Here is a 144,179-nt window from a genome sequence, read left to right as displayed (position 1 = left end):
ATCCGAGCCCCTCTACGGGTTTTTAAAGACGTTTACCTACGTTTCACGTCAAAAAACGAACTATAGTCAACAAATTATATACGTAAACCTTCCTCAAGAATCACTCTATTGATACATGAAAATCGAACTGAAACCGTCCAGTAGTTTGTTTATCGCAAAGATACATTCAAACCTACGAACAGAACAGACAGTCGCGGCGGGGGACTTTGTTTTATAAGGTGTAGTGAAAATTACATACTTACCGTTGGTTGGAAAAAAGATACGGATTTCGTAACATTTTTCTGTTTTTTCCTCTTACGCCCACTTTGGCAACTGTTTACGATGCAAACTTTTCCCATTTTTACTATAGAAAATATATCCTATAGCGGTGGATTTGCCCTAAAGCCCCACATTCACACTCCTACCTTGTAGGCCGCCTCGTAGTCCACGTCGTTGGGTAGGATTGTGTATGGGGGTTGCGGACTACGAGTCGTCCTACCGTTTAGCCGTTTGTAGGACGGCTCGTAGTCCGCAACCCCCATACACAATCCTACCCAACGAGGCGGACTACGAGGCGGCCTACAAGGTAGGAGTGTGAATGTGGGGCTTAAGGCCTGGTAAGCCCAGGCCCGAGGTGGCTAGATAACAGAGGTGGCAGTCTATATGATGCGTACTGAGACAGGGGCGGCTAGTTTTACTGCACAAGGAAATCCTAAATTAAATAAATCACTTTATGAAATTTTTTAATAAAATTTCAAAAAACTGACAGCGCACTTCACTCAGTCAATAAGGTCTAAATTCATGTTAGTTCCCGGTGCTACCTACTAGCGCCACCGGAGAGATTTCGAACTATTCTTTATACTGACAGCTGGACACTTTTACAACCGTCTTATCATAAAAGATAGCTCTCCTTTACTTCTACACTCCATAGAAGCCATATTAAAAAAAATAAGTTCAGCGTTAAGTAATTTATTTATTTACTTATTTATTTATTTAAAATTTAAATCAGGCAACAAGGCCCATATTACAAATACCTTACAGACTAACATACATATATATATTATAAACTTAAAAACTAAACACTATTTATGCGACAAAACGGCGTGGCTCCGTTGAATCGGCTGTTCTTGTGTCGGATTCGGCAGTTTGCCCCTGAACCTCCGAAACACGACACCTTTCGGCCAAAAGTCGGCGCACTCGATGGTCTCCTGCAGCGGTCGCGGCACACGCACCACAAAAGAGTTGAAGTGCACGTAGTGGCGCGATCGAAGCTGGAACACCCTCAGCGAGTAACCGGTCTTCTGGTGTACGTACTCCACCACTTCAGCAGCCGTGGCGGTGTAGTGCAGGCGCGACACATATAGCGCCTTACTCGGTGTAGCAACCCGCAAACCAGAGTTAGCCGGTTCGGCGGTACCACACTGAGTCTAATATAGATGGCGCTATTTTTTTCGAATAAAGGGCTTTGTATACGGCTGTCCCTCCCCTGGATTCAAGTCACCACCTTATGCCGGCTACACACGTAACTATAAATCGTAACGATTAAACTGTGCAGTCCGATTTGCGCAGTTTTATCTACCGTGTGTATGACAAATCGTTGTCGATTATCTTAACGATTTGTGATACACACGGTAGATAAAACTGCGCAAATCGGACTGCACAGGTTAATCGCTACGATTTATCGTTAACGTGTGTAGCCGGGGTTACAGATTAAAATAAACTGTATCTGTGCTAAGCCGAAATATTTCCTGTCAAATGTCAAATACCTATATTTTATTTTATTATTATCTTGCTAATTATTTGAACATGGTAAATTTAAAAACGATATTATATGTACACCGAGCGCTTTCATTTGATACTAAACTCGACCATGTTTCTTGCAAATAAAATAACCAGAATAGCAAGACCTCTCACAAACAGCTTTTTGGCCTTCTAAGCTCTTCTAGCTCAATTAACCCCTTGATCGGGCCTGCTCATAATTTAATGACTAAAATATAATGCCCGCGAGTGCTAGCCAGCCGCGCGTTCAAAGTCGATTAATGTAAGAACTTCGCTTCGCTTCGCTCGCTCGTTCGATTAAGGGTTCCGTTTTTAGGGTTCTATACCCAAAGGGTAAAAACACGGGACTCCGCTGTCCGTCTTCTCCGTCTGTCCGTCTGTCTGTCACCAGGCTGTATCTCGTGAACTGTGACAGTTGAAATTTTCACAGATGATGTATTTATGTTGCCGGTATAACATAAATACTAAAACAGAATAAAATAAATATTTAAGTGGGGCTTCCATACAACAAACGTGATTTTTTTGCGTTTTTTGCGTAATGGTACGGAACCCTGCGTGAGCGAGTCCGATTCGCACTTGACCGGTTTTTTTCCTTTTGAGGTACGGAACCTTAATTGGGAAATTGGGTGAACGTATAGTAGTGGGCATTATATTTTAGTCATTAAATTTTGAATCATTTTAATTGCAAGAAAGTATGGTCGAGTTTGGTATCAAATTAAAGTGCTCGGTTTACACATTTATCTTATTGTTTTTTAATTTAAGACTTTACAATAATTAGCAAGATAAAAATAAAATAAACACGACAACAAAGATTACGGCTTACCACTGATACAGTTTATTTTAATCTCTAGGGTGACTTAAATTTATCAATTTTAGGGCTCCACAGATCTTGCTATAAAACGCACCCGGCTTTCGATCTTATGACGACCAAGGCCTGTTCACTTCCTAAGAAAGTTATGTCCCCAAATAATTGCGCATGTGTGCGCCTTAAGCTTCTATGTGTGCGTTGGCCTCCGGGAAAAAGTTGCGAGTAATAAAAATAAAAACATTTTTCTACAGCAACATTGCTCCCAACTCTTATTTAAATTATCACGAATTTTATACAATATTAATCATAAAACGGGACTTAAAACGTTTAAAACTTAATTACATGCGATTAAGTTTTATAATGAATATTTGCTTCCAACTGTCTTTATCAATGTTCATAAAATATATGGAGGGTAGGTACGTCTACCCACCATAATAAAAAATATATTTGTCAATGACTCTGTCCAACTGCTGTGGTTAAAGTTCATAACGAAAATTTTATTTATTAACTCTTTAAATAATACATACAACGTGTACCGCTACGTACCACTTAAGACTGTAAGTCTGTACCTACATGGATTACAGCAATGCACATAGAAAATGTGCTAAATGCGGAGCAACGGCTGTTGAAGCAGCCAGAGTGAAATTTACAACTTTAGTGGGTTCAGAAGGAACCGAGTCATAACGCATCTGGAAAGCGTATTAATTAACCATGAAGAAATGTATGAATACAAGTTGGAAATCTGTGTAAAATGCCGTGTGTAAAGTGTAGTGTATCTGTGTGTAAAGTGTAATAGGTAGGCATGCCTAATGTTATTTGTATAAAAGGTACTGAAAACTTTGTGAATGCGCTTTATTAATGTCTATTTTTTTATTAAGTTGCCAGTTGCCAGTTTTCAGTGTATATTTTTATATGTAAAACATTTTTTAATAAATAATATTATAAACATAAACATGCCTTTTATTTAAATCAATTGATAATACCACAAACAAGGGGTAATATTTGCATCTTGCATATATTTCCTGATATGAAGATAACAAATATGTTTATCAACAGAATTACTACCTACCAATACCCGCCAGGCTAAACCGGTTGTCAATTTTAGTTCCATTGGTACACAAAGACGGCGCCACTAGTATAAACGTATAAACGGTTGGGGACATTTTTTTGTATGGAGTTACCGTTCTTCTCCTAGTGAGTATTATATTCTTTGATGACGACTAAGAAGCAATGCATTCAATTGATCTTTTTGGCGAACCGCGAGTTCTCAGTTCGGGGCGAACTACTAGTATATTATAGGATGTGTATTGTGAGCCGTAAGTAACGGACAATAAACAGGTGTGTGTGAAAACGAACGTTTGGTGCTTATTATTTGTCTCTGCATCCGCAGTAACCGCACCCGCTTACCACGCCCGTGGTAAGCGGGCGTGCACGCCTAGCAAACTCTAACTTCCCCATCTACAGTATCGTTACCCTGTATACCACAACAGTAAGATTTTAGTACAAAATACCTAGCTAGTGATATAGCAGAGGCAGGCGAAGGATTTGACTAGCAAAATTAAAATCTCAAAAGGTAATTTTTTCATAGAATTTCAATTTCGGGAGAAAACGGTTTCCACTAACTAAATCTTAACATACCACTTTAATCACTTTAATTTTGATGTTGATCTCTTCAGCATAATATATTCTAGGTTTATAGGTTTCGCTTTTTGATTTTTGTATTGCAAATATTGAAAAACGGAAAACCTAATATAAACCTAATAGTTTTTCATTGTGTCAATAAATGTAAAATAATAAGTGTAAAGAATGTAAAATATTTACAAGCTATTTTAGAAGTGGAAAAATGTTTTCTCTTAAGTATTTATGGAGGAGTACGTGCTATACTCATACTTCACTTTTAAGAGAGCCTTTACAAGTTGTTGTTGTGAAAAATCAAATAGTCCTTCGCACTAGGCCGGTTTTCAAATGTATTTCTCTTTTTCCAGTTTGCATCGGGTTGGATGTCGTTTGCTTCTGGAGTGGGCTCTATAGTCATCATGGGAGTCAGTGTTGCCAGCGTTGTGGAACTGGTGGTAGGAGTCGTCATCGTACTGGTGGCCTTTTACGGATATTGTGGAGCTGCTCTTGAGCACAGAAAATCGTTGAAAAGCGTAAGTGTACTGGCTAACTAAAACTTGCTAATATTGACGAAATAAGAACAATTATTTTAAAAACCGTGCTGTTACAGTATCACAATGATGCTGTATACGTGGTCTTAACTCTGGTACCGATACGTTTAAACTGTACTTTAGACATCGCTATTTTTCGGATACCTAGTGTGAATAATCAGAGTTGGGCCACTAGAGGGTAACTACATGAATAATTTTTAAGAAAAAAACCGGCCAAGTGCGAGTCGGACTCGCGTTCCAAGGGTTCCGTACACATTAGATTATACAATTTGTAACACATAGGTTTAAAGAACTCTATTTCTCATAAAGAATTACAAGATTCACTTACATGAGAAAATTTACATGATAAAACTAAGACTAAGCATACAGTGTACATAAAAAGAAAACATGTTATTCATAGTGGGTAGAAATGCATTACAAGATACTTATTACTAAACGTAGTTCGCATTCGCTGCGTTACGGGAAGCATTTGGCCGTATTTGACTTTCCGCCGGTGCGGCAGCTATCAGCGCTTGTCTTACCCCCAGTGTGGCGATGGTTTTTCTATGTTCTCGTGTGAGTAAGAAAAAGATGACCTGTTGAGTTACTATACTCTCGATATTCGTACTTCAAGTATATTCTATTTCAAAAGAAAAATGTACGGGAAGTATTTTTGCGTAACGCACTGAAAGGTATTTTTTTTCTTTAGCGCGGCACGGGTACCATTTGTCCGTATTCCATCACCCCGTAGCGCACCGAAAGGCAGGCACGCAGCGCTCAGATTGGTCATGTCATAGTGCTGCGCATTGTTTACGATTTCGCGTCGATACAAATATTAATGCGCCAATTAAATCTATGACATTTATATTGAAAATTACCTACTCTAAAAGTCCGACCCCTTTTTATAATTATATGAGGATGAATAATATTTGTTTTGAACACGTACAGACACGATGACGATAATAAATATTTTGTCGATTATAAAACTCATTATCGATTCTTTAGTATCCCATTATATGCGGCCTGTGCGGCAAGGGAAGTATATTCCCGTAAAATTAATGGTTTTGAAAAATGGGGAATTTTAAGTATACAGATCCGCGGGCGGCGGCTGCTGTATATACTCAAGGATATAGTCTATTGATCAGAACGACTTTCAGGTCAAATCGATAACATTCCAGGTCTGTTGGAACCTGTACATGGACATGATGCGGGAAAAAGTAGGTCGTGCCGCAAATTTGGCTTTCTCAATACGGGAAGTATATGACTCGTAAACCACTGGCAGTAAGTTTGGGTTATGCGCTGCCGCATCGAATGTATTTTTTTATGTGAAACGTGAGTGAAATTTCTTTAAAACATCCGGAGGGGTCGGATCAAAAACTAAGTAATTAAGTCCGACTCACGCTTGACTGTACATTTCTAATAGGTTTTCCTGTCATCTATAGGTAAAGATCTATTTTATGTATTTTTTCCAAAATTTTAGACCCAGTAGTTTCGGAGATAAGGGGGGGGGGATGGTAATTTTGCCTATTTTCTTGAATTATTTCTAAACTGTTTATTCTAAAATTATAAAGCTCTTTCATTTGATATCTAACACGATATAGTTTGAAAAACTTTATTTTTTAATTTTCTCATTTACCCCCCAAAAGTGGCCCCCATGTTTAAAATTTATTCGTTTACGTTACATGTCCGTCTTTGGGTCAGCAACTTTCATATGTGTTCCAAATTTCAACTTAATTGGTCCAGTAGTTCCGGAGAAAATCGGCTGTGACAGATGGACAGACAGACAGACAGACGCACGAGTGATCCTATAAGGGTTCCGTTTTTTCCTTTTGAGGTACGGAACCCCAAAAAACCGACTTATATGGGGGCCGGTGAAAGATTATTATAGATGGTACACTATGTAGATAAGGAGGTAATACCACCCACTTTTCTAATAACATTTCACTTCTGCAAGGGTCGTAGTTCTAGCCTAACCTAACCCACTTCTCTGATAGCACTTCGGTTCTGTGAGGATCGCAGTTCGAACCTAATCAAACCCACTTTTCAAGTAGCATTTCGTTTCTGCAAAGGCTCGCAGTTCTAACCTAACCTAACCCTTTTTCGGTTCTGTGAGGATCGCAGTTTAAACCTAACCTAACCCACTTAACGGCGCATGCGGTGCGGTGTACGGGGTTTAAGCGGGAGGGGCTAGTAAGATTGGCATCATCATACTTTATACCTACATTTTATGGTAGGTAATCATAGCGGTTTATTTAGTTAAGGTATAATAGTGGTTTTCCGGGTCCGGGTCCGGGATGGTCCGGGTCAAGGTCCGGGTCTGAGTCCGGGTCCGAGTCCGGATCCGAGTCTGAGTCCGGGTCCGAATCCGGGTCCGAGTCCAGGGCCGGGTCCGGGTCCGAACCAGATCCGGATATGAGTCCGGTTGTGAGTCCGAGTCCGGGTCCCAGTCCAAGTCAAAATCGAAATTCGTACCTAATCACCAAACGTGTCACTATGCGTCGTTGAAGAGTTCTGTTCTGGTCATCATCTGCAGCAGCTCCACTTCATCAAATGCGACAGTTTTTAATGTAAATGCTTGATTTTATGATGAAAATACAAAAAAAATCTATACGTATGCATTTAATATTTGAAGAGTTCCCTCGATTCCTTATGGATCCCATCATCAGAACTCGAGCGTGACAAAAATGTGGCTTATAAGCTTAACTTGCTTAACAAACATAACGAAGAGGAAAAATCGCCAAACGTGAACTATGCGTCGTTGAAGAGTTCTGTTCTGATCATCATCAGCAGTTCCACTTCATCAAATGTCACTTTTTTAGATGTATATGCTTGATTTGTTGATGAAAACCCAAAAATCACTATATGTATGCCTTTAAGATTTGAGGAGTTCCCTCGATTCCTCATGGATCCCATCGTCAGAACTGGGTTTTGACAAAAACGGGACCGATCTGTATTCATATACATACAATAAAAATAAAAAAAAACAAAATCGGTCCAGTTACGACGGAGATATGGAGTAACAAGCAAAAAAAAACATACAACCGAATTGATAACCTCCTTCTTTGAGATTTGGAAGTCGGTTAAAAAAGGGCCCGAGAATAATAATCGTACTCTACTGAGAAATACTGTACGAGTTTACAATTATAAGTAATTAAATATAGTCAACCACAAAAGTGTGTGGTTACATACATATTAAGTTTAGCTAACCTATAAATAAATTCGTTTATAGTTTTTATTCTTTGCTTAATTTTAAAATGGAGTTAGACAACAACTGTTAATGAATTTATCAGAATCATTATGTAGCAAACTATTGCTACCTCCTATATAGTACCTAATCTAAATTATAAACTGAAATAAATGTCATATACTAAGAAAAAGTGACAAAGGCCTCCTGTGCCCCAGGCTGGAATCGAGCCAGCGTCCTCTGCTATCGCGGCAGGTGCCTGAGCCACTCAGCCACCGGGCCACAGCGTTATTATTTAATTACTTACATAATATATTTGAACAGCAAACACTTTTCTGTATATTACGTAAGACACGTTTTTGGCAAAAATTTCATTTTTGGTACAAGCTTTTATCGCTGACTGTACTTTTCTTACGACAGACAACTAAAATACTCATCAAGACAATTCTAAAAACCCCTAACACAATTAGGTTGCGTTGTTTCATCACAGAGTTCCTATGGCCACCTCCTGTCTCCATCATCAGATCAGTTCGACAGTACCATTATTGTATTGTCATCAGAACTATAATATGTATACAGCTGCCAATTTTCATGACGCTACGATCCTTGTAAGATGGTTAAATTAGTTACCTTAGATTCCATTACATAGTTTCCAAGTTTTCTGATTGACCCAATGGTTGACTGGTAGAGAATGCCTCAAGGCATTAAGTCCGCCATTTGTACATTTTGTTATCGTGCAATAAAGTGTAAATAAATAAATAAATAGTTACATACAGGTCAACCTATTAATAAAAGCTTGTTAAAAAGAAGCACCAACCGTATTTTGTATATTGGTAACATAATTAAATATAATAATATGTATATATTTTATTTTTCAGTACTCTACGTCGATGACATTCCTTGCAGTGAGTGGGATTATACACTTAGTGAGGACGAAACCGGCGGCGCGCGCTGCGGGCCTCGGCCGTGATGACATGTCTGATGATGAGAATTCCTTTATTGGACTTATTTTCGTCGTTATATTGGCGGTAAGAGAATTTTCAAATTGTTCGATCCGATATCGGATGTCAGGTACAAAATGTACTTATTTTATTTAAGTAATTATTGTTTGTAGTTTAAAACAAAGCGATCAAAAAATCGACAAACGCCAAAAGCACAGAAAAAATAATAGTACTAGGTACAGAAGACTCACTCTCTAACAAAACGCGTCTGTTACGATCAGCACAGATATAGCCGCTAGGTGGCGACAGCGCCACGCGCGGCTTATGGCAAACCCCAAAATTGGAGTCGAACGGATGTACTTTTAGCTACCTGTAGCAAAGCGACGAAATCGCGGAGTGAGCCACGCCTGCCAATACTTAGAAAAGTAAAAGATAACATCGAAAAAAGTTTTCATTTGCCAAATTTTCATTCAGCCAGTAGACAAGTAGAAACCATTTGCATTATCGTTTCTACAGACTGTCTTATTCAAAATTTTGAATAAGGCCTTCAGGTGAAAATTCAACGGTTTTTAGAAAATAAACCTTTCAATCAAATAAAAATTTGACATACCTACCTATTGTTTTGAGGTTGTAATAGACCTGTGTTTTGTACGATAAAGTTTACTACTAGTAAACCTGCAATAATATGTCACACAACGAACGCCGTAAAAATAGTCATAGTCATACTCGTAGTCATAGTCATAGTCATTTATTTATAATATTTTAAATATGAAATAAATAAATATTACAGGACATTTTTACACAAATTGACTGAGCCCCACGGTAAGCTCAAGAAAGCTTAATTGTGTTGTGGGTACTCAGACAACGATATTATTTATTTATTTAAACTTTATTGCACATAAAATTATGAGTACAAATGGCGGACTTAATGCCATAAGGCATTCTCTACCAGTCAACCACTGGGCCAAAAAGAGACCGTTGTATTATATGATATATAAATACATAGAAAACAACCATGACTCAGGAACAAATATCTGTATCAACATACAAATAAATGCCCTTACCAGGATTCGAACCCGGGACCATCGGCTTCATAGGCAGGGTCACTACTCGTACCCACTAGGCCAGACCGGTCGTCACAAATATTACATGTCAAGTTATTAGGCAATAGGTATTCAGTTTTTATATAACACTCAAATAGTGCGGAACGACGGTAAGCGCCCTGACGGAATGTCACTGATTCCCTGGAAGATGGGTCGTGCGTTGGTATGGGACGCCACTTGCGCTGACACGCTAGCGGCGTCCTACGTCCCATCGACCAGCAGGCGTGCTGGCGCGACGGCGGACACTCGGGAGCGTCTAAAGGTACCCAAGAACAGCTGTCTCGGCGCCCAATACGAATTCGTCGCATTTGGCGTCGAGACACTTGGTTCGTGGGGTAGAGGCGCACATATGCTCCTTAAGGCGCTTGGGAAAAGGTTGAGGGAGGCAACAAATATCAAATATATCAAATATCAACATTTATTCAGCAAATAGGCCACAAGGGCACTTTTACACGTCAACATTGAATTTACATAAAAGCAAAAATAATAACATCAACAATTTTATAAATTAAAACTAACAATTCAATCTAACGTATTACAATTACTAAGAGATGTATATGGTCTCTTAATGTCGAATTACATACAAAATACAGATAAAAAAACACACACAAAAAATCTATAATATTTAGAGGTGTAAATGTCTCTAGGTGTCAGAACTATAAGATTATATAGTTTATCAAGTTATCCTTAGAGATGTATAGGGTCTCCAAGAGTCAATATCCTGTATAATTAATACATTCATTAAAAGAAAAGAAACATACGAGAACAGAATGAGGCGTCTCACTGTAATTAATTAATAAAAGTTACTAAGTATAATAGCTCGTGTTAGCTTAACAGACCAGTCTCCACAAACAGCACCCGTTCACGAGTATGACGCGTATCTCAGCCATCGCCTCCCTCAACCTTCATTCGGGAAAGTGGCGACCCGATCAACAACGCCACCGTAAGCAAAGACTTTTAAGCGAGCATGACATGTTCAAGCTACCGGCCTATATTAATATTAAAATAGTAATAACATGTAGCTGTAAGACACGGCATTTTGTGCTCATATGTTACATAAAAAGACAGTAATATAGCTTCACATAATTACTAGCCTAAGTTGACTTAGAGATGTAAAGGTCTCTAAGTGTCAGAAACATTAAAAATATAGGTAAGTATGTACAATCAAAAATAAAAATCAAATAAATAAATATGTACTTAGAGATGTATAAGGTCTCCAAGTGTCCAAAACTAAAATTAAATTAAACAATATAATCAAGCGAGAACATCATTGTCTCATGTGTCAATTCTACTGGACACTAGCATATTTAATTCAGTGTAAAAAAAAAACAATATTTATTTAATTCTTATTATACTAATGAAACCAATCAAGCTACCGGCTTAAAAGCATCTCTATCGTTTATAAAATCATTTACAGTGTAGTACGCCTTACATAACAAGGAGTGCTTAATGTGCGACTTAAATTTGTGAAGTGGTAAATTCACTACATCAGTGGGGACTTTGTTATAAAAACGTGTACAGTTCCCGACGAAAGACGTACTAACCTTACGGAGGCGGTGGGCGGGCACGGCAAGTTTATGTTTGTTTCTAGTGTTATAGTTATGGATATCACTGTTAACCTTGAATTCGTGGATGTTTTTCCGAACATACATAATATTCTCTAGTATGTATTGAGATGCAACGGTAAGAATGTTAACTTCTTTGAATTTCTCTCTTAGGGATACTCGAGCGCCCAGTCCATAGATGGAACGTACAGCTCGTTTTTGCAGCACAAATATTGTCTGAATATCTGCCGCTTTTCCCCACAACAGAATTCCATAAGACATAACACTATGGAAGTAACTATAGTATACCAGCCTGGCCGTCTCTACGTTTGTCAGCTGTTTGATTCTCCTCACTGCATAGGCTGCTGAACTAAGTTTTCCGGCTAGAGTGCCTATATGTGCATGCCATTGCAGTTTGGAGTCTAAAGTGACTCCCAGGAAAACAGTTCGGTCCTCAAATTCCAGCGTATCACCTTTTATTTTAATCTTGCCGTTATTTACCTGCTTGACGTTAGGTAGCGTAAACTTGATGCATTTGGTTTTCTTGGCGTTCAAAAGCAAATTGTTTGCCGTAAACCAGTTTACAATGGTAGATAGCGCGTCATTAATGCTCTCGAAGCTATTTTCCTTTCTGTCCACTTTAAATATAAGGGAAGTGTCATCTGCAAATAACACTATATCATGTCTATCTTGCACAACGGTGACCCCCGCGCGGGCAGCTTTCTCGCGCAGCGAATTGCCATCGCAATCCAGCGCGGGAACGCTGCCTGCGTGTTGGGCACCCTCCCGAAGGCACCAAATTTTGATAGCTATTTTTAATTTTTAGTTTTAGTTATTTTAATTGTAGTTAGTTTTAGTTTTATATTCCTGTTTATGTCTTTTAGTAATTTATGTAATTTAATATTTTGTCAGTGCAATAAAGACTAGTATTGTCATGTAATTACTTTAGAAATCCGAAAGCTTTATTATAAGCAATTAAGAAATCAAGTTTGCCTTTGATGAAATTCTAATTCCTAAATTAATAATGAATAGCTTATTGTTACAATCAAATGCTTTTCCAATGACTTTTACTACTCAAATTTAATAGTACATTGTAGGAGAGGACGGAAAACCGCTAAAAGATGGACGAGTGAGTTCGAGGGCCGACACGTTAGTGGAGGCCCTCGAATAATACGAGTCCATCTTTAGCGTTTCCGGCCGAGGCATTACATAGTGCTTTTCACGACTACTGCGAGGAAATAAGAAAACATTTACATAACTATAAGTACTAGCCCGCGATTTCTCTGGTAGCAAATTACTAGCCACTGCCTGTACTGTCTCTTGAATTTCGGTAGGCGTCAGCGTAAGAATATCATTTTCTTCACTAGAAGAACTCATTTTTATAGCGAGCGTAGATACGCGTTTCTTATATTTTTTAGTCAAACACAATATACACTATCCAATTCAGTAAGTATTTTCAGATCCCGCCTTTTTTACTTTTTTTACCACTTTTAAGAGGCGTTTTTCTGTTATTTGCTTCAAACCGACTCTAAAATTAGAAGCGTTTTAGCTAAAAAAACCACAAACAGCTACAAAAGTCAAAAACGCCTTAAGCGTGAACTGAATGGATAATTGTTTAAAAAAATGAAGTGAATGGTTATGTCATTTCTTTTTTTTTTAAACAAGAAATTGGTTCTATAAATAACCTAATTTTATTTTTAAAGGAAAAAGTTGCGCAAAAAAAGACCTTTTATTGTTTTTTATGTTTTAAATGATACTCATTGCTGTAGCGAACTGTCACCAATGACAGATAATGATAACAATGAAACATTGTAGTAGTGGTGGTTCAGGAGCTACAGCTATTGCCTACTTTCCAGCTTGGTTTTAGACCATCTATTGCTACATTTCCGAACAGTGGCGTGAAAAAATTATTTTATCGTAGTATTATAAAACGTAGGTACACAATTAATGCCCTGTCCTTCAAGTTAATTAAAATATCAGGATATCAATGTCAATTATTCAATCTGACACGATCTTATTTTGTACATTGCCATAAGAGCTTATCACATATTGTTGCGGCCTCCGAAGAGTATTATTGCAGGTGACTGTACTACAACGTAAATTATCTTCATTCAACAATAAAAGCGTTCTTAAAATCAAATGAGAATAGTGCATTGATAGAAACATATATGCATTTCAGCTGGTGTCCATGTTGCTGGGGTGGGTGCTGGTGGACCTGGTACCCAAGGAACCCGAAGAAGTGAAGGAAGCTGACATCCCGACAAAGGATACACCTACTGTAGTGTAAAATGTAATAAGTACCTACGCGTTTTACAATTTAGATTAAAGAGGACGACTGCTCCTCCATACAAACGCAGAGGAAAAAAATAAATTCTATAGAAACTTTTAAAAGCGCCTAACTCTTATATATAGATGGTCAAGCAAATCTTGTGAGTAGAAAAAGGCGCGAAATTCATATTTTCTATGAGACGACATCTCATCGCTCCTACATTTTTCAAATTTGCCGCCTTTTTCTACTGATAAGATCTGCTTGACCAACTATATATGTATGTATAATTATGAATATGTAAAACTTTCGCGTTTTGAACACATATTTACTCACATTTATAGACGGGTCTTTTGCAAAATGTAATCAATTACCTTTATTTACCGACGTTTCGACGATATAATTATAAATTCGAAAATAATCGTAAGGGACATTCATGCTCATTCGTCAAAAAATATTTTCTATAATGACAATGCCCAGGGAGCAAAATGGGAACTACGTTTGTATGGAGAAGCGGTCGTTCAATGTCGTCTTTATAATGTATTACTATTTTATATTATTTCGTTCTCAAATGTTCAGTAAATTTTATAATTTTAAATTTTTTAAGGTTAGGGTAGGATAGGTACCTACTATAGTGTTTTTTCTATGACGAGGCGGTGAGAGGGCGTTGAAATGTTTATTACTTATTTTGCTCTTATTATATAAGTATATACCGAATAAATATGCTAACAGTGACGGTTTAACATTAAAGTAATTAAAATATTTTTTGACTTATTTAGAGGTTTTCTTTAAAGTCGAAGTGTGGATGTGTTATAAAAGTCACGTTTTCTTAGAAACTCGGACGCTAGTGGTTAGCATTAAAGCAAAGAAGCTAAGCTCGAAGAATTTCTCTCATTGAGCCGCCTGTTCCTATCTTTATCGCACGCGCGTAATTATATTGCTGTCCGTCCCACCCATGTGCCGGCGTTCAATGCCGCGCAGACTCCAAAAAATCCCTAAAATGGCTCGATAGAAAAAAATACGCAAACTTGTCTGATTTTCTTTTATTTTGACATTTTTTATTTTTTTAAATTGTAGGTAGTTTTAATTTTCGGTTACTTTTTATTGTAAGTTTGTTATTAATTATGTTTATGGTTTTTTTATTATATCGTTAACCCGCATTTCATAGCGGTATAATTTTAGTATAAAATTGCTAGTGGTACTTATATAGGGCGAGGGATTTGACCAGCGTAATCATCATCAGAATTATACTTTCAGAGTTATTGAGGTGTACAAAACAACGTCAAAACCCCCGCGATCGTCAAATATTCCGGCGTCACAAGTTTCGCGTGGTGCACCATAATATTTGTTCGTTTCTGATTTCCTGGCTTTCTAATTTTCTATTCTTTAATATATTTTTCACCACACCAGCTGGGAAAGAATTACTTTGCACTTCAAAAACGAATAACAAAGTTGCATTTTATCCACATGTGAGGCAAAGTAATCAAATGCAAATTTTGAGTTGTTTTCTTATGTTTGCTGGTAGAATTGACTTTTAAATGATGATTTTGGATGATAAATATTTAATAACATTCATTTGGATTTGATTTGGTTTGATTTTGTTTGATATTTTACATTTAATATTTGCTTCGGGTTGGTGTGGTGAAAAATTTTGTTTCACTCGGGGGCAAATTTTGTTTAACCCTCGTGCTTTGAAACCCTCGCAACGCTCAAGATTCCATTTTTCGAACCACTCGCTACGCTTGTGGTTCAATTTTGGAATCTTTCGCTTGCTCGGGTATCAATATTAGCACGAGCGGTTAAACAACAACTTTGCCCCCTTGTAAAACAATAGTACATTTCGATGCTAGTGCGGAAGGTATGTCATTACTTCACGAGTACCGAGATATCTTGCCACGAGCCGCAGGCGAGTGGCAAGATCGGGACGAGTGAAGAATGACATTTCCGCACGTGTATCGAACGACGTTTTTTAATACAGTTGCGAAAAAATAAGAAAAACATTGTTAATCGTACACTAAACAAAAGTGGTAACAGTGACAGCTCGGTTAGACGTCGTCTTTAAGTATATTATATCTATGGGCGTTTGGCAGCTATTCCGTTCCAGTCAGTCAACTTATTAAGAACGGAATTTTCAATATCGAATATTAAAAAATAAACGTGTTATAATGATGAAGAGGTAAGTAATTAAATATGAAATATGTAATATTTTTCGTATTCTTACATTAACGGTAGGTTTTTATGCTGATTACGACGTTTAAAGGAAACTAATATTAACACTCATCAATAAGTAGTCGTGAATTGGAACAAGTATAAATTTAAAAAAATTGGAAAAGTAAAAAGCACTAGTTCGAGATAACCAACTTTCCGCACGCTAAACAGCTACGTAAAGTAGCACTTTTTGAGCAACTGTATTAAAAATAACTATTTACTTATCCTTATTTAATCCTTGTTCGGGTTTTTACACGATTAAAATGAATTATAATATTAATCTGTATTTTTCCTTAACAACTCCTAATCTCAAACTTATTATCATTTATTACAAGTTATTTATTGATTACCTACATCATTCATCATCATGTGTTATAAACTGTGTGAGGTGTGCAATAAAGAGTATCGTATTATATCATTTGTTAGTAGGTGACGAAGCTTGAAGCTGAATTGTTTTTATGTCCACTTCAAGAAGCCTAGGCTGCTGAAGTGCTGATCACTATGGATTTACCTACATAACTATGTATTTAGCCTAAAAACATTACCTTTTAATTTACGACTATTTTCTACTTATTATTATAATAGTTCATACCGGAATTAAAAAACATTATAAAACATTACCCATTTTAAAATTAGTGACACATCGGGGAAATCACGATCCTCAACAATGAGGCTATCGACTTCAATAAGAAGTGGCAACACATTACACAGAAGAGGTGTTAATAATAGTCCTCACGTATGTATGAAATTGTGGTCATTTCCGCGCACTCCCGATATGTGATAACCTGATAACTTATCGCTATCGAGTAATCAGTCGGACGATAGGTATGTCTGGATCACGTCACCGCACCTCCCGCCAAAGCTACCCTCATCCCCAATTCTTAGATACATGGCACACCAAGAATAAGCGGGCATTCCAGAACGTGCAGAACAAGATCAAATCAGAATCGGCCTAATTAGTTTTCCAAAAGTTGAATAAAAATAACATTACACCCCTTCAATTACATTTAAAATCACGCAAAAAAATTGTGAAAAATTTGTCATAATTTAATATTATTTGTATATTCCACGTCACGGCCTTAACTTTCTCATTGTTATAAATTGTTATCAGATAAGCTAAAACCCAGTGTTTGTTTTTCCTGATAAATATCATACAGGTAGTGATACTCTTAGTCATACTCGGTAGTCCAAAGAGTACAGTTTTGCTAATTATTTAGTAGTAATAAGTTTATTTAACTGTTTCAAAAATGTGCCTCGCGGCGTTTGTTGTGAAATATGTGCTGTTCTTCGCCAATGCAGTATTTGCCGTAAGTAAATATTTATATTATTAGCTTCCGTCCATCTATATTTAAGAGCTATGCTCTTGTCGGTGGAGTAATCGCCACTCTTCTTTTTGCTGGGCCAGCCTTTTAACTCCCTCGTACGACACGACAGAAACTCTATCTTTTATTTGGCTGAGATATGTGAGCATGGGCCTTCCTCTGCGTCTTTTCCCCTCAATCAAATATAATTATTAGCTTACGTAAATCATATTAATTAATGTCAAAAGGTATTGTGATTCCGGAAAAGTCAGCGTGTGTTGGTTGTGACTCATATAGCATAGTCTGGGCTATCAAAACCGCTGCCAACTTAGCTTGGTCTGACTCTAACGATTTCTTAATTATACAATTATTCTATGTATAGTCACAGAATAAATAATAGTACTAGGTACAGAAGACTCACTCTCTAACAAAACGCGTCTGTCACGATCAGCACAGATATGGCCGCTAGGTGGCGACAGCGCCACGCGCGGCTTATGAATGGCAAACCCCAAAATTGGGGTAGATAGAACGGATGTACTTTTAACTACCTGTAGCAAAGCGACGAAATCGCGGAGTGAGCCACGCCTGGTATAGTTGGGTAAGTAAGTGCAGAAATGTATGGAGCAGTAGGCATGCATTTTTGTCTCAGGCAACGCCGCTTGGCACGATTATTCCTAAGATCAAACAAAGCTGATTTGGCCCGGTAGCCACGATCGTATCGTGCCTACCCCCCGAAATGAGGGGGAAAAGGGTTTTAGGTTTTGATAGCCCAGACTGTGCTCTGTCATAGTTATTACTTTATCCTTCTATCATGGAAGTTAGTAATGTTACTAATATTTACTAGGTATTGGTACATAAACATAACGTACCTAAGTACTTTTATGCAGGTATAGGTATTCTATAATATCCTTTTGTTAAGTAACGATTTGTTACACATTAAATTAGTACTTAAACTAATTAACTGCCTTGTGCCTGTAAGCTTTACTGCTTTAGGTCCTAAATTGTTATTTTAGGTGCTATCCTTGGCACTGTTTAAAGTAGAACACAGTTAGTTTACTCAGATAAACCATTCGCTAAATCATAATTATAGTCACACGCTGACACGCTGCTCACCGCTGCCTTTACTATTTACGTGGTACAGTCAACAACAGAGCTATGAATACAGGCAAAGTGCCAAAAATATGTATACACGACCTTAATGTACAGGCAATAAATTTCAGTATTCATAGCTCTGTTGTTGACTGTACGTACCTAATAGCTGGCGAAAAAGTTCTCCCGATAAATATGTAGCAAAAATGCTTCATAGAGACGACAAGAAATATGTTGCCCGTCTGTGGACATAAGAGGAAAAATGGGTCCATCGCGGACGCAAAATGATTACAGTTATATTTTGTCTATATCGCTATTAGTCTACGTCACAAACGGTCTAGAACGCAAAATGCCCACTTTTTATATCACCACATGTTACATAGGTAGGTTAGGTTCGTTAGGTATCTTCAAATGGCCGGAGGCCAAACAGCACAGAATAGGAGCCCCACGGAAGCGGGGCTCCGTCGACATCACTATAAAGTTAAGATAAAACGGAAAAAATAATGTGGGCATTTTGCGTTCTAGACCGTTTGCGATGTACACTAATTGCGATATAGACAAAATATTACACTAGTCATTTTGCGTTCTAGAGCATCCGCGAATAACCCATTATCACTACAGTACTTCTACCGATCTGATATGTCGAGTTTGGGCAAAATAGTGCAAAATCAGAACAAAAATAGGCGATCTTTTTCTAATAGAGGCTAAGGGAGTTCCATAGAATTGAAGAATATACAGGGCGATCAATCCAAATGGGTATTGTGATTCCGGAAAAGTCAGCGTGTGTTGGTTGTGACTCATATAGCATAGTCTGGGCTATCAAAACCGCTGCCAACTTAGCTTGGTCTGACTCTAACGATTTCTTAATTATACAATTATTCTATGTATAGTCACAGAATAAATAATAGTACTAGGTACAGAAGACTCACTCTCTAACAAAACGCGTCTGTCACGATCAGCACAGATATGGCCGCTAGGTGGCGACAGCGCCACGCGCGGCTTATGGCAAACCCCAAAATTGGGGTAGAATAGAACGGATGTACTTTTAGCTACCTGTAGCAAAGCGACGAAATCGCGGAGTGAGCCACGCCTGGTATAGTTGGGTAAGTAGGTGCAGAAATGTATGGAGCAGTAGGCATGCATTTTTGTCTCAGGCAACGCCGCTTGGCACGATTATTCCTAAGATCAAACAAAGCTGATTTGGCCCGGTAGCCACGAGATCGTATCGTGCCTACCCCCCGAAATGAGGGGGAAAAGGGTTTTAGGTTTTGATAGCCCAGACTGTGCTCTATCATAGTTATTACTTTATCCTTCTATCATGGAATGGAAGTTAGTAATGTTACTAATATTTATTAGGTATATACGAGTTGGTACATAAACATAACGTAAGTACTTTTATGCAGGTATAGGTATTCTATAATATCCTTTTGTTAAGTAACGATTTGTTACACATTAAATTAGTACTTAAACTAATTAACTGCCTTGTGCCTGTAAGCTTTACTGCTTTAGGTCCTAAATTGTTATTTTGGAAACCAAAATACTATCGGTGCTATCCTTGGCACTGTTTAAAGTAGAACACAGTTAGTTTACTCAGATAAACCATTCGCTAAATCATAATTATAGTCACACGCTGACACGCTGCTCACCGCTGCCTTTACTATTTACGTGGTACAGTCAACAACAGAGCTATGAATACAGGCAAAGTGCCAAAAATATGTGTACACGACCTTAATGTACAGGCAATAAAGTACTGTATACATATTTTTGGCACTTTGCCTGTATTCATAGCTCTGTTGTTGACTGTACGTACCTAATAGCTGGTGGAAAAGTTCTCCCGATAAATATGTAGCATAAATGCTTCATAGAGACGACAAGAAATATGTTGCCCGTCTGTGAACATAAGAGGAAAAATGGGTCCATCGCGGACGGTCTAGAACGCAAAATGATTACAGTAATATTTTGTCTACATCGCTATTAGTCTACGTCGCAAACGGTCTAGAACGCAAAATGCCCACTTTTTATATCACCACATGTTACATAGGTAGGTTAATTAATTCTTTTGGGTAACGAATGCAATATTGCGTTTCGTATTTTTGTGGGGTGTATCCGTGTTAAGATATTTTCTAAGCCTGTTGTTAAATCTGCTAGTGTCGTAATTTGATTTGTAAATTTCATCTTTGACATAATCCCATAAGAAATAGCAAAATTTGGTCCTTACACTTTCAGGATCAATTATACAAACAAATACTAAAGTCAGACCGAGAAAAGTCTGCAGTGATTTTGATAGTCCACGCAGTGCAAGTGTATTTTAAACGTCAAACTTCTATGAAATTATGACGTAAGTATAAATAACACTTGCACTGCGTGGACTATCAAAATTGCTGCAGACTTTTCTTGGTCTAACTTTACACGCGATTACATGAAGAATATTGACCAGGTACAATTCCCGGTTATGTATGAGAGTTTAAATAAAATAAAAAATTTGAATGTCATTAATAATAATAAAATACTTTATTGCACACTACAAAACAAAAGATACAGAAAAAACATTGGAGTCATTATTAGGTATTAAATCTAAAATCGACGCCATGGTTCCTAAGAACAGATTTCCCTATCTCACACAGTTTCTGACTTCTCCATACTGACTCATTTGGATTGATCGCCCTGTATATCATCAAATAGGCAACATCAAAAAAATTATAATTACTACTAAGTAACTATAATTTTTTTAAGTAATTATAGTTACTACTAAGTAATTATATTTTTTTGACGTTGAAATGAAAGTACTAACTTAGAAATTAAATTATTACCTATATTTCCAACCCCCATTTCACCTTTATCTTTCACCTTTCACCACTCTGAAGCTACTTTACCTTAAATATAATTCCATCAGCTAGCCGGGCTTGGACTTCTCGGCGTGGGCATCGCGGTGCTGGTGCAGTTCTCGGACCTGGTGGAGATAGTGCCCGTGGCCATCAACTCCATCCCCATCGCCGTGGTCGTGGTGGGCGCCGTCGTGTTCCTCATCTCCGTCTTCGGGTGCTGCGGCGCCATCCGGGAGTCGAGATGTCTGCTCATAATGGTGAGTCTGCAACAGTGATGTGTTTATGCGGTTCACCGACCTGGTGGAAGGTGTGGGAGCTGTCGTGATCCTCATATCCGTTTTCGGATGCTGCGGCGCCATCAGGGAGTCGAGATTTGACCAGAACATACATACAAACATTGCAAGTTATATCAAAGCTTGTAAAAACCGCTATACCGGGACTGCGTTGAAGGATGAGTTTGCACGATGGATCTGAAATGTATATGAAGACATTTCGGATCCGGAAGGTAATTTCGTGGTAGTTTTCTAGTTTGGATTTTTGTTGACTCACTACAAATGCTTAACATATTGCATAGTAAGAGCACTAAACTTCTAGCCACTTAGCTTAATCAATTATTTATCGATCTGATCTCATCCTTATCGTAATGTACATACCTACACATTGTATACATAGATAAAGTCTTAGATATGAGATCGGTACTAAGCGCCTATACTATTTATTGTGTCTATTAAAATATATCACCAATTAGATAACATAATGCTGTTGGATCCGTCATTATCAAAACAATTTACAGTATTTACTAAAATGTGTTATCTCTTCCCCAGTACTCTGTGTGCATGATGATCCTGGCAGCGGTGAAGATCTACCTGGCCGTAGTGATCTTCCAGAACCTGAGCGACATCTACAACGTCGTTGAGGGCTGGATCCGCGACGCGTTCGACAACACCAACCTGAGGGAGGCTTTCCACGTTGTTGAGGCTGCTGTGAGTAACTTGTCCTCTTATGAAGAGTAACCTCCTTATGAAGTTCTACTTGAATGAGGCGAGCTTTCGTAAACATAGCGACATCTTCAACGTCGTGGAGGGCTGGATCCGCGACGCGTTCGACAACACCAACATGAGGGAGGCTTTCCACGTTGTTGAGGCTGCTGTGAGTACCTTCTCCTCTTATGAAGAGTAACCTCCTTGTGAAGTTCTACACGAATGAGGTGAGCTTTGGTAAACATAGCGACATCTTCAACGTCGTGGGGGGCTGGATCCGCGACGCGTTCGACAACACCAACCTGAGGGAGGCTTTCCACGTTGTTGAGGCTGCTGTGAGTACCTTCTCCTCTTATGAAGAGTAACCTCCTTGTGAAGTTCTACTTGAATGAGGTGAGCTTTGGTAAACATAGCGACATCTTCAACGTCGTGGGGGGCTGGATCCGCGACGCGTTCGACAACACCAACTTGAGGGAGGCTTTCCACGTTGAGGCTGCTGTCGCTACGTCTATCTTTGTTTTTTATGTCCCAATAAAAAAGTTACATATACAGCTAGGGAGGAAAATTTCTAGGGACTGAGCTGAAAGAATGTATCTAAGTGATCTACAATCGAGTTATTATAATCGTAAAGCTGGATTAGAAAGTAAAGCAAATTAATTAAATTGAAATATTTTAATATAAGTGACAACCCTACAAAGTTATTTACATTTTCAATGTCATGTCATTAATAGGATCTTCTTGCTAGGGTTGAAACATACAGATTTTTGCACTTAAACTTCAACAAACTGTATCTCAAAACCGGTTAGAAATATTAACGTGATTAATAAGTGAAAAATAAATTACGTAGCCTAAACAATTCACCATTTGCATAAAAGTCCCTCGTTCTACTCCACCCGATTATAAACGTCTAAGTTGAATATAATTATTAATCATTATTAGGGTTACGTGAAGTCCAATCGTAAATATCTGCATGAGTTGCTTCATCAAATTGATAAGAAATAAATACGATATGTAAATAATCCTATGAAGTGGAAAATATTACGTAGGTATGTATATCTGCAGGAATTTCCTCTTATCCTCTTATCGCCAATATCATAAAGGTGATTCATCCAATTTCCGTTGTTTGATTAACGTAATTCAATTATAAACTATGACTGTACCTACCTATCGTGGTAGTAGTTATTTACATAACATAAAATGGTCCTACTCGTACTTTGCTCCAATATTTGTTCCTAATAAGGGAAGTTATGAATAATATATCTTTAAAACTGTTCATTATTAAATTAAATGTGTTCAAAATAACAAGGCATTTTTGACTAAGTGAAAAAGCTGACACGTTCGAGCTACTACGCGCTGGGTAAATTAACGAGTTGTTCTGTCCCACAGTTCCAGTGTTGCGGCGTAAGCGGGCCGGGGTCGTACGACGGCGTGTACCCGGCGCTCCCGCCGACCTGCTGCGCCGACCCCACCGACGCCGGCACCTGCGCCGCCGCCGACGCGTTCGGCGGCTGCGCCAACATCGTCGCCAACTGGTTCAACACGTTCGGCGATATCGTCGGCATTGTGCTGATCACTGTCATTGTTGTTGAGGTAAGCACCAAGAGAGACCCCACACTAGTGCCCCACGAGCGTCGACGTCTAGTCAACTCCATGGTTGCTGCTAGACGCAACGTTGGCGCAACTGCGCCGCGCCCTTATTTTCCATAGTGCTGACTAGACGAGACGAGACGCTAGTGTGGGATGGTCGAGCGACTGCGTCAACTCAAACGCATTGCATTCCTCGCCTGCACCAGGGGGATGTATTGTGAGTTAGTTTACTTACGTTTACACGCAGTCGCTAGCGAATGAATTCCACCATACGTTGATTTGTTTTAAGTCAAAAGGACATCTTCAACAAAGTGAAGTAAAAATAAAATAAGTGACTGATTGTACATTTAGCATAAAATGCGACTGTAATTTGTTTCTGTAAATTAGCATGCATTTGTTTATTTCAGTTGGTGGCCATGATCTTCGGGCTGTTCCTCTCGAATAGAATCACGAACAGGAAGCGCTCTTTCTAAGCTTATTTAATTTAAGACGACATGTTTAATGATTTAAGAGAAAATAAAGTATTTATACCTTGTTTAATCTCTTGTTTTTTTTTACGGAAGCATTTTTGCCCATGCTGAAGCAAAGACCTTCGTTAACAATTAAATACGAATGTCATACTTATAAGGTCAATATTTTATAGGGCAAAATCTCTATTATTTATATGTATACCTACGTCGCTTTAAACACAGTCAGAAAGGAAGAGCTTCACTCCTTCTGCTCTACCGACCTTCTGTAATCTGTAAATGGAGTATGTGTAAAGTGTAAAGAAATTTTTGATTAAAAACTTATTCTAAAGAATATCTTACGTCTCTCAGTTGTTTAGATGGTGTACGTTTCAAATAGGACTTATTTAACACATTCACTGCTGAGCTATACGGTTGTAGCTGAAAATGCTTTGTAGAGGCAAAACGTCAACGTGTTGTGATAAGCCCTGAATAGGTTAACGGTCCAAAACTTCGAAGGAGACTTTCTGAATCTTCTTGGGATCTTTTTCTGTGTCGCTTGACGCCTGTTGTGTATGGTCCACTATTGAAGACAACATTGAAAATATGACGAAATGTAAGTATTTATTTTGTAATATTACTAAAGATGATTTCACGTAAGAGTAAGAAAGTGGTCAGAGAAAGTGGTACCGCGATATTATGGTCACGCTTATCCACTTATCACCAGTTACTGAAGCGATAATTAAGTGACATGTCAGAACATATTTAAGGTACTTCGTATGTAGGTAAATATATAAGGATTTATATCGTGTTCTTGGGTAGTCACCCAAAATACCTGCACTTTGTAGTTACTAAGCACTACAAAGTACGTACAGTCGCCATCAGATATATCAGAGCAGCCAAGGTGTTCACAAATATCTGAACACGCCTCTATTGTCAGGGCGTTAGTGTGCGTGTTCAGATATTGTGAACACCTTGGCCGCTCTGATATATCTGATGGCGACTGTACAAACTCCAGGTATTTTATAATTATAAAACAACCCTAAATTTTAAATATGTAAGAAATCTGCATTTTTTTTCAGTAACAAGTGCGGCTTAAAGTGATCAACATATTACATTTTCGTTCCGAGTTAACCCATTTATCACTATAAAAATCTCAGATCTCACACTGCTACTTAAAGTTGAAACTGTTGAAACGTAGCGTAGTAGTGTCATGTCCAAGATGACTTTACACCGACTAAGTGAATAGTGTCATATTATAAAACTCAATATCTGGGAGACCGAGCTTAGCTCTGAAAACATATAAAAACTCAAAAATGCGCGTCTTCCCAGAGATAAGTCCTAGCTAGATCGATTTGAATTCTTTTGAAATAAATAAATATATACAAAAATTGCTCGTTTAGAGGTATAAGCAAGTATAAGATAATATCATAGAAATTTGATATTACTGATGATGACATTCATACTTTGTCATTGCAACTTGTCTTTGTGTGCATCCCATTTTTCTTTGATTGACAGAATAAAATACAAGATTTTTTGAAAATATAACGATATCTATATTGTTATGTAGGTATTGCATGTTTAAAACAAAATCCTTCCAATAATGCAATGTCATACGCCAATCACTGTCAGTTGTCAATTCTGTAGCGTCATAGTCATAATCATAATGCGCTGTTTACATGAAAATACTGAACAAAAATTATTTTTTATTTTGTTCTAGAAAGACCTACCTTTAGATCTCATTATATTATCATACTTTATGACCTTATTTCTAGTATTAGTCGAGATGACCTTCTCCTGGACATGTCTTAAACCCCTGACTTTATGGTAGGTAGGTAGTTATTCTAATTTACCAACATGTCCCGGTATAGAATCCCGGTAAGGGCATTTTATTTGGATGTTTCGTAATATTGGTTCCTGAGTTATGCATTTTATCTATGTGTCTAAGTATGTATTTATCTATACAATATGTATGTCGTAGCCTAGTACCCATACCTAATACAAGCTTTGCTTGGTGTAGGGCGATCTGTGTAAGATTGTCCCCAAATTCCCGGTTATCGAACTAAATAGATGAGTAAAAATAATTACTTCTATAATTAGCTGCGTATACGGCCCTGAACTATTTGCCCTTGAACGTCTGGTCATGTCAAATATTATATAGGTAAGTCTTGTAATTTTTTGTCGAACAGGTTTTGATCCTCTGACTTGTAAAAAATTATGACGTCGTCAGAATTTCTGTATTTAACAACAGAGTGAGGTTCAACTATTGTCTTAGTCCATGTACGTTTTACGGTTTGCACCAGCCCATATTAACTTTGAGAATTTTTTTTTATTAAAGCTCTGAAATGTGGAATCTGTGCACATTATTTTTAGCTGTTTTTGTATTTGAAAAGGGACTTGCAAAAATACGTAAGTATTTTAAATTTATATACTGTGTCCCACTGCTGGGCAAAGGCCTCCCCCCTTGATTTCCATTCGTCTCGATTTTGGGCAATCTCCGGCCAGTATTTTAAATTAAATAATTATAATTATAGTGTACTTAATAGTTGAAACATAAAAGTAAGTGTAATATTTAAACATTGGAAACCGTTACAACTGTAAATCTTATTAAAATATTTTATCAGTATTTACATAATACGTATACCTACCTAAGCTTCTGCCTGCAACTTCGTAGGTATGCGGAGTATGATGATGATTAAAAAAACTATCCCATATCAGTTCCACGACTCAATTCAAACTACGAACATTCCTTTCTTCTAAATCGGTTAAGCGGTTTAGGCGTAGTATAAGAGGTAACAGACAGACCGAGTAACTTTCGCATTTATGATATTAAGCAGGGATTAGTGCCAGCGTACTGGAAAAATATTACTGGAACAAGCTTTTTGTGTTTCACTCGGTAGCGTTTTTTTTTAATGAACTGATCGGCAATTGGATCTATATAGTCACACCTGATGGAAGTTTGTTTAACCCTCATGTATTGAAAGCCTCGCAACTCGCAGCGCTCATGGTTTAATTTTAGAATGTTTCGCTTGCTTGGGTATCAATATTAGGACCAGGGGTTAAACAACAATTTTGCACCTTGTAAAACAAATAGAGTTTGACCAAGCTAAGTCGTCAGCGATTTTGATAGCCTAGACTGTGCAGGATTATTTGAACGTCATAAATTTATAGAAGTTAGTTATAGTCTGGGCTATCAAAATCGCTGCTAACTTAGCTCGGTCTAACTTTAGGTAACTATTCCAGCGGACTTCATACACCCGTGCACGGCCGACAACAACACGTGCATACTGCAGTCGACTATAGAGGCCCTCCCGGAGTTCGCGAGGGGTCTCCCGGACATGGGGGTGCCGAGCCTGGACCCCTTCATCATCGAGAAGCTGTCGCTGCCGCTCCCCGGGCTCAAGGCTTCCTTGTACAACGGGAAAATGACGGGGTTCAGGAAGCTGGTGATAGACAATGTTGAGTGAGTGTTTAGCACGTCGGTGACAAACGTATGGCTTATCTGTTGGTAATCGGTTATCTCCTTTAACCGCGCGCGCGGGTCGCGGGCTATTCAAACCCCGGCTCGTACCAATGAGTTTTTCGGAACTTATGTACGAAATATCATTTGATATTTCAATAACGCGAGGAAGAAGATAAATCGGTTACCTCCTTACTTTATGGATGCAAACTCCATATGTCTCACATATAGTGGCCATCAGATAAATGTTTCGGGGTGGCCAAGGTGCTCACAACTATCTGGACATGTCTATATTGTCAAGGCACTAGAGTGCGTTTTCAGATATTTTTGAGGACATCGGCCGCACCGATATGTCTGAGGGAGACTGCACATATTGTCGCCCTTTTAGGAAAGTAAATATACTACTATTTTCAATAACTACATACCTACCTTGATAGGGACCAGTGACCACAAAATATATTGGGATGGTACAGCGCCATCTACTTCAGCTGTCAAAATGGTTGCACGATACCTACTTTCTTAGAGTTTCTTAGAACTTATAGAACTTAAGCATAAACAGTTTGCAAAAATTGTTTCCTTGAATAATAAATATTTACTAATTTCGTTGACGTCATTCGACATTTCGCCTTATCAATTTAGACATCTACCTACATACCTACTTAACAGGCTTCATTACTTTATTTATTCAAATTTATAAGTAGAAGTAATAGGTAAATAATAACTTTCTGGCCCATTTTCTCGTTTAATCCCCATTTGAATTTACAAATACAATACTGATAATCGCATGCGATTTGTAATATTATACATTGTGGCATGTGATAGATCGATTGAACACGTTGCTCCTACTTAGCCGGCAATTAATTATATAAAATTGCACGCTATTTGTTGAAATGTTTGTAGCAGCCTTTAGTGGAGTTGTAGAGCTCCTGTTTCAAAATAACGTGTCAGTTATTATGGTACAGTCGACGTCAAAGATATGTTTATACTTTTCCATCACACGTCTTGTTGTAATAATAAGGTGAAAAAGGTAAACACACCATGACCAATCTTTGACGTTGAGACGTTGACCTGCAATAATATGCACTATGCTTTATTGTCCGGAATATATTAATCATATTTTTATTATTTTATTTAATAGTTTTGGCGGTGCGTTGATTTACAGCTTTCAGTAGGTACCTACAAATGAAGGGGAATATTACAGGGAACACGACTGTTTTATACATTTCCAAACAAAAAAGAGCATAACATATGCATAAGACTCGGGTTAGCACTGCCTGTATCGTGGATTAGCAAAGCAGTATCAATATTAATGTTTTAATTACATTAAATAATAAAAACACTAAAGTTTAAAACTTACCTACATATAGTATTTACGTATACTAAATTAACTAAAAGGGTTGTTCGTTCGGCAGGGTGCCCAGAAGGCTGGCCACATTTCCCCACAATTACCTAAAAAGACTATGTTTTGCAGATCAAATTTCAGAAAACACAAATTTATGATGGAGGTCCACGGTAACTTATCACTCAAGGGCTTCTACAAGGCGCATGGGAGGGTTCTGGTAATGCCCATCGACGGAGATGGAGACCTCAAAGTGAAGATGAGTAAGAAATCGTACAATTTCTTCTTCTTCAGGCACAGAGAAGCTATAAATAATTAAAAACATGATTGTGAAACGATGGCTGCTGGATCCGCGCTGGATCCAACTGCATTTGCTCCGATCCAGCAAAAATTTAGCTGGATTGACAACGGTGCCGGATTGCAATCCTCAACTGCACCCGTTGTTTACAGACTACTAGCTACAGAAAAGACAAACGCGAACTTTTGTGTGTTTGTTTATACCTACCCCTCGCGTCGAATGATGATGATCGCTATGACAGTTCCTTCAAGTCTCTTTTGGCAGGGTTTAATTTAAAAAATGACTACAAACATTTTACGTGACAGCTGCTCGAGTACCTACTTCATATAAAAGTGACCATCATTTGACGCGAGAGGTAAGTATGCAAATGACCCAGATAATCGTTTGTTCCCAGCTAACTTTAAAATGAAGGTGACGATCAACACCGCCGTCGTGCCGGACGACGAGGGCAGGAAACATTTCCACGCCAGGGGCTACCAGTACACCGTCGACTACGGGCAGGCCTCCTTCAACCTGACGAACCTTTTCAAAGGCAACCCAGAATTGAGTACGTAAATAAAAAAATAAAAAAAATATTATGGTCAATCTTACACAAATAGACCTAGTCCCACAGTAAGCTCAATAAAGTCTGTATTGTGGGCATCGTGGGTGGGTATCCTGAAGAAAGGCCAGGTCAAGAGCACCCTAAACCGGCGAGCGTGTAACATGAGGAATGTATGAAAGTGAAAGAGCGAAAGAGGAATGTCAGGATCGTAGCAAGTGGAAATCCGTGCTCTACTGACTACCCCTCCGGGAAATAGGCGTGATTATATGTATGTATATGTACATATATGTATGTATTGTGGGTACTAGACGACGTATATACATAGAAGTCATTCATAATTCAGAAACAAATATTTGTGATAAGCACACAAATAGATGCCCTTACCAGCATTGAAACCCGGGACCAGCTTCGTAGGCAGGGTTACCGACTAGGCAAGGAGGCCGTCAAATATTGATCCCAACAACTTGTTTCCAGGCAACACGGTGTTGACATTCATCAACGAGAACTGGCGGCTGATAGCCGACGAGTTCGGGAAGCCGATCATAGACTTCGCGACGGAAACCGTCGTGAGGTCCATCGAGAAGTTCTTCCTCGCCGTCCCGATCGAGGAGCTCGTCGAGGGACCTATACCTTCTTATGATTGATTAAATAACACTCAATGCAGATAATTAAATATTCTAATAAATAAGAGAAGAAGAAATAAATAATACGATCGTTCATAAAGACACAACCCTCTTCATGTAGATTAAGAGGTAGCTGTCTATACTGTGACTACTTTGCTCCGAACTGGGTAATTGTGCTCCAACAGTTTTAAATTATATAAATTAATAGTAAATCACAACTTTGTTTAATTGTATAACATGATTGTAAGGTCTACTTTAAATCGGTATAATTTTGTTAGAATCTATTCAACTCGCCTATAATTAAAAATATACATACTCATTTTATATTTTTTTCGGGATAATACCAAAACAATTATTGCATTAAAATACGCAATAGCACCGATTCCAGAATCAGGCGCCATTGATTATAAAAAAAACAAATTCACACAAAAACTTGTCCGAAATGGGGCGCCCGCGCTGCGTAACGGGACGCAAGCGCAGGGCCACCACACACTCCACACAGAGCTGAATTTTTTTACTAATGAGGAGAATTTTTGTATTATTCCGCTCAAAGCAGACATTTTTGGTAATTTAAAACACGGGCGGTAGCGGCACCACTTTTCAGTCTAGCAACATGGTTTCTTAAAGCTGAGGAACACCGCTACAAGGATGAAAAGTAAACTACTGTCTAATAATAATGCAGGGATCTTGCAATATGTATTTATTTAGTAAATTTGTGTTTATCTGAATTCATTCTGCTTTTACTCGTACCCATGCAAGCAACTAAACGCGAACAATACATTTACTATCGTCAAATATATAAGTATATGTTTGACGACCGGTCTGGCCTAGTGACCCTGCCTGCGAAGCCGATGGTCCTGGGTTCGAATCCCAGTAAGGGCATTTATTTGTATGATGATACAGATATTTGTTCCTGAGTCATGGGTGTTTTCTATGTATTTAAGTATTTGTATATTATATATATCGCTGTCTGAGTACCCACAACACAAGCCTTCTTGAGCTTACTGTGGGACTTAGTCAATCTGTGTAAGAATGTCCTATAATATTTATTTATTTATTTATATGTATATCTCATTTTAATAGGTATGTCAAATCATTGGAGTGGACTCATAGAAGTCATAGAAAACAAAAAAACAGGGGTTGGTCTGTGGGCAGGACTGCATCAGCGGTAGCGATTACCAAGGTCGTATCAAAACAGGATGAAAAGATTTACAAACTGTTTAATCAGAATCGGCCTACAGTTTTTACCCAGATTGGGCGATTGACGACCGCTAGAACATTCTTCTGTTCGCGAGATCATTACTATAGTAGATGCTGAAGTCTATCAGCCTTCAGAATAAAATAGTAATAAGTATATAATATATCTCTCTCATTTCCTAAAGGTTCTAATGGACTTAAGCATTCACTTGTAACTTGTAATACATTCTCGTACGTACTCTACATTATACCCATATAAGCATAATAGCGTTTGTCGAACAATTCGCCGAATCTGCTTAAAAACTCGAGTGAGTGGTGCTTAGCACCTTAAGCAAAATTCTTCTCTATTTCCATCGCACGCCAAGTGTGATGTTACGACTGTATACCTACAGTTGGTAACCCTGCACGATGCAACAAGGGGTCAATGCCCTGCGTCAAAACACACGACAACCAGTTACCGACGAGGCTTAATTAATCGGTTTCATGGAACTTACCTAAAAAGAAGTCTTCCACATAAGTATTAGAATCGAGGGTAAGTTACGTAGTACAGTCGCCATCGGCTACCTATATCGAAGCGGCCAATGTACTTACAAATATCTGAACACGACTCTACTGTCAAGGCGTTAAAGTTATTCTTGTTCAGTTATTTTTGAGCACCTTGCCCGCTCTATACGTCTGATGGCGACTGTATATAATATTATTTGAAATGGCACAGAAATCAAAATCCTTGACCGAACATGTTGGTTGATAATGTTATTGCCAACACGATTCGAACATAAAAGCAATTCGAAGACAAAACTAACTCGTTTGATAGCGGGCCTAACGGTTCCAGATATTCAATTTTATGTTTACCTACATCCCGAGACCTACATTCCGCAGTGAGAATACATTTAAATATTTATTCTTTATTATAACAATTAATTTAACTAAACTATGGCGAACATCGTTAGCTGAGAGGTTTTTGAACTTTTAACACTAATATTATTTATGGTTGATTCACATATTTTCCTGCTAATCTATTTGAATTTCCCGAGAATGGTATTTGCTAATGCTAAATATGACAGTGTTGTTTGTTTTACACCATAGGTGTCGCTGTTACGGTAAAATGTTTCTTTGGAACGCGCTAACGGAATTTTCTGTAGTTTGCTTATGAAATGCATACTTATACTCTATTAACGATGTAGGCACCTACTTGCCAACTTGTATTACTAATTTTTAGATGAAAATAATTAGGAAAGACAGAATTTTTTAATCTGCTTTATTTAAGAAACCTTCCATAAAAATCGCACCAAATAACTTTCCCTAACGCTCCAAAACTGTTGCTGCTGCAGCTGATTTTCGGGAATTAGTAACGCATAGGTACTTACCCTCTAAATACTCGTAGCTGTTTATATTACCCTAAAATAATATGAAAAAAATTTCACGTCATTTCAATTTCTGTAACATATTCCCCAATCTATTCTGAACTTTTATAGAGTAGGTAGTTACAGCGTTGCAAATTCAAAAACAAAACCACTGTTTCTGGGTCTCAGGATGTTATGACACAAACTATTACGTAGCACGAATCAGTAAGTGATAGCAACAGTCCTGAAGATCACAAAGAACTTTCCCTGCGCCCGCGCCTGCGCCTGCGCTGAATATTCATGCGCGACCTCTGCCCGCGGCAAGGTCAAACGAAAGTCGGATATCCGTCTCCGACAAACGCGCGCTCAAAGGGATGGGATAGGACTAGCGTGCGTCTGCCTAGGTTTTGACATGGTCAAAAGTTTAAACTAGATAAGTTTTATGTCAAAAAATTCATAATTGATACAAGCTTTTATCGCTGACTGTACTTTTCTTTTAACTACAAATAATACTTACTCATCATGACAATTTTAACAAACCCAAACATAATTAGGTTGCGTTGTGTCACCTCCTGTTTTTCATCATCAGATCAGCTTGATGGTACCATAATATTGCATTGTCACACCCAAGGTCCAATGTACATATGTTTCAGCTCAATCGAATATTGTTTGTATGTGAATCGAATAATGAGAAACGGGTGGGTCTAATTTAACTTTCAAGAATTGCAATATTTGACCCGAACATAGTACGTAGACAGGTAAATTAAATACATTGCAAGTTAAATAAAAGCTTGTACCTAATATAAAGTAGCTAGTTAGCTACCTATGTTTAAGTTTGAGAGTTTGTTTAACTACATAATTAGTCAATGGACTTGGAGCAACTATCTCTATTATTGGGCTGTTAGTAAATAATATTATCCCTTAATTTAACCCTTTTAATTTAAGGGATATTTCCTAGTTAAATAAATAAATAAATAAATAAATAAATATTTTAGGACATTCTTACACAGATTGACTAAGTCCCACAGTAAGCTCAAGAAGGCTTGTGTTGTGGGTACTCAGACAACGATATATATAATATACAAATACATACTTAAATACATAGAAAACACCCATGACTCAGGAACAAATATCTGTATCATCATACAAATAAATGCCCTTACTGGGATTCGAACCCAGGACCATCGGCTTCGCAGGCAGGGTCACTACCCACTAGGCCAGACCGGTCGTCAACTACCCTTAGTTAACTAGTTCGGTAGTTAACTTTCTAGTCATCCACTTTTTTCACTTTATAGGTAAGTACTAGTTTGTGATGTTTGTCGAACAAATATTCAACCAACAGAGAATATAATGACCTTTGAGAACAGCCTATTTAATTACACATGCGCCGAGGAATCTCCATAAATAGCCATAAGGGATAAATTCGCCTTTGTACTTCTTACTAATTGTATGTTATTTTTAATATGTCTTTTTGTACAATAAAGAGTTTCCTACTACTACTACTAAATAGCCATTAAGCTATTAATTACTTTATTATACAAGTAATACCTGACGAGATTACGCTGATTTACAGTATCAACAGCAATACGGGATACACAAGTGGAAGGGCCGCGATTCTGATCCCTCACCGATCTGTGCGAGCGATCGTCTCACCAAGACCAAGCGTGCGTGATCTCACATTACTCTTAGTTGTCATGGACCTCGAAGCCACTGTTTGTAATGACAAATGGTCGCTGGCGCTCGGTAAGCGGCGGGCGCGGCGGGGACAGGTCGGTCGACCGGCGAGTAAACATGGGACCGTTAGGTGTCGTATAAAGGCCTGTTGCCGGCCGCCGCCGGCAGTCCGCGCCCCGCAGCCATGCGTCCTCTCATGCTTGTACTCGCCCTCGCCGCGCTGCTCGCGCCCGCGCACCTCGCCTCCATCGCCACATCGGAGAAAAAACTAGGAGACCCTATCAAAGATGTCCTCGACACAGAAGCGCAAAAAGCCCCCGAGGAACCCATCGACCAAGCGAACACGATTAAGGACATCGACAACCAGCTCTTAAAGAAAGCCGACCCGATACCAGTTAAAGTAGTAGTCGAGGAGGTCGCACCTGTAGTAAAGGACAGTGAAGATATCGTCAAGAGGGTCGAAATAGATCTGAAACACCCCGGCGAACCCCAGCGACAGGAACACGAGACCCAGAATCCGGAGCATTACGAGGATGATTCGGCTCCCGTCGCTACCATCAAACAGATGATCAAAGACTCCCAGGAAGCCTTCAACCAACGCTTTAAAGACGTCAGCGAATGCATTGGCGAATGGCTCCTCGACAACAAACCGGATATCTCACTTAAAGACAGCATCAAAGACTTGCAAGAGACGTTTATGGAAAACATTGAGAAGGTTAACTCTACTATTCAGAGCTACTGGAATCAAGACAAGGCCGATTCAGAAAAGAAAGTGGAAATTCAGAAAGTACAGTCTGGTTTGAAAGTTTTGGAAGAGAAGTTTGAAACCGGAGTTCAAGATTTGAACAACGGAGTGCAGAACTTGGCTGTGTTGAAGCAGAGCCGTGATGACGCCAGCACCACCACCGCCAAGCCCTCTGGGATACCTGGGATACAATTCCCCGGCTTTGTGACGGGTTTCTGGTCTTCTGTGACGAATGGTTTCAGTAACGTCACGAACCAGATCCAGAATATAATCGGGCAGGCCAGCAATAACTCGTCCGGGGCCTCCGGCGTGCAGTCTGACGAGACCTCCGCCTCCACGTCGAAGCCGACAGTGTTCCAAGCAATCCAGAATCAGATCCAAGGTATCTTCCAGGGCAGACCGCAGGGCGCTCAGAGCGACGAGCAGCCGGCCGGCCAGACCGGGCCATTCGCACAAGTCATTCAAAACGTGCCCCTACTACAGAATTTTGTCAACTTTATTCAACCGAAGCCGCAAACCAATGAGCCTAGCAAACCGGCGTCAAGCACAAACAACGAAGGAAGCAACGTCGTCCCGGCCGAGTCTGCGAACGCGGCCGACCAGCAACAGAAGAAGCCTGACGAAGAACCCGCGGCCGCCCCCGCCCCCGCTCCTGCCTCCCAGGGCCCCATTCAGCAGATCATCCAGAGGAACCCCATCGTCCAGGGCATCGCTGGCGCCGTCCAGAAAATTCAGCACACCATCAATAACCCCGAGAAGCCTAGAGAAGGGACAACGGAAGACAAAGGTAGGCATCCTATATCACCTTACACAGTTCACAATTCCCCAAATAACTACAACCTTCACATAAAAAATACGCACATGTAAACCACTACGCAACAATTATTTTATATCTATGTATTCAACTTTGAGAAGTAATCTAAGTATTTCATTAAATATTTTGATTTGTGTTTTCCACCACTCCGGCCTCCGCCGCCAGAGGGCTGTCACTTTTTCTTTCGTATACTTTTACATTATATAATTATTTCAGTTTATCGGTACTTACCTATTGAATATGACGTCTTATGCGGTTTATTTGCAAATACTCTGTTTGTGTAAGTAAACAAAAATTAATGTCACGGCGGCGGCGTTCAGCGGGCCCTATTTTTGCCGCAATGTTTCAGCTTCAAGTCTAGTTTATGTAAGTTTGTTTGTCTAATGTTGAATGGTTTGTGTTCTTCCCCTAAAAGGCGACGTGAAGGCGGGGTTCTTCCCGTTCTATGGTCACGGACACAAGCCACACAGGCCATCGGACGGTACGTACCACTCATCGATCTCTTAATATTCAGGCTTCTCATATTCCTGCTAGCTAGAGTCCGAGAATGGGAACGTTTTGTGTGGACGTTTCCATTATCCACATATTTGCTTAGATTCGAAATCTAAGCTGGAATATGCTGCACTGTTATATCCCATTTCCATGTTCCATGTAAAGAAGTACCTATAAGTTTACCTACTTTACATCTTTGGTTAAATAAACTTTTTTATATTAACTGATTTTTTACATTGATACCTATGGTTGACTGGTAAAGAATGCCACTAGGAATCAAGTCCGCCATTTGTACATTATTTTTGTATTTTGTGCAATAAATGAATAAATAAATATAAAAAGTACCTAATGATTAATACTTTCAAAACCCTAACTTTTCATTAGCTCGCTATTGTCTCTATATTTATTGAAGTTTATGTAATTACACATAACGGCGGTACCTGAATTCAATTCGTATCGTGTACACTTGCTCCAAAATCAATATTTTATACATCCTATTTCGGCCTTCGTATAGCTTAGCCGCTATAATAATTATAATTTTATTGTGATGCTGAAAGGTCCTGGGTTCAAATCCCGGTAAGGAAATTTATTTGTGAATCCCTTTGTTCTATCTATTGAAATTTGTTCAAAGATAGCTGTAAATGTGTTAGCAAGCTAGACCCAACATCGCACACTAGGTTCACACACACGTACCGTTATGACCCATAGTGGCCGCCTGGCAGGCGTTCGTAACCGGTCTGATAGGGTCCATAGGCGCCACGATCAACGGGACCGCGACCACCATCTCGACGGCGGTCAACAGCGCCATCAACACGATTGGTAGCAACATTGAGGTACATCGTGACCGTTACCTGGGCTCTAACAATTTGTGTGCTTTTGAACTGGTTTTGATACGACCTAAACCGTAACAAGTTGAAATCAAAACCGTAACAAGTTGGTAAATCTGAATCAGATTTCTGATAAAGAATGGAATTAAGTACGTAAGCCTTCAGTCATGGATGGTCAAGATTGTTGTAAATTGTAAATGACAAATACCTATCTACGAAACTAGAAACATTTTCTCATATTAGGGATTTAAAAAAATCCTGTTTTCTAAATTACCCCGATGCCCTTTTTTATTATATAGACTACTTAGCGCGACTTGCACCATCCCACTAACCCGGAGTTAACCGGTTAAACCGTTAAGCCAGTGTCAAATTGTACTGGTAACCATGGTAAATCCAGGTTTAACCAGTTAACCCAGTTACTTAGTCCCAATCTTTATGCCTAACAGGGTTCTGTAGTGTTCAGCTTTGTGTGTCGTAGTGGTCCGGTGTTTCCGTGTCCGATGTTATCCTTGTTTTGAAGGGGAGCAGAAAATAATTCCGATCCAAATCAAGGTCATGTCGTGTTTCTCTATTTTAAGGGCTGTGCAAATTTCATCGATTAGCATGCGATTTTCGATACACTGCCAATTCCGATCAAATGCCGCAATATATCAAAAATCGCATGCGATACTTATTGGTAACATTTGTAGAGAACTCTTCATGATATGAGCGGGAAAGAGATATTAAGGCTTTACTTTGTATTTATTTTGTTCTGTTTTATGCTTTTTAGGCCGTCAGGTTTTTGCGTCTTCGTTTTGTTTTTTGTCATGTTGTTGTCTAACCTTATTTTGTATGTGTTGTTACTAAATTAATCGTTTGTGAATAGTTAATAGGTAGTATATTATATTGTAGTTCTCATCAGTTGGTAAGCAATCACCATAGCATAGTAAATATTTGTTCTAAACATTTAAGTGTAGGTATATGTATACTATATATATGTACCTATATTTCCCATTAGAAACAAAACATCTAACACCATAGACGTTAAAATTTAATGTAAAAGGCCTAAATGCTGGATTAGCAATCGTCGGGTGACAAGCAAAAGTCACTAACTAACACCATTGAAATTATTGGAAAATAAACCGTGTTACAAGTGTAATAAAGTGCATTGTTACTTAAATTTTTTTAATAGTACTTAGTGACTTTTGCTTGTCACCCGACGAAATGTCATAGTAATAAAATATTTATTTATGAAAACAATGGCTACTTTCAGCTTAGAAAGAAACAATCGCAGTCAAAGTCGGTCGAAAGAGAAAACAACCACAGTTAACTTTAAGTGTTCGTATTAAACTTGTCATTTCATTTACGACGCTTTTGTGCGTCAATGCAATACAATACATTTGTCAAGGAACGTAAAGGTGCAACTTACTCTGCTACTCTACTAAATCTACTATATGCTCTACTAGGTATTGATAAACAATATATACTCTTAAGTAACTAGCATTGGCTAAATACCATTGAAATGTGCTCAAAAATTCGTTTTTTTTATTAAAATATTTTTTTTTTATAATGTTGATTAACGTGACCTAACTCGAAAGTGACCTCCTAAGAAAGTGACATACTTGGGTCTCTATTGTTTCCCAAATAATTTTAAGTCATAATGTATTGTTTGTCCGAATTTTCGTTAGTCATAATCGGTTTTTCTCAGAAACGCGTAACTTTTCAGGATTGCCATAAAACAAACCTAACCTAACCTAACCTATCTACAGAATAACCTTACGAAAATCCTGAAAAGTTAACGGTTTCAGTTCTATGACTAACGATAATATGGCAATCAATACATTATGACTTGAAACTTTATGGGAAACAAAGGGATCCCGACATACTTACTCCGCCTAAACCTGATATTTAACGATTTAAAATTACTTACCTGATCGTCATTATGTACAGTGGTACGCGATTTCGGGGTTGATATCATAGAAAAGTTGCTCAATATAATCCCAAAACTTCCCTGGCAACGGGAATGTACTTATTTTTTAGCCACCCTGTATAAAAACTGTTGGAGTACAATTGCCCAGTGGAAACTGTGGAAAGCAAAGGAATCACATTTTACGGTATCTACCTAGTCTACCTTAGTACCTAATGATGAGAAGGAACTTTTATGATTTTTTTAACGCTGTTCTTTTCGAGTTGAGGCAAATTTTAGTTAACCAAAGCGGTAACGCCTGTTATATACCTAGAATAATGTAATGATGTCGCTTTAACACTGTGTGTCCACTGTCTAAGATGTCCTAAAAATGGCTTTGACTTTGTGTTTATTAATCCCACAGAAATTATTACAACCCGTAAAGTGATTAATGTTTTGCGCAACTATAGTTCGTTTTTTTTAGCATTAGAAAGAACTCCACAGAAGTAAGCGTACAGTTTTTATCAGGCTATTTAATTGTTAATAATTATTGAATTACTATCTAATGTAGCACGGTCAATACATATAATTTACTTCAAATTATTACCGCTAAAAGTGCCGGATTTGGAACCACAAGCTTACTTCTGCGAAGTTCTTTCTAGTGCTAAAAAAAACTAACTATAAAACTATCCACCCATAATAATTATGAAATTATTATTCTTTTAATAGGTTGCTTGTAGAGTCTGGCTAATGAAAGATGAAACTGGAAAAAAAAACCGGGCAAGTGCGAGTCGGACTCGCGCACGAAGGGTTCCGTACCATAATGCAAAACAAAAAACTAAAAAAAGCAAAAAGAAAACGGTCACCCATCCAAGTACTGACCCCTCCCGACGTTGCTTAACTTTGGTCAAAAATCACGTTTGTTGTATGGGAGCCCCATTTAAATCTTTATTTTATTCTGTTTTTAGTATTTGTTGTTATAGCGGCAACAGAAATACATCATCTGTGAAAATTTCAACTGTCTAGCTATCACGGTTCGTGAGATACAGCCTGGTGACAGACGGACGGACGGACAGCGAAGTCTTAGTAATAGGGTCCCGTTTTACCCTTTGGGTACGGAACCCTAAAAAGCGAACATTTCAAAAAATCTGTTGCAGGCAGCTCTTTGATCTTACGAGGATTGCATAATTTTGATACTTTTTATAATTTCTAGAATATAGAATTATATATATATAGAACTTTGTTGCGCAAAATATTAATTACCAATCATGATGGACTTTTCTGGAACATTTCTAAATTTCCCTTTTTCAACAGACCATAATATCGTCGACAACGGGGTGAAGGGAACTCCCGTCGAGGCCGAGAAGCCGGTCGAGGCCCCCGCGGTCCCAGAGGCCCCCGTAGTCCCGGAGGCCGAGGCGAGTCCCGTCGTGGAGGCCGTCAAAAAAGACTGAACCAGTCACTGTGTGATATAAGTTGTATAAGTTAGTATTTATTTTAGTGTACATGTAAATAAGTTGTTTGATATAAATTTATATCTAAATTAAATGTTGTTTTAATTGATGAGTGGTGTAATTTAGGGAAGTGCCATGGAGATATGCAACGACAGCAATGTTCCTTTGAGTCCTACTATACTTTTTTCCAGTCTGGTTAGAACTATCATTTTTATCATAATGCCCCATACGTATTAGGCAGGACATACATTTTTATGGCGTTGACAAGGACTCTTATAATTTGACAAAGATAATCCTGACCATATTCCAAACACTCTTACTTTTTATGGATTAACACCCCTCCCGGCCGGGTAATGGCTCCGTCGGCCTCCCACAATAAATTAGTGTCAATGTTTTATTTGCGAAAAATACTTGTAGTCCATGTGATTCTCCTTGGATTTCACGGGCCTATACTTATATAAGTACCTACATCCCGGTCTTTTGATAGGCTTGCGTGGGGATTCTGGGGATATACATCCAACTCATCCAACACGTAGAGGCCTCTTGGAGAGCTTTAATGTCATGTAGAACGTCGCTGGCACCCGATCACAGGCGCAAAAATAGACACCCATGAAATGAACCGGTCTCAGCAGGCATTGGGACTATTGTAGAAAAATTGAACAATATACTGGTCTATAGATTGAAGTTTGGGTGGACAATGAGGACCATGTGATTTATTATTACCATTATGACCAATATTTGAGCGCTGATTAGTAATGAATAATTGTATCGTAGTGTACATTACGGAGCCTTAGTATACTTATTAAAACCCAAAATTATATTTAATAACTATTTAATTGACGATGAATGTCTTATATGTTCAATGTGAAAAAGTGCAAGGGACGGGTAGGTATATAAAATTATTGATGTCGGTGCTATAAGCGCCTGTCGAATGTTGAAGGCAAACAATTATCGTTTTACAGCAATCGCAGACTAGCTTCAGGAGTCTGAACAATATTTATATTTTGTTAATATACCCTCTTAATAGGGATGTTTCCTGTACTTAAAATAAATTATTTCAAACCGTGCACGAAATAAAGCACCAGATAATTATTAGTAAAACATAGATAACAGCTATTTTTAAATACAATTTGTATTTAATAAATCTGATTGAAATATAAAAAGTAGATGAATTTACCGTGACGTCACTATATTCGTTTTCATATAAATTCCATATTAGCAAATCGTTTTGACAGTTCTAAAAAAGAAGCTGATTCGACTAGTAGGAATGTAGCCTATAGTATACTGGGTCAAGCAAATCTTGTCAGTAGCAAACGGCGGCAAATTTGAAAAATCGCGGGTTAGCAACACTGTGTTCGAATAATTCGAAAATCGCGTGTCATCTGTGTTTTATCTGTGGAATGTGGATCGCGAATGACAGCCATCATCTTGTTTGTTTACAAATGGTTTACAATGTATACATTCTGAATCGATTCTATTTCAAGAGATATTTCTGCTGTGTCACCATTAAATACCAATATATTAAATAAGACTGTGCTTAATTAAAACTAAGGTGCCTACAATGCCTACAGTGCCAACTGAGAAATCTAATAAAATATGAAAATCCAGTATGACATCTACCTGCTGAAGCAATGATTTTATTCATACATTCTTGTTTAACGGCATAGTCCACTTACAATTTTATTTTGAGATCTTCAAATTAGTTAATCATTTTTATCAACATCACACACCGCTTTTAAATTGTCCGTCCATACGTATTAATAACAATTTCAAACATTTTCAATAGAGAATCCGCGAGTGACAATTTGAATTGACGTACGTGACAAGGCGCGCTCAGCGGAAAAAAAGTTTCGGTTCGATGTACATTGTACATTGCTGCTTTTCTTAGCGCAATACTACTCTTTGAGTGTTGCCCTTCTTTAGTTTGCTTTACATTGCTACTGACAAGATTTGCTTGACGCACTATAGGTACTTTTGAAAATTCTTTCAAATGAAGAAATAGAAAACCGGAAATGAATCAACTTTTAATACTTTGTCTATGATACACACTAAAAACTATACTCATCCCTTTTTAAGGTTTTACGCAAAGAGTACAGAAAGTATGTTTTACGCTAGTACTATAGCCTGTCAAGCCATTACCGCCAGTAGAAAAAAGCGGCAAATTTTAAAAATGTAGGCGCGAAGGGTTATCGTACCATAGAAAATTTGAATATCATGCCTTTTTCTACTGACATTCTTGTTTGATCGGCTTTAGTCATAAGTAGTCAAAGAGTATAATAGTAAGTACATTGTTCTAGTGCAAAGAATATAATACTCACTAGGAGAAGAACGGTAACTCCATACAAAAAAATGTCCCCAACCGTTTATACGTTTATACTACTGGCGCCCTCGATGTGTACCAATGGAACTAAAGTTAACAACCGGTTTAGCCTGGCGGGTATTGGTATTATAGGTATATAGTAATTATGTTGATAAACATATTTTTTATCTTCATATCACGAAATATATGAAAGATGCAAATATTACCCCTTGTTTGTGGTATTATCTATTGATTTAAAGAAAAGGCATATTTATGTTTATAACATTGTATTATGTTTTACATATAGAAATATACACTGAAAATTAAACCCTGACAACTTAATAAAAATAGACATTAATAAAGCGCATTCACAAAGTTTTCAGTATTATACAAATAACATTAGGCATGCATGCCTACCTATTACACTTTACACACAGATACACTACACTTTACACACGGCATTTTACACAGATTTCTAACTTGTATTCATACATTTCTTCACGGTTAATTAATACGCTTTCCAGATGCGTTATGACTCGGTTCCTTCTGAACCCACTAAAGCTGTATAAATTTCACTCTGGCTGCTTGAACAGCCGTTGCTCCGCATTTAGCACATTTTCTATGTGCATTGCTGTAATCTATGTAGGTACAGACTTACAGTCTTAAGTGGTTGTACCGCTACGTTGTATTTATTATTTAAAGATTTAATAAATAAAATGTTCGTTATGAACTTTAACCACAGCAGTTGGACAGAGTCATTGACAAATATATTTTTTTATTATGGTGGGTAGACGTACCTACCCTCCATATATTTTATGAACATTGATAAAGACAGTTGGAAGTAAATATTCATTATAAAACTTAATCGCGTGTAATTAAGTTTTAAGCGTTTTAAGTCCCGTTTTATGATTAATTATGTATAAAATTCGTGATAATTTAAATCAGAGTTGGGAGCAATGTTGCTGTAGAAAAATGTTTTTATTTTTATTACTCGCAACTTTTTCTCGGAGGCCAACGCACACATAGAAGCTTCAGGCGCACACATGCGCAATTATTTGGGGACATAACTTTCTTAGGAAGTGAACAGGCCTTGTTCTAGTGTCAGCATAAAAGCCATTACACACTACCGCACCACACCCAGGTCATGGAGCGCCGTACCAATTTCGCGATGCGGTGCGGTAGTGTGTTATGGCTATAAGCCAAAGACGGTATGATTCTATCTTTCTATGTTTGAGATGAGACAGTCTCTGGTCAAACTATATCTAAAATCACATGTCATTTGTTGTAACGTCTGTGGAAGCTTTAATAAATATATAGTATCTGTCAATCAATATTGTCTGTGGTCTTTTTGACAGAAGTTTGCACGGATTATGAATGAATCTTCTTCAATGTCGTCGTAAAAATCGTTTTTTTTATAATACAACAGTATTAACATAAATCAAACTAGTATAATTGAATCCGTGTACAGTGATACTTAATCGTGCTGTGAGAAAATGGTAATGTTCAACGGTTTTAATAGACCCTTTTTAGGTTATGTAGTAGTGTCCTTGTGAATTTACGGGTGTTCTAATGTATTTCAGCACGCATACAGGCAGTTGCTATTCAGTCCAGCACGGTGGAAAACAGCGCTACCGACTAACATCAAGACAACTGCATTTGCTATCAAAACCGATCAGGTAAAATAATTCACTACCAAAGTCCAACTATGTATGTATAATGAATATTATTATTGAGTAATATCAGTGGCGGATTTGTCTAAGGCCCAGTAGGCCTCGATCTAGTGCGGCCAGATATTAGTTGCGTTCTATATGATGGGTGCTATGAGAGGGCCGGCTAGTGCTTACTACAGGGTCTGGGGCCTAGGGCAGCCAAGACTTCAAATCCGGTCCGTTATCCGTTACCCCTTTAAACATGATAGATATTAATATTGTAATAAACATTTTAATTTGTCTATTTTGTTATCTAAAATCTGGTTGTTAAAGCTTAACACTATCGGCAAAATGTATGTGTAAATCGCTTGTGTTATGAAAGTTATACTACTTCCAGAGCCATAACAACTTCCAAGAATGCCGGCACTACTCAGCACGAAAAGGTTTCTTCTCCTCCATCATCGAGAACATCAAAGAGGATATAGCCAAGAACAAGGAAATGAAAGACAACATCAAGAAGTTCCGAGAGGAAGCACAGAAGCTGGAGAACTCGGAAGCGCTGCAGGCGGCGCGGAAAAAGTTCCATGCGGTGGAGTCGGAGGCTTCGAAGAGTTCGGAGTTCCTGAAGGAGTCTCTTGGAGGGATCAAGGATAAGATGGAGCATGTTTTAGAGGAAGCTGGCAAGACTGAGATTGCGAAAAAGGCTGGTAAGGACTTAATTTCACAAAATAAACCCAAATTTGAATGTCTTCATGGTTTGCGTTAGAGTGCATTTTCACAAATTTTTGAGCACCTCGGCCGCTCTGATATATCTGATGGTGACTGTACCTGGCTATTAAATTATTATTGTAGTGAGATAAACAATATAAACCTGTTACTTAATATTTTTTGTTGGTTTTAGGTAAATTCACAGAAGACATTTCAAAGACAGCCAAAGATGCAGCGGAGAGCATAGCTGACAGGAGCTCTAAGCTCGGTCAGACATCGGCATTCAGGACCATATCACAGGTTAATATTATTATTTAACACATTTTAGTGAACATATATAGATCCTTTGTAAGTGTACAAGAATTCAATGAAGCTTTAACAAATAGATCATAATGTTAAACTAGTGTTATCTTCTTGTTGCCCACAGTTCAAAAGTTGCCAGAATAATTGCAATTTTAATTTGTTAAAATAAATAGAGAGCTAGAGTGCTTTATTTCTCATTGCTCCTGATTATGTGCTTTGTTCACCTCCATAGTAGTTTGTTTAGCTATGATACTTACAGGCCAATTCAAATGTAGATGAAGTCGTTTAGCTATCGCGGGTCTCGCTCGCGCTCATACATGTATGCATAATCATGAGCGAAATGCACAATAACTGAATAACATCATTCTGATGCCAGTGTACGTTTTAATTGGCCTGTAGTGCTTATTCTATAAGCAGGCATACGATTGTGACAACTGATATTGCCGGTATCCATTAATCATTGATAGTTACCATTGAATTAAATGACAAGTAGATGTAGGTCCTGTATGCTTGTCTAATTTATTTTTAAATTGTTTCACAATTAGTGTAAGATTTTTGCATGAGTAATATGTTATTAATTAATAGAATGAATGATGAATGTTTGTGTCCTGCAGGCGACGGAGGTGGTGCGGAACGAGATGGCGCCGCGCGGGCTGGAGGGCCGCGTCTACTGCGCGCCCGCCGCGCTGCGGAAACGAGTCGAGGTAACCTGCACCCTGCCTCATACTGTCGCTACTGCGTGCTCCTGACTCCAGCCAGCACTCGCTTAACTATACTGAGATTTGTGCCAAATTCATCTAATGGGAGCAAACTATAATAACTGTGCTTACGACCTCTCGATTAAATTGAAGGGCCGAATAACATTTGCCCGCAGTAAAAAATTTTTTTGTTACATATTCATGTGATCAATTGACGGTCTTTCCAGCGATACAAACGGCTGACTATTTTTTTAGTTCAAGATAGCATCTAAACTATCATCTGACGAAGTATCAAGTGAGAAGCGATGATTGACGATATTTGCTCTTGGCACGCGGTTTAAAACAAGAATTTAAAGAGTGACCCAGGGGAACGTAACCATGGCGACGAGTGACTAGATAAACTTGATTCATTTAAGTAGTGTGTCTAAAAATCGCTTTTTACATACAGATCGGCGAGGACTTCCGCACGTTCGCCCCCGACACGGAGACGGTGGGCCTGGAGCTCCACAAAGATTCGAAGTTCTACCAGCAGTGGGAGGAGTTCAAGAACAACAACCAGTATGTCAACAAGGTACGTCCCTTTCACACGTCCTGGCAACTATAACAACCGTATTGTCTCACACAGCTATACTGTCGCCCGCGGTGAATCCGGCCCGATACCGCCTTTAAACCTTCAAGAGAAGACCGTTCTCCGACTTGCTGACCTCCTAACCCCTGATTATTGATTAAGGTAAAAGTACTAGTGCTCGACGCTGCACTAGTATTCGACATGGGCACTTTATGTCAAAGTAATATAGGTTAAATTTGAACGGTAAAGATTTTTCTGTATTCAAATTTAATCCTTGTCACTTTGTGCAGCCTTGAGCACTAGTACTTCTACCTTAATATTTATTACGTAAGAATTTTAAGCAAACAATGAATTGTTTCACTTGTTTTAATTTTCATTTTTCAAAGAGACAATTTTATTTGTACCCAAAAATAAAAAAGGTACTAGTAATTTTAATTTTTTGGTAATAATCTACTTTGGTTTTATTTTAAAATTTTCACATATATACTTATTTCCTCAGTCTGCGCTATTTCAAAGTGTAATTTTTTTACTTTGAGATCTTACGGAAGAACTATAAAGACTCCCTCTCGCCGCCTTGTAAGTTGTGGTCGACCTAATTGACTATTAAATAGATAACTAATTATGTTTACAGGTCTTAGATTGGAAAATAAAATACGAAGAATCCGATAACCCAGTGGTCCGTGGCGCGCGCTTCGTCACCGAGAAGATGAGCAGCCTCTTCGGCAACATGTTCGAGAAGACGGAACTCTCCAAGACCCTCACCGAGATCTGCAAGATCGACCCCACCTTCACCGCGCAGAAGTTCCTTGACGATTGCGCCAACGATATCATCCCCAACATACTCGAAGCCATGGTCAGAGGTGATCTAGATATACTCAACGATTGGTGCTACGAAGGAGTATTCAACATCCTAGCGACACCCATCAAACAGTGCAAGCAGCTCGGATACAGACTCGACTCCAAAATACTTGATATAGAGCAAATTGAACTCGTTATGGGCAAAATGATGGACCAGGGGCCCGTTCTAGTCATCACCTTCCAGTCCCAGCAAATAATGTGTGTCCGGGATGCCAAAAATAATGTCATCGAAGGCGACCCTGATAAGGTCATGCGAGTCAACTATGTCTGGGTCCTGTGTCGGGACCCTCAGGAGTTGAACCCGAAGGCCGCTTGGAGGCTCCTAGAGCTCTCGGCTAACAGCGTAGAACAGTTGATATAGATTAAGAAATAGCTGATTAAATCGTTGAACGATCGACATCTTTCAGTGCCTCTCCTATCCTGAATCCAATGGAACTAATGAAATATGCCATTTATTTTGATAAATGTAAACATAAAGATTAGGATCCAAGAATTGTGATATTTTATATTCAATGAAGTGACGTCTCTATCGAAGTGATAGACCAGTTTTAATGAAATTCGAATAACCACTGGTTAGAATTTTTTACACAGAAGTGAAGTAGATTTTTGTTCGACCACACCCGTTAATTGTCATTTTGTTATTTAATTTTACGCCGGCCTTAGCTATGAAAGTACTTAATTCGGCTTGTTTAAAAGGTAAAAATAGCATGAAAAAGAGACGTAAATACGACGATTTTCTATAAATAAAATCCTTGAATACAGTTGAATATGAGTGAGACCATGTTGGTAAAGAGTGTTTTATCCCAACGTGGTTAATATTGCGTTAAAAAGCAAGGCAAAGGGTCCGGCGAGTTTTGTTTATTAATTTATGTTTATTTTGTAATTACCTTTAGTTTATTTTTTATGTTTATTGTTAATTTAATAAATGGTTTTATTTTCAATTGATTAATTGTTGATCATTGTTTTATAGTTTTATCAATATCTCATAATCAGATTTACACTAGAGTCTTACTTGAGTTTATGCTAACACGATTTTAACGCCATCTACCGCGTTCAATCATGACTTTGATATTTTCTTACTAAATAAAACCCTTCCACAATCAATCCCTGAAGCTAACACAGTGCGTCATCGGGGGCTATAGCCTTACTCACCATTTAGCTGTGCCATCAGAAACAACAACAAGTTACCTACAGTCAGCAGCAGAAGTTGCTAAGCGGGCAAGGTGTTAAAAATGATCTTGATGCGACTTTATTGTTAAAGAGTATAAGAGCGTGTCAAGGTAATTTTGAACACTTCGCCCGCATAGCAACTTCTGCTGCTGACTGTACAGTGCACTTGTATTTTGCTAAGCATTTTATAAAATACCTAGTTATACCATATCCCGTTTATAAGAAAAATCCGCGTCAAACCTCTTGCGCATCATTACAATATTTGTCGTTGTCAACATGTGCGCAGTACAGCCTGGTACAGTCGGTCGAGTCGCTCGGCACAATTCCCTGCGGTCTCATTGTTGAGCTTAGTCAGCCTGCTATAGTTCTCTAGTTCGTTGCTAACAAAGTAGCAATGGTATTAAGCTTCTGCAATATTATTGTAGATAGCCAAAGATGTCGTTATTATTAGGACTCGAGCAAGCCTGTAGATAGACTGACTGTGTACGAGTAGGTATGTGAAACAAAAGTTTGTCTTGGTCATCATTTTGTAGTTAAATAAGCATTCCCCTTAATAAACTATAACGGGAATAAAATGAAACAACGATTCGATAAAAGATTTTTAATAGAGGCACATTCAAAAAGACGTACGTCTTCGGTATTTACAGACCTAAATTAGTGCTTGCCTAGTACCTACGATGAGAACTAAATGAAAACTACGGTGACTAGGTTTTAAACCGTTCCATTTTCACCAAAAGGAATGTTATCCACACTCATTTTAATGCCAACGTGGTTCTTGGAAATTCGTGTTTGTTCTTTCCTTGCGTAGCAGAGAAGAGTTAATAAAAATACTACTTTGAACGGTCGGCCATAGCCAACAAAGGTCAAAGGTTACAGCAAAAAATACCTTTTCTGAAGGCTTCGAGCTTTAACCTTAACCTTTTCTGAAGGCTTGAAATTCCTAATCAAGCTTGCTGTATTAAATATTAATACTGTTTTGCTTTCCATGAAAATACAGCCAAACATATTTGTACTTTCTAAAACTAAACTTAGCTACTTCTGAATTTTCACAAACCACGTTGCAACATTAATTATTAAAATAAAAATAATTATTATGCCTAATTTGTAAAACTTGAACTGTATGGCTTAAATAATTAATAATTATTACAGTAATTGATTAAAATTTAAAACGTGCCACAAAAATATTATTATGCTTATAATTAAATTAGCTTACAAGCTCAATCACATACATAATTATTAAAACAATATTCGCAGTGTTGCAAGTGTAAAACCACTAAGTTTAGTGTTGCTATACTTAAACTAGATTATAGTGACGGATTTTTCAGTAAAAATATAATATCAGAGTAAAGAATCAAACAATTAAAACATGAAAATTATGAAAAATATATAGGAATGAATATAATTTTAAAAATGATTTAATAAATTCAACCATAACATTTTCAGTGGAACATTTGTATTTGTAGGATATGCTTAATAATATTATGCATAATTATTCTTTACTCTGATTTATTCATAATTAACAATTAAATAACTCTTTGCTTAGTCACAACCGTGCACAAAACAAACAAACAAGTAAATGTATAGCAATCCAATACTTCTCAAGCATTTTATTACAAACAATTTCACTTCGACTTAAGATGCACACACAAATCTCTTATTTTCTTATTATAAAATGACACAATTGTAAAAAAGGCTTTTCTTAGGCCTTATCAGTGCTTCGTGCAAGTTTCACTTATAAATAAACAACATTTTTAGCATTTTTTCCATACATTATAATTTCCAGTGGGCCTTAGTTTCAAATATTATTTGATTAGGTAAAGTTATACAAAAAGAATATGACATAACCGATCACATTCAATATGTTTAATGATCCTCATATAGCAATCATTTTATTTACTATGATCCTCATATAGCAATCATATTATTTACTATAAATTTGATACGTAATAGTAGGTAATTGGAATGTTTTGGGGCGAATATCACTTTCTCAATAAGTCGAGTTGATATGGTTAATACCCATGTTTATGTTTAATAGACCAATAATTTTGATAGAAAGGTCTTTAAGGACTCCCCCACAATTAAAATGCTACTTATGATCATATGTTTGTCAGTTAAACATGAAATGGTTTAAGATTTGCTTAAAATATAATGTTTTTGAAAAATCTACTTTAAGAGGTGCTACATACGACCTACTTTCATTACAACACCACACAGTCACATAATGACGTGTTAAGGATTGTTGCAAAATATGTATTAGACATTTGATAGAAGGCTTAGTCAACAATCCAACATGCTCTGTAAAATGTGCTTTATTCCTTGAAGATAGGGTTTAAAGTACAGTACCCACTGTATAGTAGAGTCTGTGTACTCGAACGTGGTAGTTGTAAAATGTGTTTTATGCCTTGGAGTGAAGGTTTAATCTACGACCCACTGCATGACGCTCGTGTCGAGTCCGCCGGTGGACACGAGACGCGAGTCGTCGGGCAGGAACCGGACGCAGGTCACGTGTGATGAGTGTCCGCCATATTGGTGACAGAGGGACTGAAAAAACAAGAGTACTTATGTCAGTTTCTGGTTAAACTAATATCGAAAACATTAAAAATGGCATTGGTACACCTCGCCTTAGAGTCATGCAGGATTTGGAACCCTTTGAACGCCATAGCTGACAAAGGTTACATTATAAACCTAATAAATACATTCTGATAAAGTTTGCTATGAAAAATAGTCGAGACAGTCAAAGGATAAAATTTTGCTAGACTACATTGTAAGACTTACCTTAGGTTGTGTGACGGGGTAGGCGAAAAGCTTCACTTTTCCGAAATCGTCTCCAGTCGCGGCGAGGCGACTGTCGTGAGACCTGTAAATCCAAAGTTGATAAGTTAGGTTTTATTTTATTTTTATTTATATGAGCCTAGAGTTTCCCACTGCTGGGGAAAAGCCTCCCTTTTCACGTATCCCGGTTTTGACCCGTCTCCCACCAGTTCCTATCAAAGGCGTCAAAGTCATCTCGCCAACGCCGTCGAGGTTTGCCGCGACCCCGGGTTTGATGTGATCCGGCATACGGCAAACGTGTCCCGCTCAGCCCCACTTTAACTTGGCGGCTGTTTCAGCCACGTCGGCTATTTGAGTTTTAGGGCGTAGTACAGTGTTTTTGATGCGATCGGTCAACTTCTCGCCGAGAATACTACGCTCCATGGCGCGCTGACAAACCTTAAGGTTGGATTTCTGAGCTTTTGTGAAAGACCAAGTCTGAGCTCCGTAGGTCAGAATGGGAATAAGAAAATAAGTATTAGAATAAGAAAATAAGTACGGTACTTTAGTAACTTTATAAGGAAAACTGAGGACATCTTCAGTTTAGCCCACACGCCGACAGTCTGTCAGGAGTGTCGTCTATTACCGACACGTGTGTAGCCGACACGTCGTGTGTCGCCGACACGTCGTTACCTGGTGCAGGAGTTGATGTCCGTGCCGTCGGCCGCCTCGGGCCACACGCCGACCGTCTGGAAGGCGATGGGGCACGTGTGCGTCGCCCACGTCACGTCGCTGTCGGCACTTGGCGACACGTCGTGTGTCGCCGACACGTCGTTTCCTGGTGCAGGAGTTGATGTCCGTGCCGTCGGCCGCCTCGGGCCACACGCCGACCGTCTGGAAGGCGATGGGGCACGTGTGCGTCGCCCACGTCACGTCGCTGTCGGCACTTGGCGACACGTCGTTACCTGGTGCAGGAGTTGATGTCCATGCCGTCGGCCGCCTCGGGCCACACGCCGACCGTCTGGAAGGCGATGGGGCGTGTGCGTCGCCCACGTCACGTCGCTGTCGGCACCTGGCGACACGTCGTTACCTGGTGCAGGAGTTGATGTCCGTGCCGTCGGCCGCCTCGGGCCACACGCCGACCGTCTGGAAGGCGATGGGACACGTGTGCGTCGCTGTCGGCACCTGGCGACACGTCGTTACCTGGTGCAGGAGTGGATGTCCGTGCCGTCGGCCGCCTCGGGCCACACGCCGACCGTCTGGAAGGCGATGGGGCACGTGTGCGTCGCCCACGTCACGTCGCTGTCGGCACCTGGCGACACGTCGTTACCTGGTGCAGGAGTTGATGTCCGTGCCGTCGGCCGCCTCGGGCCACACGCCGACCGTCTGGAAGGCGATGGGACACGTGTGCGTCGCCCACGTCACGTCGCGCATCGTTGTCGGCGTCGGCACCTGGCGACACGTTGTCGCGTTCCCTGCGATACATCACAATATTTACACGGTTTCAAATTTGGAACTCCTCGCACTCTTGTGTCTCTGTATGCAAAATTATAAAAGCTAAACTAAGTATCTCTTGGTATACGTATGATTAATCTGATTTTGATTGAATTTAAAACGTAGAAAAAATAGACATAACCTATCAGGAGAAAGAATGAAAATTGCATTAAGTAATCTGTCTCGTTAAATAACGCGGGCACAAATTAGATTATTATATGAAATATGTTTTTCTAGTGATGCGGCGTACCCCAGCAGTAGCATACAGGTTCATGGCGTTGGAAGCGCATGTTGGAGACGCCTTTTCTAATTCGGCATCCGACACCGCCACTTTTCACTGTGCTTTTTACTTAGTACCTATCTACGGTATATGACATCTATTTCTGTTTACAGTACTCAATAAATATAGTCGTAATACTTACAGTATAAGAGTTCGTAGTCCCCGGAGTTACTCCTGATGTATTGGCTGTCTTCGGACCAGTCCAGATGCGTTATGTAGCTGGAGTGACCCTACACAACACAACATGTTAGCGTTTTCCTCTAAAACTACTTCTAGATCATCATAAATGGATCAATGGTTCAGATGGCTTTCGCTTTCGTAAAAAACAAAATCATTAACAAGTGAAGTCTATGAAATTGTGTTGGCTTTAATTTGACAGATGAAATAGATAGCGTTGTATGTACTGCCTCGATCTGATTCTATATGCATTTTAATCAATTGTTTTTTCTGAAGCTGTAACTTTTACTGAGGTGTGCAATAAAGAGTAGATATTCTATCTATGTAAAACTAAATTGATCCGTCTATGGTGAGCCTTATCCAAAATAAATAGCATTCGCAGTTTATTGCATTAAGCAAGCATTTAATAATGGCCTAAATTATGGATGTATCAGATCATAATAATGGGCAATAATATCTAAACGGTTTGATTAAAGCACTATAATATATCTACAAGTACTGACTACAGATACAGTATAATTGGCATATAAACTACGATCTAATTTTACCTAAGCAAGTATGTAGGTAGGTACTAAAATAAAATTGTATCAGGCCCCATTGGCTAAACATCACAACCTGTTATGGTTTTAGATCGTATTGTGATGTAAAGCCGACAGGAACAGCGGATAGCATAGCGTCGATAGGTAGCATAAATAAAGTAACGTGCAGTATGTTAGTTGTTACCCTTCTACGTTTTCTTTCCGTGCACTGGGGCGTGAAATGATAACTCGTTAAACTCAAACTGCCGGATTCGAACTTTAAGATACGTCAATTAATAGATCTGGAAACGGTATGGATTAGATGTGTCAGTGTCAAAAGTGACGTATTTGTTTGAAGAAACGTCACATTTGACACTGACATATCTAATCCATATCGTTTCTAGATCTATTAGTTGACGTATCTTAAAGTTAGAATCGGGCCGAAACACTGGTTATGATTATGATATAGTTTATAACTACATTAGGTACTGAAATAATACAAGACTAGAGGCCAGGTGGTTGGTAGGGCTTTATTATAATTCCTAATAGGTGATTATTCTACGATAGATTTAATTTCTAACAAAACAGTTCTAGGAAGTCATAACTAAAACTGGTACTGGTGATGTTTGATTCTATTAAATTAACCCTTTTCCAGGCCGCACCAATCTACGAGGTTTTCCCAAAAAATCCAAAATATTCCAATTAATAACTGCTTTAATGACTCATTTGAAGACAAGACAAATTTCTAAAAGTGTTATCTAATTTGAACCTGAAATCGGAATGCTCAAGTTGGAATTCTATTGACGCGAATGTGGTCGATAAATCGTACTACGCCTGGAAAAGGTTAACTCTCAAAGAGAGAGACAAAGACAGAACAGAGATGAAATCATCAAGATTAAAGAGTTCATTAAATGGAAAATCAAAAGTTGACACAATTGAAATGAAGTCGATTAAAAAAGAGATACATACAATAATAAAGTGAAAGAGAAAGTAGACGTGTCGTATCAAGGAGAGTTAATAGTTCTAGTAAAAGTAAGATATTACCTACGTATTCATATTAATTTATTAGTATTAAGCATACATACCAAGCACTTGCCGATCCTCGTGTAGCGGCGGCACTCGTCGTCCACCTGGTAGATGTAGATGAAGTTGTCCCGCGACCCCAGCGCCACGTACTTGTTGTCGGGGGAGTACTGGATCGTTTGGATAGGCTCCGATCTGTATATAGTAAATAATACTATAAAATAATTCTTCGGTACACTAGTATTGATGATAATATGTAATTTTCAATGTAATGGGAAGTCATAAGAATGACTAAAAGTGAGAAATAGTTTACAGGAAGATTTTTAATATTACGATGTTAACACGCTAGGTGTACGCAACTCGGTACGTTGTACAAAATATTACCCGATATTCAAATAAAATGGAAACAAATTACGAATACGCCGGAGACATTCAAGAATAGACCTTTTCTATATGTCCTCAAGGAACCGAGTGCAAAAGCTAAGCTTCGGGGTTTCTCGATATCGATTAAGTCGTGTCATTGAAATCGATCGAAGCACGGATATAATAGTTTTCTCAAAAATGGACGGCAAAGTAGACTTTGCCGTTTAAAAAATAGGTCGCGAAGCGCGTAGTTTATGGTCAGTCAAAAATTAAAAAGTTAAAAACATTGCAGTCTCGATTTTGGGACTGCAATGTTGCATACAAATTCCATTATTTGTCGAGTTCCAAACTTTTTAAAAGTTGAAATGGCCATATCAAATGAAGGCACAGGCCCATTAAACAGCCAAACAGATGATTAGTACCGCGACTATTTAGTTGTCTCAAATAGGTTGGCGTATTTTCGGCAGAAAAATACACTTCTATTTTTTTATTAAAAAAATAAAAAGGCGGCAAGGGCTTTTTTCTGTGAAAATATATTCGTAACAACGTTGCTTTTGTAAAATATTTCTATGATATTTATATTTCTTGCACCATTTTTGAGAAAAGCACTATATATGACTCGGCTGGAAGGCTACTTGCTGGCTTCGGATTCAATTAAACGGACTCCCAAGGTCGTCCGTTTAAAACGAATCCTCAGCCTGCAAGTAGCTACTTCCGAGCCTCGACAATAATGTACTATTAAGTACCCGTCGTGGTGCGCGGCCAGCAGCTCCCGGGAGGCGGGGTGGAACACGAGCCACTTGCCGCTCAGGCAGCCCACCGCCACCGCGCCGCCGTCCGCCGCCCAGGCGCAGCACTGCGCGCGCTCCTGCGCCGGAACAAGAGCCAACGTAAACGAGGGTGCAACGTGATGCGTGCGGGTCGAAGCGCATGCACGGCGACGTCATACAGATTACACAAAAAAACCACGGGTTGCACTCCGGGAGTGCCGGCAGAAGTGAGAACTCAATGACATTGTGACGATCAGGTCACGTGTCCGTCTTCCGAAGCGTCTTACGTCAAAATTTAAATAACAGCGCCATCCAATACAAAATGTCTGCAACACTATTTATAATTGAAGTTAACGCCATCCAGCGTAATTTCGTCGCATTACTTGAAACCCCTAAACACATCACTGTTAGTACTCGAGTTATATTAGTACCGGCACAGATTATATAATAGTTCTTACGAACAGATACTTATCTCTCAAACAAAACGCAAATACGTTACGTTTTGATACCTACACAAAAATACAATGCTCCCCGCACCGCGCGCACCGGCACAACGCTAGGGTTGCTGACGCTTAGAAATGATAAATAAATACCTACGTAAACAGCGGAGTGAAATAAAAGGAAAGCTAAATCTTAAATTATACCTTATATTCCAATTATGCGTTAGTGTTTGCGAAATAGTCTTTTTAAAAGGTCATATGTCCCTGCAGTAACCGCAGTGTTTACGCCGTTTTATAAGCCGCGCAATAATCCCAGTAAGAATTAGTTTTAAAACTTCGTGTAATTTAAAACCAGATAGAGATTAATGTTATACTATAAAGAAAAATAATAGAAACCCCATCAATACAGGTAATTAATTATAAGTGTTGCTCTGGTTACAGAGCAAAAATGAGTAGGCACTTTCCGGTGTAAAGTTAACTTACTGTCGTTAAAATAAACATTTACCAAAAGAAATTAAAAAATTGCTACCTATTTCAAATAGATAGATATCTAAAACTATACATTTGTCATACATAATAAACACTACATGTTTAATTAAGGAAAATTCAATAGTAGGTAGGCACCTACTACGTAGCTTGTAACTATCGTAAAAATTGACAGTGCGGCGCGCGGTGACGTGCGTACGTGAGCGCGTGTGGCAACCAACTGGCTTGCCTATCTACCGTGAACGGGAGCCGATTCGTAGGTATTAATCCGAGCTCGCGCGGAGAGTTCCATAGGCCTGGTACCGGTTAGAGGAAAACTCACTAGATGGCATTTAAATCAATAATGAAAAATTTAATGACATTGTAAGTTTTTAGATCAGGTCACGTGTTCGACTTACGGTCACGTGACACCTGTTACGAGTTTAACATTTTTCCCCCATTACAAAAATGCACAGCGCCTCTAAAGAACTTTTCACTTCAATAAAGGCTCATTTAAACGATGCGAGTTTCATTAGCGGGTTTTGATCGGTCGGTTGAATTCGACGTAACTATTAATAACAGTCCGCAATGTAACTAAAATCGCATGCGAGTTCGCGCGTCGTCTAAATCAGCCCTAAATGTACCTCGATGTCCTTGCTCCACACGGTAGAATGGCTCATCCCGTCCCACAGCTGCAGTAGCCGGTCCCAGCCGGCCGTCACGAACTGAGGCAGAGTGGGGTGCGCCGCTAGTCCCCACAACTCGTCTACGTGACCTACAGAATAACACAATAATATACATATTACGCAGGCGATATAACGACTAGTGAAACTCGTAATGGTATGAGTTTTGGAAAGCTCGTTCACCGGCATGTGAGCCCTATCGGCCGATGACACCAGTTCCCTTAATGCGGGCCTTATGGCATGCATTATGGATGTCTCCCGCACCCCGTATGCGGGCGCTATCGCCCAATGAAACTGAACCTTTATGAACACTTACCTAGCACGGCGGGCGAGAAGCCCAGCTGCAGGTCTCCGTGCAGGATACAGTTCTTGGTGGTACCCACAAACAGCTGGCTTCCGCGGCCCTCGGCCAGTACTCGCACGCCACCGTAGTGACCTTCGATCTGAGGATAAAAATATCACTTAGCTGATTACGAACACACACTGGGACACAAATGTGAGGGGAACGAACACGGGTAGGAGGAGACTCACTTGATAAGTTGTTTCCACTTGTATTTTTTGTAGTAATATGAAAATAGAAGCTTATAGAAGTTATAGAAGCTATACGTGTGCCAAGTTTCATGCTTTCTTCCGGTCGGGACCGCACTTTAAGCTTAGAAGTCGGACTATAAGTTAAGCGGAGTTAACCTTTTTGACGCCGTGTCAAACACAAAAGCTGTCACGCGGACGCCACGTCACCGAAGTGACAAAACTGAAATTGAACTTTATGCCTACGCACGTAGGTCTATGTTACTCCGTGGTCTGTGATCGATTAATCAGTCTTTGGCGTTGAACCTGCGGTGCGTATATATCGGTCATCGGCGTCCAAAAGGTTAAGAATGACTTCGATTACGACTAGGAACGTTGCAATATCTTCTGAAGGTTTATTCGCGTGTGACTCACGATGTTCTCGTGGCCGGTGGCGCCGAGCTCGGGGTCGAACATGACGACGCGGCCGTCCTTGCCGCCGCCGCTGACGACGGCGCCGTCCTTGAGCGCGAGCAGCGAGAACACGGCGCCCGCGTGCACGCCGCGCACCAGCCGCGCGACCGTGTTGGTGCCGCGGCCCCACACGATGATGTTGCCGCTCGAGTCGCCCGACAGCACGTCGCCTGGGTGGACGAAAATGGACTCTCTAAAGCTTTTTTGCACCCTTAATATAGCAAAATCCATAGACTACGAAAACCACTTACCGTTGCTTGTTAGTGTCCTTAGGCTACGGTGAAAATCGAGAAAAAAGCTGTCTAAAGATTTAATTTAGCGCGGAGCAAGTACCAGGGCCTCATGAGTTACAAGGTGTCGTTGACCGACGCGCCGGGCCGCGGGGGCCGGGGCGCGTACGAGTATGAAGGTATTGCGGCGGCTCGCGTATCTTAGCTATACACTTTTGGTTTGTTTACCTATGTGATTCTACTACTTACTTTAAAGTATTATTTTTGTTGACTCGTAAAAAAAGTATTGTATTGTATACAATAGTGATATAATCAATCTTTTCAATCTCGTACCTCACTTAGGCAACTCAGCAACGGTATTCGACTGAAAAGCTCTCTTTATTATATCACGATTATTATAAAGTACTATTACGAGTAGGTATATGGTGATTAAGTTCACTTCACATGTATCTAATTAATTGATGATAATGGAAATCGATGGGTTCGGTGATGCTTCTCGTTAAATAAGACCTACCTGTATATCATTGAAACTTTAATTGACAGAAAGAAGCGATGCGCCCCAGTTTCAGCTACGGCGTTTCATTCTTGTCCGGGTCTCTTCTTTACAAATCGTATTTCTCAATCGATTCTCGTAAAAATTTGTGAGCAGGTTTTTGGTTTTTTTTTAGAATAGCTATAGGGACCGCAAGATCTACAGCGCACATAAACACTAATAAATAGAGACCTTACCGTTATGGTTGAATCCAAGACACGTGACGTATTTGGGCTTGTCCCGGGCCTCGAACACGCCCATGCGCTTGTAGAGCATGTTGGTGTGGTCGAGCGTCCAGAACGCGATGTGGTTCTTGCCGCACGTCACGATCTGGTTGCGGTCCAGCGGGTGGAACTCGCATGCCACCACGGTGTCCACTGAGCACTACGGATGAAATATAAACGAATAAAACACAAGCAAAATGTAAGAATTGGAATTACAATTTAGAACTCCACTGGGCTCTCGAAACTCAGTTATGATGAGTTTAAGCGTGATCTATAACATATGAAAGCTCACAGAGTAAGGTTTATATCAGTGACTTAACCTTTCAGTGATTGCTACATTATTTTTTGATCAGGGAGCACCAACTATTTTGAACTTTTGGAAGTAAATGTGTTAAGTGAAAGGCATATTATATTAGAAAGCCTCGCCCTAAGCCCTTCTACAAGTTTGCCTACCACTCAACAGCACCTCTAGCACATCTTGCATCCGCGACTTAGACCGCGACTCGAGTCGCCATTCCCGCGGCTGTCAAATCTGTCGATTTCCGTAGCATAACTTGTACCCGCGACTGCAACAGCCGCGTAGAGAACTCAAAGTCGCGGCGCGACTCGTCAGTGTTACCCGGCGAAATCAAAGTCTAAACAAATCGATATTTGCAAGTGGCAACACTGAATCGGAAACCAGGGATGCGCTAAATCATTCGTTCTTTGGTGGTAAAAAATCTAGTTTTTTGTCGATGGTTAAGTTTTTCCTGTCAAAGTCAAGGAACTTTCAAATTTTGTCAACATTTAATTACGGGAAAAAATATGAAAAAATGTAAGTAATAGAGCCTTATATAATTAATATTGATAATATTCCTTAAAATATATTGTTTAAAAATTTCTGTTTAATAAACCTTTTAAATAAAATATTTTTGTAAGTAACTATAATAATGGAATTGCTATTATTGGGTTTGTTCTCATATTCCTGTTGTAAATAGTGTTTTTTTTTTCAGAATAAGTTCAGCATTATCCTAGACACGATTGATATCCCAGCACCCAAAGGAAAATATTATTAACAGGAACGTGCCAAAGGGACCCGAAGTGGAGATTCAGGAAAAGAAACACACTAGGCAAGCTTGTAGGTTTTAAACGCGGAGCTGTCCCCTTTTCTAAATTAACTAAGATGTGAGAAGCGCTTTAGCTTTAAGAACACCACCGACGAAGTGAACTATTAATAATAACCCTAATGGTTATGGCGTACCTATCTAAGCTGCCACAGTAACTCTCAATTAAGTTTCATATAGTTTTTCTTGTGCCAATAATGGATGGCATGTGTGTGTACTGTGTACCTAACTGTTTATGATTTGACAAATTGATATGAGAAGCTTATTTCATAGTCCTCGATGAAGTCATGACCATATTTTATTGTCTTGTTTACAAACCAATTTTCTTTCCAGGGTGATATTTAATTGTCCTACGCCGCATGTCGAAGAAAAAGGAAGAGAGAAAATACTTTTCAAGGGTAATAAAGAAGATTCTTACAATTTCTCTATAGTGGTTCTAGATGTTAATATATATTAGGTTTAATAATAAGAAGTCGAATATTGCAAGAATATATAAGGCAAAGCATAAGCATATATACTATTAATTTAAATATTGTTTTTTTTCTCTCTCCTGTATTTTTACCTGAAAAGAAACAAAAATAAAGTAGGTAGGTAAGTACCTAGAACTCCTAGAAGCCATGATTAATTAGCTCCAAAAGGCCCACTTCATACCTAATGCTGACAGCAACGTATCATGGCATGATACGTTGTTGATGTATCAGGCCCTGTCAAACATGAAGTGAAACATCTAGAACACGGGTTTGATCTAGAGGAGTTTCAATATGGTAGACCATATGATAACCGTACCTATGCTACCTACGCAGACTATGACATGAGCGTAACAACTCCTTCAAAATATTGTTGGTCGCCTCGGTCCAGTCATGTCACGGTTGGTGTTGGCAGGGGACAGAATGGTTTAGTGGGTAATGACTGATAATATTTCATACAAAGCATGATTTTGAGCCGGATATGATCCTGTTATAGCCACGTATTACATCATTCTGTTACAGTACGATGCAGCGGGCACAGGCCACATGTAGGTATGTTTTGTTGAAGTCGAGGAAGGTTCCAAACGGTACCTAAATAGTAAGAGATTGTTGAAATTAGACATCTAACCGTGATCCTAAATATTACTACTAAGACTATGGCTTACTTAATAAGTTGGATAGTTTGGTTTGAACATTTGTACCTACCCACCTCATCGGCTTCATTTATGTACAAGCAAGCGGGCTCCGTTGTTAGGTTGATGAAAGTTTTGTGTAAGGAAGTCTTAGGATTACTTTTACAAACTTACGAACCTGAATTGAAATTTAAAAATCCTACATATGTAGCTATTTACTTAATTGAGTACCTACAAACTAGCTGTTTGAAATTAAAGTTGTAAACATGATGGGTGTGTTGTGGTACATGTAGGTATCACCGTGCATAATCAATATAAGAGTGCGTAAAGCGCATTTAGTGATTGTTCCATACTTCCTTATTCCTTAGGGCAATCAGTAATTATACAAGTTATATTATTACATAATATATGAAACTTGTTTTTAAGTTATAATTATCATGAGTTTAGTTAAAAAAGTACAAGCAAACCACCCGCGAGAGCGAGTCGCGTTATAAAGTCGCGTAGACTTCGACTCGCGGATTGACATAAAGACGAGAGAATATTTTGTCTCAAAATAGCCAGTTGTGCTACGGATTTTAGTTCAAAGTCGCGATCGTTGTCATTTTCTGACAGTGACACCTGATCGCGAGTTTGTCGCGGCTCTCGCGCGTGAGTTGTGCTGCCAACACGCGACAAGCCGCCAAGTCGCGCCGATATATCACTTCTCACGCCTGTCGCGGCCAGTTGTGCTAGAGGTGCTGGTATAGGTACTCCATACGCCTCATGTAACAGCGTCTTCAAGACGAAATTTGGCTTTCTGTAACTCGTAGAAGAACAATTGACAAAGTCGCTGTCGCCAGTGTCGCCGCGCACGCAGGAGAGAATGAATCTACCTTGGTCTCGGCGAGGCAGTGCCCCTTGTCCCGCTGCCACTCCCACACCGAGATGGTGTGGTCCGCGCCCTCGTCCACGGCGGCGAGGAGGGCGCCACCGTCGGCGCGCGAGAACGAGAGCGCCGCTATGCTGCGCTCCATCTGTCCCGCTCCGATCACGGCCAGGGTCGCCAGGGAAACGGAGTTCCAGACGCGGACGTGCGGCTGAGGGAAATAAGTCATGTTTTGTCAGTAGAAAAAAGCGGCTAAAAAATGTAAGCCTCAAACTTCATAAACGTACCCTAGCATCGACTCGGTCATGCCCCGCGCACTGGCCACTCGCCACAATAAGCTTGTTAGGGTGTATAGCGAGGCACTTGACGTCGTCAGTGTGGCCGGTGTAGTGCCGCTGGCATTGCTCCTCCACGTTGAAGAGAACCACCACCGCCGCGACGAAGTACACGATCTCGCCGGTCGGCAGGAGGTAGAGGTTGCTGCGGCAGTCTTTGCCCCTGAGGACAAAATCAAAACAAGCCGGAATTACATTACGAAATTAGTGGCGTGAAATTAATTTTACTAAAAAATCGGACAAGAAATTTTGTGTCCATCATCAGCATGATTGCATTAAAAGTTATATACTATAGATTGTGAAGAAAAAGTGCTAACTCATGTAACTATTACAGTATTAGTAATTGAAGTGGGCGGCAGCAGGGATGGGGAACATTATATAAAGTAGTCAATTTTGCGTCACCTGAGTATGACCTCAACTTGAGGTCGACTCAGTACCTATAGACAATATGATTCAAAATTATTTCCTTTCAGACTAGTTGGTGTTGACTAGTTGCTTAGGTACCTACTCTACGGACGTCCGCTAGCTGGCGCGGGTGCACAAAGCGGGCCACGTACGTCGCGCGCGCGTCCGCGCCAGTTAGCGTTACTCATTACTCATCAGTGTTGGCCGAACGTTAATTGCATTAACCATTAAACCATTATAAATTGAACCGTAAACCGTAACAGACAATTATAGTTTGCGATTCAATTTATGATGGTTAATAGCCAAAAATGGTCGATTGCATTGACGTTTCGGCCAACTGTTACTCATACTATTTTTCGTTATCCCGCTCCGTGCAACCATGCCAGCTAGCGGACGCCCTAAATAATGACAAGAGACTTTTTTATGATAGGTAGATGAGGCAAACGGGCAGACAAATCGTCTGATGGTAAGCGATCACCGTCGCCTGCAACACCAGAGGGGTTGTAAGTACGTTGCCGCGCGTTTAAGATGGGAGTACACTCTTTTGATGAAGGTCGTATCGGTCGGGAAATACCGAAATTAATTCCAGTTTTATGGGTGTGTTTGAGCCGTACCTATAGTTCGTTTTTTTAGCATTATAAAGAACTTCGCAGAAGTAAGCTTGTGGTTCCAAATCCGGCACTTTTAGCGGTAAATAATTTGAAGTAAATTATATGTACTGACCATGCTACATTAGATAATTCAATAATTATTAACAATTAAAGAGCTTGATAAAAACTACACGCTTGCTTCTGTGGAGTTCTTTCTAATGCTAAAAAAACGAACTATAGGTAAGTATAGGTACTTGATGTCAATCAGTCCGTCAGGTGACAAAGTAAAGTCGGACCGACGTTACGCGGACACAGTTGGCCACTCAACCGAGAAGATGCGTCGGCCTTGGCTGGCGGTCTTACGGTTCGCGTCCCAATTGTTTCCGGGTAGATAATTAAGAATTTGCCACGATCTTATCTGGCTCAGTGTAGATTTGGATTATAGAGTTAAAAAAATTTTCGGGCTGACACATTTACAGTACCTAGGTACCTATATCTGGATGACGTTGGAAAATTATGTTTATATGAGTTCAGAATCTGACGTTAAAAGGTAGGTATTAATTAGGACTATTAGGTGTACAAATTAAATACGAGTCATGTGTACACTTAAGTGCAGAAACTAATGGGAAATAAACACTTAGGACAGAATAATACGTTTTTTTTAAGTACATTTCGTGGAAAATATAATGTATTCGCGCAAACGTGAACATAAAAGCGGTGTTTATGGTTTAATTATGAAGTATTATGTGGCGTGGGGGATTCAGAAAGATCGTAGGATTGCTAGGCTTAGCAGTAAAATGACAACGGGAGCCTAAAATACTGAGATTAACCGTCCATTTCTTTTTCAGAAGATAAAAATATATCTCGTTCTCGATAGCCATAGAGAAGTTACGATATGCGACTGTCTGTTGGTTATACTACAACACATTGCTTTGTTTTCCCCGTAATAAATAATGTATATGTATACTTGTATAGCCACAATAACAGAGACGTTTAAATATTAAATGAGTATTAGGGCGTCAGAGCCATAACCGTCGATATGGATCAGTTTATCGCGTGAGACGTGAGCAAGTGCGTGCTAACCCACTCGGTTATAGGCTTGTAGGTAAGGTAATGAACGACCTTCGTATTATATTTAATTGCAGACTAGTCTAGACAACGGCTATTGTTCATTAATTTCGTATGTGCCGTACAAACAGTAACTACTTAAGTAGGGTGGACGCCTTAATTTTTAGAGAAATAGAACATTTAGGTGTATATATGTCGCAGTAAGATAGATAAAGCCGTTATATAGTTATAACTCTAGGGATATAATTATATGACGTAACATAGTTATATGAAAGCGATTCGTTACTATCTTACTAGGTATATAACTATAATACGGCTTTAGTTTAGTGATATAGTTATATTACTGGATTAAGTTTAGTGATATAGTTATATTACTGGATTAAGTTTAGTGAAATAATTGTAGGTAGGAGTGCAGCGGTGCGGCGGAGGTATAGTTATATCCCTAGGGATATAGTTATATGCCGTATAATACTTTTTAGCAATATTACGTAAAAGTACAGGTCGATTCACGAAAGCTGGCGCGAGATTTCTACTGAGTGACAGCTATTTTCATTGAAATTCTGTCAAATCTCGCGCCAGCCTTCGTGAATCGATCGCAATGCCTCATAAACCCTTACGAATAGCAGCATGAAAATATATATAATAGTTATCTTACTAGGAATATGATTATAATACGGCATATAACTATATCCCTATAGGGATATAACTAAACCTCCGCCTCATTGCCGCACTCCTAATACCTACAATTACTATCTTACTAGGAATATGATTATAATACTTAGTTACGTACTATACGGCATATAACTATATCCCTAGGGATATAACTATACCTCCGCCGCACCGCTGCACTCCTACTTACAATTATTTCACTAAACTCAATCCAGTAATATAACTATATCACTAAACTAAAGCCGTATTATAGTTATATACCTAGTAAGATAGTAATGAATCGCTTTCGTATAACTATGTTACGTCATATAATTATATCCCTAGGGTTATAACTATATAACGAATATATCTATCTTACTGCGACATATACACCTATATTTTTTACATGTACCTACATGTAAAAAATATAGGTGACGACCGGTCTGGCCTAGTGGGTAGTGACCCTGCCTGCGAAGCCGATGGTCCTGGGTTCGAATCCTAGTCAGGGCATTTATTTGTGTGATGAACACTAATATTTGTTCCTGAGTCATGGGTGTTTTCTATGTATGTATATAAGTATGTATATCGTCGCCTAGTACCCATAGTACAAGCTTTGCTTAGTTTAGTGCTAGGTTGATCTGTGTAAGATGTCCCCAATATTTATTTATTTTATTTATTTATAGGTCGTACACCGAAGGAAAATATAAATTATCTTGTGGCCATGTCATAACTTGATAAAGACCCTACAAAAATATAGTTTAGTTGATTGCTTTAACCTTTTGGCCGCCGGACCTAGTCCGCAAAGACGCTCACTCACACGCCAGAGTAAATTCTAACCCCCTTATTCATAAACGTTTACTAAAGTTGACAAGCTGATAATAATCGTTTGTCCCTTTCCATCATACTAATACGTCAGAAAGGGACAAACGATTATTATCGGCTTATCAACTTTAGTAAACGTTTATGAATAAGGGGGTAAGTAAACAACTAATAAAAAGTTTAGGGATTGCAAAATGTGATATCGATATTTACAATTTATGGTAACAATCTTCTCAATTTGGCTTTGTTCTTAACCAACTTTAATTTATTTCGAGAATGCCAAAAATTAACATATTTTTTACACACGACAATGTTAAAAATAAAGGTCTTTATCATTAAAAACAACCACTAAACAATATCGATTCATGACGTAATATCACCGCACTAGGCTCTACGAGAAGTCTTGTATACATGACAACGGCGCGCATGGACTGCCCGCAGTGCAGACCGACAAGGGCCGTTTCCGCGCGGATTAAGTAATAATAGTCTCTAGGTCAACGGCGTAAGCGCTTGTCGGTACGTAAACTTTATAAGCGTTAGGTTAGAGCCGCGCATCGTGTGTCGATAATATAAATGTACCGGAACTGCATTGGGGAAAATGACACGTGGGTTGAATTGTCAATGAGTGAAGAACAATAATATTGGAAAAGGGTGGGGATCAGAAATGTTCGGGAATGCATGTTTCACATTCGACATGTTCCTTAGAAGAGCTTGTCAGTTCCCGTATTACACCCTCCCTACCATAATAATTTTTCGTCAATTTCAAATACATAACATTCTCATAGTTAGGCGACACTGACTAGTCCGAGCGTCCGCCTGTAGGTACAGTCACCACTCGAGATTGTTATGCCATTTAGGGTTCTTGCTAAATTGGAAATTCTATAGCGTAAGTATTGAACGACCAATTTAGCTAGGACTCTAAATGGCGCAACAATTGCGGAGCGTGATGGTACCATTCTTGTGCGAAGCGGTCACTGCAGGGTATCACTCCCCACTACACTATCATCTCAAAATGAATCATTTGTTCTGCAAATAGACCACATGGACAGATTTACTTGTCTGACTCTACTATGGACAGCTGAACAAGTTCCCTGAACTCCAGCAATAGTTATTTATGCCTGTCTCTCTCTCGTCTCGTTTAACGGATTCTAGTTACTAATTATCACCAATTGGCATTTAACAGGTGTTCAAATGCTTAAATAAAACCAGATTGGCCACTTGATATTTATTTTGAATATTCTCTAGAGATGCACCGGATATACGGTTACTATCCGGCCGAATACCGGATAGTACCATTGCTTGATTTCGGAGTAAACAAATTGGATTTAAGAAACAGTCACGGTCATAATCGTACTTGTTTATTATTTTAAAACAATTTAGAGATTCAACTGACTTGCACGCGCACTCATTTCGAACCTAGAAATGATTCCGCGCGAACGTTCACTTAGAAACAGGTCAAAACTGCAGAATGCGCACCTGAAAACCCGAAATGTAGGTGCAGCTCTGCTGGCCGATATTCGGCGGCCGGATACCGGATATTCGGCCGATGGTCAGGCCGAATATCCAGTATCCGGCAAAACAACTATCCGTTGCATCTCTAATATTCTCATATCGAGTTAACATTCCCATCCCTAGCTGTCTTGTATACAAGACAACGGCGACGAGGAACATGAAAAACGTTGAAAACTGGAGCAATTTTTTTGATTGCCTTATTATAAAAGAATGGATTTATTTATCTGCTTTAAATGCAATTATTTTAAAAATCAAAGACCTAAAACATTAACACGAGTGTAAAAAAATACTACAATTGATGTTTTTTCACATTTACCGAGCGGTTGAATTTGTGTCTTGTATACAAGACAGCGGCGCCAGTGTATCGTTCTATCGTTGTCTTGTATACATGCCAACGGCGGTCAAAGGGTTAAGTATTTACGTCAATAGACACACATTAACGATATACCTAAAGGCATTACCTAATATTCATGTAAAGGTAATTTACTATGTCGTCCCTTAGGAGCACATATATTTTTATAATTAAAACACACATCACACCGTGCACTAACTATAATTACCCCAGAGTTTAATAATAACGAAATTTAGTTAATGTAGCTCGCTAATAATTAATTACTAAAAATGATAATTAAAACAAAAATACTTTTGTTATCGAACATTTTTATCACAATCGATTGGCAACTAATAAACTTGCTAAAAGCCACAGTTAAATAAATATATAGGTATCTATTACCTTCTTAAAAATACATAACTTTTCCATCCTAATATTAATAAAACTCAAGGTAAAAATACAAAGAGGAAAACTTTAGATGATTTTTTTGTAAGGTGCCTTACATTACTTACCTAGGAACTACTCATAGTGTAAACTGTAAACTGTTACCAGGCAATGTTGTACCTACACTTGCAACATTGTAGAATACTCCAAAACTCCAAAATTTAGGAAGATAAATGAGTAATCTAACGCAGATGGCTCTCTGTTCTATTTAAAGGGTTAAATGCATCCCTATATGGAGATCTAGGCCGTGTGGGTGGTAATCGGTGGCCAATTGGTAAAGTGGACCGTTTCAAACAGAGTGGGAAATACGGAATATCTTGCTGGGCGGAATGTCCAGTGACAATACAATTTAAGGCCTGCGCAGACTGGCGGGACCTTCCTCAGTGTGCGCTGCGCGAAGTAAATCCTATTCGATGATCTCCGATATCGTCCGTCCGTTTGCGCAGGCCTTTACTCTAACTGAGTTTGCACGGACTTAACAATCGGCAGAGTGTGGAAATGCCAATAAGTACCTAGAGATCATTTTTATGAAAAACTGCAAAGTGCGTGGAGATATTTAATAATTCTGGTATTGGATCGAGATTTCCTATCTTACGTTACTTAAAGTACTCGTCTTTGCTGAGTAGGTATCATAAAATTATCAGTATCATAACGCGCCGGCAATAATTGACTAAAAAACGAATTGTACAAACGTAAGCTGCGTGTAAGCCCCAATCTATCACATCAATTCAGAACGTATCAATCTATCTATCGACTAGAATTAGTGATTGGTAGTAATTTGTCGAAAAACTGAATATTTGATTTGCCTGTTGCGGTCAGCGACAATACTTATAATTCAGACGACCTTGAATACTATCAGCAATCGATATTGTGTCACTCATAATGGGGGAAAAGTGCTGTTATTTATAAACCACTGTACTATATGCCTAAGTTAACATATTAACAGCAGTGGCGGATTTGCAGTCTTTGCCGCCCTAGGCCCCAGGCCCTGTAGCCCCGCCCCTTTCTCAGTACCCATCATATTGACTACATATTTTGAGTTATTTCTTGTCATAATCATCGAATTTTTTGTCACAATTTGCCGCCCCCAAAAAACTTGCCGCCCTAGGCCCGGGCCTACTTTGCCTTAGGGCAAATCCGCCAATGATTAACAGTAACTATACGTTACTGTCTGCAACATAAATATGCGACGCACGTAATTGTATAAATAGCATGTAAGCAATAATAGCTTATAAATATGTTATGTTTAGATTTACTTGCTCTCTTTATACTTGGATACCGAGAATATAACACATCTTCGGTAATGTCTCGTTTCACTTGATCTCCATTCGACCCTCCAACTACCAACTCATCAGACCACTACCTAAATTATAAGGTACTGTTCACCGCTTTTGTCTGAGTAATCAGACCCAGTAAAATTACGCCTGGAGTCGGTCAATAGGAAGAGGAACCTAAATACATACCCTCACCTACTCTCCAATTGAGTGTCATTACCGATTTAGTTTAGTGTATGTATAAGTAACAGCACAACGTATCAGCATTGAGATACAGCGAGGAAATGCCGCCAGCATCCTTGGTACAAATGGTACAATGCCTCAAGGGCCTATTTTAGATTTCAGCCAGTTATTAAATTCTTTTAGTAATACCACTGTACATATACAGGGCGTCCCACGGCTATGCCACATGGAGGGAAAGTACCCTAAATATTGTAGATGGAACATTTTACTGAAAGAAGACATTATTTTAATTTAAAAAACAATTTAAACTGCATTCATAGATGTTTAAATAATTACATGGTTGAACCGGGAATCGAACCCGCCGCACGAGAAAAAAAATCATCCTGTAGCTTTATCATACCGATCGAAAGGCTTGATCATAAGGATTATTTTTTGCTAAATAACATAGTGTCGGAAATAAAAGGAAGCCCATGAATTTTAACATTTTTAATTCAAAATTAATCAATTTAATTTATCAAATGCTCAAAATGTAGTCTCATTCTGTTGAATACAAAGCCGCACTCTTTTGATTATTTCGCCAAATTTCACATCAAATGTTAAAATTCATGGTCTTCCTTTTGTTTCTGACACTATGTTCTTTAGCAAAAAAAGCGGCCAAGTGCGAGTCGGACTCGCCCATGAAGGGTTCCGTAACAGCAAGTAACATAATAAAATTGCGGTTTACGAATTACGGTTTATGACGTATAAAAAAAAACTACTTACCAAATCTTGTTCAAACCAATTTTCGGTGGAAGTTTGCATGATAATGTACATCATATATTTTTTTTAGTTTTATCATTCTCTTAGTTTAGAAGTTACAGGGGGGGGGGGACACACATTTTACCACTTTGGAAGTGTCTCTCGCGCAAACTATTCAGTTTAGAAGAAAATGATATTAGAAACCTCAGAATCATTTTTGAAGACCTATCCGTAGATACCCCACACGTACGGGTTTGATGAAAAAAATTTTTTTGAGTTTCAGTTCTATGTATGGGGAACCCTAAAAATTTATTACTTTTTTTCTATTTTTGTATGAAAATCTTAATGCGGTTCACAGAATACATCTACTTACCAAGTTTCAACAGTATAGTGCTTATAGTTTCGGAAAAAAGTGGGTGTGAAATACGGACGGACAGACAGACAGACAGACAGACAGACAGACAGACAGACAGACATGACGAATCTATAAGGGTTCCGTTTTTTGCCATTTGGCTACGGAACCCTAAAAATTATCCTTATGATCAAGCCTTTCGATCGGTATGATAAAGCTACAGGTTGATTTTTTTTCTCGTGCGGCGGGTTCGATTCCCGGTTCAACCATGTAATTATTTAAAAATCTATGAATGCAGTTTAAATTGTTTTTTAAATTAAAATAATGTCTTCTTTCAGTAAAATGTTCCATCTACAATATTTAGGGTACTTTCCCTCTATGTGGCATAGCCGTGGGACGCCCTGTATATCTTGTTTGTAAATAAGTAACAGTACAATTTACGTTTATGTTATGAATTGTCATGCGCACGCGCATGGAGCCATGGAGTCCTCGTTGTAATGGCAGGTGTAAGCCTCACCTGTATCCGTAGATCCACTCCAGCTTGAGCTTGTTCTGCGGCGGCGGCGCGACCTTGGCCGGGTCGAACCCGTCCAGCTCCGAGGGTCCGTACAGCACCACGGGCCTCCCGCGCAGGTACACGCGCATGGAGCCATCCTCCTCGTTGTACTGGCCGGTGTAGGCCTCACCTGTATCCGTAGATCCACTCCAACTTGAGCTTGTTCTGCGGCGGCGGCGCGACCTTGGCCGGGTCGAACCCGTCCAGCTCCGAGGGTCCGTACAGCACCACGGGCCTCCCGCGCAGGTACATGCGCATGGAGCCATCCTCCTCGTTGTACTGGCAGGTGTGCGTGCTGGAATTATAACGTTATGGTAGATCAGGGAACTGACTGGGGCCCGCGGGCTGGGGTTCACCAGTCGCAGCGAAGCGACGCAGAATCCTGACCGTGGCCCTCGCGTCAAAAAGTTTGAAGATCACTATAAAGCACAGGAGTTTTAACTCTTCGTATGCCCTTGTCAAAAATTTGCTACTGATTAGGTACCTAACTAATAAGTGATAACCTTGAAACTGTAAATTGGCTGCGACTAGGACATATACCTGTGTAGTACGTGACAAGGCATAAGAAAGGTTAAAACAACGGAGTCAACATTTATTGTGAAGGGAATAGAAGTGAGCTTCAGAGAATTCATCCAAATCTAGTCTTGGACCTTGGTGGACATTAAAATCGATTTAGGGCATTTATAAGGTAGTTGTGTGAAGAGGATTTGAAACCCAATTAGTATATGTATATGTTAATGTCCCGCTTACAAATATGAGCGGTGTTATTTTTGTCTCGCACCTAGGTCATAAAGTTCGTAAAAACCAGTTAAATTACCATTAGGTGACCGAATTCGAAGAATCAGGGACAAGTAATAGGTACGTACTTTCATCAAGTTTTGTAATTTAATGACGATAGAAAACACGACGAATTTGAATAATTAATCGCCGTCAATCGGGCTAGTAAAGTACAGCCAAAGAATATAATTACTAATTACCGTACTATTTCGTACCTTGTCACAGTGACATATAAAACTCGCTAGGAACCATACCATTGTCACTGTGGCAAGGTACGAAATGGCTGAAATAAATTCCTTGACCGTACCTACTAAAATAGGTACTTTATTTACCCGTATGTTTACAATAATTAAGCAATTCATTATCATAATGAGAGTATTATCTTCAATAGAGCGCATATTTGGTTTGCTTTTCATCAGAAATAGCATTCTTCTCTTCTTATCGGTCCAGCAATATGGAATGACTCATGAAGTCGTGACGTTTTGGTATAGGTAAGTACAAAATATTTATGTAGGATATAGGTATAAAGTATATAAGTTTACGGAAAAAAATGTCATTAGAACATAAAGATGCCTGGCACAATATAGTATTACATCATCCGTAAGTATGCCGTTAACCTGGACTATTTCATGATTGCAGCAGTAGCAGGCATATAGTGCTAAAATAATTTTAAAATACCTATACGAAGTATAAGTATTAAAAATCATAATATATGTAAAGAAATACATATAATATATAATATTACGGTTAACATTTACGATAATAATATTTGAATTAAAAAAAAAACTGAAGTACTGTCAAACGCAATTTTTTTTTACATCTACCCTCAAATATTTAATTAAGCCTATAAGTGTAGTCTCAATTAAAATAATTATCTGAATCATGGTTCGGATACACACGTAGTTAATTACAGTTAGAAAATAAAAACACACGTTAGTATGAATGTTAGTAATTACACTTAATTATGTTATTTACCAAGAAATCATGCTGATTAGTGAATGAAAATGTCCATGCCTTAAGCCTTTATCCACTTTTAAATCTCGACACCAAAAAACCCAAGCAACTTACATCGGGGTGAACGACATCTCGCCTTAAAATGGAGTTAACAATGCACTGAGATCCCAAAAAAGTACCGCTCGCTACCGAGTCCTTACCAACTTAAAGCACCAAACTAAAATGAAAATATATTATCGTGTTACAAAGCTTTTATGTGTAATAGCAGGCCATAATAGATCATTACAACGGAACTATTATCTATATCAGATAACAGGAAACAATACGCAGGTAATAGTAATAAAATAACAGTAGAAAAACTATTGTAGAAATGACATGAAAACTAGGCAGATTACCTTTCATCCATGGCGCACACAAATTATTTTTTTAAATTCCGAAACGCGCGGATGACACGGCTAACTTTTTAATTGCAAAACGAGTTGCGGCACAGATCGGGGCCAAACAGCCGGCGATCGAGAAAAACGGCAACAGACTGACGTGTAATCGCAGAACGGCGCACCTCTTACTTCAGTAGCGTACAATTTAAACTCTACCTCACACATTGCCGCTTTTGTTAGTTGGTTCATTGTGTGCTCACAATTGAAGCAGCAATGGATGTGCAACAAATAGAGTAATCACTTGTTAATGGAGTTGGTTGTTGAAGTTTTGAGGATAGGCTGACTTCATGCACATCTTGTATTTATGTCGGCGAATATGACTTAATAAGCCGGCGTTTATTCGCGGCAACTTCGCGTTGAGATGACCGTGAACTGTAAAGTAGGTCGTGTATTCTAAAGCGGTCTTCACATTGAATGCGGATCCGCACGCCGCTCCGGTGTGCGAGCGGGAAATCGCTATATACATGCGTAGCGCTGTCACGCTCACACACCAGAGCGACGTGCGGATGCGCATCCAATGTGAAGACCGCTTCGTTCTTAATCTTTATTGACCTAGCAATTGGAGTTTTAGAAAAAAAACATATTCAACCGTTCGCATTGGTCGGCACGAGTTCATTACAAAATAATAAAAAGATAGATTATCTCTTGGAACTTGGGAGGACTGCCTCCTATATGCAGTGTATTTCTTATATTCCTTGGGTCTGTGATCATTTTGAACAACAAGCCTTCTTGAGCTTACTGTGGGACTTAGTCTATCGGTCTAAGAATGTCCTATAATATTTATTTATTTACCTGATCTACGTAACGTACCTACTTCTACTGGGGAAAATGACATCTGACGTTTTCTCATTCAGTGCGAAGTGAGTCAAGAGTAATTTCCTTGTTATTGTCGGCGTGATATCATTGTGCAATTTCTGCATTCATCTATTTGTTAAGGTCATATGACGTTGACCACAATGTCGGTCCGGTTCATTAGCTATTCAAGTCTAGTACTAATTCACTAGTACCTACTATTTTCTCGCAAACGTTCGTATTTGTCATTACATGTGCCAGTTTAGTCAATGTCAGTACTTTTTGTACCGACTGACTGACTACTAAAATAATTATATGCACTAGGTACATCTGTACGTAAAAAACTGTCACTTACTAACGAAACGGATTTATTTAATTCAAATATTATGTAATACCTATTTATGTAATCAAGTAATTTTAGTCAATTAAGTTTTAGGTACCTAATATTACATGACTGGAAACTTCCAGTTTTCTTCATGACTTGATTTAGTAATTATCGCTATCAGTACGGTAAAGGACATTCATCCAAAAAAGGGCAACCGGGACAGTACATATGAGATACTTGTCGCATATTACGTGACAAGCGTATTAATAACGCGTTTCGCATTTGTCGGACGCGCGGCTACGTGAAATATCAAGGGTTGTGTAAGTTTATACGGAATGCACTTTTGTAAATATTTCTGTTAAAAAAAGGATACCGCATCATACCTGACTCGATGAGCAGTGAAATAAACGCAAAAATATTTAGAGTTGCTCACTGCACTGATTTGGCAAGCGACGAAGCGACAAAGAAATGCTACCATTTATATGGTAATTTACTTATGTAAATTTCACGTATGGCACCTCCACACTTTAACCCTGTAAGGTGTGTGAAAAAATATCTTGGACGTACTCTAATTTCAGGTTCCTATAGATCCATTGCGTTCTTTTGTACGTCCTAATTCCATGACTCGAGACGGTATCCACCTTGAAATTGATTATTTACGGCGCTTAACGTACTCGGTGGTGTTTATCTCATATTAACATCTATTAAAACACGAGGAGATGCAGCACGGATTAGTGCTAAAGCATAACAAAATTTAAGTACCTAGAACTTATGAACCTATTATTAGTCGCAATAGTCTTCGATCAGCATGTAGGTATAGCAACTATTTAGGCAACTACAGTTGAATCAGCCCAATGGAATAAATGAAGTATTTTTTATCCGCCCAAAATGCCCTGATGAATATACTTATATATCCTGTTTCGCCAGCGATGGCTGTTAATTGACATTATCATGAGTCCAACCACCAAAATCAAATACCAAAATATACCCACACAAACCCAACACCTTAAACCTGTTAGGTTTATTCTAAAAGCTTGAAAATACCGCCACCAACAAACCCTCGCACACACCAACACGCAGTCCATGAAGATCTGCAAACTTACCCGTGTTTGAGAATCGGCCCGTTCTGCGGCGACTTAGAATACAAGTTTAACAACGACTTTGTAGTTGTAAATCTAGAGGGAACGAACAGAGCATTAGAACATGGACAACACTAAAAAGAAAACAATAATGATTAGCTATAGCTAAATACTCTGAAAGTCTGCCTACAGTTTGGAAGCACACTTTCTTAAAGGCAAGAATGGCTACTAATTTTGAGGTGTATGTACGAATACGTACAGAATGTTTGTAGCCTGTAGTGCTTTCTTTAAATGTGCATGCATTACATGCACTATCTACTACTGCTATGCTTGACAAAGACTCAAGACTCTGGATTCATCACATTTATTTATTTAAATTATGCGAAGCAAGTCCTATATTACAAATACTGTATAGGCTAAAGAATATACATATAAACTTTAAATCGATTTCGGCAACAAGGCCCATTTTAATTAATAGACCAGACTCTGTTTTAAGATTTCTGCGTAAATCTTGTAATTAAGTAGAAGGTTGAGCCTTTTCAGTTAGTTATTACTATAAGACTTGAGTTTTTATCACTAACACAACACAACAACACTAACGTCTAACTTTAACTACAACACAGTTTTCTGTTGCATTGCTCGTAGAAAAAATATCGATTCATCGTTCTTCGATTAATTTGGTAAAATCAATCAACGATCAATCGATTGATTATCTCTAATACTGCCTTTACTAAAAACTATAAACAGTTCAAAAACACGCTGTTCATAAAAGGTAGAATATCAACAAATATCAGAACTGGGGCACTACAAATGCGCACTAAAGTTAATTATTACTGTTTGTCACGTTTGAATTAGATGAACGGCGTGATTTCTACATACGAGTACATACATACATTTCTACTAATTTACTCCATCATTCTAGCCTTCAGTCGCCCACTGCTGAGCATAATTTACTAACGTATCAAAAGAACTTTAAAGCTTTGTTTTGCAAACTGTGTAAAATTTACAAGTCATGCAAAAAATTGATGCATTAAACCATAAAAAACAAGTAGTATGTACCTATCGTTATTTAAAACGTCGTCATAACTTGACAGCAAAAAAAGATAACAATCATAAATTTACATCTTTACATTTTTTTCATTCAGTACCTATCTACACCACAGCTACTATTCCACAACACCAATAATTGAGTTTAGGCGATCTTGGATCAATTAAGAATATCATGCAAGGATCGACACATTTTTTATGGAATACACAATCGACAAATGTCTGTTTAGTTAGCTTAGCAACATTTAAGTTTTTAGACTAGAATAGCTAGATGCCTGCTGTCGATTAACAACCAAAACTTATAATAACAAAACACCACAGTAAAGTGCCAGAGCGTATGCAAATATTTGCTTATAAATGTTGGTTGTTTATTGGCTTCGCTAGACCCACCTGATGTTACGTACAATATGTACCTGCGAGTCACCGTTGCCTCTCTGGTTGCCATAAAGGTTGCCGATTGGCGTCTAGACCCACCTGATGTTGGGAATGAGTCCCTGTGCGTTGAAGTCTCCGGTGGAGCTCCAGCGCTTGGTGAGATTGTTCCCTCCGGGGCTCTGGCTCTGATTGCTGGACGTGGAGTTGTTGCGCGATCTAGAGTGGAACATCTACGTTATAGCGATAGCGTTTACGTGTACTCGTACGTACAATGCCAGAGAAATTAACCCAATACTTTAATTGTGCACAAATGGAGAAAGAAGAGTCCTAACCTAACTTTGCACGGACATTCATAGAATAAAGTAAGGCAGTGTTACTATAAACGTAATAGAAATTTGACTTTACTAACGACATTTCCACACTTTGTCATTGCAGATGCCATGCAGAGTTAGTTTAGTCCGACTCCATCTCGGCAAAGACTACAGTTTTTGTAAACGATTTTATTTGTAAATTGCAATAAGATTGATTGGTGTAAGTATTAACAAAACTGAATTGGGCGGATTTCTCTAATATCATAAGAAAATAAGCATCATAAATAACTGTAGCGTAAAGCTTATAGCTTGAAATTAAACATAAAAAATAGCTCTAAGAAAAAACAATTATAACAAAAGTAAGTATGTCAGTTGTAACGTATAGAAGTAACACTAAAAAGAAGGCACAAATAATACTGATCAATAGTGAAATAAAAACAAAGTTGTGTACAATCTGAAGGAACCTTTAAAGAACAAGATAAGAAATAACACCCGGAGACCACACATTACGGATGCTGAAAATCAACTAACAATCGAGATAAAATGAAGACTAGGATGGTAAAAAAACCTATACTTCAAAAATGTGGCGTCGTACATATGACTTAATTTAATTCAACCGGCCAGTGAATGATATTAAGTACAGGCGCAAACAAAACAGACACAATGATTATTGTTTTAGATATTTAAGTTCCTAAACAATGCAATGATTGCACTGTCTGTACGCGTGACAACCATCTGGGTATACGAATTGAGTGCACATGAATAAGATATTACGTTTTCCCTTACTTTTTAGATATTTTTTTGTGTTGGATATGGATGGAATATACGGTTTTCGGAGGACTCCACGGCAAAGTCCGGTACGATAACATAATATATGTATTGTGTGTCATATCATTATGTACTAAAGCGTACCGAAAGAACTCAAGTCCTAAGGCCCTAAAGCGTCGTTTACAATTGGCTGTTGACGGCAGGTCAGTGAGTCCCTGCTTACCGTAAACGAAACGTATCCTGCTCAGAGATGTGACTTATTTGAAATACTTGTATTTAAAATGCAAATACAAAATGCAAAATACCTATTTTGTATTTCGTATTTAAATACCTTAATAGAAAACTATTTTGTATTTTATTTGAAATAGTTTTTGGGACCTATTTTCTATTTTCAAAATACAAAATACTTTATAGTAGGTAGGTAATGTAGGTAGGAGTTACAATCTCTTCTGATGTTACAATCCTGGCAACTCTCTCATTCTTTTAACATGGAACTGTTGAATCTGTTTAGTAACGTCGCACATGACCACAAGCGTAGCGAGTGGTTAAAAAAGTGGAATCTTGAGTGTTGCGAGGGTTTCAAGGCACGAGAGGAGAACAAACTTTTATGCCATGGTGAAACACAAACGAGACGTTTTCATCACACTAACGAGAGGCATTATACTAGCTGTAAAACATTACAAATTAATGCTTTAAAAGTTGGCCGTTAAAAACCATCATCCATACCTACATCCTACCGGTTAATGAGAGCAAACAACTAGAAAGGACCATGGGCAACTTTGTATGGAGCCTTGCCCCAAAATCAACAGAGTTGAGAGTTAGGTCATTAGATAGGTATTTCTCTGTACTTCATTTTGGTCTATGGGCACCAAGCGGAATTCCATTGCAGAACTGAGATATTGGTATTTTAGTCAAAATGTCGTCACCCTTATTACCTAGTCAATAGAGTCCACCACCGGGCGAGCGCGGCAAATCATTCAGTGTGCTCGCTAAAATACCAGTATCTCAGTTCTGCAATGGAATTCCGCTTGGTGCCCATAGAACGAAATTAATTACAAAGAAATAGCTATTTAATGACCTAACTCTCATCTCTGTTGGTTTTGGGGCAATTTTGACGCATATTAGTCCTTTGCAGTTTAGATAGAGGATTGATTTCAAAGAATAAAGAGAGTCTTTTCAACTCGGAAATTCCGAGTAATACTTTTTAATTCAGACTAGGTATTCACTACTCAGAGTACCTACCTTTTATCGCAAAGTATTTGTATTTTTAAAAAGTATTTTGAAAATACCTATTTCGTATTTTGTATTTAAATACAAATTCAAAAACTATTTTGCATTTGAAATAGTATTATCAAGGAAGTATTTGTATTTTGTATTTAAATACTTTTTATAAAGTATTTTTCACATCTCTGATCCTGCTCATGCTCCTAAAACACTTATAAAATAGACCGAGCAGGGTTCTACGAGCCTACAAGAGCCCGTAACCGTGTTCTATAGTACGCAATTTATACTTTACTGAGCACGCATTTGACAATGAGTGGGTAAGGCGGTGAGTTGATTTGTAGCGACAGCTAGGACGACGAGGCCAGCAGGCCTGTGGCCTGATGCCGCCGCTAGTGTGGGGTATAACATGAGACGCGTACACATACAGGCTAGCCTGCGACCTGTGCGGCGCGGGAGTGGCGCGCGGCGAGGGCGAGGGCACCGGCGACAGCGAGGACGACGAGGCGGGCGAGTCCGACTGCAGCAGGCCTGTGGTCTGATGCTGCCGCTAGTGTGGGGTACAACATGAGACGCGTACACATACAGGCTAGCCTGCGACCTGTGCGGCGCGGGGGTGGCGCGCGGCGAGGGCGAGGGCACCGGCGACAGCGAGGACGACGAGGCGGGCGAGTCCGACTGCAGCAGGCCTGTGGCCTGATGCTGCCGCTAGTGTGGGGTACAACATGAGACGCGTACACATACAGGCTAGCCTGCGACCTGTGCGGCGCGGGGGTGGCGCGCGGCGAGGGCGAGGGCGCCGGCGACAGCGAGGACGACGAGGCGGGCGAGTCCGACTGCAGCAGGCCTGTGGCCTGATGCTGCCGCTAGTGTGGGGTACAACATGAGACGCGTACACATACAGGCTAGCCTGCGACCTGTGCGGCGCGGGGGTGGCGCGCGGCGAGGGCGAGGGCGCCGGCGACAGCGAGGACGACGAGGCGGGCGAGTCCGACTGCAGCAGGCCTGTGGCCTGATGCTGCCGCTAGTGTGGGGTACAACATGAGACGCGTACACATACAGGCTAGCCTGCGACCTGTGCGGCGCGGGGGTGGCGCGCGGCGAGGGCGAGGGCACCGGCGACAGCGAGGACGACGAGGCGGGCGAGTCCGACTGCAGCAGGCCTGTGGCCTGATGCTGCCGCTAGTGTGGGGTACAACATGAGACGCGTACACATACAGGCTAGCCTGCGACCTGTGCGGCGCGGGGGTGGCGCGCGGCGAGGGCGAGGGCGCCGGCGACAGCGACGACGACGAGGCGGGCGAGTCCGACTGCAGCGAGCCGGTGGACTGGTGCTGGGGTCCGCGTCTGAAACAATAATAAATTACTTATTTCCAAAAAAAGGGTAATTTACGTGGCTCAAAATGTACAATATCAACTCAACAAAGGGTTAATAAAATGAGTGACGGTTGAACGTTTTAATCGCTACAATAACACGGCTACGACATCAACTCAATTTATCAAGGAAAGACAGTGGCATCACCTGCGTCGACGCCGCCGTATTAGTAACGTTGCAATAACAATGCCACTGCAGTCGCCATCCGAATCCGACTGTAACCTGTACTGTAATGACATCTCAATGGATGTTCAGAAGTCACATATTTGCTTCGAGAGATTTCCGCATATGCAATGTTACTTATGTAACCAAGTAGGTACAATCCTGGGTGGCCTGGACGTCTTTACTGAACATGATTTATGATTACTAGCCATTAAGCCCATCAACCAATTCATTCAAGTTGCCAAACCATTAGCAACACTCTCAATTGGCCACCGGTATAGGCCTTAACGTCTTTGTCATAAAGTTTAAGAACTGTAAAACAGTAATGGACGATACAATGAACAAATCAGTGATTAATTTAACTTGCCGTGAAACAAATTAATGAACTGACTTGAAGCTTACAGAGAAGGACATATTTCTATTCAAGATGTAACTGCTATTAAGACTTTTTGCTTATGGACGTGTTATTAAGTGGCTAATGAATAGAAACATCGAGTAATCGATATTTTCGTGCACGATTTGTAAGAGTTGTTAATGATCGTAGATGTCGATATCGATTACTTTGAACAAGGTGGAGATATGCAAAAGATGCTTGAAGTAAACGGCCAAGCCAATAGGTAACTAGAGCCGATAAGAGTACCATTGAATGTACCTAATTCTGCGCAGACTTAAGCAGTGAGGAAGTGTGAAAGTGCGACTATTATATAAACGTCATATCTTCATTTAAATATATGTAGTATACAATGATTACATACCAGACCATTGTCTGAACATATTTGTCATCATACTTAGGTTGTACTGACATCATAGGTAACTACTGAGTACGGTACCGTAAAATCACCTACTCGTAACTATATTCCAGTAGGTACTGCAACTATATGGTCCACAACACAAGTTCAACACGTAGGTAATTAAGTTCGAATAACTACCAAAGTTCTTTTTCATTTTATCTGAGATTTTTCTTGCATTTATAAAAATATTTTGTCATGGAAATACGACATTCAAATAATAGCCACACCTGAACGAAGATTCGAAGTTCATTTTGGACCATAGTTGGGAGGTTTGGAGTATAATTCAGTAGTTTTACGGTACTTTAGAAATGCTCACCTTTGTGGGAGTGAGGATGCCGTGGATCCATAGCTGGACGTCCGTTTAGCAGTCTCTCTGTAGGAGGGCTGCCGTAGCCTTAGCTCTCTCGTTGGAGTGCCTGATGACCCTGGAATTCAAATAGAAACCTTATAATATAACACCTTAATAATTTTGTATAAAGCTAGACTTAGTTTCTTCAAGGGAAGATGTTTTATAATTTGCATGTGAAACTAGGGACATTACGCAGCTACTCAAGCGTAGTTCAGTAAGAGAAACTCATATTTAAGATTGTCTAACTAGACTATCGGTATAAAATAATGCATACAGATGACGCGAAGTAATTGAATGAGGCGCGAGGAATGTACATATAGGACTGACTGATTCTTAAGTATTGATTGACGATGCTGGCGCTAGTGGCGCTCATCCTTCCAACGCGTTGGGTTTGTAAAGTATCGGCTAGAGAGGACAGAAGCCATCAGTTCTTCAGTCATCTTACCATTTCTCTGAGGTGTCAAAGACGCTGGTGCTCTTCCTTGTAATTCGTCCAGCCTCCGCAGGGCATCAGCTCTAAGATAGAACAAAGAGCCCCATGTTTTTAAGCATTAATCTAAAAGATGTTTCTCAAGATGATTTAAGATCTGATTCCCACCTGTGTAACCCCCATTTCTTTGAGGTGTTGATGTTGCTGGAGCTCTCCCTTCTAAAGCGTTGAGCCTTCGTAGGGCATCAGCTAGGGTGGACCGAAGACATAGTAATTCCTCAGCCTGCCGGGCGCAGCGGACTTCCAGCTCAGCCACGCGAGCCGCCAGCCCGGCGCCCTCGCCTTCTAGCATTTCATCTGGAATAGATGAAGAATTGGTTAATAATGGTCAATTTGAATTGACTTGGTGCTTAAGTGTCATAAGTCATAAGATATACTGTGTAGAGTTTGTTTTGTGTCATAAGTCACTATAGTAACAGCACCAGTCATGGGACATTTAAGAGGGAATTTGGAGTATTTGTGATATTTCCCTAATACATGTGAATGGTCTACCGCTTAGCGTATTGAAAGATGAAAGTCCTACCCGTCTTTCATGTTTCAGGCGTGTTGTATCAAAGATACTGCAATGAGTTTCCACATACTTAACAAATTAAAACTATGCTATTTTTCTCCAGTCATGGACACCAAAGCTCCAGTAATGGGCCCCCCAGTAATGGACACTGCTCTATCAGTATAAAATATTGAAATAGGTCATCAGATCTGGTCCATGTTATCATAATATTGCATTATCATCCGATTTGCATATTTAATTACGAATACAAAATTTCAACTCAATCGGAAAACGGGAAAGTGGCTCAAACTCGGCTATCAAGATTTGACCCACACTAAAAAACGATATTAATTTATCCGAAGTCCGAGCATACCTCCTGGTTGACATATTTCGTAACTACATTTTACTTCTGTATTGTTTAAACATGAAATGATGGCATGGCAAGCATCATTATGTAAATTTCCCATTATAGGAGGTATGCAGTTTTACAGCTCCTATAATGGGATTGGGCCAAATACCACTATTTTTTTACATGTGTGGACTCACAACATAGTATGTTGTATACCTTATCTCATGGTAAATGCAATTAACAAAACACATTTTAGTTTTCATCAAGTATTAATTAATTAAAATTTAATAAATTAACTCACCTCTCTTAGCGAAGTTGTTAAGAATTCGTAGTGGTATTTTTTTTCAGTGACACGACAACTTTTGGATTGACGCCAATTTCTTAAAAAACAACCAAATTTAATAAAAATTCAAACTGAAACAGCTCTAGGACTCTTATTTATGATAATATACAGGCAGTGTTTATAAACTACTTTTAGACACTTATTTTACAGGATTTGTGGTTTTTTGTCCCATTACTGGTTCCACGCCCATCATAGGGTACACTACTATATGTGTACAGTTTGTTTTTGCTAATATTTAGACGGACTCTGGTAGACAAAATATTACGGCTTAGTCAATAAATATGTATTTACCAACAGACGTTTCGTGTAACAAACTGAAATAATACAAGCTAGCTGTAGCAAAGGTATGTTTTAGCGACAGCTATTTTATTTCTTGTCAACAGATTTGGCAAAATTAAGTCCTTTATTATGGCTTAAAAACATTGTAATCAAAATACCTTTAAAAGACACAATTAAAGCCCGTAACCCCAGTAAAACCTGCCATGTATTTAAAGACTGCATCCCAATTAAGCACGCGACCACCTTGCGAGCCCCATATAGGGATGCCATGTTTTGCTCAAAGGCCGACCGACCGGTTCCACGACCTTTTCCATACCTGCATCATCATCACAAGCGAGCATTCGTTTCAAAACCATTGTAAATGGTCTTCAAATCCAAAACAAATATACGGATATCAAAAACTCATTGGGATGTACGTTCTGCGAGTGATAGTACCCACACAATCAAAACGTAATGATTGCGAAATCGCTTTCAGGTCAACGGTGCTCAGTTGTTGACCAAGTGAGTATTGTTGTCGGAACAATAGTGGAATTGGCGACATGTGCAAACGGCGGTGTAGTTATAGACAATGGCTACGTAACGAGGGCGGAATGCATCAAGGCCGGTGCAGTTGCTAAACTGAAACCTGTATAAAGCGACGTCGATGCCATTGGGAAGAATTAGTCAGAGGCCTATATTATACAGGTTCTATGCTAAGATGAATTGAAAATAAAAAAATATCATGTAATTGAGATGGTGACTGTCGTCAAAATAAATGATTTCTAAAAAATATTACGTTACAAAACAATAAAAAATTAAAAAAGAAGTCTTGTTGGAACACACGAAGGAAAGAATTTGTCAATATTAACTACATAATGTATGTACCTATACTACATCAGTTAATTACTACTAAGTTAATCAATCTTGGGAGGAGAATGTCTTTGATAATGTCAACTTTGAATTCACTTTACATTTAAATTAAGGATCTAAATGTCATATCATGAAAACATCATCATTCAAATTGTCAACGCTAATTAACAAAAGAAACGTAAGTCATTAACATTTCTATCTGTCGTAAAGTGCAAGTGACTGCATTTTAACAGGGAAGTAGTTTACATCCGCGTCCGTCCGCGAAGGTTGCATTCTGTACTATTGTGCAACAGAGTATTAAGAATCACATTTTATCTGTTACTGCTGGGGTACATATCTGCAGTAGCTCTCAGCATCTTGTTGATAATGCTGAAATCAAGCAACATTGCTATTAAGGTTGATATGGTAACTGCTGGGAATAGCCTAAGCATATACTTTTTACTTTAGGTCATGAAGGAAGGGGCAATAAGTATTTAAAGTGTCATTCTATGGAACTTGTTAACTGTGTAAACAAAAGTCACTAAGTATTCATCATTCTTTGACAATTTCAATAGTGCGGTTTGTTTACATAGTTAGTAAGTTCCATAGAATGACACTTTAGTAGACATGTAACTTACGCCAGGCGGCATAGACGTCGTTCATGGTGTCTCCGGGAGAGTCGCTCGCTCTGGAACTCCTGGACTCTCCATGGCTCTCCATCTTGGCTCACTTCTCATGTATGAACGTTACTTATAGTCATAGTACTAACACAGTTCTGTTAGTTGAGTTGAATTCATTTCGATCGCGCACATCACTTCGCGGTTTTAAATTCTGAACGGGCACTAGTCAAGACTTAGCCTTAGTCAAGGCTTGGGTGTTAAATCTTCTAATGATTTTGATCACATTATACTGTATAACATGAAATGTAATGGCAAACCATGAAATGTAATACAAAAATATAAATTTGGATACACGTTTGTATCTTTTTAGCGCACCTACCTGTCTTTATAAACTCCGTTGCGTAGCTCCGACAACAGATGTTATCACGATTAACCAATTGGTTACTCGTAAATACTAATAATTAATCGTCATAAAAATTAAACAAATAATTAGCAAACGCTTTCGGCGCATGCTATCTTCCTAAACTAAAGACGATACGAGTCGGTGCTATGTATACGCAAAAATAATAGAAATGTAGACCTGGTTTTCGATGGTTGTTACGTCATCGAGCAACTTCCTAAACAATTGAAATCGCAGTTTTCCTTCTTTAAAAAAATATGCATCTTATGTTTGATAGAACACTACATTTTCTGATGAAGCTATTATTTCATCTTAAAACATTGTCACCGTTGGTTATTGGAATGCATTCTCTCGTGATACTTTCCCGCATCGCAAGGTATTCCGGCTTACGGTACCTCCCATTTGCATACAAACCTGATCTAACCCTAACTGGCCTAACTGTATATACCTCACACAGCGATTAAATGTTTGCTCAAATTATTAGCATCCGAATCAAATTAAATAATAGTAGTAATACGTACAGCTTCAAAGACATTCTTCCCAAAACCGGGAATACTGACTACACGAAGATACAAGACTGACAATTCCTATTTCGGTCTAATCTTTAGTGCTTTCTCAAAAAAACGTGCAAAAGTAAATATCACTAAGCGAAGTTCTAGGTCACTTTGCACACCTAGACCGGCAATGTTTTATGAAACCTTTGCCAGCGCGACCCATAAGTAATAGCTTCCAAAGTAGAAATATATCCTAGTACTTATCAAGTAACACCTATACGGCATTTTTCAGAGTCGTATTTAATTAGTCCGTTATGTGTCTTTAACCCACTATATTGACTGAGCAGAATTAAATTATTATAACTATGAAATTTTGAAAGGAGGCAAGCTCCCGGACCATCTAAGACGCAAGTATCTTACTTTTAAACCGGCTTAAAACTGAATAAAGCCACTGACAAAAATAATTTCGGCTCTTAAATTTGACCCGGGTAAATAAGGATATTAATATCGACATTTTTGAGCAAAGAGGTAACCTCAATCACCAGATTAGTGTCTTACATAAACATATTAAAAGTTAATACATTTCATAACGCACCAAAACATCCATGTTTACCGACAATTATAGAGAGAGGTTAAGTGTTTCTGAAACGGTACCGTTAAAGCTGTTATTACATCAGGAACTCGCGTGTTACCAATGTTTAAGTTGATGATTAAGTTATTTTCCAAATGAAAGGTGTCATTAGAACGCCGAGTAGGCAACGAAAACATACCTAAGTACATTAAGAAAAACATTTTTACAGCTTAGGTAAGTTAGGATGGGTAATATATTATGTAACATAATATTTGTGAAATCTCATTGCTCTCCAGCAGGATAAACCAGAGACGGACCCTTCTGATCCTTATCTTTTGAAATCTAATTTTACAGCAAAACATAAAAGGTTTACTGGAGTAGAATCAGTCATTGACACAAATATGTAACGTGTAATTTAATTAGTCCCACAAATTCAACATATTTTTCCATAATGGATATAAGAATGAGTAAACGTATGGAGACATTATTATTTACATATAGATGATGTCCTTTTCTTGTTATAATATTATTATTGAAAGATTATATAATTTATTTAAAATCCGTTCTATTCACTTATAGCCCGGAAGTAACATATGTACCTAATTTGCATCATAGCAACCAAGTTAAGATATTCTATGTAAGTATATGAATGATGTATGTGATCTTGTAGAGATTGTTAATTAATGGTACTCCCAGTGAAAGGTGCCAAGTTTGGCGCTTGGATAAGTACGAGCCAAATAATTAGCCTAACTAAGTTACGCACATGTGAAATTGTTTCACTTGCATTAACATAGCTGAAATTGCGAAAGTAAGTGAAAACTTATGTAAGTTTCATCTCGATCTTAAAAGTAATTATACCAAACATAATTTTCTTATTACTGCAACGCATTTCTGTTATTGAACTCAGATGGTTGATATCATCTTATTATTTCTCATTCTTACCTATATCAGTCTAAGTTCGTTTTTTTTAGCATTAGAAATAAGGTAAACAATCTTGATGTGTCTTTTAATTGAAAAACACATTTTAAAAGTAACTTATGGCAAATATGTAACAATTATGAATCTAATACGATCATTTTATATTCTGCTGCTTTCAAAAGTAATAGTTACTGATTTTTAATAAGCGTTTTTCAATTAAAAGACATGTCAAGATCGCTTATCTTCTTTCAAGTTCTTTCTAATGCTAAAAAAAACGAACTATAAGTTAAGTGGCATTTCCAATCATCCACATTGTTACCTATTGTAGTTATAGCTTTGCCTAATTATTGTTTAGACTTGCGAGTATGATTTATGTATAAAATGACTTTCAATATTTTAATAACAAGAACCTTGATATTCTTGCTCTTGATGACACCTAATTAACAAAGTGGCGTGTTCAAGTCGATCTATAACTCTGTCTGAATGCTTGAATTGGCGAGAGTACTGCTAAAATGCTTGTTACCATGGCTTTGTATTGACGCTGTAATAAGGCAGTTATCTAACCAGAGTTCAGGGAGATAAAGGTTATCAGATGGTGCGGCACGCTATAGTTTTGTTGCCAGTAATAAAGTACGCGAGAGGAGAGAAACGTCGAACAGAGCGGGGTTCCCTCAATGTAATCTACTTATTATCTTTATTTCCATAGTAACGGGTCATAGGCAAAGTGCATGGGGTATTCGGTATTCTAGGTAACCTAGCCGCTACAATTTCATAAAATTAAAGGTTTAATTAATTGCACTAAACGATAACTTATGCCAATTTGTCACGATTATTTATAATATGTAGTATTGTTTTACTGCAGTTGTTTCTTTTTTGTAACTATGAAGAAGAGTTACAGAGAAAAACAATAGCCAATGAAAAGGACGGAACCCTAAAATCTCATATTATTTATCATATACACATTCCCACGAGCGAGAAAGTCAGCGGTCGTGAGAAAACGCTTAGAAAAAGACAATTACTGTAATCGAATACACGCCATTCTGAACCTCAACGCTTCGTGATAAGGCTAATGAGACGGGTTACATTAAGGTGTCGGGTTACATGCCATAGATTACAAGTAGGTATACTTAGTGCTTACGTAAAATGAGATGTTACGGTTCGAATGTCGCGTGTGAAAATTGCATAAGCGCAAATTCGGTGGTTTTATGTAATGTTGGTTATATATTATTGTCATATTACCACTTTTACAAGGGTTCAATAACCCTGTGTTGATTTAATGATGTTCAGTTATACTCGTAACTTAATCAAATGCTTGGAATACCTAAATTGGGTGACCTTAAAATTTAAAAAGGGTTCAATTGTTTTTTTTAGAAATGTTTGTGTTGTGAATGGTTAAAAATTCATCGAAATAGTATTTTTATGATTAGGTATATCATAAAAAACAATATAGAAGTCTTTTTTAAGTTTTATATCCAGTTAATCTGTTTACCTAATTAACAAAAAAAAAACTTGATCTGATTAACTCAAGGTAACGAAACCTTTTGTCTTTATCGCAATTGGAATGTATAAATAGACAAAAAAATTAATAGCCGTTTGTAACTTTGTAGTTGCACAATAGGTTCTGTGAATCTGCTAACTGTACCACAAGATAACATCAGAGAGTCTCACGAAGCAATTGTAGTTCGTAGAATTACTTTAGTATACAGCGAAAAAAGAAAAAAATACTTTGTTAATACACTCAAAACCAAAATGCACGGTATCAATGGAAATAAACGCACTGGGCAAAATAAATATAAACAATGTTGAGAGATTTTCAAAGGAGACCGGTAGGTAGTTGTCACTTGACGATTCTTTTTAATTGAAACTTGATACTTACATTTGAAAGTATTTCCGTATAAATATTTCCGATGTCAACTGTCAAATACTGTCCATTTTAGTAAAGTTTTACACAAGCGATATTGACAGTAACTCTATCCAGTTAGTTACCCGTAGGTATCGTGTATCTCAAAAGGCAGCGGCGGTATCTCATGTCAGATCGAGGATGTGACGTCACAGCGCCATTTTAAATGTCTAATGTCTAATATGTCAGATTCATTGTGAACCTGCGCGCGCGCGGCTCTGTGATGAATAAATTATTGGGGCGATAAATGGTTACGTTTATAAGAAACTAATCAGCGTTCAAGACAGAAGGATTCTAAATTATTATGAAGAACTGGCGGACGTTGTTATGATAATTTCCATGCAGATAACTTGATCGGAAATAGTTAAATGATAGGTATATGACTAAAACAATTTAGTGATATTAAATTATACATTTTTGTACACGACAATTAATAAGATAATAACTGCAGAATAATATATAAAAAATATCATTGGTCCGTGATATAAATCCCATGCTTTTTCATTAATTTTAGCTTTACCAAACTTTCTCGCTTTGCCCGTGTATGCGTGAAAGTAAAATATTTAGTTTTCACGTGTTTTTCCTATTAATTATTCCTATTTTTTTTAACATGATACTTAAATTTAGCAATCAAGTAGGTAAGTATTCACACGTTTTATAGTTACGACGAATTTATAAATGTTTAGTTAATTATTTTATTTTATTAACCCATTTACAGTTAATAAATAAATTGTATTATGATTTGACCTGTTATATTGGAAATATAATAAATAATATGAATATGACTATGACTATTCGATATGTAAATAAAATAAAATAAAGCCGGTTTAAACCTTACACGGCCTCATAATTAATTGTGTACAACATAGAGTATACAACTAAATAATAAGCATAGTATCATAGTAAACAGATAAGATAACATATGTATAAGTAGTAGATTTGTGTATAGTGCGTGACGTCAAGTTTACTATTTATTTATAATGTGTGTTTTAATTTTGAGCAAAGTAGTAGGTATTGCTAATATAAATAGCATATGGGAGGCAAAGCGTATCAACCGTTGCAATTTTATGTAGTAAATAATGTACACAAGCGTGTTAAAATAGATAATAGATGTTGTATTGTTCTACTAAATTATACTACAAGTTACTCAAATAAAAATTTGTAACCAAGAAAACCAAGTAAGTAACTTTATTTCATATTTATTTACCTACCTATTCCTATCTACATAGAAAGCAAAAATAAAAAGGAATGTAGAAAAGTGGTTGGTCCCGATAAATATAGTCTGAACCTGACCTCAAACAAGATAACAGTTCGTTTGATAACCAGCTCTTTAAAATAAATTACACATAACATCTCCATAATTTTACAATAAATGCTAATCATTATTATCCGCTATCCTATCAGGATTCTGATACCTCTCATCCTACTAGTTTTATGGTAAATAATTATTTTAATTTATACGCATATTTTACAACTTATTCATAAAACTATGTTGTTTTTATCAACTGAACCGCTTCTTGGCCGCGTCTATAATGTATGTATGTATGTATGTATTTACTTTATTGTACATAGAAATATAAACACGAGAAACACAGTTACAGAGTCAATTAAATACAACAAAGGCGAACTTATCCCTGAATGGGATCTCTTCCAGTTAACCTATACCTAGGTATATAATATACCTTAATGCTTCTAAAATCGTCGCCAATGCCAAAAACTTCGCGTACTTTAATTATTTTTTGCATTATTACGATAAATAAAGAGGGAAAATAGATTCTGGGAGATATTAAAGGTAATACCTTTTCTAAATTAATAAACTTACTGTCTTACAGTACAGTCAGTGTTGTCTGCTGCTCGGCAGAAGTAACTAAGCAACAACTCGTCCGTTCAAAATAATCGGAACTCAGCACATGCTTTTATTCTTTTAATAATATTATAGTGTGTATACAAATCATTTTGAACGTCTTGCCTGCTTAGTTAGTTTTGCTGATGATTATAATTAACAAGCATCATAGAGATCGTATGAGCTAATTTTGCACCGATATGAACGGAACAAACTGGTGGGGACGGTGGGCATGTAATTCGTCATATTTTATACTAATATGATATTAACCACAGCCACACTTCAATCATTTTGTCATTGCCAATGCCTTGCAGAGTTAGTTTGGCCGGACTCTAGACAAAACCTTGACAAATTTAGTAAAAACATAAATTTATAAAAATTATAAAAGCAACACTCGCTTCACTCGCCATTTCCAAACTGGCTTAAAATAATAAAACTCATTAACCTTGGCCAAACTGCCAAAACGTGGGACCATGGCGCTAATCTAGCCATCACACGGATTTGTCTACCATGTTACACAATGACTTATTATCAACCTTAGTGCGAACACATAAGGTCCACCAATGTTCAGTAGGTTAGAGTGTTGCTGCTAGTAGGTAAAAAACATTATGTTTACGGCATTTTTAGACAAAAGGTAACTTATTGTTGGTTGTCAGAAAGGCGCTATATAGCGCTATATGGTTGCAAGTTAACAATCACCTTTATTGAAATTTAACAACGTGCCGGTGCCTTTTTAAAACGGACACATTTATGTCAAAATGACTCGGTAAATTGCGATTGTTGTTTTTTGATGAATGTCAGTGTTAATTTCAGTCATTACTGTCATTAGACAAATGTTTAAAGTAATGACCTGTCACTTACTACGCGAGGACAGACAGCTACCGTTTCGGCTGTCATTTTACCCGACTCTAGAGAAGGAAGGTCATCGGTTTTGTCGAAATTAATTTTGCAGAAACAATTACCTAGAAATCTGAGAATTCGCTAAATCCTACATTTAAGCCAATACTTTTTATCTTGAATTTCGATCACGCCTCCACACTAGAAATTTGGTTCCTTTTAGAAAAGTTCACTTCTGTGGACAATAGAGTAAAAGATAAACTAGGTAAATATACATACGAAGCATCAGTGGCGGCGCGTCAAACATATCCATAGGCAAGCCGGAGCTAATTTGACTTACATATTTTCTTTACAACTCTGCTCAAACGTCCAAAAACAGGCAAGCCGGTGGGAATCGACTTTTACGCGCCACTGCGAAGCATTTAATTTAAGGTCACTCATGTAGGTATCGATAAGAATTGAAGCGCAATATGACACTGCATTGCGTGTTACTCTGAAATATTATTGAGACTACACTATGTTATTGCTATTAATCGTGTTTACATCTCCCTCCCACTATCCATATTATATTACAAATATGCATTACACTAAAAGAGATGGGTAGTTTTTGCCATTACCTATGTATACCCTACAATAAACTGTACTTCATTTTTCCATTATTTAATTATATTCTTCTGAAAACTGAAATTCGTAAATTTTTTATGCAGTTTTGTATGTAAATAAAGATTTCTTAGAATAACATTTCTCCAGTCTTCTTCTTCTTTGTCCGTCCCTGTTCCCGTTATCTGGGGTCGGGTCTCCTCACACTTCTGCGCCAGGCCCATCGGTCCCGGATTGTCGGTTTTGGCAATTGGGCTTTCTTAAGGTCTCTCTCGATGTTAGACCACCAGGTCAATGGCGGGCGGCCGCTACCTCTTTTGCGTTCTGGTAAGTTAAGAGCGATTTTTACCACATGGTCTTCACTGCGTCTCATTACATGGCCATACCATCTAAGGCGAGACTCTGTCATTTTGTCTGTGATAGGCGCGACCTTAAAACTGCCACAATAACATTTCTCCAGTGTTCGATTTATATCGTCTTTTTTCTTATTGTAATTCCCACATATTATAAGTACATAACTATATTACAAACCAATCGATTAGGAAGTTAATTATTCTAAGTAACTATATTCCAAACCAATCGTAAGCCTAAAATCAATCGATTCAGATCCAAAGCTAATAAAGATATTGAGTAACCCTTTCGCTTAACACTCCCATTTATGTTGCCGCCGACGCGCCTACAAATTAGATTAGCACCGTCCTAATACACACACTATGATGACGTCACTATACCAATATAATCGAAGAATACCATTTAACGAAGAAGATTTAACACCGTTGCGATAAAAACAATCATTGCTAAATCAAAACATTGCAAAAATGGACGCAACATAACCTAGAAATATAACTTATTTCAATTTAACCTCACTTTTACACTGTTCTGTTCTTAATACAAGGACAGCTTTAACTAAGGTTAGATATAAAAAGGATTTTATTATTATTAATATTTTTAGACCCAGACAGCCGGTAGTCTGAGCTGCACTAACTAAATTATCAATTGGGGCCACACAGCTGATTATACACGATTTCGACAAGGTTCCATTAAAAAAGGAGACGTAGAAATGAACCTTAGTATTGATAAGCGAAAGTAGAAAGTGGAGAAATGGTCTTAAGATGGAACCGAGTCGAAGTAAGGAGCGAAGGCTACTACGCATGCGTGGGGCGACACAATAGGGTTTCAAAACAGGAAGACTGGAGGCAAAACTATCTTTGTTGCAGTATATATAAAGTTTACAATTGATTAGGATGTGTATAGCGCTTGCGTTGTGTTGTGAGACTTGTAAGTCGTAGTAAATATTTCAAATTTGTTTCAAGATTTACAAACAGTAACCAAGGAAATACGAACACTTGAGTACATAATGCGTGTTTGATGACAGGTTAGAAGAAACTACACATTCCAAGCATGTTTTATGTTGTATTTAAATTATGTATAATGACGTCTGGTATTGGGTTAAACCCACAGGTTTTCCCCATAAAAGTGGTGAATATTAAGTTATACGTTAAAAGAATAAGCCAAATCAATTTGTTACGTATCATTTACAATTCAACGTTGATGTTTAACAACCCTTGACATCGTAAATCTTTCGCCAGGTCACAATACCTACAACTTTTTCTGATAAGTAATGAATTTTTAGTAGCAAAATCACCGCTGACACTATCATCCGTCATAAAGATTCTGTGTCATTGCACAAAAAACTGACGGAAAAAAGCTGAAGACTACGGTTCTATGGGCTCAATTAAATTTTTCCCTTTTCAATAAAGAAAAAAAAACTATCAAAATTGGTGTATCGCAACGTAATTTCAAAACATTCTCGTTCACAAAAATGAAGCCGTTGACGAAGTCGATAAAATTTGTCTCCTAATTTTACGCGTTGAACGTATATGTCCTCGATTCTCCACGCAAAATATTATGTTCAACTAAAACCACACCTGTGTGTGTATTGACTGCTGATGTCCAGCTCGTCCAGACAAACAGCGATGATGTCATGTTGACATCACACTGGTATCGGCGACCTTCGTGTCATCTCGTAAAATCCGCCGTGCCGATACTTATCTGATAATATTTGCTCACTTTATTTACCTAATACCTACTGGCAGTCAATGTCAGTTGCATAACTGTACGTTGCTGTATTCTGTTGATTTATGTTTAGGGTCGTAAATTTGGCAATAGAATCCAAGAATACGACTGATGGAGCGTCGATATCCATATAACTCAATCCTCAACAGTTTGCCTAAGTTTCAGAGAGTCGAGTTGAACACTTTCCTTACAGATCATGAAGAAAAGGAAAACTAAATTAGCCTGAGAATATTTATGACGCGTCGTAACTACCGCCAGATAATATAACCAGTAAGTATAATCTAACGAAACAACACCCATTTAAGCCAATGCAGACTTCTGAGAATATATACTCGTACATTTGATCAAACCTCCAACAAACTTCTGTGGCAAATGTTGCTTGAAGTGCGGAAGATTGTATATCGCATGTAATAGACGCAAAGGCAAATGACGATGATGAAAACACTTCCTCTCATTTCTTCAACAGCAGGTAAGTAAGTAGATAACTCACATAAATTAAATTATGTTAAGTATCATAGAATATTTTATGGTCGTTACAACAGATGCATAAATATTAAGTTTTATATATTCACATTGGGAAAATTACTGAAATGCATACGTACAACGTATTATTGTTTATGTTGCAGGATATTGCTCATTGTATTTGCAAATGCAGTCATATTCTCAAACCTATACGAATGCATGTTTACGCGAGTAACTGCACATGGAAGCGTTTTTAATGGCTAGCAAATACATCCTGCATTGCACACTGCAATATACCTTATGACATATAACTTGTATATTATGTAGATACCAGTATACTAACAGAAAGGCTCTTAACTGATCATCGGTGAATCTTATGTCTTTGCAGTAAGGTGTACCAGTTGTCAAGTGTGGACGATAGTAGGTACTAAATATAGGTATATTAATTTGTTCCTTACGACATCTCTAATTGCTGGTTGTATTACGGAGACAATTCACTTCGTTATTGAGCGCTAGTTGCATCTCTTTCCTCAATTCCACCATCAGATGGCTACCTATATTACGTTATAGACCTAATACCACACTTAACCCCGTCGGTTGGTAAGGCAGTTTCACAGCAGTTTCTAGCATGACTTTGAAAGTGAATCCAGTTTATGTAAGAAATTTAATTTGTGTTTACAGAGCGTATTTAATTAAAATCAGTCCAACGCGCTGAACCTTAAATCACATTCTTAAGCCTGCTACGTATTTCAACGATACACCATTTTCCACCATCAGATATATCGGTTCGGAGCCTCCGATATCTCGCGACTCGCAGGTGAATTGATGATAAGAACCCAATAACTAATAAGGCGATCGTTACTCCAGGAAGGCCTATCGATGTAGTCCATTGCATTATGGGAAATAGGTACTTGAAGAGATAAATGGTTGAATATTGTTTTGATATATTTGACTATTGTGATGTTTTGCGAGGTTACATCAGTGACGACGTAACGAGAGAATTGTCTCTACTTGAATCTAGAAAACTATTACCATTATGTCCGAATAGTCCTTTGTCTCAGATCCCATTGTTGTACTCGTGTGTTGACACCGTGTGTACACAAGTTGTGTTCACAACTCGAACAGCGTGTCAAATGTGCTGTGTTTACAGTTGTATCCGGCTTGTACTTATAGGACCATTTAGTACCGCGATGTCTTTTTAATTTTTATGCAAAAACTTTACTAGATAGGCACTGGTTTTTTACGCTAACATCCGCTAGTATAATTACCTACTAGTTATTCACACGCTTTCGACAAATGGCTTACTTGGCTTAGTTTGTCTGCCAAAGTCCGGTGGTACAGGCAAATATAAAATAAAATGTAAGTAATGAAAAACTAATATGATACTCTCGGATGCTTCGTACTCGTACGCGTGGGATTCGGGCTTTGTGGAGGCACCCCCCTTATCAAAGAAATACATAAGGTAAACGTACTGGTGCTAGACGCGGTCCCAGTACATGTCATCTTGAAACTTAAGTCATTGTCAATAGAGGTGACAGCAAGGTGTCATCTATTGGGCATTAGCATGTCGCGCACTAGTACGTTTACCTTACAGAATCTCCAAATATTAAGCCTAACAGTTTCTTCGTGAAGGACGTTGCGGTTAGGTTAGGTTAGGTTAGTATAGGGTTGGTTAAGAGCCAACAGGAGTGGTCATTCCTCCATACAAACGTACTCCTCGTTTTCCTCCGTGGTTTTTGAAGCTAGAGCAATGATTTTTTCAACACAGATTAATATTGTCAGTATCTATGTCGGACCGTTTTGCTTTTTGTGATATTTTTGTTTTTTAAGGCGCTAGAGCCCTTCAAAAATGGCCAAAATGGCCTAATTGACTATGCCGCAATGAGAGGCGTGGTATTCAAAACTGATATCAATTAGCCAAAAAAGCAAAACGGTCCGACACAGATTATTTCATAATCATTTAGATTTCCAAATTTGGTTAAGATTGGTTAAGTTTTGGAGGAGGAAAAAGAGGACTACGAAACCTCGATTTTTGTCATTTTTACGCAGGATTTTTCGCCTCAGCTGCAGTTGTCCCTATCGCACTAATTTTAGGGGCGGAGTCAAGTTTCTAAATACGTACACAGCCAGAAAAGTGATGGGCAATAGTCGACATTTAATGTCGATAATCTAGTGATGTAAGAAGTTATCGATAAACCGTCTTGTGTGAAAATATCTAGATCCTCCTAAGACACAAGGGGTTTTGCGATGAGGGAACACATTTTTGTAGTTACATAGGTACAATCTATTTTGAACTTTTTGATTCTAATATTTCAAATTAGAAATCAAAATCAAAAATATTTTATTGCATGGTTATGGGTTTACAAAATTTTTAGGTACAGTCACGCTCCGTAATTGTCGAGCAATTTAAGGTCCTAGCTAGGGAATGCAATCTCGCACCAAGATTGGCGATTCGAGATCTCGCACGAAAAATCCGAATCGAGATTGGGTGTTTCGAGATCTCGACAGTCAGATTTTCGGGATCGAGATTAATATCTCGACGAGATCGAATTTGACAAAGTAACTAAAAATGTGTTACTTTAATCAAAAATCTCTAAGAATTCCATACATATAGACATCGTAAAATAGGGCGTATCGAGATATTCCTAGGAATATAATGAAACGCCGACATTTCATGATCTGCCTAGCGAACACCAGCCATTTTGTGCAAACCTCAAGGTGTGATATTCTGATATTCCTATAGTCTATAGGCAAATTAAACAAAAGTCGTCTCCTTCACAATTTTCGTCGACATCTCTTCTAAATACCTAAAACTGGTATGGGCGTGTTTCTCGTGGTCTCCAGAATATGAATAGACCGGTTTTTATTATATGGAGGGGGGGGGGGGGGGACGTGTCGAAAAAAAGGAAAAAGTGGGCGGCCGACCAGCATTGATATTTGTTCACGTCTTTAGTCCTATGGGACCGATCGGTTCGTGTGAGATGTCGTTTGAAAGAGTATTAAACGTGCGATTATTGTTTTATAATAACCGTAGTCATAACTGTAGTCACTTACAAAATATTTAAAATATATGATTTTTTACCGTGCATGGATGGCATAAGTACTGACAAAACATGCGTCTAACTCAATAAATTATAACTTTACCGCAATTAATGTTATTATAAAATATACGAAAAATTTCATTAGCTTTCAAAAAACAGAAGTTTTATTGCTGTATGATATTATATAACAAAGTAATGATGAATTTTGTTCCGTCACGTAAATGGCGGGCGACCGACCTCAACTGATCATTATTTCTCGGGTTCTATTTAACTGATCAATTGGTGATGCATACCATTAGAAAGAATATTAAACATACTATAATTGGTTTCTAATAACCGTAGTCATAACTGTAGTCATTTACAAAATCATTGAAAATATATGATTTCTCGATCAATTATTTTACAATGCGCCCGCTATGAAGCTAGGAATATCAAAGAATGCATTGCTCTGATGGATCTGCCGTCTCTTTCATAAGGAAGATCGTGATATGCCTGGGTTAATATTAGATCAGGAAATGGTGGCGTTTCATGACACGCCTAGGATTACGATTTTACGATATGCCGCCGACATACTACTTATTTAAGGTACCTCATGTTATATTTTGAAAATAACAACAACAAAAAAATATTATTTAAAAATATTATTTTATATTGAAATAAATAAATGAAATGAAATGAAATGAAACAAATTAAATTGACATTTAACATAAAATCAATTTTAATTTTTACTTTACTTCTATGAAATGCTATCGATGTTAAACCCTATACCTTTACTTAGAAACTGCGCGTAACAATAATAGAGCTAAAGCCGGACACATAATAGCACTGCCTGAACAACATGAATCTAAGGTCATATATTACTTAAAACAAAGAATTTCACTTTCAGTCTTGTTCGAGATCTCGAAAATATTAATCGAGATCTCGACCGAAATTGCATATATCGAGATTTCCTATCAACTAGGTTAAATTTCGAAAATACGTGCGATATCTAGCGAGATCTCGAAATTGCGAGATCTAGATTGCATCCCTAGTCCTAGCTGAATTGATTGTTTCATACACTTACTCTTACTCTATAGAATGTCCAATCCTGCCTTACAAAGACGTTAATATTTTTTTTTTTTTATTTAGAAAACAAAGAGCCTTTTACAAATAAGTCTTACAAAAATTATTGAAAATAGGCCTAAAGTTTCATATGTTACTAGGTTGACTATTACAATAAAGGTAGTAGGTTACTTAATTATAAATTACCCGAAGGTATTATATAGTTGTGAATACTACACGCAAATAAAGTAAGAATACAATGCGAAATATAACTAGAAACATTTTTTTCAATTACTAGAAAACAAAATATGCCGAACTTTGTTCTTGAAAACGGACAAACTATGAACAAAAATGTCTATATCATTAAGCGATTCATTATACATATTACAAGTGCGCCTAAAGAAAGAATTTTTAGCATACTGTGTGCCACAAGAAGAAATAGAAAAGGTAGGTTTAGAACGTGAGTGGAACCGAGAAATTTTGAAGGAAATGTTTTCTAATAGTGGGTTGGAATCAATATGATTTCTAATAATTTTAAATAAGAATAAAATATCTAGATATGCTCTTCTTTTTTCCAAAGGAGGAAGTCTATGTCTAGCTGCTGACGAAAGATAGTCACAGTTAATTAATATTTATATTTGTCATGTCTATACTTCGTTTCTGAGCATTATTGAAAAAAAAAAACTTGATACTAGTATTAACCACTAAGTACATAAATAGGGTAATTCGCCAGTAACAGGCCACGCCAAACCAAAAATGAATTCTATTCACCTATAAATAGAATTCATTTAATTATAAGGTGGCCAGTTATTGAAACCTTATACCTACTAAAATGAATTCTGTATAGAGGTGAATAGAATTCATTTTTAGTTTAGGGCGGCCAGTTATTGGCGAATTACCCTATTCGATATCGAGTTCCGTAAACGTAAGCCGGGTAAGTAAAAAGCCGGGTAATTCGTCAGTGGCCACCCCAAACCAAAAATGAATTATATTCACCTATAAATAGAATTAATTTTAGTATAAGGTAGCCAGTTATTGAAGTTATTGAAACCTTAAGGCTGATTTAGACGGCGCGCGAACTCGCACGCGATTTTAGTTACATTGCGGACTGTTGGTTACGTCAAATTCAACCGACCGATCAAAACCCGCAATGTAATGAAACTCGCATGCGAGTTCGCGCGCCGTCTAAATCAGCCTTTATACTAAAATGAATTCTGTTTATAGGTGAATAGGATTTATTTTTAGTTTAGGGCGGCCAGTTATTAAAAGTGGCCAGTTACTGGCGAATTACCCTACTTAGTAGTAGCAGTAACAAAAAGTGACAATGCAAATTGCAATCAGTGAGGTGCGTGCCAGCGCGAGTACGGGCGCACCGCACGCGTCTGTGTGCGTGCATTACACATACAAATACAGTATCTCACGCCGCGGTTACGCCCCGTCAGAGCGACGGGTATATTCAGCTTGAAATCTCAAAATTGACTTTTAGCTCAGCTCCCGTTTCGTCTTAACGCTGATAACGCACCAAGGCCTTTAACATATATTACCTTAGATAATGATAAGATAAGTTTACCTATCTGCGACAATGAACTTTATTGCGTTATGTAGGCAACTAGGACGTGTTTATATTTTGATTTAGTTTAGCACGTCCTTATAAGGCTTATAATATAAGTCCCTACACGGCCCTAAACTATAAGTACATTCTTTCCACGTTTAAGGTGGTTCGCCTAGGTTACTCAAAACTTAACTCTCGCTAGATGGCACCACTTTTGCAAAATTTCAGATTTTATTTTTTTGTGAAATGGTCTTGGTATTTGTATACTTAAAAGTATGTTTCGCGCATTCTTTAAGTAAATATTGAACTATTAAAATAAACATTGACTACTTCATTGTGCAAAAACCACCTTTTTAATTCGACGGAGTGTTGCTGTCACGCTTTTTCCTACTATTACTCACACATGCAAACAGTGTTTCCGTGATCCTTGTAGTAGACAATTTCACACAACGTAAGTATGTTGCAATAGCGTAACGGTATGTTCGTGGAAATACGTGCAAGAGGATTGGGGTTCAAGACTGGTGCGAGTAGGTAATTTCTTTTTGTTTCTCCTTTGTGTTATCTTACCTTTAAACGAGCAATTATTAGATATATAATTATTTATTTATATATTTGGATGGTATCAGAAACGGCTCTAACGATTTCGATGAAATTTGCTATAAGGCGTTTGATCTCTTAGCTAGGTCTATGAGAAAACGCGCATTTTTGAGTTTTTATGATTTGTAAGCTTTGGTCGGTCTCCCAGATATTCAATCTCCGCTTGGCAACTAATCCCAGAATTGGCATGCGCACTAGTTTTTACGAAAGCGACTGCCCTGACCTTCCAACCCAGAGAGTAAACTTATTTGGATTAGTCCGGTTTCCTCACATTGTTTTCTTTCACCGAAAAATAGGTATCGGTGTATAAATAGGTAGGTATCAAATGCTATTTCGTACAAAAGTTCGAAAAATCATTGGTACGAGCCGGGGTTAGAACCCGCGACCTCCGAATTGCTTTCCGCTAGGCCAGCAGCGCTTCCCCCACATACTCAGTGTTATCAGGTTTTTTAAAAATCAAAAACGATTACTTATGAAAGCAGAAGAATATAAATGATCGTATTAGATTTATAATTGTTACATATTTGCCGTAACTTATTTTTAAAATGTGTTTTTCAATTAAAAGACACGTCAAGATTGTTTACCTTATTTCTAATGCTAAAAAAAACAAACTATAGTAATAATTGTGTTTTTCATTCATAGACAAAATCCATTATTTTTAACCACAGGAAATTTTATACACTTCTTTTTAGGGTTCCGTACCCAAAGGGTAAAACGGGACCCTATTACTAAGACTTCGCTATCCGTCCGTCCGTCCGTCCGTCCGTCTGTCACCAGTTGAAATTTTCACAGATGATGTATTTCTGTTGCCGCTATAACAACAAATACTAAAAACAGAATAAAATAAAGATTTGAATGGGGCTCCCATACAACAAACGTGATTTTTGACCAAAGTTAAGCAACGTCGGGAGTGGTCAGTACTTGGATGGGTGACCGTTTTTTTTGCTTTTTTTGTTTTTTTTTTTACATTATGGCACGGAACCCTTCGTGCGCGAGTCCGACTCGCACTTGCCCGGTTTTTATTGCAGTGAGGATGTCCTGATTGTAAAAATCAGAGAGATTAGGAAGAGTATAATTTCTAATTATCTTTGTAAAAATAAAAGAATACGTGTAGCCCATACTTAATAATCGATTTATGATAATAAGAAAAATTAAATAAAAATAAAAAAACAATACGAAATTTAGGTGTAACAAAAATACAAAAAGTTATGTTCCAGCATACAATGACTGGGGATCGAACCGGGAATCTTCCGTTTGCAAGCAAAAAAGCGACTGTTTGCATAACACGCCATGATAGTTCTTAGCTAAGCTGACGAACTTCTCGCTTAGGTCAATTAACTACCTGTCAAATATCAGTGTCAACAAAATTGCACTAAACATGACGGCACTCCAAATTCGAGCCGTGGTCAGCCCGGCAACGTCGGAAATGGTATGGCAACGTCGCAAATGTATCTGTACACGACATTTGTGACACACACATACGTAAAATTGATGAAAAATTAACTATGATTTTTGCATGATTTCTGTATGAAACATTGTTTTCCTGTTAATTTCGCGCAAACGAATATTCGAAAGAAGATAAATGCGGAAATATTTGTGTACTAATAGTGTGTAGTTACTTAATGAGCTTTGATTGAATTTTGTATGAAAAGCGAACCACCTTAACAGACTTTCTATAGAGCAGTAAACTTTCTAAATTGATAAATGAAATTATGACTTATAATAAACAAAAAAGTGACCGAATCATTCGGCCATTGACATGATTTTTTAGGTTACAAAATGTTGTCCAGTATTGAGGACATCAGCCGAGTCATCTATTTTATTTTGTATACTTACATTTGCTTAAAGATCCGATAAGATTTTAGTAGGGATAGGGATGCAAATGGATGGTTTTTAATTGGGCCTAGCCTATCCCATTGATTTATTTTGTCATTACAAAACCGACTTTGCAACATTACATTAAGACACAACTGGAAAAAGCAAGTTTCTCCGCTTACACAGGTTACATTTCGCAATGTCTAATCCATCATCAAGGTCGCAATTAAATGTTTTTCAATTACCAACTTGTGTTGAAACACAAGACCAGTAGCACTAGTTAGCAAAAACATCAATACGCCTATGTTATTTCGAAAATATTTATGCAAGATGTAACGTGTTGAGCAGACGTTCAAGCGTGCTTGACAAGCACGTAGGTTTGACAAACGATTGATCGTTTACTACTTAGCTTGAAGCGACTTTCTTAGACCGTGGGCCCGATTCGGATTTTGAAATAGACATCTATTAAATATCTTTTAGACATCACCAAGATACGATAACGATTTGTTTAAGATCTAACCTGCCAAATTTGACATTTGCGTGATTCTGGAGATGACTAAGAGATCCAATTCAGATCTAATAGATCTTACTCTATCTAACGTAAAAGTAAAATTGGTTGCCCGAATTGCGCTGCAAAAGAGAACTAGTTGATGTCTAAACTATAACGTCTCTAGAATGGATCTAGTACGTGTCGTCTTTTGTGAATATATCTTGAAGTTCGAATACGGCAGCGTACCTATGATAAAAGAACCTAATGCCTATAAATACGTGATCTTATGAACGGTGTTATATGATCCCCATGTGGCCTTGGCGTGCATTATATACTTATACATTATACATATTATGTCAATAGGTAGAATAGCGAATCGTGCGCGGTCCATCACGATGAAATGCGTGCTGTTTGGCGAACTGATTTCATCAGATCACTTACTCATGCAATCACGACTTTTTCTAATGCAAACACAGTGCAACTTTACATTACTTTTATTATGTCTATATATAACAAAATCTGTTCTGTAGGTACATATATATGGCAACATGAATAGACAACTCATGATTAAATACAGTCAAACGCGCTTAGGAAGATTTTGAAGTAGGTAATCCAAATCAATCATAGGGGTAAAGCCACTGCAGACACTTAGGATTGGGTTATTTGGGTTGGATAATATTATATGTACCTAATTACCGTTTCTAATAGGGTATTAGATAAAGCCAAATATCTGGGTTTCATTTTGTACTCTGGTTTAAAGTGAACACCAAGAATGATTCAATTAAATAAAAATTTATAAAAAGCATTGCGTGCAGTCATGAAACCGGAGATAAGCCTACGACTATATCATTGGCCAGCGGACCGGCGCATGACAGCAACACAGCCATTGCTGGCCGATTACGGGGATTAAGCAATTGTCACAGTTGCGTGTTCACAGTGTTTAAACGATTTACGTACATTCGTTTACATTTGCTAGTAGCCTGTCTTATGATTTATGGGAACTATTTTTTTTAGTTGCATTTACTCTTGTAAGAGATATAGAGAACTGTCAGATTTGGCGGCAGGGCTTTTGCCCCGAGGTTATGTTCGATTTGATCTTTTGTAATCTTATAATTAATCCTGTATATCGATGTAATAAAAGAAATGTTACTGGAAGCAGTGGTTTGAGTGCTAAACCCCTTTTACTGAGCACTAAATCTATATATGATTATACTCTTCTGCAACGACTGCTTTTGGCTATAAGTTTCCATATCGACTCGGTCCTGCGTAACTTAAGGTCTAGTATGTTCTACGTTTAAATTGCACACGTTGAACCCTTGTATGTATTTGTATGTACTTTTCCTGCTCATATAAGTAAGTACTTACTTTTTCCATGAATATTTGATAATTTATATTTTTTATGAACGGGCCATTTGCATTACAAATAAAGTTGTTCAAATATGCAGCAATATTGTTATAGAATATAGACTTATAGTAATAACTTAAAAATCCATCAGTTTCATAAGATTTCCCATCTTGCTTGCCGATGCCGGACCACGCTCCGGGTTTTCCAGCCATTTTTGCCACGACTCACGCACCACTTGGGAAACCTAATTTCAAATACAAGTAACGATAACTAATGATTAATTTAAGGTAAGAAAGCTTAATAATTCCACAGCCTAGAACAATAGAACATTATGTAGGTATAATGGCTAAGCAGGGGTCAGAGCGGCGCGTCGGTGCGGGCGCACCTGCCTTCCGGCCGCGCTTCCTGCGCGTTGTGTGACGTCACGCTCCGCTGCCCGTTCACTGACGCATGCGAGGGTTGCTGTCGGTGCATATTGCATATTTGTAAGGTTATTCTATAGATAGGTTAGGTTTGTTTTATGGTAACCTTGAAAAGTTACGCGTTTCTGAGAAAAACCAAATAATTATGACTAACGAAAATGACTTAACTTTATGGGAAACAATAGAGACACCCGCCCCTCAGGCCCTCACATATCTGCCCTAAAGAAAAGGCTGAGCTCTGCCGCGTATGGAGTAAGAAGAATTAGGCATATCCCTGTCGTGGAGACAGCTCGCCTAGTTTACTTCAGTTACTTTCACAGTATTATGTTTTACGGCATACTGGCCTGGGGCTGGGGCAAAGCAGCATACATAGGAACCATCTTCATTCTTTACAAGAGAGCAATCAGGTCCATTTATAACATGGCGTCTCGTCACAATCACCAAGTTCCGTCTACAGAAAGTTAAAACCTCGTTCATGGGAAACTGTAAGCCAGGTAAAAAAATCTTGTTCCGTTTTACCAATGATTGTCAAGCCAATTCGAACGTTCACTGATATGAGAATTACATCTAACTGGTGTCATTCAGTTATCGTGCATTTCGCTCGTACTTGTCATTGGACAAGTACATGAATTAGCTAATTAACATATTCAAATATATGTATGATATTGATGTTGGTGTATGTACGTTGGAAATGTTGGAATTGGCCTGTTAGTCTCTAAAACAGATCGACAATCCACAACAACATCACGTGGGCGCCATGTTGGCATGGCAGGGTCGCGTGTAATTGTCATTGCACATGTAATTACAATAATTGCATCCATTGTTAAGCAAACGGACGGCAGCTATAACAAACTGAGGTGAGGTTTTCAAAATGACCTACACACGAAAAGAAGTAAGTATTTATTCTCTTGAGTATAACCTGTTTTTTTCTGCTGCGAATTATTATTATATTAGGTATACTCGTAATAGGTCCGTAATAGGTTCGTAAATTAAGAAGAAGTCCTCATTTGTCTCGTGTGAATAAAAATAACATCATAAAAAATTCATAAAATAATTGAAACATTTCTCCGTACGTCCGTACATCGCTCCGTATCCGCATGGTTCTCGTACAAGTCATAACTTTGATTGCAGATATTTGTCATAAATCTACTTAAATTTAATAACATTTCAATCGTTTCTTATAAAAATCACTTGTATGGAATAGTTTTAAATTCTGATCAAATCAATAACGGATAGTTCTTAATTAGGTCTACATTAGAGATGCAACGGATAGTTGTTTGGCCGGATACCGGATACCGGATATCCGGCCTGGAGACTGGCCGAATATCCGGTATCCGGCCGCCGGATATTCGGCCGGCAAAACTATACCTACATTTCGGTTTTTCAGGTGCGCATTCTGCAAGTTTGACCTGTTTTCTAGTAAATGTTCGCGCGGACTCATTTCTAGGTTCGAAATAAGTGCGCGTGCAAGTCAGTGGAATGATTAAATTGTTTTAAAGTAATAAACAAGTACGATTATGACCGTGTCTGTTTCTTAAATCCAATTTGTTTACTCTGAAATCAAACAATGTTACTATCCGGTATCCGGCCGGATAGCAGGTCACTATCCGGTATCCGGCCGGATAGTAAAATAATGGCCGGATAGGCCGGATACCGGATAGTAACCGGATATCCGGTGCATCTCTAGTCTACATACGTATTCCATTATACATATTGTTCATGCAGTTTCAAAGCAGAAGAGGCGGTGTCAATTCTGCCGCACTAACAATAATTCTGCAATGTTTTGCTACAATGCTAACAATAGCAGGTACCAGAGATTTTGAACTTATCTAATCACAGAATACTTTAATCGTATTTTATTTTTACATAATTATAAGGCAGCATTTATGTGGCAAGTGTTAATGCAATACAGTACTCAGATAATAATACATTTTTAAATTCATGAACGCCAATCTGCATAACGATGTGAACCACGGGAAAAGAAACAATTACAGCATTTTTTTCGTTAAAGCGCTAATTGCTAAAACTAGCCTACTTACTGTCAGTTAAAATTATAAATGTCGGCAGTCATTGTTTTAAATCCTTGACAAGATTAGTTCCACAGGCTATGAATAGACGATGAATAATTTTCTTCAAAGTCAGTCCTAAGTATTTACAAGTTATAGTATATAGCATATCTACGAGTACCTGGAATGGGGAGTTTATCAAGAGTCCTGAAATGGACACCGCTGATTTCTGCAACAGCTGCGGTTTGGCTCTACGTACGGCTGCCTTTCAACCGAAGCGGAGATCTAGAACTGCTTGTCTTCTTTGCTCCGCCGGATAGCAACCAATGCTAATGGTTGCTCCTCGCATGCACGTCTCATCTCATCTTCGCCTCAGTGAAAAAGCAGCTTAGTCAGAAGGGCTGGAGAAGGACAACAAGACGTGTACACTGAAGGAGGACAGAGAGCGTACAGGTTGACTTACTGGCATGGTCGTCGTGCACGTGCAGCAGGTTGTGGTAGCGGTGCGGTTTCTCCGGGGCCTCGAGCCTTAGTCAGAAGGGCTGGAGAAGGACAGCAAGACGTGTACACTGAAGGAGGACAGAGAAGGTGACAGGTTGACTTACTGGCATGGTCGTCGTGCAGCAGGTTGTGGTAGCGGTGCGGTTACTCCGGGGCCTCGAGCCTTAGTCAGAAGGGCTGGAGAAGGACAGCAAGACGTGTACACTGAAGGAAGACAGAGAGCGTGACATGTTGACTTACTGGCATGGTCGTCGTGCAGCAGGTTGTGGTAGCGGTGCGGTTTCTCCGGGGCCTCGAGCCTTAGTCAGAAGGGCTGGAGAAGGACAGCAAGACGTGTACACTCAAGGAAGACAGAGAGCGTGACAGGTTGACTTACTGGCATGGTCGTCGTGCACGTGCAGCAGGTTGTGGTAGCGGTGCGGTTTCTCCGGGGCCTCGAGCCTTAGTCAGAAGGGCTGGAGAAGGACAGCAAGACGTGTACACTGAAGGAGGACAGAGAAGGTGACAGGTTGACTTACTGGCATGGTCGTCGTGCAGCAGGTTGTGGTAGCGGTGCGGTTTCTCCGGGGCCTCGAGCCTCATCATCACGCCGTCAGCAGCGCATCGCGGGACTCTGGGGACCAATACAAAATGTTATACACATTTGTTAACACATTTTAAGTCATTCTACCGATTCTCGTGAAATTTTGTGGGCAAGTTTTTGGAAAATTTTCAAAATGTCTGATCCATACATTTGTTCAGTTATGCTCGCGACTCTACTACAGCTTACAGAGCCACTAGTATAAATGATTGTCACTTTGCTAGTCCCCAGACCCTATTCCTAAACAGTTCGTAACACGATCAATCAGTATATTAATTCCACTTAAGCTACCAGAATTCAAACCGCTTTCTCTGCAATCTGCGTGCAATTAATATAGAATGCAAACTAATGCATGTCGCAAGTCTGACACATTCCGCCGAGGTTAAATGCTCTCTGACACGAAAACGGGTCATTTTTAGCAAAATTTCGATATAGAGCCAAGGGCGGACACGCTATAGTATAGTACCACCTACAATCGTTTTAATGGCGTTATTTATAAACGTTTGTCAAATCTAAGAAGCTGTCGATAATCGTTTGTCTAACTTTCCGTCATATTGAAATTTCTGTTTTGGGGTCAGTATCTAAGATGCATTTCTTGCATGCACGACATGTCTGTGTGCCTACACATCGATGTGTGTGTAATTTTCTCAAGGTGGTCACGGCAGGCGATTGTAAATATTCTGGCGTAACGTGGTACAAGAAAAAGTTGCTATTTACTGAAATTCACAAACAATACTTGATACAATTGCCATGTCACGAGCAGTCAATAACAAAGTGGACGTGGCTCTCCCTCCGAACTTGAGAATTTTATTCAGGCAACTTTAATCACATTTGCGCACATTAATTCAATTACCACTCACCAGCCGTCACTTTTATCGTATTTCGTGGTAAAAGCCTCAATAAAACCAAGTTTATGACTTGAGCAATATCGTTATTTATAAGGTCTTAACTAAGAAAGTGGACAATAATAAAATGATGCTTACATCATTTAGCATTTTTGGCATGATATGGATTTTGTCAGCATATAGCGTAGGAGGTTGTTAAAATGTGTTTAATTTAATAGTTATTAGTTATTAAGATACTCATTTGACACTAAGTTTTAATATCAGTTTAATCAGGCCAAAGTAATTCAATCTGTGTGTTGTGTTGTGTGATATCGGTATCAATTCGCCAATTGTCATAAATAAGTAATTCTGTTATATTGCACGTGTTATATTTACACGTTTTGCTTAAACTAATTTGACTTACGACAGAATTCTCGAACTTGTCATCATCATCTTAATTCCCAGTTCCATTGCTTGGCACAGGCTTATTTTGATTATACATACAGTAGGTACATTTACATTACATTTTTTGCTTGATACAAAAGAGGTATACTAGAATTATACAGTAAGTACTTCAGAAAACTCTTATTAATGCTTTAGACAAAACAAAAGAGTTTGACATAAGACATCAACGAGCGTTTGGCTCAATAGGCTGCACTCAGGCTGCACTTCGTTTCGTAAAGAAGCAATATATTACAGTAGAACCCACGTAGAACCCCCTTCATAAAACTTTACGAGCCTGATTTAGTCCAATTATGTTTTATCCCTTTCTTACAATTAGGTACATAAGTCAAAATTACAAATAAAACCGATTACAATTATAATTAGCTAATCAAGGTATGTTTTGTAGCGCGTTTATGAATAAGGAGGGAAGACAATACAAATATTTATCTTTTAAGCGGTCTTATCGCTAAAGAGCTATATCTTCCAGACAACCTTGTATTGTAAACAGTAATGTTTTTCAAATTATTTGTCTTACTTAAGCTATTTCATCATTAACATCAAATTAGAGCGTGGCTCTTGTCGGTGGTGGAGTAAGCTATTTACTATGTATGTCAGAATTGTATAAAATTGTATTCTACGCCTTATCGGTCAACGATATTACTTACGTGACTGTATTTCACGTATCGGGTCATACCGCATGTAGGTTTATTTGCTCCGGTACAGCAATCAGACCATAATCGGGAAAGCTTACAACAGAAAACCAGCGCATTTAACCAACATTACTGTAATTGTAATAAAATCCGCGAAAACAATGTGCTCTAACTGTACCCACGATGTACAATGACCGCCCAGCCATGCCGATATGATCTTTATACAATAATTATAAATGAAATGTTTTTTATGAGCACAAATTGGGACGACCTGTCGGTTATTATTTCTTATGGGGATTGTAATAATCAATGTAACCGTACTTAAAATAATACATAGTACCTATCATTGTGGCGTTTCGCGAAGTTGGCACAATGGATGACCTCTAAGGTTTCGTATCCGATTTCCGAAGTGTGTAAATGTGATCATACATGACTCATGAGATAGTAAGCTTGACACTGACATATTCGCTTGCGTGTGTAACTTACTTTCTATGCTTCTTCTTTCTTCTTCTTTCTGGCATATTAGTGCGAGCAAGATGTATAATAGGTAAATTACGCAGACGTTAACCAATATGTCTGTCAAACTGATACTTTTTGTTGAGTAACTAAACTAAATAATCCTATCGAGGTTAGGTACCTATTCATATTTCATGACTCTATTAAGCCTAGAAATAATATTGTCTTCGGTAACCACGATAGTTATTAAAGAGAGAGGAAGTAACGGAATCATTGGTTGTATTCTCCGCTCCGTAAATTCCCGCATGTCTCTCATCTCCGCTCCAATGGAAAGGCAGCCTAAGGTTTACGAACTAATAGTTATCATTATCAAGTTATCAGTATGGATGGTACAAAGAAGGCTCTGTTGAAGTTGGGCGACTGACGGCGCATGTTACACAGGTTGCGTCACATGTAGGCGTTTACTAGATACATGGGTGACGGCTCGATAGGGTTCACACTTCCAACTTATTTAATGTAGGTCATTTTGACTAAATAAATTTAATGAAGACGATACAAAATAAACGGCATACTCCAACATGATCAGTATAAAGGCGTAATTTTATAAGAAATCGTTCTTATTGATCCTAGTTCTTTCGACTGTCCAACATGATCAGTATAAAGGCGTAATTTTATAAGAAATCGTTCTTATTGATCCTAGTTCTTTCGACTGAAATCGTCTATGATTTTAAAATGAATTGTAACTGAGATTAGGTCAAATATGTACTTGTGACATATGTCATAAGCTCATAAGCCACACGGGATAACTATTACGTTTAGTTTGTTGTGCAAATGCAAAATACATAGTTACGAAATATTCCAGGTACGGCCATCTTTAAGATGTCGTGGTATTTCTAAATGGTTATTATTTATCAAGTTGTCTTGTAGATCTATAGTCAAAATTAAATACGGTAGGTATTTAATTTCCTGCCTAGATAATGAAGGCCAAATATATCGTTACACACCTTTGTTACCATAATGTGTTAACGGTGTGTATAAATGTGTCACTATCTGTCTCATGATAAGTTGATGAATGTAGGTAGCTGCCATAGAAAACTAAAGTCGACATTTAAGTCAACTAGCTTTTAGTTTATAGTGGTAATAATGGCAATGATTATTAATGATCTAAGAATTCTAAGAGATAGTATGTATAACGGCGAAACAATATTCTTAAGGCTGGTTTAGACGCCGCACGAACTCGTATGCGATTTTAGTTACATTGAGGACTATTGGTTACATCCATTTCAGCCGACCAATCAAATACCGTAATGTGACGAAACTCGGATGCGAGAGCTCGCACCGTCTAAATGAGCGTTTAATAATAATTCATTACGACTGTCAACCCTAGCGCCATAGCACCAGTGTAGGCCGCATGTAGGAGCAGAGCATTGAGCCACCGGGAATTTAAAAAAACAACAACAATGATGGCGCCTAGTTTTTAGACCATACAAACAATGATAATTGCATCATTGTCATTATACGATTCATAGTGTACCTTAACCCGATGCTATAAAAGCTATTTTAGAATGATTTTTTAAGTTTAGGATTCTGGGTGGCCTTGTCTTCATAGTTTTTGGGTTTTTTAAGCTCATCTGTCAGTTATCTTAGTTTGTTTTTAGGATTTATATTGCGTCATTTTAAGCACACGTGACACGCGTCTGAGCTATTTTTTCAAGACATCCTGCTTTTGTTATCCATACTTTTTGTACCTATCCATAGACTTTATCTTTACATACCTAGTTTATTTATACATTTACTCACTAACAGAGTATATATAGTGGCTTAACTCGACGTTTGAACGCTAGGTTACATGTTTCGTTTCGGATGTCAGCGGAAAGATGTTTATAATACGTAGGCGTGGGTTTTTACGGATAGATCCATATCGATTGATTATACTCAATCGAAGCGTCGATCGACAACTTACCATTCACTATCACTCTTATATTAACCGGCTACTTAATACATTTAGCGCCACTTGCTGCATTCCAGTAACCCGGGGCTAACCAGCTAAACCTGGAGTTACCATGGTTACCAGTACAATTTGACACTGGGTTAACAGTTTAACAGGTTAACCCCAGGTTAGTGGGATGGTTGGTGAAGTGGCGCTTAGGTACTTAGCCACATTTATATCAATCAATCAATTCAATCAATCAATCAATATCATTTATTTGCAAGAATACTTAATTATAGTTACAGGATGTTCTCGTAGAATATTGTACAGCATTCTATCGTACTTAAACGTTGCGCAAATTTTATATTACCTAACAATAATTTTCAGTCTTGCACATATGCGAGACACAAAATGATTATATTATTGAATTTAATTTTAATACATGCAATAACAATTACTCTAAAATAAATTTCACTCTAAAATTTGTATAGCACATGTCATTACTTCATCGATTGGACTATTATTAATACATCACATTACATTGGTTGATTATCATTACATTACATAAAATTTAAATTGAATTAGATTATAATAAATAATATTAATTATTTGCATTATTGTGCTCAATATATTCCTTGACACTATAAAAACAATGTTCTAACAGAAAGCTTGTCATTTTCTTCCTGAATTCAGTTGTTTTTAGACCTCTGAAATCAACAGGCACACTGTTGTATATCAGGATACACATATTATAGGCATTATTTTTGTATATTGCCGTGTTGCATCTTGGCTGATATATTAGATTTTGATATTGGGACCTCTGAGTTCCTGAGAAGAACTCAGATCTCATTTTAAATATATCGGGGCGATTCTTTACAAATAGACACGCTTTTAAAATATACATGCTAGGTAATGGTAGTATGTTTAATTCCTTAAAGAGTGGCCGGCAACTGTCAGTCACCCAAGCTCACATTATAGCACGGATGCACTTCTTTTGTAACAGGAGGGCTCTTTCAGTATCTACAGAGTTATAAACAGTTGTCATGAATTAACTTACTTATAAATCTAGGCATCTGATAAGAGCCAATTGATTTGTGCGTCGCCTTGGCAAGGTCATGACTGTGTATCTGGGTCAGATTAATTGTTATTGTACAAAGTACATTATGCATGTGTGTCATGTCAAACATCGCTACACATTAGGTACTCACTACGCCAACGCGGTTGTCTTTTGAAATGCCTTTTTCAAAAGTTAATATTAGATTTGGATTCAAATACTCAGTTAAGGATTAAACATTACAAATCATTTAATAATTGTTAGTTACCTCTGCCCATGAAAAAAATATGGCTCATAAATGTGAGTTTCAGAAAGGTTCCTTTTACTAACCACTACATATCATTTTTTTAAAGATTTAGCTAATCGATCTGAATAGAAAAAATCACAACTGTTTTAAATGACTAAATAGCAGTTTATAATTTTCGATATCTAATTATGTTAATTTTCGATATCCTATATGTATAATTCAATCAAAATATTTAAAAAAATATGCAAAAAAACGGCTGTTAGGTTAGTATATTTACTTGCAGTCAACGAATTACATTTCTATGCCAAACTGTATCTTGTCATAGTCATTTCTTGACCGTACCTACGCATAAGCTATCATTATTGGCCATAGGTACTCCTAAACTGGTATAGTTAGAAGTTAACGCTAAGGCGCACCTAACATACACTTTGTTACTTTAAAAGTATTTACGGGCCAGATCGACAAGTAGGTCAGATTTCTAAACATGACATATCATACGTCAAGCTATAATCGATGAAGCTGATCACAATAACACATCGGACACCTGTCGAACGACAATGAGCGAATGAGCGGATGAATAGGTGAATGGATGAATGAGATCTGGGAGGTTATCTAAGGCGATGGGAAAAGGTTGAGGGTACAAGACCTTATCAAGCCCGCCTGCGTTTGAGCAATCTAGAGACAAGCAGTTATGTAGAATAAAAGATGTAACGAAGGAGAATCTGAGTTTCGAATTTGACATGTAGTAGGTACTACGAATACAAAATATATGACGCCGTACAGCACCATCTACTTCAGTCGTCACGATTTTTGAGATTACATCTTTTCTACCAGCAACAGTTATTTGCTACAGATAAACACAGCCTTTGGCCGGTTTCTAACCGAGTTACGAGGGAAACATGGTGGTTGCGGCTACACCATCAGCGTTGGTTAGTTAAATGGCGGATAATAAAGATTGGTTATGAGAATTTCTAATAGTTTCTGAAAGTGTTAGAACGATTTATAAAACCGTCATAAATGAGCAGTTTGTTGCTCTATGATATATAATGTTTTTGTAATAAGTTGAAAACTGTATTGCAATGATATGCCGTTTTATATCCTACCGGCTGCGCCATGTTAGCATTATAAGGATACGCATCCTTATAATGTTAACATACGCATCCTTATAATAAAACTACGTGCTCGGATCAAGACTAACTCATATATTTCTAGCTCTTAACTACATGCATATTATTAACCTAACCTATATACCTAACTTGTTACTAACATAATATGGGACTTTACCTAAAATAAATACATATTATTCATTTATTAACAATAATCACAACCTACCTACACAGCTTACTTATAAAATGCTGTGGTCGTCTAGGATATATGTATCACAATTTTCGGGCTATTTAGGTTTACCAAAATGTGCAATTCAAAAATATTTAATTATAAATAACTTGTTATAAAATGAGATTGCTTGAGTATGCACCGATGAGGCAAACACGGCATGCGTGTAACACATTATTGCTTACATATTATCTTATACAAAACAACAAAACAAGGTAACTTATCGAGAATATCAGGATATTCCATTTTTCATCTGGTAACCCAAGGTATTTTCCGTTCAGATGTTATGAATAGCAATAAAGTTTTATTTTTTATACACAGATAACAAAAAAAAGTATTTATTGCCATTTACAAGTATATTAGGTATGACGATTTTCGCGGCTTATAGGGATTAGCGGTCTTTCTTATTTAATTATCTGATAATATTCAGACACAATGACGGCGATAAAATAATATCAACAACACAATTACATATCTATTTAAACCAATCCCACACGCCCTAATGTCATCAGGATTATAAATTAGCATTATTTCCCAATCGCTGTTCTCGCGGCCTCACGCGGCACGATTGTATGCTGATGTGACAGATGGCGAAAGTACCCCGCGGGAATCGAACCGGCACTGCTGTACTTGCCACAAGTCGGAGAAACTATGAGAGAATTCGTTACAATCCCCCTTGGCTGTGTGAGCGAGAACAGCGTTTGATTGGCGACTAATACATATGTAGTTATTTTATTTGACAGTTGATAGGTACATGTGAAATAGGGTAAAAATTTGAACATGAGATAGTTAAATTTTTTGCCATGTCGAGTGCAATTATCGCTTTCCCCATTTCCCCAGTTTCCCCACAGTGCGGAGTGCACATGGAACGTTAGTTTGTGCTGACACGTCCACACTTTGGCATTGCCAAGTTTGTGGATAGTTAGCTTACTCTTAAGACTGAGGCTAAAAACGACAAAGCAAATACGAATAATAGCATAATAAAAAGGGAAAAAATCAAAGTACTGTCGAGTGTCGACGTCGAAGATTTGTTTACGTATCGTTGACGTCGACTGTAGGTACTTAAATTCAATTCACGGGAACATTAGTATACACAATAACGCTTTCTTTTAGCTTACTTATCCAGATGAAACCATGCCTCTCGTAATCTACCTACGAAATAAGAATAAACCATCAGTCACACTTTCGCGCAATCAATCTTTTACATAATTAATGGTATCATAATGAAAGCAATCGAAAGCAGTTGACATGGCGGTACAATCACAATACCTACAAAGGCTACAAACGTAATAATTTACATAACCGTGCAATTGCATCGGATCGGGCCGCTTCTCAGATTTCATGCAGAAGTCATACAAAACAAATTTCTTGATTGTTATTACCTCATAGGCGCACTATTTTTTATGATTATGATTATTTTTTAAGGGGCTACCCGAGGTTTTCATCGATTTTTGACAAGTTTTGAATCGTATCTCCATTTTTAGGGTTCCGTACCCAAAGGGTAAAACGGGACCCTATTACTAAGACTTCGCTGTCCGTCCGTCCGTCCGTCCGTCTGTCACCAGGCTGTATCTCACGAACCGTGATAGCTAGACAGTTGAAATTTTCACAGATTATGTATTTCTGTTGCCGCTATAACAACAAATACTAAAAACAGAATAAAATAGAGATTTAAATGGGGCTCCCATACAACAAACGTGATTTTTGACCAAAGTTAAGCAACGTCGGGCGGGGTCAGTACTTGGATGGGTGACCGTTTTTTTTTTCTTTTTTTTTGCATTGTGGTGCGGAACCCTTCGTGCGCGAGTCCGACTCGCACTTGCCCGGTTTTTTGCACTACAGATAGAATAAGACAAACGACTATCGGTTTTTCAATCTTTTGTCTCCGGTTTTGTCCACCGGATTTTGAAAGAAATGAATACTCATTTTTAGGGTTCCGTACCCAAAGGGTAAAACGGGACCCTATTACTAAGACTTCGCTGTCCGTCCGTCCGTCCCTCCGTCCGTCCGTCTGTCACCAGGCTGTATCTCACGAACCGTGATAGCTAGACAGTTGAAATTTTCACAGATGATGTATTTCTGTTGCCGCTATAACAACAAATACTAAAAACAGAATAAACTAAAGATTTAAATGGGGCTCCCATACAACAAACGTGATTTTTGACCAAAGTTAAGCAACGTCGGGAGTGGTCAGTACTTGGATGGGTGACCGTTTTTTTTTTTGCTTTTTTTTTTGTTTTTTTATATACGTTGTCTAAAAAACCGGTGTGAAGTTATCGGCCAAAGTTATCGGCGAACAAAAACCCGACCAAATTAAGAAGTCGAGATTTTTAATGTTTCTTTTCGTCGTTAAAAAGAGCGTAAGTACATTAGTTTAAGGAAAACTTGAATGTCATCAATTCTATTAAGAACATTTCATCATAAATTTTACTATGTAGCTGAAAAACATGCATCGTGACTGGTCGTAGAATTTTGTGCTTATCAAACAAAGAAAATCCTACTTTCTAGCCTACAAAACGCTTCAAGTCTATTATTTGTAAAAGCTATTGACAAGAGCTTTCATTTTTCTGTTAAAAAAACTTACTTTCTTTGATAATCAAAGATTTAACGATTGATAATAGTCAGCGCCCTAAAGATTCTAGACATATATTGATCAATTTGACCAACTTCCGAGTAGAAGACCACTGTCTAACTGACATCATCAGAAACTGTACATCAGAATCATTCATAAAACGCCTTCAGAACCCACTTCGCGAGCTTACTGTAGTTGCATCAGCTGAAAGAAAGTTATCGGCGGAACAATATTATATCCTTTATTAATTCAGAAAACAAAAACTTTGGCTTTGAATCTTTCATGATTTGTGAATGTAAATCAAGAGCTTTTTCTAAAGCTTTCAGAAACTATTAACCTAGGTGTTCTAAATTTTTTTTTAATAATTTATAACCAAGTCCGTGACCAAAATATTATAAATGCACATCACTAATTTTGACCCACTTCTAGATGAAAGACCACTTTAATTTTGACATCATCCGAAACTTTACACCAAGATCTTTCGTAAAACACCTTCAGAACCCAGTTAGTAAGCTAACTGTAGCTGCATCAGCTGAAATAAAAAAAGTAAAAAGTAAAAAGCTCTTGATTTAGATTCACAAATCATGAAAGATTCAAAGCCAAAGTTATTTTTTTTCTGAATTAATAAAGGATATAATATTGTTCCGCCGATCACTTTCTTTCAGCTGATGCAACTACAGTAAGCTCGCGAAGTGGGTTCTGAAGGTGTTTCATGAAAGATCTTGATGTACAATTTCGAATGTTGTCAAAATGAAAGTGGTCTTTCGATTAGAAGTGGGTCAAAATTAGTTATGTGTATTTGGAATATCTCGGCCATTGACTCTGCAATGAATTATTTAAATAAAATACTTAGAATACCTAGATCGGTGGATTCTGAAAGCTTAAAATTAAAGCTCTCGATGTAAATTATCGGTTTATGTAAATTATGTAATTTTCTTTTCTTGAAAATGAGTTTACAAAATCGTTCCGCCGCTAAGTTCATTTCAGCTAATGCAGCTACAGTTAGCTCGCTAACTGGGTTCTGAAGGCGTTTTATGAAAGATCTTGGTGTACAGTTTCGGATGATGTCAAAATGAAAGTGGTCTTACGTCTAGAAGTGGGTCAAAATTAGTGATTTGCATTTTGAATATTTTGACCACGATCTTGGTCATTAATCATTTAAAAAAAATATCTAAGTACACCTCGATTAATAGATTCTGAAAGCTTTAGAAAAAGCTCTTGATTTACATTCACAAATCATGAAAGATTCAGTTTTTTTTCTGAATTAACAAAAGATATAATATTGTTCCGCCGATAACTTTATTTCAGCTGATGCAGCTACAGTTAGCTTACTAACTGGGTTCTGAAGGCGTTTTATGAAAGATCTTGGTGTAAAGTTTCGGATGATGTCAAAATGAAAGTGGTCTTTCATCTAGAAGTGGGTCAAAATTAGTGATGTGCATTTATAATATTTTGGTCACGGACTTGGTTATAAATTATTAAAAAAAAAATCTTAGAACACCGAGGTTAATAGATTCTGAAAGCTTTAGAAAAAGCTCTTGATTTACATTCACAAATCATGAAAGATTCAAAGCCAAAGTTATTTTTTTTTCTGAATTAATAAAGGATATAATATTGTTCCGCCGATAACATTCTTTCAGCTGTTGCGACTACAGTAAGCTCGCGAAGTGGGTTCTGAAGGTGTTTCATGAAAGATCTTGATGTAGAGTTTCGAATGTTGTCAAAATGAATGTGGTCTTTCGACTAGAAGTGGGTCAAAATTAGTGATGTGCATTTATAATATTTTGGTCACGGACTTGGTTATAAATTATTAAAAAAAATTTAAGAACACCTAGGTTAATAGTTTCTGAAAGCTTTATGAAAAAGCTCTTGATTTACATTCACAAATCATTAAAGATTCAAAGCCAGTTTTTTTTTTTCTGAATTAATAAAGGATATAATATTGTTCCGCCGATAACATTCTTTCAGCTGATGCAACTACAGTAAGCTCGCGAAGTAGGTTCTGAAGGTGTTTCATGAAAGATCTTGATGTACAGTTTCGAATGTTGTCAAAATGAAAGTGGTCTTTCGACTAGAAGTGGGTCAAAATTAGTTATGTGTATTTGGAATAGCTCGGCCATTGACTCTGCAATGAATTATTTAAATAAAATACTTAGAATACCTAGATTGGTGGATTCTGAAAGCTTAAAATTAAAGCTCTCGATGTAAATTATCGGTTTATGTAAGTTATGTAGTTTTCTTTTGTTGAAAATGAGTTTACAAAATCGTTCCGCCGCTAACTTCATTTCAGCTAATGCAGCTACAGTTAGCTCGCTAATTGGGTTCTGAAGGCGTTTTATGAAAGATCTTGGTGTACAGTTTCGGATGATGTCAAAATGAAAGTGGTCTTTCGTCTAGAAGTGGGTCAAAATTAGTGATTTGCATTTTGAATAGTTTGACCACGAACTTGGTCATTAATCATTTAAAAAAATCTAAGTACACCTCGATTAATAGATTCTGAAAGCTTTAGAAAAAGCTCTTGATTTACATTCACAAATCATGAAAGATTCAGTTATTTTTCTGAATTAACAAAGGATATAATATTGTTCCGCCGATAACTTTATTTCAGCTGATGCAGCTACAGTTAGCTTACTAACTGGGTTCTGAAGGTGTTTTATGAAAGATCTTGGTGTAAAGTTTCGGATGATGTCAAAATGAAAGTGGTCTTTCATCTAGAAGTGGGTCAAAATTAGTGATGTGCATTTATAATATTTTGGTCACGGACTTGGTTATAAATTATTAAAAAAAAATTTTAGAACACCTAGGTTAATAGTTTCTGAAAGCTTTAGAAAAAGCTCTTGATTTAGATTCACAAATCATGAAAGATTCAAAGCCAAAGTTATTTTTTTTTCTGAATTAATAAAGGATATAATATTGTTCCGCCGATAACTTTCTTTCAGCTGATGCAACTACAGTAAGCTCGCGAAGTGGGTTCTGAAGGTGTTTCATGAAAGATCTTGATGTACAATTTCGAATGTTGTCAAAATGAAAGTGGTGTTTCGATTAGAAGTGGGTCAAAATTAGTTATGTGTATTTGGAATATCTCGGCCATTGACTCTGCAATGAATTATTTAAATAAAATACTTAGAATACCTAGATTGGTGGATTCTGAAAGCTTAAAATTAAAGCTCTCGATGTAAATTATCGGTTTATGTAAGTTATGTAATTTTCTTTTCTTGAAAATGAGTTTACAAAATCGTTCCGCCGCTAATTTCATTTTAGCTAATGCAGCTACAGTTAGCTTACTAACTAGGTTCTGAAGGTGTTTTATGAAAGATCTTGGTGTAAAGTTTCGGATGATGTCAAAATGAAAGTGGTCTTTCATCTAGAAGTGGGTCAAAATTAGTGATGTGCATTTATAATATTTTGGTCACGGACTTGGTTATAAATTATTAAAAAAAAATTTTAGAACACCTAGGTTAATAGTTTCTGAAAGCTTTAGAAAAAGCTCTTGATTTAGATTCACAAATCATGAAAGATTCAAAGCCAAAGTTATTTTTTTTCTGAATTAATAAAGGATATAATATTGTTCCGCCGATAACTTTCTTTCAGCTGATGCAACTACAGTAAGCTCGCGAAGTGGGTTCTGAAGGTGTTTCATGAAAGATCTTGATGTACAATTTCGAATGTTGTCAAAATGAAAGTGGTCTTTCGATTAGAAGTGGGTCAAAATTAGTTGTGTATTTGGAATATCTCGGCCATTGACTCTGCAATGAATTATTTAAATAAAATACTTAGAATACCTAGATCGGTGGATTCTGAAAGCTTAAAATTAAAGCTCTCGATGTAAATTATCGGTTTATGTAAATTATGTAATTTTCTTTTCTTGAAAATGAGTTTACAAAATCGTTCCGCCGCTAACATCATTTCAGCTAATGCAGCTACAGTTAGCTCGCTAACTGGGTTCTGAAGGCGTTTTATGAAAGATCTTGGTGTACAGTTTCGGATGATGTCAAAATGAAAGTGGTCTTACATCTAGAAGTGGGTCAAAATTAGTGATTTGCATTTTGAATATTTTGACCACGATCTTGGTCATTAATCATTTAAAAAAAATATCTAAGTACACCTCGATTAATAGATTCTGAAAGCTTTAGAAAAAGCTCTTGATTTACATTCACAAATCATGAAACTTTCAGTTTTTTTTCTGAATTAACAAAATATATAATATTGTTCCGCCGATAACTTTATTTCAGCTGATGCAGCTACAGTTAGCTTACTAACTGGGTTCTGAAGGCGTTTTATGAAAGATCTTGGTGTAAAGTTTCGGATGATGTCAAAATGAAAGTGGTCTTTCATCTAGAAGTGGGTCAAAATTAGTGATGTGCATTTATAATATTTTGGTCACGGACTTGGTTATAAATTATTAAAAAAAAAATCTTAGAACACCGAGGTTAATAGATTCTGAAAGCTTTAGAAAAAGCTCTTGATTTACATTCACAAATCATGAAAGATTCAAAGCCAAAGTTATTTTTTTTTCTGAATTAATAAAGGATATAATATTGTTCCGCCGATAACATTCTTTCAGCTGTTGCGACTACAGTAAGCTCGCGAAGTGGGTTCTGAAGGTGTTTCATGAAAGATCTTGATGTAGAGTTTCGAATGTTGTCAAAATGAATGTGGTCTTTCGACTAGAAGTGGGTCAAAATTAGTGATGTGCATTTATAATATTTTGGTCACGGACTTGGTTATAAATTATTAAAAAAAAATTTTAGAACACCTAGTTTAATAGTTTCTGAAAGCTTTATGAAAAAGCTCTTGATTTACATTCACAAATCATTAAAGATTCAAAGCCAAAGTTTTTTTTTTCTGAATTAATAAAGGATATAATATTGTTCCGCCGATAACATTCTTTCAGCTGATGCAACTACAGTAAGCTCGCGAAGTAGGTTCTGAAGGTGTTTCATGAAAGATCTTGATGTACAGTTTCGAATGTTGTCAAAATGAAAGTGGTCTTTCGACTAGAAGTGGGTCAAAATTAGTTATGTGTATTTGGAATATCTCGGCCATTGACTCTGCAATGAATTATTTAAATAAAATACTTAGAATACCTAGATTGGTGGATTCTGAAAGCTTAAAATTAAAGCTCTCGATGTAAATTATCGGTTTATGTAAGTTATGTAGTTTTCTTTTGTTGAAAATGAGTTTACAAAATCGTTCCGCCGCTAACTTCATTTCAGCTAATGCAGCTACAGTTAGCTCGCTAATTGGGTTCTGAAGGCGTTTTATGAAAGATCTTGGTGTACAGTTTCGGATGATGTCAAAATGAAAGTGGTCTTTCGTCTAGAAGTGGGTCAAAATTAGTGATTTGCATTTTGAATAGTTTGACCACGAACTTGGTCATTAATCATTTAAAAAAATCTAAGTACACCTCGATTAATAGATTCTGAAAGCTTTAGAAAAAGCTCTTGATTTACATTCACAAATCATGAAAGATTCAGTTATTTTTCTGAATTAACAAAGGATATAATATTGTTCCGCCGATAACTTTATTTCAGCTGATGCAGCTACAGTTAGCTTACTAACTGGGTTCTGAAGGTGTTTTATGAAAGATCTTGGTGTAAAGTTTCGGATGATGTCAAAATGAAAGTGGTCTTTCATCTAGAAGTGGGTCAAAATTAGTGATGTGCATTTATAATATTTTGGTCACGGACTTGGTTATAAATTATTAAAAAAAAATTTTAGAACACCTAGGTTAATAGTTTCTGAAAGCTTTAGAAAAAGCTCTTGATTTAGATTCACAAATCATGAAAGATTCAAAGCCAAAGTTATTTTTTTCTGAATTAATAAAGGATATAATATTGTTCCGCCGATAACTTTCTTTCAGCTGATGCAACTACAGTAAGCTCGCGAAGTGGGTTCTGAAGGTGTTTCATGAAAGATCTTGATGTACAATTTCGAATGTTGTCAAAATGAAAGTGGTGTTTCGATTAGAAGTGGGTCAAAATTAGTTATGTGTATTTGGAATATCTCGGCCATTGACTCTGCAATGAATTATTTAAATAAAATACTTAGAATACCTAGATTGGTGGATTCTGAAAGCTTAAAATTAAAGCTCTCGATGTAAATTATCGGTTTATGTAAGTTATGTAATTTTCTTTTCTTGAAAATGAGTTTACAAAATCGTTCCGCCGCTAATTTCATTGTAGCTAATGCAGATACAGTTAGCTTACTAACTAGGTTCTGAAGGTGTTTTATGAAAGATCTTGGTGTAAAGTTTCAGATGATGTCAAAATGAAAGTGGTCTTTCATCTAGAAGTGGATCAAAATTAGTGATGTGCATTTATAATATTTTGGTCACGGACTTGGTTATAAATTATTAAAAAAAAATTTTAGAACACCTAGGTTAATAGTTTCTGAAAGCTTTAGAAAAAGCTCTTGATTTAGATTCACAAATCATGAAAGATTCAAAGCCAAAGTTATTTTTTTTCTGAATTAATAAAGGATATAATATTGTTCCGCCGATAACTTTCTTTCAGCTGATGCAACTACAGTAAGCTCGCGAAGTGGGTTCTGAAGGTGTTTCATGAAAGATCTTGATGTACAATTTCGAATGTTGTCAAAATGAAAGTGGTCTTTCGATTAGAAGTGGGTCAAAATTAGTTATGTGTATTTGGAATATCTCGGCCATTGACTCTGCAATGAATTATTTAAATAAAATACTTAGAATACCTAGATTGGTGGATTGTGAAAGCTAATAATAAAAGCTCTCGATGTAAATTATCAGTTTATGTAAATTATGTAATTTTCTTTTGTTGAAAATGAGTTTACAAAATCGTTCCGCCGCTAACTTCATTTCAGCTAATGCAGCTACAGTTAGCTCGCTAACTGGGTTCTGAAGGCGTTTTATGAAAGATCTTGGTGTACAGTTTCGGATGATGTCAAAATGAAAGTGGTCTTTCATCTAGAAGTGGGTCAAAATTAGTGATTTGCATTTTCAATAGTTTGACCACGATCTTGGTCATTAATCATTTAAAAAAAATCTAAGTACACCTCGATTAATAGATTCTGAAAGCTTTAGAAAAAGCTCTTGATTTACATTCACAAATCATGAAAGATTCAGTTTTTTTTCTGAATTAACAAAGGATATAATATTGTTCCGCCGATAACTTTATTTCTGCTGATGCAGCTACAGTTAGCTTACTAACTGGGTTCTGAAGGCGTTTTAAGAAAGACCTTGGTGTAAAGTTTCGGATGATGTCAAAATGAAAGTGGTCTTTCATCTAGAAGTGGGTCAAAATTAGTGATGTGCATTTATAATATTTTGGTCACGGACTTGGTTATAAATTATTAAAAAAAAATTTTAGAACACCTAGGTTAATAGTTTCTGAAAGCTTTAGAAAAAGCTTTTGATTTTCATTCACAAATCATGAACGATTCAAAGCCAAAGTTATTTTTTTTCTGAATTAATAAAGGATATAATATTGTTCCGCCGATAACTTTCTTTCAGCTGATGCAACTACAGTAAGCTCGCGAAGTGGGTTCTGAAGGTGTTTCATGAAAGATCTTGATGTACAGTTTCGAATGTTGTCAAAATGAAAGTGGTCTTTCGACTAGAAGTGGGTCAAAATTAGTTATGTGTATTTGGAATATCTCGGCCATTGACTCTGCAATGAATTATTTAAATAAAATACTTAGAATACCTAGATTGGTGGATTCTGAAAGCTGAAAATTAAAGCTCTCGATGTAAATTATCGGTTTATGTAAGTTATGTAATTTTCTTTTCTTGAAAATGAGTTTACAAAATCGTTCCGCCGCTAATTTCATTTTAGCTAATGCAGCCACAGTTAGCTCGCTAACTTGGTTCTGAAGGCGTTTTATGAAAGATCTTGGTGTAAAGTTTCGGATGATATCAAAATGAAAGTGGTCTTTCATCTAGATGTGGGTCAAAATTAGTGATGTTCATTTGGAATATTTTGGCCACGGACTTGGTCATAAATTATTTAAAAAATAAATCATAGAACACCTAAAACATTAGATTCTGAAAGCTTTATGAAAAAGCTCTTGATTCACATTCACAACTCTTGTGAGATTCAGAGATTTTTTTTCTGAATTAATAATGTACATAATATTGTTCCGCCGATAACTTTCTTTCAGCTGATGCAACTACAGTAAGCTCGCGAAGTGGGTTCTGAAGGTGTTTCATGAAAGAACTTGATGTACAGTTTCGAATGTTGTCAAAATGAAAGTGGTCTTTCGACTAGAAGTGGGTCAAAATTAATTATGTGTATTTGGAATATTTCAGCCATTGACTCTGCAATGAATTATTTAAATAAAATACTTAGAATACCTAGATTGGTCGATTCTGAAAGCTTATAATAAAAGCTCTCGATGTAAATTATCAGTTTATGTAAATTATGTAATTTTCTTTTGTTGAAAATGAGTTTACAAAATCGTTCCGCCGCTAACTTCATTTCAGCTAATGCAGCTACAGTTAGCTCGCTAACTGGGTTCTGAAGGCGTTTTATGAAAGATCTTGGTGTAAAGTTTCGGATGATATCAAAATGAAAGTGGTCTTTCATCTAGATGTGGGTCAAAATTAGTGATGTTCATTTGGAATATTTTGGCCACGGACTTGGTCATAAATTATTTAAAAAATAAATCTTAGAACACCTAAAACATTAGATTCTGAAAGCTTTATGAAAAAGCTCTTGATTAACATTCACAACTCTTGTGAGATTCAGAGATTTTTTTTCTGAATTAATAATGTACATAATATTGTTCCGCCGATAACTTTCTTTCAGCTGATGCAACTACAGTAAGCTCGCGAAGTGGGTTCTGAAGGTGTTTCATGAAAGATCTTGATGTACAGTTTCGAATGTTGTCAAAATGAAAGTGGTCTTTCGACTAGAAGTGGGTCAAAATTAATTATGTGTATTTGGAATATTTCAGCCATTGACTCTGCAATGAATTATTTAAATAAAATACTTAGAATACCTAGATTGGTGGATTCTGAAAGCTTATAATAAAAGCTCTCGATGTAAATTATCAGTTTATGTAAATTATGTAATTTTCTTTTGTTGAAAATGAGTTTACAAAATCGTTCCGCCGCTAACTTCATTTCAGCTAATGCAGCTACAGTTAGCTCGCTAACTGGGTTCTGAAGGCGTTTTATGAAAGATCTTGGTGTACAGTTTCGGATGATGTCAAAATGAAAGTGGTCTTTCATCTAGAAGTGGGTCAAAATTAGTGATTTGCATTTTGAATAGTTTGACCACGATCTTGGTCATTAATCATTTAAAAAAAATCTAAGTACACCTCGATTAATAGATTCTGAAAGCTTTAGAAAAAGCTCTTGATTTACATTCACAAATCATGAAAGATTCAGTTTTTTTTCTGAATTAACAAAGGATATAATATTGTTCCGCCGATAACTTTATTTCAGCTGATGCAGCTACAGTTAGCTTACTAACTGGGTTCTGAAGGTGTTTTATGAAAGATCTTGGTGTAAAGTTTCGGATGATGTCAAAATGAAAGTGGTCTTTCATCTAGAAGTGGGTCAAAATTAGTGATGTGCATTTATAATATTTTGGTCACGGACTTGGTTATAAATTATTAAAAAAAAAAATTTGGAACACCGAGGTTAATAGATTCTGAAAGCTTTAGAAAAAGCTCTTGATTTACATTCACAAATCATGAAAGATTCAAAGCCAAAGTTATTTTTTTTTCTGAATTAATAAAGGATATAATATTGTTCCGCCGATAACTTTCTTTCAGCTGATGCGACTACAGTAAGCTCGCGAAGTGGGTTCTGAAGGTGTTTCATGAAAGATCTTGATGTACAGTTTCGAATGTTGTCAAAATGAAAGTGGTCTTTCGACTAGAAGTGGGTCAAAATTAGTTATGTGTAGATATTTGGAATATCTCGGCCATTGACTCTGCAATGAATTATTTAAATAAAATACTTAGAATACCTAGATTGGTGGATTCTGAAAGCTTAAAATTAAAGCTCTCGATGTAAATTATCGGTTTATGTAAGTTATGTAATTTTCTTTTCTTGAAAATGAGTTTACAAAATCGTTCCGCCGCTAATTTCATTTTAGCTAATGCAGCTACAGTTAGCTCGCTAACTTGGTTCTGAAGGCGTTTTATGAAAGATCTTGGTGTAAAGTTTCGGATGATGTCAAAATGAAAGTGGTCTTTCATCTAGAAGTGGGTCAAAATTAGTGATGTTCATTTGGAATATTTTGGCCACGGACTTGGTCATAAATTATTTAAAAAATAAATCTTAGAACACCTAAAACATTAGATTCTGAAAACTTTATGAAAAAGCTCTTGATTTACATTCACAACTCTTGTGAGATTCAGAGTTTTTTTTTTCTGAATTAATAATGTACATAATATTGTTCCGCCGATAACTTTCTTTCAGCTGATGCAACTACAGTAAGCTCGCGAAGTGGGTTCTGAAGGTGTTTCATGAAAGATCTTGATGTACAGTTTCGAATATTGTCAAAATGAAAGTGGTCTTTCGACTAGAAGTGGGTCAAAATTAATTATGTGTATTTGGAATATTTCAGCCATTGACTCTGCAATGAATTATTTAAATAAAATACTTAGAATACCTAGATTGGTGGATTCTGAAAGCTTGTAATAAAAGCTCTCGATGTAAATTATCAGTTTATGTAAATTCTGTAATTTTCTTTTGTTGAAAATGAGTTTACAAAATCGTTCCGCCGCTAACTTCATTTCAGCTAATGCAGCTACAGTTAGCTCGCTAACTGGGTTCTGAAGGCGTTTTATGAAAGATCTTGGTGTACAGTTTCGGATGATGTCAAAATGAAAGTGGTCTTTCATCTAGAAGTGGGTCAAAATTAGTGATTTGCATTTTGAATAGTTTGACCACGATCTTGGTCATTAATCATTTAAAAAAAATCTAAGTACACCTCGATTAATAGATTCTGAAAGCTTTAGAAAAAGCTCTTGATTTACATTCACAAATCATGAAAGATTCAAAGCCAAAGTTTTTGTTTTCTGAATTAATAAAGGATATAATATTGTTCCGCCGATAACTTTCTTTCAGCTGATGCAACTACAGTAAGCTCGCGAAGTGGGTTCTGAAGGCGTTTTATGAATGATTCTGATGTACAGTTTCTGATGATGTCAGTTAGACAGTGGTCTTCTACTCGGAAGTTGGTCAAATTGATCAATATATGTCTAGAATCTTTAGGGCGCTGACTATTATCAATCGTTAAATCTTTGATTATCAAAGAAAGTAAGTTTTTTTAACAGAAAAATGAAAGCTCTTGTCAATAGCTTTTACAAATAATAGACTTGAAGCGTTTTGTAGGCTAGAAAGTAGGATTTTCTTTGTTTGATGAGCACAAAATTCTACGACCAGTCACGATGCATGTTTTTCAGCTACATAGTAAAATTTATGATGAAATGTTCTTAATAGAATTGATGACATTCAACTTTTCCTTAAACTAATGTACTTACGCTCTTTTTAACGATGAAAAGAAACATTAAAAATCTCGACTTCTTAATTTGGTCGGGTTTTTGTTCGCCGATAACTTTGGCCGATAACTTCACACCGGTGTCTAAAAACACTTTTTTCGTATCTAATTTGCAGTGAAGGATCTTTATTACATGATGTACGAAATCTACATATTTGGGTTCGTCTTTGACGTCTCGAAAAACGGTTTTAATGTACTACTTAACACAAAAGTTATGGCCAGAAAACCAGGTTTTAGGCTAAGATTGTTCAACGTTGATGCCAAATATCTCGAAGACAATGAATTTTGAAGGACATGGGATACTATATTGCTTAAAGCCGTTGCTGTAAATATAATAAGCTACAAAAAACATTACAAAACTAAGGGATTCAGGTCGAAGGTCATTGGCGTGGGGTATTGGTGGCCTAGCGGTAAGAGCGTGTGACTTTTGATCCAAATGTCGCGGGTTCACACCCCGCCTTGTACTAATGAATTTTTCGGAACTTATGTACGAAATATCATTGAGGTGAAGTGAAGGAAAACATCGTGAGGGAACCGGGCTAATCCGAATAAGGCCTAGTTTCCCCTGTGGGTTGGAAGGTCAGATGGTAGTCGCTTTCAGACCCCATGAGCCGTAGCAAAATGCCGGGATAGCGCGAGGAAAAGCTTTTTCGCCATGTATTTTACTGAACAATAAAAAACGCATCAAAAACTGCAACCGCATTCGGCGCAACATTTATCTTGGCTCGCAATCCGATCACCTTGCCTGGCATATTGATAAAAAACTATTAATGTCTTAGGAAGTACTGTACTGACGCAATTCTTATCGCTTATCTTAGGTCTTGTAGTTATCAACGTGTGAACAGGGCCTGGGATTGGCTTTTAAGTGTTATTTTTGGCAAAGGCGTTTACTCTAACTTCTAGTGTGTGTTATGTTGTGTATTAGTTTACGTAAAGGTTTCCCAAAATACTACTGTTATTTAGTTACCATTTGATAAGAAACGTATATTAACAAACCTACTACATCAATTTCTGCCAAAACGATACTTTTTACATGTGTGCATGTTTGTTATTGTTATTTCATAATGACAAATAACTACAATCATCAGTTGAACGAAACAAGTGTACATCGTCAACACAATGACAAGCGGTGACCGGTCGCCAACCCCATGGTGGTGAGAAGTGCACTGCACTGTGCACAGTGCACTTCTCACCAACATTTACATGTTCATTTAATACAATGCTCTGCTGAATTGCATTCATCACGAGAAAACCACTCAGCCGATATTATGCTTATTAGGGTAACATTTCCCTTCATGTCATTCCTCTTAATAGTTTCGAGATTTCTTATTGCGTTGCGTGCTGTAAGCTGTTTCTTTATTTTGTTTGACATGGACATGACATAGCTTGTAACATAGGCATTGAGGAAAAAGATGCGAATCGATTACATCGAAGTGACTTCACTTTAAATTTGTTCGAAGATGGAAAAAACGTTCCCTCACAATGTTCTCCTTTACTGAAAAGCTATCATCATCTCCTAGTCGTTTTTAGGGTTCCGTACCCAATGGGTAAAACGGGAGCCTATTACTAAGACTTCGCTGTCCGTCCGTCCGTCCGTCCGTCTGTCACCAGGCTGTAGCTCACGAACCGTGATAGCTAGACAGTTGAAATTTTCACAGATGATGTATTTCTGTTGCCGCTATACCAACAAATACTAAAAACAGAATAAAATAAAGATTTAAATGGGGCTCCCATACAACAAACGTGATTTTTGACCAAAGTTAAGCAACGTCGGGAGTGGTCAGTACTTGGATGGGTGACCGTTTTATTTTTGCTTTTTTTTGTTTTAGTTTTTTTTGCATTATGGTACGGAACCCTTCGTGCGCGAGTCCGACTCGCACTTGCCCGGTTTTTTGGCTACAGCAACTGCTTTTCTACCGCTGAAAGCGCTGGAATTTCAAATTTATAATTGAAAAGCTATAGTAAAATACCTATCAAATATGTAATACGTCATACGTGGCCCCCGTTTTGGAAGTCCCACGGTTAAGCACTCAGAAAACTATCAACGCTTCGCCGCCGCCAGTCAAAATAAAACTATGAGGGTACGGTCAGAATTAAGTAATAGGGTGACTGCCAGTGTTGGCCGTAATGGTTAATTCTAATTAACAATTAATCAATTGCATTAACCATTAATTCCGCAATTAATCAATTGCATTACGCATCAATTTAATTAAAGTTAGTTAGAATTGAATCTTGAGACATTTAATTACATTGATTGTCAATCTAATTGCCTATTTAATGGCATTAAAGTTTCAAAAAATTAATTAGAATTACTCTCAATTGCATTAACGTTTAATGGAATTAAATATTTTTTTCATAAACTAATAATTAATGTTAATTTTGCTTGAAACTATTAAATGGGAATACACTCATTATTGGTGTATTTTTATTTGTCCCTGTCATATGTGAGTTGGAGACAAATGGGAAACGGGGACAAATGGGATTTATTCATTTATATGAAGCGCTTATTCCATCTGCTCCAGGCGGGAACAAACGGGAAAATATCGGATAATGATGTGTTCCCATTTGTCCCCACACCAATAAAGTGGGGAAAAATGGGAATAATTTATATGCAAACTGCACATATATTTCCTATATGTTCCCCGTGGGGACAAATGGGAATACACCCATTATTGTTAGTTATAATGGGTGCTCATAAAATAAATAAAATAAATAAATTAAATAAATTAAATAAAATAAATAAAATAAATAAAATAAATAAAATAAATAAAATAAATAAAATAAATAAAATAAATAAAATAAATAAAATAAATAAAATAAATAAAATAAATAAAATAAATAAAATAAATAAAATAAATAAAATAAATAAAATAAATAAAATAAATAAAATAAATAAAATAAATAAAATAAATAAAATAAATAAAATAAATAAAATAAATAAAATAAATAAAATAAATAAAATAAATAAAATAAATAAAATAAATAAAATAAATAAAATAAATAAAATAAATAAAATAAATAAAATAAATAAAATAAATAAAATAAATAAAATAAATAAAATAAATAAAATAAATAAAATAAATAAAATAAATAAAATAAATAAAATAAATAAAATAAATAAAATAAATAAAATAAATAAAATAAATAAAATAAATAAAATAAATAAAATAAATAAAATAAATAAAATAAATAAAATAAATAAAATAAATAAAATAAATAAAATAAATAAAATAAATAAAATAAATAAAATAAATAAAATAAATAAAATAAATAAAATAAATAAAATAAATAAAATAAATAAAATAAATAAAATAAATAAAATAAATAAAATAAATAAAATAAATAAAATAAATAAAATAAATAAAATAAATAAAATAAATAAAATAAATAAAATAAATAAAATAAATAAAATAAATAAAATAAATAAAATAAATAAAATAAATAAAATAAATAAAATAAATAAAATATAAAATAAATTGATTAAATTAAATAAATCTTGGACGTCTTTATAAAATTACGATATTTATTCTTGTTAATTGTTAATTATCAATCACATGTTTAATTTTCATTAAAAATTGTTTTAGTTTTTAATGGTTTGTAAAGCAATAACCATTAATTCTTTTTAATTGTTAGTGGTTCGTAATAAATTAACATTAATGCAAATTGATGTTCAATGCAATTGATAATTAATTTTCCTTCAATGGTTAATGGCTAATGGCAATTAACCTTTTCAATGGTTAATTTTTAATGGTCAATTGCATTAACGTTCGGCCAACACTGGTGACTGCTATAGTGATTGGCCACTCCACCCTTACGTAACAATAAACAAATGTAAAAGTTCTACATACATCAGAGTTCTATCACTTTTCGCTGAGCTATTAGAGAAAGGAAAATATACTTTTGACGCGTAGTCTGATCCGCTACTATTGATTTGGGATTTGACCCAAGAACGTACGATCATCAAATTATTTCCCAAAAACGTACGGATTGAGAAGAATTGCGGGTCGCTCATACCTACTTAATAGTATAATATGTAAGTATGTAAGCAGGATGTATAATCCTAGCTAGACGTGTACGGCCGGTGGTTGACCCCAAACAGGTACGGTGGCAGGTTCTACTCCAGTTATACCCGCTAGCCTAGCCTATCCATGCCTTACGATTAGAGCAAGTTAAACTAATAAAGGATTTTCATTTAATTTTACGTTGTCTTCAAACCTATGACCCGAGAGCCGTAGCCACTGTAGCCAGGCCTTCGTCTTTACCACTTTGGTTCATGTTTACGGCCGGCATGTTTCGGGTCATTCGCTTTCGGGGCATCCACGAATTTGTCTACCACTGTCCCGTAATAATGCGAATAAGGTATCTGAAGAATTTGAAGTTAGCCTTAAAACACTGAGAAATTAATTTTGATACACGAAATATTAAAATGTGTGTGTACGGGACACTAAGGCCCACTTGCACCACCCCACTAACCCGGGATTAAGCGGTTAAACCGTTAACCTAGTGTCAAATTGTACTGGTAACCATGGCAACTCCAGGTTTATCCGGTCAACCCCTGGTTAGTGGAATGGTGCAAGTGGGCGTAAGTAATTAGTTGAGACGTAAGGCAAGAAGGCTTCGATTAGAAGCCTATTACGTATATTTTTGTATTAAGTAGGTACGTACTCGTTACTAAAATTCTGAACGGAAATGCCCCATTTTCCATAAATCGGACATAATTATATAAGAAAAGCGGAAGTGGCGGAACCTCATCTCGTGTCGCTCGAAAAGTGAAGGGCTTGTAATAGATGATTAATTAATTAATTAGGTAATCAGTAACCAAGATGCATAGATACGAGTTGATAGTCTGTCCCATGTCGCTCATGTTACCGTCTAAACTAAACGGCATGAAAGTTGTTTCAGAGTAATCGCTCTGATCTGAGAATTTATGTAATTTGAAATTTACACTAACAAATAATGCCCAGCGCAGCGCAAATGCACGGGCTTAGTGTATAAACGTGCCCTTAGTATCCGGTAGTTCTGGTTCATATTGCTTTGATATTCATAGGGTATCAATAGCAACAGGTAAACACGTGAAATAGAGGATTAAGTAGATTTAATATGGTTTGGACTATTTATACGTAGTAGGTACATGCTTTGTAAACATTCTGTTATTAGTTAGTTCCCTTATCAGATGATACGCCTGTTATCAAATACTTCGTACCTACGTAATCAATATTTTACGTAGCCATAACGCCAGTTAGAAATACATTTTATAAAAATATAGGCAAGTAGGTGTTCCAAATCCCTAAAGGACTTTCGTGTTGGGTAACTGCATCTATAGGTACTTACTCGGTTACTCGAAATATAGCAGATAGCGAACTTCAGCTAGGAAACCTGGGTACCAACTGTACCAAGTCTGCCAGCTGGTTTGCATGAATGTTGACTAGTACCTAGATAACTGGTAGACATTGAGGTCAATGAGTAATGTAAAATAGTTAAGGCATTAAGTTTAATCATAAAGCTAAGGAGTTAACACACCTACCTACCACCTACCCCAAAAAAGCAGTTATTTTAAATCTCCAACGAATTCAAAATAAACGGCCAAACCCATAAACTCTCCAAGACAAAATTCTCGGTCATGGGCGTCAAACAGCGAATACTCACCCAGAATCCCAATAAAACTCGTGTCGATCGAGTCTCCGCCGCGATCGGGTTCCGTTACAACTTTGCTTAGCGATTTCCTCGTAAATCCACTACAAAACAACACTAAACTTGTAAAACACTAATTTATTCCCACTTCATACACAAACACTATCACTGATTAGCGAAAACAATCCCGTTTTAGCGTAAAACGCAAATGTTATTTATTTACGTAAAGTTTGGTGACGGCCACGACAGCGCAGTGACAGCCTCTCAACTCGACGTTAGAAGCGAAACTAGCGCCGCGCCGCGCGTTGCGGCCACGGACGAAGCGGTCGAACAGGTATTGTCACAGAATCCGGTGTTGCAAGGTTCAAGGATGGAAATTTCGTAGAACGTCAATATAGGAAATGCCCAAACTTCTTTTGTAATTTGAGTTCAAAAATTAGCGTATCGATTATTATGCCTTATTCATAGAGGTACAATAATATAGAGATGACACGGGAGACGGGCCAAATGACCAAACGAGATGCACTGATGGAAATTTCAGTAGGAGTAGCAGAGTCAGCGGTACATTATTGCTTGTCCTTGTCACAGTCTCACTTTTTGTTTGTTCCCCACCAAATATTTTGTATGGTTTATGGTGGACAACAAATAACCCAACCGAATTACGTAGATTGTTTTTGGCATGTTGTCAGGAATGTTAAAACGTGTTTTTAATATTGTCGCTTTGTTGTATAATATGTTTTGTCCCTCACGGAGGCACGCGTATAGCTCATATATGTAATACTAGGTCTATGGCTTTATTACAATTAACTACTCAAAATTTACTTTATTCTGGTGAATGTACCTATAAAGTTAATTTGTCATCATACAATTCATACATGTAATATTTTTTTTAGTAGTACCACTATATATAATTAGATTGTATGTAAATAAATTCTTTTCCTAATTCATACATGTATATTTGGTAGGTGACACAAACAACCACTTGCTTACTTTCAGCAAGAACTACCTGAACTGGGAATAAGTCATCATCTTCCTAGCTCCTAAGGCCTCCTAGCGCTCCCAGCTATCTATAATTTAGGTACATATATAACTTTAAATACATACTTACTTAAAACAATATGCCTACGTAATTTGTATAATAACATTTTCGTGCTCTAAAAAATTAATAACCGATAATTAATAAGGTATAATTTCTGTTCAATTTGACATATGTTGAGAAATGTAAAATAACTGTAGTAGAAGAGCCGGCCGCAAATTTTCTAACCGACTTGATACCACGATGAAATGCACAATGGTTTCCCATAAAAGTGATGCTAAGTCCGAATTCGATAGTCTGCCACGGCGGAACTTGCCGAAAGTACGAAAAAGAAGGCCACTTCCGGTGCGAAAAAAGGGGGCTGATTTAACCCATCTGATACCGAAATAATAGTTATGGCAGCAGTTAGAAATTTACATGTAGACACATAAAAGCGAAGTCTGCCAGTGTTTTTTTTGCCGGAAGTGCTTGGCAGACGCTCTCAAAGGTGGCCAACGGGACCCCTAATTTAACCCATCTGATACCACCATGAAACCAATTCCAGTCGGTAGGTATGAACCCTCATGTCAGGAATATATAAGTCTGCCAAGGCTTTTCCTGCCGAAACACCTTGGCAGACGAGATTATGTAAGCAAGGTCGGCATCGGTTACCCTACACTAACCCATCTGATACCACCATGAAACCAATTCCAGTCGGTAGGTACGAACCCCCATTTTAGGAATATATAAGTCTGCCAAGGTTTTTCCTGCCGAAACACCTTGGCAGACGAGATTATAAACAAGATGACCATCGGTTACCGTACACTAACCCATCTGATACCGCCATGAAACCAATTCCAGTCGGTAGGTATGAACCCTCATTTCACGAATATACAAGTCTGCCAAGGCTTTTCCTGCCGTAACACCACGGCAGACGAGATTATGTAAGCAAGGTCGGCATCGGTTACCCTACACTAACCCATCTGATACCACCATGAAACCAATTCCAGTCGGTAGGTATGAACCACCATTTTAGAAATATATAAGTCTGCCAAGGTTTTTCCTGCCGAAACACCTTGGCAGACGAGATTATAAGCAAGATGACCATCGGTTACCGTACAGTAACCCATCTGATACCACCATGAAACCAATTCTAGTCGGTAGGTATGAACCCTCATTTCAGGAATTTATAAGTCTGCCAAGGTCTTTCCTGCCGAAACACCTTGACAGACGAGATTATGTAAGCAGCATCCACATACGAGGGATCCGTATTTTGAGATTATACAGATTACGGACATTATTAATAGCTATAGGCTTATTTATTACTTTATGCTTATACATATTTGTATATTATTATGTTATTAATAAAATATATTTATAATTTATTAAACCTAAACTTAATACATTGGGAATTAATTACCTGCTTACGGCAGTAGTAGGGATAAGTGGGTCAGTTCTGGCTCACTGAGCCAGGCCAACAGTCCCTCCCCCTTTTTTCCCTTGTTGAGGCCCTGCAACCTTGCCTTGAACCCAAACTAATGTCATTGTAGCTCGAATCTAACCTAATTTATTTTTATTGCTTTTAGAATATTTCAATTATCTACTTTTGCAAAGTTAAATGTTGAAATCTCTATTTCGAAAAATGGAATTTTAATGTGACTTTAACACGTTCACTGCGTTACGGGGGCTTTAAGCCCCGTACGATGTCATCATTCAGTGCGAAGTTAAATTTATTTGAGAAGTTAAAGGGCAAGGCAAAAAAAAAAAAAAAAACGGGTAGGCGAAGTAGAGACACGTATTTGAATTTTGCTGGCGAATTTTATTTTATTAAAATTATTAGACTACAGTTTTGAACACAAAAAGTTTCAAATGTGTTAATACCTCACCTCAGTGCAGTCAGCAGCTGTTTTCTCTACAATATTCTCGCACATAAGCACATAACTGCAAGTCACTGTCAAGCACAACACAAACAATAATGGATCTCCTGTCAAAACTCCAAAAGGAAATGAACAGTATGAAGGAACTTTTCAATTCACGGATGGCTACTTTTGAGAACTCCATTTCCACTCAGGCACCAGCACCTCCAGCTGTCCGGGACGACTTCAACAGCTTCAAAGATTTTATAGGAAAAATGGTCTCGGGCCTGCAGAATCAAATGGATATAGTCTTGAAGACTTTGGAGGAGATGGAGACGCGCTCTCGGGCTGGAATATTATTGCTACACGGAGTCCCGGAGGCTGAGGGTGAGATAGCCCCATCTAAAGTGACAGACATTTGTCAAAATAGGCTTCAGCTGAGTGACATCACAACTAACTCATTTGTTAGTTGCCACCGACTTGGTAAGAACAAAGCAGCTTCCAAACCTAGGGCAATATTAATCAAATTTTCCTGCTCCAGAACCCGGGATGTTGTGTGGGCTGCCAAGAAGCTCCTTAAAGGGTCTGGCTTCACTTTATCAGAGTTTCTAACAAATACCCGGCATGCTGTGTTTCTTGAGGCCAGGCGTATCTACGGAGTCAAAGGTAGTTGGACCAGCGATGGCCGGATTGTTGTAGTATGCCCAGATGGTTCACGACATAAAATAACAACTATGGACGAGCTTCGTGCACTGCCCTTGCCCTCTGATGCCAATGGGGCCGCCCTAAAGTCCACTGCGAGTGTTGGTGCAGAGGCCAGCGGTGAACCCGTGCTGCCTAACGCTGCCAACGCAACTTCCGCAGCTGCAGCACGCAGGGTTCTTCCAAATCGAGGCACGCGGAAATGAAGCCTCAACGCTGGTAGTACAGTGATATTTGCGGTTCCTCATTGTTATAGCTGATTTGCTCTGTTATCAACTTTCACTCTGCCATGTGAGCACCTTTACTCAGCAAATACTTGCAAAGTTCAACTTGTACCGGATAATACGTCACATTTATTTTAATTTGCATTGTAACATAATTATATTGAAGGTTGGGCGATAAATTTTGTTATTTTGTTTGCGGGGAGTTTGTAAGTGTCACTAACGTCATTGTCACTTCACTAGTGTCATTTTGACAAGTTACGTTCCGTTTCTCACTATTGTTTTGTTTTGTATGTCGTTTTTCAATTTACGTATCTGTTCTATTGTGTTAAAATTTTTGTGTGACTGTATTCAACTACTTAATTAACACTCATACTCAGAACGCATATTCAGTATATTTAGTAGCTTTAATTATTTTATTCGTTATGTAAACCAGCTGCTGGCGAGTATTTGAGGTGAATTGTGGAGTTTAGGCGTAGTATTTTCGCATGCAACTAAATATTTACATTTTAAGTATAGTTATATATCGTTAGTTTAGGAATATTGTTTTATTTATATATTTTATATTAGTTTGTTTTACTTACCGCAAATGTCTGATGTTCTGGATATAAGCCTGGACAGCGAATTCTTCTCCTTATCTTCGTCTAGCCTTTACGATTCTTTTAGCGATGCGTCTGATTTGCCGGATTTAAATGAGCGTTTGCACGTTACCTTCGATTCAGCGGGTAAGCGCTTTAACATTGTACACATTAACGCTCAAAGTATTCCGGCACACTTTCCTGATTTGTTAGCAACTTTTGACGTTAAAAACATACACGCAATCCTTATTTCCGAATCGTGGCTCAAGCCCTCATTGCCGTCTACTCTCTACCCATTGCCGGGTTACCGTTTATTTCGAAATGACCGAACTGGCACTAGAGACGGTAATGGCGGTAGCATAGTTAGGGGAGGCGGTGTTGCCATATATATTAAAAGCGATCTGGAATGTCAAGTGGTTTCTCAGTCCCCCGCGGTCTACTCGAACGCACCAGAATACCTTTTTCTTGATGTGAAGTTGCATCATAGAAGTGTTCTTTTAGGAGTTTTTTACAGCCCCTCTTCTATGGTCAATTATTTCGACATCCTTGAAAATGCTTTAGTCGATTTGTCTCCACGTTACGATCATCGCATTATTATGGGGGACTTCAATACGTGCCTTTTAAAAAACGACCACCGTTCGCGCAAACTTAATTCCCTAGCATCTTCCGTAAATCTTGAAGTCTTACCCCTCGGCCCCACTCACTTTCCACATAATGGTCCTCCCTCTCTTCTAGATTTAATTCTAACGTCTTCCCCGGAAATCGTGGCCTGTCATGGCCAATTTAATGCAGCAGCCTTTTCAAATCACGACCTTATTTTCGCCTCATTCAAAATTCGAGCCCCCAAAAGGCGTCATAAGATAGTTTTGCGCCGAAACCTACATGACGTTGATCTACAGGCTCTCCAAGATGATTTGCGGAATGCTGACTGGTCATCCTTGGAGTTGACAGATGATATTGAAGTTAAGGTGGGGACCTTCAATGACGTTTTGCTCGCGGCTTTTGATAAGCATGCTCCATTGAAACCTACTCGAGTCAAGCACTACCCCGCGCCATGGCTTACACCTGAGATTAAGTCACTCATGGCTAAGCGGAATCGTGCTCGCGTCAAACTCCGTAAAGACCCTACCGATGAAAACCTGCGTGCTTTTACTTCTTTGCGCAACCGGTGCAACAAAGCGTGTCGAAATGCAAGGCGTAATTATATTCACCAGTCCATTAACGATTGTCCTCCCGCAAAGCTGTGGAAATTTCTTAAATCTCTTGGGGTGGGCAAGAGTCATCAAGGTCACACGGGTGTACTCGATTTAGAAGCTATCAATCGGCACTTTAGTTCTTCCCCGGTTGAGCTTGACCCTTCTGTAAAGCAACGTACGTTATCTATTCTAGCCAATACTCCTCGGCCCGATACGTCCTTGTTCCACTTTCGCTCTATCTCACCGCAGGAGGTCCTTGCAATTCTTAAAACAATTAAAACTAATGCCGTTGGTGAAGATGCCCTGAGCTTGGGCATGATTGTGCTCGTGGCGGAAATTATCGCACCCGTTCTGGCCCAAATCATTAATTTCTCTTTCTCGTCTGGCTCCTTCCCCTCTTCTTGGAAACTTGCACATGTAATTCCTTTGCCAAAAGTATCTAATCCTTCATCCCTTTCCCAGTACCGTCCCATTTCTATTCTTCCAATCCTCTCAAAAGTAATCGAACACTTTGTACACAAACTTCTCTCCTCCTTTCTAAATAACTATAACCTCTTGAATCCCCTACAGTCTGGTTTTCGCCCCGAACACAGTACTGTCTCGGCTTTGGTCAAGGTTACCGACGACATTCGGCTCAATATAGAGAAAAAAGAGCTAACGGCTTTGGTTCTTTTAGATTTCAGCAGTGCTTTCAACACCGTGGATTTTGACGTACTTCTAGGTATTTTACGTAATTACAATCTGTCCCCCTTAGCACTTTCTTGGTTCCGCGATTACCTATTTGGAAGGCGCCAGCGGGTCATGGTCGAGGACACTGTTTCTTCGTGGTGTGAATTGACCGCGGGGGTCCCTCAGGGTGGGGTCCTGTCGCCTCTACTTTTTTCTCTATTTATTAACGGGATCACGAAGTCACTTGTTTCTTCCTACCACCTTTATGCAGATGACTTGCAAATTTACTCAGCGGCTAGTATAGATAATTTAGGACCACTAATAAGCCAAATTAACGGGGATCTTGACTCTATTCGCGACTGGGCAACATCTTTTGGCCTCATGGTTAACGCGAAAAAGTCGCAGGCAATTCTCATTGGGAGTCCTCACTTTATCTCTAAGTTGTCTGAAGTGACAATGCCTAAAATTCTCTTCGATGGAACACACATTCCTTTCTCAGCCACTGTAAGAAATTTAGGCATTGTCATGGATCAGACTCTTTCTTGGTCATCCCACGTGACTGAAACCAGTAGGAGGCTTTTTGCTTCCCTGCACTCGCTTCGTCGGCTGCAGAGTTTCCTCCCTGTCCACACGAAAGTCATGCTTGCACGTTTTCTGCTAATTCCCCTTCTTGATTATGCGGACATTGCTGTTCTGGATCTCACGGAGGAACTACTTGACAAGCTTGAACGTTTGCAAAATGTTTGCATCAGATACATTTTTGGCTTACGCAAATTTGATCACATTTCATCTTTCCGCTCCCAACTCAAATGGCTGCCCATTCGGCGTCGTAGAGACATTCATGTACTTTCCCTTCTATTTAACGTCCTTTTCTCTCCTTCTTCTCCCCCTTATCTCTCGGAGAGGTTTAAATTTTTAGCAGACGGCAGCGGGCACCGGCTCCGTTCCAGTGCAGATCTCTCTCTGGCTATCCCGCCACACAAACACCGATCCTATGACAAGTCTTTTACTGTGTACTCTGTCAAATTATGGAATTCCTTACCGTCTTCTCTTCGTAAGTGTCAATCGGTCGCATCGCTAAAGGCGAATTTAAAAAAGTTATGGCTTTCTGACGGAACTTGAAATCTAAAAGATGTATGCGGTTAGGTAGTTTTAGTATATATGTATTATATCATATATAATGTATTATATGTATTATATATTTTAAATATATATAGTTGTTTACATATTTGTTATATTTCATATCCCATACTTTGTATATAGGTACAT

The 144,179-nt window shown here is 37.8% G+C and overlaps 7 protein-coding genes across 9 annotated transcripts in view; 6 read left to right on the top strand and 1 right to left on the bottom strand.

The window, feature by feature from the left end:
* The window catches only part of LOC134671551 (uncharacterized), a 20,508-nt gene extending 6,736 nt beyond the window's left edge, over window positions 1–13,772 (top strand). The window contains exons 2-4 of the mRNA XM_063529411.1: window positions 4,552–4,716; window positions 8,776–8,925; window positions 13,665–13,772. Of these exons, the coding sequence (XP_063385481.1) occupies window positions 4,552–4,716; window positions 8,776–8,925; window positions 13,665–13,772 (423 nt within the window). The remainder of the gene's footprint in view (window positions 1–4,551; window positions 4,717–8,775; window positions 8,926–13,664) is intronic.
* A 3,346-nt stretch (window positions 13,773–17,118) lies between these two features.
* Window positions 17,119–24,281, top strand: LOC134671057 (tetraspanin-9-like). Its single transcript, XM_063528842.1, has 5 exons — window positions 17,119–17,266; window positions 21,243–21,431; window positions 21,999–22,157; window positions 23,541–23,744; window positions 24,149–24,281. Exons 1-5 carry the CDS (start codon window positions 17,207–17,209, stop codon window positions 24,212–24,214), a joined length of 678 nt encoding a protein of 225 aa, XP_063384912.1. The 5' UTR covers window positions 17,119–17,206; the 3' UTR covers window positions 24,215–24,281.
* Window positions 24,282–26,044: 1,763 nt separating this feature from the next.
* LOC134671550 (circadian clock-controlled protein daywake-like) lies at window positions 26,045–30,472 on the top strand. Its single transcript, XM_063529410.1, has 5 exons — window positions 26,045–26,065; window positions 27,418–27,650; window positions 29,119–29,249; window positions 29,679–29,831; window positions 30,303–30,472. The coding sequence occupies exons 1-5, from the start codon at window positions 26,045–26,047 to the stop codon at window positions 30,470–30,472; spliced, it is 708 nt and encodes a 235-aa protein (XP_063385480.1).
* A 4,280-nt stretch (window positions 30,473–34,752) lies between these two features.
* Window positions 34,753–40,976, top strand: LOC134671172 (uncharacterized). Of its 3 annotated transcripts, XM_063528949.1 has the most exons (4): window positions 34,753–36,197; window positions 36,640–36,705; window positions 37,425–37,549; window positions 40,743–40,976. In XM_063528949.1, the coding sequence occupies exons 1-4, from the start codon at window positions 34,850–34,852 to the stop codon at window positions 40,767–40,769; spliced, it is 1,566 nt and encodes a 521-aa protein (XP_063385019.1). In that variant the 5' UTR covers window positions 34,753–34,849; the 3' UTR covers window positions 40,770–40,976. The 3 variants fall into 3 exon arrangements, with proteins under 3 accessions (XP_063385019.1, XP_063385020.1, XP_063385021.1); XM_063528950.1 differs by lacking the exon at window positions 37,425–37,549 and having other exon boundaries at window positions 34,756–36,197; XM_063528951.1 differs by lacking the exons at window positions 36,640–36,705; window positions 37,425–37,549 and having other exon boundaries at window positions 34,761–36,197.
* A 3,535-nt stretch (window positions 40,977–44,511) lies between these two features.
* LOC134671178 (mitochondrial import inner membrane translocase subunit TIM44) lies at window positions 44,512–48,910 on the top strand. Its single transcript, XM_063528960.1, has 7 exons — window positions 44,512–44,677; window positions 44,762–44,857; window positions 45,228–45,537; window positions 45,732–45,838; window positions 46,456–46,545; window positions 46,988–47,110; window positions 47,739–48,910. The coding sequence occupies exons 1-7, from the start codon at window positions 44,675–44,677 to the stop codon at window positions 48,324–48,326; spliced, it is 1,317 nt and encodes a 438-aa protein (XP_063385030.1). The 5' UTR covers window positions 44,512–44,674; the 3' UTR covers window positions 48,327–48,910.
* An 811-nt stretch (window positions 48,911–49,721) lies between these two features.
* On the bottom strand, window positions 49,722–136,957 carry LOC134671184 (echinoderm microtubule-associated protein-like 2). Its single transcript, XM_063528968.1, has 20 exons — window positions 136,689–136,957; window positions 109,980–110,074; window positions 83,750–83,938; window positions 83,119–83,227; window positions 81,681–81,821; window positions 78,274–78,390; window positions 76,777–76,848; window positions 72,519–72,683; window positions 63,421–63,631; window positions 63,141–63,344; window positions 60,040–60,226; window positions 59,042–59,250; window positions 58,416–58,542; window positions 58,061–58,191; window positions 56,488–56,609; window positions 55,441–55,573; window positions 53,803–53,890; window positions 53,217–53,361; window positions 51,911–51,992; window positions 49,722–51,676 (listed from the first exon to the last, which is right to left on the bottom strand). Exons 2-20 carry the CDS (start codon window positions 110,044–110,046, stop codon window positions 51,551–51,553), a joined length of 2,625 nt encoding a protein of 874 aa, XP_063385038.1. The 5' UTR covers window positions 110,047–110,074; window positions 136,689–136,957; the 3' UTR covers window positions 49,722–51,550.
* Window positions 136,958–139,467: 2,510 nt separating this feature from the next.
* On the top strand, window positions 139,468–141,339 carry LOC134671160 (uncharacterized). The gene has a single exon (XM_063528930.1). It carries the CDS (start codon window positions 139,664–139,666, stop codon window positions 140,450–140,452), a length of 789 nt encoding a protein of 262 aa, XP_063385000.1. The 5' UTR covers window positions 139,468–139,663; the 3' UTR covers window positions 140,453–141,339.
* Window positions 141,340–144,179: the final 2,840 nt, after the last annotated feature.

The sequence above is a fragment of the Cydia fagiglandana genome, chromosome 15, assembly GCF_963556715.1.
Source record: "Cydia fagiglandana chromosome 15, ilCydFagi1.1, whole genome shotgun sequence".
NCBI lineage: Eukaryota > Metazoa > Arthropoda > Insecta > Lepidoptera > Tortricidae > Cydia > Cydia fagiglandana.
Note: the sequence above shows the minus strand (reverse complement) of the source record. Positions and strands in the feature narration are given on the sequence as shown.

Bases quoted from the DNA above. Each gene is read 5' to 3' on its own strand.
- LOC134671057 (XM_063528842.1), top strand. From the start codon at position 17,207: ATGTGCCTCGCGGCGTTTGTTGTGAAATATGTGCTGTTCTTCGCCAAT. The intron at 17,267-21,242 runs GTAAGTAAATAT...TAATTCCATCAG, and splicing joins TCGCCAATGCAGTATTTGCC to CTAGCCGGGCTTGGACTTCT. The intron at 23,745-24,148 runs GTAAGCACCAAG...TGTTTATTTCAG, and splicing joins TCACTGTCATTGTTGTTGAG to TTGGTGGCCATGATCTTCGG.
- LOC134671550 (XM_063529410.1), top strand. From the start codon at position 26,045: ATGTCCCGGTATAGAATCCCG. The intron at 29,250-29,678 runs GTAAGAAATCGT...GTTTGTTCCCAG, and splicing joins AGACCTCAAAGTGAAGATGA to CTAACTTTAAAATGAAGGTG. The intron at 29,832-30,302 runs GTACGTAAATAA...ACTTGTTTCCAG, and splicing joins CAAAGGCAACCCAGAATTGA to GCAACACGGTGTTGACATTC.
- LOC134671160 (XM_063528930.1), top strand. From the start codon at position 139,664: ATGGATCTCCTGTCAAAACTCCAAAAGGAAATGAACAGTATGAAGGAA.
- LOC134671178 (XM_063528960.1), top strand. The intron at 46,546-46,987 runs GTAACCTGCACC...TTTTACATACAG, and splicing joins CGCTGCGGAAACGAGTCGAG to ATCGGCGAGGACTTCCGCAC. The intron at 47,111-47,738 runs GTACGTCCCTTT...TTATGTTTACAG, and splicing joins ACAACCAGTATGTCAACAAG to GTCTTAGATTGGAAAATAAA.
- LOC134671172 (XM_063528949.1), top strand. From the start codon at position 34,850: ATGCGTCCTCTCATGCTTGTACTCGCCCTCGCCGCGCTGCTCGCGCCC. The intron at 36,198-36,639 runs GTAGGCATCCTA...TTCCCCTAAAAG, and splicing joins AGGGACAACGGAAGACAAAG to GCGACGTGAAGGCGGGGTTC. The intron at 37,550-40,742 runs GTACATCGTGAC...CTTTTTCAACAG, and splicing joins CGATTGGTAGCAACATTGAG to ACCATAATATCGTCGACAAC.
- LOC134671184 (XM_063528968.1), bottom strand. From the start codon at position 110,046: ATGATGAGGCTCGAGGCCCCGGAGAAACCGCACCGCTACCACAACCTG. The intron at 76,849-78,273 runs GTGGGTCTAGAC...CGTTCCCTCTAG, and splicing joins GGACTCATTCCCAACATCAG to ATTTACAACTACAAAGTCGT. The intron at 63,345-63,420 runs GTACGTTTATGA...TATTTCCCTCAG, and splicing joins ATGACCGAGTCGATGCTAGG to CCGCACGTCCGCGTCTGGAA.